This window comes from Cryptomeria japonica, chromosome 9 (genome assembly GCF_030272615.1).
Source record: "Cryptomeria japonica chromosome 9, Sugi_1.0, whole genome shotgun sequence".
NCBI lineage: Eukaryota > Viridiplantae > Streptophyta > Pinopsida > Cupressales > Cupressaceae > Cryptomeria > Cryptomeria japonica.
Window position 1 is genome coordinate 83,608,819 of NC_081413.1, and position 144,179 is coordinate 83,752,997.

Sequence of the window (144,179 nt, forward strand, 5' to 3'; positions counted from 1 at the left end):
CACTTTTGACCCAGAGCTATGAATCGGTGAGGCCACAAACGAGGGACCTCATCCCCACACTTCACTTGTTCAGACTTGTGAGTACAACGACCCAGCAAAGACACAACGCACGCGAGCACAATGGCCCAACAGGCATTTGAACCTTGGTGGCCGCTTCACCAACGAAGTGTTTTAATCGCGACACTACACATCCAAAGATAAGTACTTCTAAATTTAGATTTATTTTTTTTCAATTAAATTTTTATATATTTTTAATAGCAATATGTAATTTTTCGTTAATTTTCTTGCTTCTATCAAGTAATTTATTTATTGGATTATTGTATATCTTAATTTGTTTCTTTTGTCTATTATGATTATATTATTCTTTTATATTGTTTTATTTTAACCCTTGGCTGTCTTTTCTTTTTTAAATGTTATTTATGTATTGTAACTTTTTTAATTGTTCATGTGATTTTAATATAATGGATGGTTTTTTCTTTTGGTTCATTCTTTATTTTTGGTATTTTGAACCAAACTATTTATGTAATTTTTATGTCTTTTCTTTTTCCTTTGTCCCATTGTGTTTTTATTCTCTTTTAACAAACATTTCTTTTTTCCCTATTCTTGTTCTTGAACATCCTCTCTTCTTTTTATCTTCTTTTCAACCATTTTTTGATTTTTCTCATTGTTATTGTATTTTATATTCTTGTTCCTTTCTCACACTTTTTATTTTTATTTTTAATTCTTTTTATTCTTCTTTCTCATAAATCATTTTCTTTACAAGGCTCTATCTACACTCAAAATATTTGAAACTCCTTTTTTGACGATGTATCACTGGATGCAATCTCAAACATCGAATTAAAAAAATATACATAATTTTATTCAAAAAATTGTTCTATAATTCATGGGTTGTGGAAAATTAATACCACCTAGAGTGAGAATTATTTTTCACACCCATTATTTTTTTGTTTTACTAAAGCTTGCAAGTTACCAATCTATCACTTTGTTTTATATACAATTTTGATTGAGCCTATCAATTCTTATTCCATGCTTTACCACTAACTTTTGATATTGATAACCTCATGAAATAAGTGTATCAAATTAATTCTTGATTAATAAAGTCAATAATAAAAAAGGAAATATGATGACGTTCCCAACGTTTTTTGGGGGGTATTCATGTTATCAAAACATTCTAAGGGTGGGGAAGCACTTAGGGGACGTCCCCAAACCATCCCCAACTTTTGAAAAAACATAAGGGATGTCCCAAAAACTTAGGGACATCCCAAAAAACAAAAGGGGAGGACAAGCCATCCCCAGGACAAGTGTGACTGTCTATGATGTCCTCCAACCGTCTCGAGGATGTGTGGGCATCCCCATAAAAAAATAACATTTATAAAACTCACTTCACATGCCAACAACCCCCACACCCCAACTTGCTCTATATGAGGCGGAATTAAAATGAAACTTTGTCTGTTTTTGTATTTTCATATTGTAGTTGAAAGTGTAACTTGCAACCTTAGAGCAATTTGCTGTAATTTGCATACTATTTTTTTTAAATCACATGCTTATTGACAATGAATTATGAAAGCAATAAGTTTCTACATTTTCTATTTTGTTGGACTCTCATGCAAACTCTCAATTCAAAACAAATGTTGTATTAAGGAGCTATAAAACTCTCAATTCAAAACAAATGTTGTATTAAGGAGCTATAAATTATATGATGAATGCTATATCAATATTATCATATGAATATTTGAAATTTTTCATATATATTAAACTTTTCCTTTTTATATAGCCATCCCCTTTGCTGTCGTCTGCCATTCACCAAAAATGTCCCCAAAACTTGTCCCCTTGTCCCCTACCATCTCCTTCCCAAAAACTCAAGTGCAAGTACAAGCTCTTACAAAGGGAGACATTATTTTTTAATTTTTGCATCTATACCCCCACGTATTCTAAATTTCCATATTCATAAAAATCTATGTTAAAAATCAATGTTTTCATGTTGTACTCCAAAGAAGATTAGTTTCCTTTGCTTGATTAGAAGGCATCTTAGTACGATGCCATCTAATTGGTGTCTTTGTAATATGATAGACTATATTTACCAGCTCCTACATGCTCAAAGCAATTAATTACTTGCAAGCAATTTTTCCCGGTTTACATACGGCCAGTTTTACAATATATTCTTAAAATCATTTGCCTTATATAAGCCTTGTCTGACCTACTTTGTAAATGGCTCGATAAGTTAACTGGGCAAGAAAATTGCTGAAAAAAGCTAACCATTTGGATTTGTCTTCTTGTAGGTTTTCACATTCAATAATATCAGCATTTCACGTTATCCAGGTTCTTTCTTGCAATAATTATAACCAAAAATATGGGGTTACAAGTGATATTGGAAAAAAGAGTAGTTTTTTTTAAAATAAAAATCTAATGGTTGGGATTGTGCTCTTGTAGATGCCATCCACGAACGTTGTAGAATCAGTTTACAAAGTACCTTTTATCCTACTGCTTTATAAGAGCTACAGCTTGAGATGCTTAGATGTAATGTAATCCATGGATTTAGTTACTGATAGAAGAAATGCGATTAGATCATTGACGGACTCGTATGTTAATGTGGAAATCAAACACACGATGTTCTCTCTTGCCAACTTGTAGTCGCAAGGAGACAGTAAAAACAAATTGCATGATACATTTTGTTTTCCAGACTTTTGGTCTAATTGCAGTCACACAGTCCATTGCTCTAAATGCTCAGTGATGTCGTAAGTTGCATCAAGCGAATAAAGAACTTGCTACTACAAATGAGCAATCAGCAACACGATAGAAAGTTCTCTCAGAAACAACGAGTATTACAATCCTCACATACAAGTGCTCAAATGAATTACGAATAAACAATCAGCTTGTGTTATAATAAACGTGGTGGTAATCTGGACAAAACTTTACATACTTATCATATACTCTTAGTTTCTTAATCCAGCTCATGCTAATAAAACAAGATAATCTTGCTAAATACAGCAGTCTCATACTTCAGTGTCATATTCCAACTTTACAGATTAAGGATTCAGCTAGAAGGATGGATGAATCTGAATAAATACACTACATCTTGTCATCCAAACTAAAATAACATTTAGCAAATTTGCTCAAACTACCGATAATGATCAAATCAACTAACAAAGAATGGCATAAACTAAGCAACTTGTGGCAAATAAAACCTGGTCAAGAAGAAAATTTGGCCAGCAATTTGTCTACATGAATAATAATATCACCAATACAGGGGCGGATGGCAGCTTGAGGTTGAAGCATCCATGTTACAAATTGATGCAGCGATTCTGGGTAGGGAGGGCTAGGCCCAGAAGGCCATTTTATTTGACCACTCATGACTGCTAATTGTAGGCTTCCTCCAGCTTCCCCTAGAGAGTGTTCAAATGGTGACATACCATACCTGTTAAAAGAGTCCAAAACACTAGGTTATAATTTGATCATCCGTTATACTTCTACTAGATGCAAAAGTAATCATACTCTCTTTAACTTTATATATCCACTAAAAACTTATTTTTCACCAAAGGCCCTAACAGAATAAACTTTAAAGATTAAAAAGGGTACATGGCCCTAACATGTGAATGGTTATGATTAGGAAAAAGAAAAAATCATCAAAAAACTAATTACACTTGTAGAATCAATTCAGCTTAGTCCATCATTTATTAAACCCACCAAAACCTGTGGTAGACTTATCATTCACATACACAGGCATCCAAAAAAGGTCCCCACTTGCTTTCTCCATTTGATCAGTGTTTATGGCTATAGCAATTTCTTTTGGATAGCCAATTATAATATATGAATTTATTTGTCACATTTCCAATATTTCTGCTCATGAACTTTCCATGGACCAGGTAGGACTCAAACCTGGGACCTCTCATTTGCATGCCGGTGTGCTCTTTCACTGAGCTACAGACCCACTCTGTTAGCCCTTTTACAGGTTGGGTGTGGCTCATTTCTCCAACAATTTCTATACCTGTAATCCACATGGTTGTGACTCCTAGCATGCGTAGGAAAGCAATCAAAGGTTCATCACTAGAAGGAGACTTTTTTTAATCTAGTTAGTTCTCAGTGATCTGATATAGAATTTGTTTTATTGGGCTTCCCAGTTATATTACGACTGGATGTCTCATTGATCTACTTGAGTCACTAGTTGACATCAATATAAAATCTTCTTTCTGATGTTGGCTGCTCAAGCTCACCCAAACATGGGGAGTCTCCCAAGATTTGACAACCTTTATAAATCTTCTCAATATTCACTAGGATTCACCACAGATCATTGGTTAAATTTATGACCTCTAAATCCTACAGTTTAGAGTTTAACCACTTTATGTTTACAGCATACACCTCTGCTTATATTTTCTTCAGTTATCCAAAAACTCATACTCTGGCAGATAGTGTTCATCTTTCTCCTTGGAGACTCTTGAAATCCCCCTAGCATATTCATTTGTCTCCCCTCTTGTTCAGAGTTATCTAAAAACACATACCTAGAATCATCTCTCATCTCAGAAATAATTGGCATCTCCTGCCAACACCATATGTCTCCTAGGAATGTTCTTCAAACTAAGAAACTTCTATAAAAATTTCTTATATGAATTACATGGATATTTTTTCCAAGTGTGAATAACTAGTTGATAAGAATTGAAAGAACTAAAGGAAAATACTAAGAAATTTTAATGATCTTTGCATGAAAATTTAAAAGTGTTTTGTAACAGGTAATTTATTAGCGAAGCCCAGAATTGTTTTAATATGTCTGTATACGCAAACTTTATCAATTAATTGAAATGGGAAAAGAGTGCTCCATTTCATATCTTCTGATAATATACTTAAGCATTCCTCGATTCAATTTGCAATTCATTAGCTTCTGCAAAAAACCCTCCCAGAATAGTCAACCTTAATGCCAAAATAGGTAAAGTGGGACTAATTGTGACGTTTTCACACACTGCCCCATTACAAATGGAGACCCCCACTTTTCGCTTTTTAGGGTAGTTGTTTGGCTTAGTTTGTTTAGCTTGGCAATAATTTTGTAATCTTTAGACTTTGCTTGTGAGAGGGTTTGGTTTTGTCAATCCGAGATGGAGTGAATCTTAGGAGTGCAAAGTCCATCCTTAGGGTACAATTGAGTCAAATACTGTTGTTTGATGAAGAAGTTGCCAAAATCTTGTTAATATTGCAAAATTGTCAAATTTTGTAAAACAGTAAAACTTGTCAGTATCGTCAAAGTTGCAAAAATGCTGTCGAGACAAATTTGGAGTGGAAAATTTACTTGCGATTCCAAAGTATTGCAAGTATTTCATACAAGTCTTGCTTTACAATGTTGAAAAATGAACACAAAGTTTGTCAAAATGCAAAAAATGTTGTCAATTCTATCAGATTGCAAGATGTTGTAAAGAATGAAAAAATTGGGGTACTTTGATTATTTTCGGATGGAATTTGCAATTTCACCCAATATTTCAACACTCTCAGGGTTCCGACTTAGTGGTCTATACATGAGTATGCTCACAATCCAACCTTGTATCGTGAATCTATACATGAACACCCTAAATCTCTGCCTATGATGTTTAAAGGTAAGTTTTGCACTAAATCAATAAAATGCTGGATATCCTTGAGAGTCCGCCATTCAATGTAGAAGGTGAATTTAAAGTTGCAGGTGTTATGAAATGTTGAATACCCCCCTAGATTCGCCAAGGTTCTGCCTGGAAAATGTTAGTAAAATTGCAAATCGCACTAAGTTAAGGCAATGCCAGACTTGCTCTTAACTCCGCCAGTCAAGCAATAAAGTGTTAAACTTCTTGTAACTTCTTGTAAGTTGTTCATCACGCATAGTGCCAGCCATAGTTTGAGGACTCTGTGGACTCGACGCGAACTCTCCAAGACTCTCGAGTCCGTTGGCGGGCCGAGTCGACTCGCCACGAACTCATGAGTTGAGTCTGGGAGAGTCTGGGACAAAGACTCTCGAGTCTGTGCTAAAGACTCTAGTGAGTCTAGTGTCAAGATTCCCGAGTCCTGATGAAGGACTCTTGCCGCTTGCTGAGAACACCCAGTTGAGGTTAAAACATTTTTTTTTCACTTTTCCTCACTTTTGAAATTTGTTATTGCAAAAAACAAGAAGATATGCTGCTGATATACATTTTAAAGTTTGAAACTATAAGTATGAATGATGAAATTTCAAACATTGAGTGTTTGGAGATCATATGACATATAATGTTTCAATTATGGCTCTTATGTTCTCTAAATGCATTAACTTCTTTTTGCTTTTTTGTAAAACTACGATTTTTTTTTTTGCCGAGTCCTTTCTCGAGTTTTTGCCGAGTCCGAGTCCAATTTTTGGGCCATGACGAATCCGAGTGTTCCAACTATGGTGCCAGCAATAGTGTACTCTCATAGTATGGTGCTCACATAGAGTTTCCTATCACATTGCACATTAATATTTCCATAGTGTATGACCAATGTTTCTTCTCACCATACAGTGGCATCATTCCTTCACCATACAGCCTAATTACATTGTCAAGAACATACAATCCATCGCACAACAAGCAACCATCATACAACAAATTCCTTCCCGGGTCAACATCTTGCGTTGTCTAAACACTCCAAAATCTCTATTTTCTAGCTTCGTTAGCATTTATTTTTGCTTCTTAAAAGATCATGAAAAATGATGTGTGCCATGAGGTTTCGGGTTGTTTTGAAGGTCTTAATTTGGGCTTCATGGCAAGGGCTTTACCCCTCTACCTTGCTCTATATTGCAACATGAAGTGTGCCCAGGGCATTGCCCAAGGACCCCATGAGGGGTGCTGCCCCTTGACCCAGCTAAGGGTGTTGCCCCCATACCCCCACTGCACTCATTTGATTTGCCAAGTACACTGCAAGTCGGAGTTTGCAATGTACACTTCCAAGTTCATATACAAGTCTATTGGTTATCCAACTATGTATTAATTGTTTGTATTAAGTGTTTGTCAGCTTTAAGTAGTCATAAGTGTCAATTGGTTAACAATTGTGTTCCTCTTGGCAACCATTGCATTCTTTAAATAGACCATGTATCATCAAGGAAAGTAGTGTGATCTCGCCAAATTGATGTTGATCCTTGGTTGAGCATCTCTAGTCTTCTTTTGTACTAATTTCATGTGCAATAAAAATATCTTTTACTCTTGTACATGTATGCATTGTCATCTCTATTATTAATTCATGTACTTATTTTATCAACAAAAATCGAAGGTATTTGAGAATTTTTTTATCTCATTTTCCATGTCTTTGGATAGCAGGAGGGTGTCACTATTGTGGTAAACTCAGTCATATGAAGAAGTTTTGTAGAAAGCGATTGGCTGATCAAAAATCTAAACAAGGAGGGTCTCAACAGAAGACTCATGTCACAGAGCATTTAGGGGAGTCAGCCTTCTATGAATTCATGGCCAAAAGACCAGCAGATCATGACAAGTCTATTGCATGGTAGTTAATAAAATGACCATTAAGGGAGGGTAATTGTAATATTTAGCTTATAATAGTCATTTAAGACATTTAGTAAGTTTTTGGTAACTTTCTATTCTATAAGTTAGTTAGTTAGCATTTAGAATCTTTCTATTATGTCTTTAGTTCTCAATTGTTTCCATCATGGAAAGATCTATAATTGCTTATGTAAGGAGTGTTCCTCTCGTTTGTTAATAGAACAATCAATTATTATTTCGATTGGAAATTGTTACTAGATCCTGATTTCATGATTTTGTTCAAAACAAACAGCAAATATAAGTTGTCTAATTTAATATCCATTACCATATAATTTGATTTGATAGAGAACCATACAGAAAATGCATTAAAATTAGACATAATGTTATATGCTCCTCAGCATTAACCCTGCAATATTCTCCAAGCAGAATCACCTTAGGTATAAATATTTTCACATGTAACCAACATCAACAAAATTATAATATTTTTTAATAAAAAGAAAATAAATCAACATCTATGGAGAGAAACATACATGATTGCATAGAGAGTGCATCCAAGTGACCAGATATCTGTCCTCTCATCTATGTCTGAATAACTTGGACAGTCCCATAATTCCGGAGCTCGATAAGGTGCTGAACAATGCTCAGCTGCCCATTCCTGCAAAACGTCCATTTAAAAACAATAACAAGCAAATGATGATAAAAAACACTAAGCAAAAGGACTGCATTTGTTCCTCTACTACATAACAAGCTTCACTCATGAAAATCCATAAAGCATGGAAAATTATGAATTATGTCCATAATAGCCTAATCCAATAATAAGTTTGCATACAGGCATTCTAATTTAAGGAAGATGGAAAAAGGTGGCCTAATTGGTTGAATCTCTCAAGCTATTTCTTTGTTTGATTGATTAACCCACCCATCCCAAATAAAAGAAAATGATAAATTTGATACGGATACTAATAGTTTTTTTGGTTACAATACATACCTTTTTAAGACACGATACATTATGGAGATCATAAATCTCCATTGTCCCCATACATTAATCATCTTAAGAACAAGATGAGTCTTAGTAGAAGTAGCCCATTTTAGTTCATTTTTCGCTCTAGTCTATTTGTAGATCTCATTTGCAACCAACTCAAAGCAATCTGTTTAGGGATGCACGAGCATCCTAGGCTTGGTGCAGTCTTGGATCACTCAAAAACATTTATTCCTTAGTTAGCCTCTTATGTGTAAGATTAATCTGCACACAGTTGTATATTTTGTTTTGTTTGGGTGGTGGGTAGTGTTGATGTGTGTTTTATGCACATATGAACACAGAATAAAATACCAAAGTATTTTACCCTCAAACAAAATCACCTCAGATGCTAAATATCTGATCAACTACGATAATTCCAAGGTTTCTATGGTCAGTTCTTGACATGTGGGCAACTCGATGGCTTGATGTGATAGTTCTATTTTCACTTTGGGACTTACGTAATTGTTCAATTTGGGAATCTTTCATGGATCTGGAATTGGAATAGGTTATGCCAATGACTTAAGATTTTGCACTTTGAGCTCTTGATCTAATCTAACAAGGATTTCTAAAAAAAGGCAAAAGGAATTGGATTTAGGAATTTCTATTCTAAAACCCAGAATGAAAAAAATAGTGAATGATTCAATGGAATCCTACTAGGCAAGGTCTCACCATCAAAATGAACAATTTGACACAAGCTTAGTGCAATCATCTAAGGTAAATTTCATAGATGTTCAAATCATTACCATCAAACATTGATACCATCAAAGCAATGCATAACGATGGAAGTATAACACTTGAAGTTAAGTTCATAAAATTTCAGTTGACTACACAAGGTACACTTACAATCAGCAAGAGGCTAGTGGTATGGATTAAATGGATTCCACACAAATGCATTCAAGAACTCTTTCATTCAATCTAAAATACCTGAAAGCAAATTTTAATCTAAAATTCTAATCTAACTAGGAGGCAAAGAGAACCACAAATGCATACACCACTCAAACAAAAATCACCAAACTTCAATGATTTATATTCAAATCTGCAACATGTAGACGACAATTCTCAAAAATCTCTCCCTTACAAATGAGAGGCAATGTGGTTTATATAGAGCCTCAAAAGAAATGAATGGTCAAGATTCATTCAAAATCAAGGGCCAATATCATGCCATCACAACTCTAAAGTTGCCCTAATTAGGGTTTACATCAAAAAGAAAGCCACCAACATGTGACCCAATGGAATGACGCCTAGTCATCAAGTAGGGAATCTTTTAGAAGATTTCGGCTAGCATTCCTCTCTCTCAGCATATTCCAAGAATCTAGCCAATACTGAATCTCACTCCTCCATGGTAATGCTAGAGAAAGCCTCTTGTTGTGCATCAATCACATCCAACGCATCGAAACAAGCATCCAAAGTATTCTCCCAATCTAGCATAAGCTTCTGCGAATTATGGACATGGATGAGCAAGGAAACCAAATCATCAATTTGATTCTTCTTCAAAATATCCAACTGGCTGAAGTACATGAACTCCATCTTATCTCTCAATTCTTCTAAGTGTAGACCGATGGAAGCACTGACATCTACCCCTAACAACTCTTCAATGGATGCAAGGATTTTGGATTGAATCTCCTGGATTGATCCTTCCATTTCTACACAATCTTTTCATGCATGCTAAGAAGTATATTTCTGCATGGCCAATGAACAATGCCAACCGTAGAAATCATATCTATCTCGCTCATGCACAACTCTCTTCTGGACCAACGTGGACATCGGAATTTTCTTCAACACTCTGAGGCGGGGAATGGTCTTCTCCTAAATAGGTTGGAAATCATCCCAAACTTCCTCCAAGTGTTGCATTCTATATGTAAGCATCATCGTCTCGTCAAATTCCTGGACAAACTGAGTAAGGAAATCATTTGCCTGTTTAGCCACTTCTTCAATCCATTTACCAAACTCTGCATGTGTAATCCTCACTGCCTCATGATCAAAATGAAGTCCACGGTCAACTGCAATAGGCAAGACAAAGGTGGGATCTTCACGTCTCATTCCTGCAATATACTCCTTAACCTTGATATTCTCTTCCTTATACATATTTTTCTTCTCAATCTCCCTATCCAACCTTGCATTGATCACCCGAATTGTATCACCAAGTTCTTGGAATTCTTGCTCTTTTGTAGTTCGTCCAAGGGCAACTGAAATGATCTGGAAATCCATAGGAATAGCAGCATCTCTAGTCACATCACCAATTGGGATAGCGACCTGTGCAATCCGCATTCTTGTTTCATCTCTAGCTATATTGGAAAGTATCTTAGCCTTCTTAGGTTCCTTTTCCTTATTACTCCTGGCTAAGTAGTCATCAATGTCATCAATAGGTTGTGTTTCTACCATCTTACTTTTCTCCATGCTCTGCAATAACCAATCAAGAATGGTGGACATTTCCATACCATCATCAAGACACATCTCTCAATCAAGTTACCTCAATGCTGAGATAACATCATCATCATCCTCATTGTCCTTGGTCAAATTATAAACATTTTTGCCCAAACTTACCTCCAACTGGACAGTGGGAGATTTCGACTGTTCATCATCTTCATGCTGCAAAGCTGATGTCGCCGTAGCATGTAGCTCCTGAATATTCTCTGGCAAAATTACTGTGTTGGAGCATTGTTCAAATTCCTTGCTCTTTTCTGGCACATCTACCTCCTTCACTGATGGGGAACTAAGGGGGGACAAAGGAGTGCTAGGCTTATGCTTCTTCTTCTTTGACTACTGACCAACTATCTCCTTCCCCTTCGCCTTGGATTCTCTAGGCACACTCTTCCTTCGTTTAGGAGCATGACTCTCCTCATCTGCATGAATCCTTACATCATTGATTGTTCTTTGATCATCTTCAAGAGAGGACTCCTCTTGTTTCATTTTCTCATAAGTGAAGACAATGCCCATATCTATCAACCTGTTCATTTGTTTGTCGACCCACTCTCTGGAGAAATCCATAACATCTCTAATAAGCACATTCAAATCCGTTACTTCTGGTTGTGACCAATTAGGCAAAAGGATAGATTTCTTCATTCCATTCTCATACTACGGGTGAATATGATCACTATTATCCACAATTTGATCTGGAATGAGAAAGAGTTCACATTTCCTTATGAAATCCACTGACATCCTGGACCACATCCCATTCTTCACTACTTGTTCATCCATTAGATTCACCCAGTAATCCTCAATGTCAACCTTGTGTATGAATCTTTCTCCTCTGAATCTTTCAACATTTTTATGCAAATCAAATCTATCTCTGCTCTTGTAGGTTCCAAGGCGATAGAATGCAATCTCATCAATCACTGTACTAGCTGCAATAGGAAAAGTCATCCCTATTCTATGCTTCTTCTAGATGAAATCGAATTCTAGAAGTTGTCTCACCACCTTCACCACCTCAAGAAGGATCATTCTATCTGTAGGATACCTAGGAAGCTTGTATGGTTCGAATCTGAATCCCTGAATCCTTAGGTATGTGAAGGTGGGATCTGTACGTACCACGATCCATATTGTTCACCTAAATCTGTTGCTACTTTGGACAACCTCTTGTGGATTCCGCCTTGCAACATCTTTGTAATATAGTTGGTGAAAGCATCATTCACCCTCCTATAATCTTCAATTCTATGCATATCAAGCTATGGATAACATTCATAACTTTTGTATCGTCCTAGTCCATTCCCAACTTCGCCTTTGCATATCAATCCCTTGTATGTGACAAATCTTGCAAGTATACACACAAGGTAAGAAGTCATGTTGAATGACTTAGTCTTCTCCACATTTCTCAATTGAAAATCTAGATTATCACTGATAATCTTCACCCAATTGATCATTGTTCCTCTTATACAATCTTGGATAAAGTAGAACATCCATCCTTCGAACAAGGCACCCTGCAGCATCCCCATCACTCGATTGAGTAGGAATACCAAATCGCTATATTCCTCTTTGAAATCTGTACACGTGAGTGTCTTTGGCACCTTGGAATGATGAGGCCTTCGCTCAATCATCCACTCCTTATTCACAACAGTCTCGCATGCATCCGCCTTCAATTTGTATTTTGCTTCATATTCATCCTTCGTTCTTTCCTTCATATCTACATTGCGAGGAATTCCAAACACTTAAGTAATTGCATCCTCAGCAAGGTAGGCAATGGTTATCCCTTTGGGAGTCTGGATCATCTTGGAGACAGGATCATAATGTCTTGCGCATTCCAAAATAATCTCACTACATTGTATGGATTGAGGAAACCCAGAGGCTTGGTAAATGCTACTCTTCATGATATTGGCGAATGTAGGAGAAGCAAGCTGGTTCTTCGCTCCGAACATCCTTTGCCGCATCCGCTCCATATTCAGGTACTCCATGTTCATGTCTATGATTCCTTTCCATCAGAAGGACAATTTGGAATCTGAATAGAATTCCTCCTGAACTATTTTCAACTGCTCCTTCCGAATTCCAAACCCAGATTTAGACAAGGCACTTGTATGAAACTAGAAGTCAATAACTTGAAAAATTATCCAGACAACCTATTTTCAGAATTGAATAAGTTCTGATTTTTTGTAATCTAGACAAATTTAGGAATGAAAATAAAAAATTCTATCTATATTCTTCACAAATTCCGAAAATAGAATGGAATTGACATGAATAGGGTCTAAAAACCCTCATAAAACCCTTAGGAAACCCTCATTTTCAGACTTAAATGAGGTCTGATATAAGAAATTGTCTGAAGGCACCTGGTATACTCAGGAAATTATCAAAAGTGAAGTCAAAAGAGTATACCAAAATCTGGAAATACTTTGGAAAGGTGTAAAAAGTCTGATTTTTCACTCTTTGATGTCTGAAGACACCCTTCCAAACTCAGTAATGACTGCCCAATGTCTGAAGACAATCTCCCCAATGCGAAAATGGTCAATCTGGGCACAAACAAAGGGCTGGTAATGAATGTCTAGGTCTAAAGATAGGTCTCAAAATGGAATTTCAAACTTTACCAGCAATGGCACACTCAAAGAAATGACCACAAATCATTCTGGAAATGATCCCTTAATACAATCGCTCAAGTGTAGAAGTGGAAACTGTAAAAGATGTTCAATTTACATTCAATATGCAAGTTATATTCTATTTTATATTATCTTGTTCTATTTATTACTGATTAAAATATAATTCTGACTATCTTCTTTTGTATGGCAGGTGAGAGGAGCATTTTTATTATTTTCTATGTCCTATCTCACGAATGCCACTCAATATAAGTATATAACAAATGGGGTACGATCAAGCAATGCCTTGATCGGTCATGACCGATCAAGACATTACTTGATCGTGCCTCTTTGTTAATACAAACAAATGCATGTTCATTGTTAATACCAATCGGTGTGTAAATATTTTAACGACCGATGATTATCGGTGTTTGCACAATACTTAACAGCCGATGATTATCGGTGTTTGCACAATACTAACAGCCGATAGTTATCAGCATGTTAGCCTTAGCAACCGATAACTATTGGTGTAGGCTTAACAACCGATAACTATCGGTTATCATGCCACCCGATATATTGAAGCATATACAACTCGATATTTAATCGGTGTTTTGATTAATCATAATATTTATTATCAATTATGTTAGTCGATATAAATCGGAATGCAAGATTTAGCAATCGATGAACATAAACAAAAGATATAGTATGATTATCAATGTTAAGTGTTTGATTGAACTAAATGGGTTATTTATATGCAAATGTAGAATGGCTATCAAAGAGGAATTAATTGCTTGAAGGTTTTATCATAGTTATCGATATGATAAATGATTGAATGAGAGACTTCATTTATCTCTCATTCAATCATTTATCTTACCGAAGCTATCATGCATTAACACTCCCTCTTAGCTAGGTAAGATGAATGTAAACAAAATATTCAAGCATCACAATTCAAATGACAGTTAGCATTCTTTACTCAATCTGACATTCTAGAAGATCATACCACCTAATCACATGATATGAAGTATCACCTAAACACATGATACAGATGTCCATCACATCAATCTTGTGATGACAGGATATCACCTAAGCATGTGATATCAGTATTGCCTAAACACGCAATACTTAAGGATAATCATATGAGAAAGATTTAAATTCTCATCTTAGAAAATCATATCACCTAATCACATGATGTGAAGTATCACCTAAACATGTGATACAAATGTCCATCACGTCAATCTTGTGATGACAGGATATCACCTAAGCATGTGATATTAGTATTGCCTAAACACGCAATACTTAAGGATAATCATATGAGAAAGATTTAAATTCTCATCTTATCCAAGTTGTGGTATGTGCACAAAACATCTTATACAAATGTTTTACCACAACACAATCATGGTACATCCATGACACACTAGAGATCCAACATTATAACTGGTTTGGACATTATAAGATCGTCACCTTATAATGTCTACATACAAGTGTTCATTATCTTGAGAGATCGTCACCTCTTAGATATGAACCCAGGGGATAAAATCCAAAATGTCCTTTCATGACAAAGAAGTTTACACATTAAATATCTTATTGATATGCAAATACAGATTACAAAGCAAATTACCTTTCTATCATACCTAAACCTTTTCTGAAGTGATCAACCTTTACTCTGAAAGAGCTGAAAAAGGTTTGGTCAGAATATCTGCAGTTTGATCTCCAAGGAAAAAAAACCTTCCTACTTGAGGGAGAAAAACCCAGCATAAAGTGTCTTCTTTATATATCAAATATGTCTAGCAATAATGCAAGATACAGGCCCAATATATGTTGCTTCACTCCTTGAAGCAAATTTCACAAGAACAAATCTAATTGGCCTTCTTCACAGGATCGATCTACTCTAACTAATATATAAACTGCTTTTCACATAAATTGAATGGATTAGAGAATGAGTTTGCATCTTCTATATATATGAGGGAGGCACCCTTTCACAAGGGGACAGTCCTCAATGACACCATATGTCTCTTCACAAGGGTAGCCACTACAACATCAACACTCCCTCTTAGCTAAGGGGGAATCCTTGTTAATAATATAGTCATGAAATGACATCCACCATGGCTACTCCTAGAGGGTGGAACACGATTCATCACGGTACTCAACATGATGGCATCCATCATGGCTACTCCCATGTATGAGAATGCATATGAACACAAGTGCCCATCACGGAGTTGCTAAACGTGATGTTTTCATCTCATCATGGCGTTCACCATGACTACTCCCAGAGGGTGGAACAAGAACCTTCACCTCAAACTTCTCCCTCAGAGAAGAGTGTATTAACAAGGGCTTACTCCTCAAACTTCTCTCTCACAGAGAAGAATGCATTAAGCATATCTTCATGATGGTGTGGCTCCCTCTAAACCTAATATCAACCTTCTGACCTCCTTGTCTAAGGTTGCTTCTGATGAAATGTTAGACTCCCTCTGAATCTGATATCAACCATCTGACCTCCTCTTCGAAGAACCAAATCGCAAGGACAGCCTGTATGGGTTCTTCTTCAATAAATACTTACCGCCATCAACTCAGTCCTATGACTGCAAGCATCGAGTTCTTTCTCCCTTGAATGAAATCTCTTATGCTTCTTGGTCTGTCCTTTCTTTATCTCGAAAGATCACCTGCAAATCGTGACTTATAGAACTCTGGCATGTACTTAGCAAGTTCACCACTAGTAGCATAAACAAGAGCCCCTATGGTCAACATTGCTTCCTCATGGACTGTTGCACTTCTGCAAGCAAATACTTGTTTATAGATGGAAATGCGAAATCTCTGAATTTCCACTAAAGTCCCCTCCATATTCTTCCTGAATTTTTCATCACAAATAGTACTTCGAAACTTTGTAGCCTAAAGAGCAACAAGATCTTCATCACTTTTAACTGCTTTTGTTGTGATTCTAAAGATGTCCTGCATGCAAGGGGCAAGTTTCTCATAGTACATTGAATAAATTGAAAAAAGATATTCAAATGCTGCTTGTCGTGTGCGGACACCTACTGACAATGTTGATTCACAAATAACAAGCATAATGTAATTGCATGAATTAATAACTACATATGAAATTCATGACCATTAATCAAACATGGATTACTTATCTCTTTGTTTATTAGTCTTCCTCGCAATCCAACAATTGTTCATTCCTGATTCTTTGCACTTGAAGATTTAGATCTCATTTGATGGTTGCTCTTTGATACACATACTTTTAGTTGTTGTGTTCATCTGACATAACCAGGATCTGTAAGATGTTGAGCCCATATGCCACGCATAGGACACTCAGTAGTATCAATGTGGCGTCGATCTTCCTCAATAATCTTCCCAGCCATGCATTCAAATGAAGACCCTTCTCTGCAAATCTGTACATGCTATGAAGTAGAGCATCGAATTGGTTTTGTCTACAGTAAGACCATCGCTTCTCATGCCGCTCTCTGACTGGCAAATATATGAGTATTGTTTCCAATGTTGTGGCGCTAGCGCCAAACAACATTAAAGATAAACCTTAATGCCCAATTCAATAGATGGAACTACTAATCACAAAAACTTGCTAAGTGATTCGATACACAGACAATCCATCAGATTTATGTCAGATCGAGATCTTGCATAAAGACATTTGTGACTGTATCTTGTCTACATGTAATTGCATCGTCCAGAGGTGTCTGTTTTCGAACATCTTGAACGTCTACTTCAGCTCCCTTCTCAAAAACAAATGAAACGTATTTGCATGACCCTGCCAAGAAAACAAGATGAAGAGAAGTCTCTCCATCTTCATATTTGTTTGGAGTATTTATCAACTATTTTCCTCCATCGCATTCTTCCAGCAAAAAATCTTGCAATTTTATAATAGCATCATCTTCAATACACCTTACAACATCTAGGGCTGTCAATGCATTATCTATAAAATAGACTGATCCAACCCGAGCTCCGCAATCTAATAAACTCATTACTGCCAATATAACATGTCCTGCCTTCTTTTCCAACCGTCTAGGAGCATGGCCACTGGCTACAAAGATTAGAAGCTTGTTTAGAAGATCATAATTTCCGATCTGGTTGTTGCTCTTCCACATTGCATTGCTTTGCAGTGTCTGCTTGGAACATGGAAGATCATCTCTCCCACATTTTGACGCTACATACTCTATCATCTTTGTAGCACAACTGTATCCGTAACTATGTTCACGGGGTGTGTGTACTATGTCATCGCCTTTGCAAAAGCAGCCTACGATAATATCCATCAACTTATGTTTCATTACTCTATAAAAGTGATAGACCTCTTCATGCGGCATGTTCGAACCCATCCTCGTACAGAAAGACACTTGACAAGATAATCTTGTCTCATAGTAGGAATGCCCGACAATTGATCATACAGTCGTTGTTGTCTGATGATAACAAGGCATTGCGAACAAGTGTTCATCCAGAGTGCACTGGTTACTCCTGTGATCTTATGGACAGTTAGAGACACATATCCGCCATCAAACTTTGACTTGCAACCTTCCTTATTGCCTTGTTCGATTCACATAGAATCGCTCCCTAGTGATTCCACAAAGAACTTGGCTCTTAATGTGCAAACTGCAGTTGATTCCCTGAGAGTAGAGTAGATCTCCTTTAATATCCAGATTGCATTAGAATAGGCAATCGGGATATCCAAATCACCACGCTCAAAGAGGTTCTGACCTAGACGAGGAGTTGTCTGATTACTTCAACAAATCTGATAGGATCTTCAAATCTGATGGTGCTACCCATTAGAAGAATTTTGATGTTGAACATAAGCTTGTTTGAATTTTCCACAAAATTGAACAGCCTCAGGTTCGATTTAACCTGGCTTTGATACCATGTAAAAGATGTTCAATTTACATTCAATATGCAAGTTATATTCTATTTTATATTATCTTGTTTTATTTATTACTGATTAAAATATAATTCTGACTATCTTCTTTTGTATGGCAGGTGAGAGGAGCATTTTATTATTTTCTATGTCCTATCTCACGAATGCCACTCAATATAAGTATATAACAAATGGGGTACGATCAAGCGACATTACTTGATTGTGCCTCTTTGTTAATACAAACAAATGCATGTTCATTGTTAATACCAATCGGTGTGTAAATATTTTAACAATCGATGATTATCGGTGTTTGCACAATACTTAACAGCCAATGATTATCGATGTTTGCACAATACTAACAGCCGATAGTTATCAGCATGTTAGCCTTAGCAAGCGATAACTATCGATGTAGGCTTTACAACCGATAACTATCGGTTATCATGCCACCCGATATATTGAAGCATATACAACCCAATATTTAATCGGTGTTTTGATTAATCATAATATTTATTATCAATTATGTTAGTCGATATAAATTGGAATGTAAGATTTAGTAATCGATGAACATAAACAAAAGATATAGTATGATTATCAATGTTAAGTGTTTGATTGAACTGCATGGGTTAATTATATGCAAATGTAGAATGGCTATCAAAGAGGAATTAATTGCTTGAAGGTTTTATCATAGTTATCGATATGATAAATGATTGAATGAGAGACTTCATTTATCTCTCATTCAATCATTTATCTTACCGAAGCTATCATGCATTAACAGAAATGAAGTTGCAGACCTTACACCAAGAATGGTGTGCTCAGAAAATGCCTCCAAACCAAAGAAACGAAAATCGCCATGAATCGCCTAAACTCGGTGAACCCGAGTTCGAGTCATGCTCGTAGAGTCTCTGGGACTCGGACTCGAACTCATCCGAGTCTGGCGAGCAAAATCGCCAAACTCGGCTACTGGCTGGGTTAGTAAAATGACAAAAAAAAAAAAATTTAAAGTTTTTTAACATGAATGGTATCGTCTTTGTTCACTACAACCGAGAATGAGAAAAAATAGGGTTACAACATGTCAGCCAATAGAAAAATAACCCTCGACCTTGGGGTGCTGCCCCCAAACCCCCGTCGAAAAATATGGGGGGAAACTGCGTCGATAGAAGTAGGGAAAATTTAACCTCTGAGTCTACCATTGATTGGATCGACCAGGTAGATATACAGGCTGAGACTGTAGCCATGGCAGAGGAGGAGCGGAGAGCACAAGCCCAGACAGGAGATTCAGAGGTAGATAGTGACACGGATGTTCTTGATGTTGGTGAGCATGGCATGGTGTCACGGGGAGCGGCTATGGTTGTTGAATCATCTAGGACCTACCTGTTGTGACGTATTCACACATCGCCCCATTGCAAATGGGGACCCCTACTTTTTTTGCTTTCTGGGGTTTGCTTTCTAGGTGTTTAGGGTTTGTCTGTTAGCCTTTGCATTTTGAGTGTCGCCAGGGGATCAATAGGATGGTAGGCTTTGCTTGAGCGAAAATCCTTATAACCCTCATTTTCCTTCCTTGTTTTGGATGGGCGTTGGTTTATTAGGCATTGTGTGTGAGTCTTGATGTGTTCTTGCCTTGAGAAGTGTTTTGAAAAGTGAGGATCTTGTCCAAAAATAGGAATTTCGCTCCTAACCCTTCCAAAGGGTCCAGAGCGAAATTCTTCATAAGCCTCATTTGCTCCCTTGTTTTGGATACCAACCTTGGTCCATGGGCGAATTTGGGAAGGAAATAACATGTCTCTGCCTTTTGAGGTGATGGAACGTAGAAATGTGAAGGATTTTGGCCAAGAATAGGAATTTCGCTCCTGACCCTTCTAAAGGGTCCAGAGCGAAATTCACTATAATCCTCATTTGCTACCTTGAATGGGCTTAAAACCTTGTTCCTCAAGTGGAAAACAATCTATATTTGCCTCCAGGAGAAGATTGAACTTTGAAAAATGAGCAATTAAAGCCTAAATCAAGATTTTTGCTCCTGACCCTTTCAAAGGGTCCAGAGAGAAAATCAACCTAAGACTCATTTCTTGCCTTATTTGACCAAATTTTGATTTGCAAGGCATTTTGAAGGGAAGAGTAGACATGTTTGGACGTTGGAAATGTTTGAAAGCTTTGAAAAAATGAAGGATTCTAGCCAAGAAGGTGAATTTCACTCCTGACCCTTCCAAAGGGCCCAGAGCGAAATTCCTTGCAAGCCTATTCTTTTGACCTTGTTTTGGCTTAAGACCTTATCCCTTGGGTGAAGGATGATGTTTAGTTACCTCTTGAGGTGATTTTGAGTTGGAAAGAGGAAGAATCAAGCCCAAATCATGATTTTCGCTCCTAACCCTTCCAAAGGGTCCAGAGCAAAAATCCTCCTAGACCTCATTTCCTTCCCTATTTGACCAAATTGTGATGTCCAAAGCATGTTGAAAGGGGCAATGGACATGATCTTGCCTTTGAGAGTGTTTGGAAGTTGTGAAAATGAAGGATTCTAGCCAGGAAAGGAAATTTCGCTCTTGACCCTTCCAAAGGGTCCAGAGCGAAATTCCTTATAAACCTACTTTTTGACCTTTCTTGGACATGAAACCTTGTTCCTACGACAACGAAGGATGAGATTCTACCTTGCAAAGAAGTTTCAAGTTGAAAAAAATAATGATTTTTGGTCAAGAATGAAAATTTCACTCCTGACCCTTCCAAAGGGTCCAGAGCGAATTTTCTCAAAACCTCTTTTTGCTATCAAGTTTTGCTAGATCAAGTGTGGGATAAGGTAAAATCAAGAGGAAGTTGCCCCTAAGAGTGACTTTAAGTTGCTAGAAACCATGAAAGATGAAGGAATTGAGCCTAAAAATGATTTTCGCTCCTGACCCTTCCAAAGGGTCCAGAGAGAAAATCCTAAAATCTACCTATTCCTTTCAAATTTAAGCTAAGCTATGTCTAGACCAACGTGAAAGATGCCCTTAAGATTGCCCTTGAGTTGATTGTTGTCTCTAGAAATGATGATTTTAAGCCAGAGGAGGAAATTCGCTCCTACCCCTTCCGAAGGGTCCAAGGCGAAAATCCTAAAAACTCCTATTTTGCTTTACAAAATCAAATCAAACTTGGATTGGGTGAAAGAAGAGAACTATTTCCTAGCCATGTGAGGTGGATTGAAGTTGGAATGATGAAAAATGAGCTACAAACAAAGAAATTCGCTCTTGACCCTTCCAAAGGGTCCAGAGCGAAAAACACTAAAACCATCCTTTTCTCCAAATTTTGTGCTAAGTCAGGCCTGGACTAGGGTGAGAAAAGCTATTTGGAATGCCTTGGAAAGATGTTTGACCTTCAAAAATGTGAATTTTGAGCTAAAGTTGGAATTTCGCACCTGACCCTTCCAAAGGATCCAGGGCGAAATTCTTATAGGGTCTGTTCCTGGAGAAAATCTTGGGCAAGTTTCATATTAATATCTTTTTGTTGATGATTTAAGTTGAAAATGCTATGTTGAAATGAATTTATCATGTGTCCTTAATCATCTTTTGGTTTGTTTTGGCACATGAAAGAAGACCGGGCCAGGACAAGGACGACCTTCTCCAACCCAGCCTCATCAAGGACGACCTCTTCCAGTCCAACATTTGAAGGAAAGACAAGGTGGCATCCCAATCATCACTCCTCCAGTCGGGTTGGTCCACTTCAGCATGTCCAGATTCAATGTACCTGACTCATCAAAGATGGCACAAACTTCGATGTACCTACCCTGGTTATCCATTGGTCGATTATTCCAGAGAAGACATGTGTCCAAATAATGCAATTATTTCATTGGCCAAAATTGAGTTTGTTGTAACAAACCCTAATTAGGGTTTTCATTGTAAAATCTCGGCCATTGATCTCAAATTGATCTAAGCCATTGAATTGTATTGTGGGCACTATATAAGCCCTGGCTCTTCATTTGTAAAGGCTAATAGTTAGTCAATGGTTAGCTAATAGTTAATAGTTAGTCGGTAGTTAGAAGGTGAATAGTTAGAAATAGTGAATAGTCAGTTGATAGAATAGCAATTGAAGTAGAATAGAAAGAGAAGGCAAAGATTGTTGCCAAGATGTTGTTGTAAAAGACTTGTAAACTTCATTGAAGAAATGGTGAAATCTATGGGTCGATTCAACAATTTGCATGGTCTCTATACTTCTCAAATTTGATTTCATGTTATTAGATGAGTGGAAGAAATGTGTTTGATTGATGGTGAAATTTGTATATCCATACTACTAGCAGTTTGTTGATTACAGACTTGCCTTGTGTAGTCAACTGGAATCATTTAGGTTAAGCTTAACTTCAATTGTCGCTTCTTCATTGATATGCATCAGCCTGATGGTGTCTATGCCTGTAGCGATGATCTGAACATCATAAAAGTTTTCCTCCGAAGATCGCACTAACCTTGTGGAGATGGTCCTGGGATGTCAAAACAAGACATAGTTAGAATTTCATCAAAGATCATTCATTGCTCCTACATTCTTAGTGTCAGAATTAGATCCTTTCCTCGCCCTCATCCTTTTTCTTTTTTTTCAAAATCTAGACTAGTGAAATCCTGTGATTCCAGCAAATCAGACGTTTAGGTCGTCAAGTGTAAGTCCCCTTGTGATTCCAGCAAAATCACATCATACCACAGAGAGCTTATCCACATGTAGAGATCCTACATAACAGAACCTTGGGTTACTCCGACTGATCCTTCAGCGAGATCTTCAGCAGTCGGGAACTTTGTTCAAGAGAGGATAAAATACTTCAGTATTTTATTCTGTGTTTGGTCGTGTACAAAATACACATCAACACTACCTTAGACGCCTTCGCAGGGGGCCGGGGCCAGAGGGTGCAAGCTCCTCTGAGCCATAGGCTTGTAGTTGTATTTACCTTTGGTATTTGTATGAAACATTTGATGATGATCATATGATGACATGGATATTTTTTATTCCATGAGTTTTGTAATATCGTATACATTTGACAATATTTATATATCTACGTTTGTTATTTCCTTTAGCTACAATTTGTGTTTATGCTTATGCGATTGATGTATACTTGTGTATGTAATCAAATGAGCCGAGTTTGATGATGGTATTGTGTCTTTAAGGTGTATTCAATAAAGGGTGCCTGAAACAAGTTTTTAATCTTTAAAAATCTCTAAATTTCTTGAGTTTTTCACTTTCCCGAGTCTAGCTGAGTCTGACTCCGAGTCCCGAGTCCCGAGTCCGAGTCCGATTCGACCTTGCCGAGTCCAAGCCGAGTTTGAGTCCCATTTCTTTGCTCCAAACCACTCTAAAATCACCACAAAATTATCTTCAATCAAAATCGCCTTAGTATGTGCTGGATGTGAATGAAGAAATGAGTCTGAAAACGAAGTTTCCAGCCAACCATGAAATAAAAATCACTTCCAGCAATGGCGCCCAGAAAGGTCCGATATCAATGGCAGCCAACTAGTAGCAATGGCATTCAACAATATGATAAAAAATTCGCCCAAATTCTGAAGCAAACAGCCTCTAAGCAAAATCACCCTTCCTTCAAGATGGCGCCACTTCACAAAAAATCGCTCAATGTGGTCAAAATAACCACCAAACTTGCTGCAACCTGCTTTTCAATGGCAGCGCCTGGGTATAGCTAGGCAAAAAATCGCCTTCAAACATGCAACTCCAGCTCCAATGGTGTCCAATGGACACTTCGTCACATCAGCAAATATAATAGTATTATATTGCTGGGCAGGTATACTTCTTTTTGTTTTCACTCAACACTTCACCACACAAGCAATGTGGGATAAAACTTTGCTTTTATAGCTTGCCTGGGAAAATCGATTTGCATTTGAAAAATATTTAATCATTGACGATTGTTGCAAATCATTAAATTCCTGAACAAACTTGTCAAAAAAAGCCATTGGGGGAAAATCGATTCCCATCTGGACTCCAAAAATCACTTCATTTTTCACCTCAAGTCCAAAATCCCACTTTGGGGGAAAATCATTCCCTATCTAGATGATTATCCAAATAAAAAATGTGTCAAAAATCACACTTGGGGAGATTCGCTATTCATCAAGATAGTCATTTGCATTAAAAACCATCAAATTTGTTCACAAACTGTCCTAGGGAAAATCGATCTTCATCAGGATAGGAAATTCCATCCGGCTCAAATTCATCTGCATTCCAGGGCAAAACGTGGGTCATCGGGATAATTTCCAACACTTAGTCAAATTTTAGCCTCCTAGTGGAAAATCGCCCTCCATCAAGAACTTGAATGAGGGAAAACAGAGTCCATCGAAAAATTCGGGGGAAATTCATCTCCTATCAGGCTATCAGGATTTTTGACCTGTAGACCCACTAAAACATAGATTTTCATTGGGAATTCAATAATTTCTCCACTCAAAAACATCTTGACACTTCAAATTTCATTAAAACGCATCAAGACTTAGCTAAATTTATCAAAATTTGAGCGAGGAAATAGGGATTCCCTCGGGATAAAGTGCAATTTGACTTGAATTATCTCCTAGGAGCAAGAAAATAACCCCTAAAGGTCCTCTTGACGCTTAGGCATGAAAATATCACCGACTCGGACACTTTAAAACTCATCCACGCTCAAAAGTCTACACTTAGACAAAATTACGATCACCTAGACATTTAACATTCTACATGCACTTGATCCCATTCAAAACTCAAAAACCATAATAGCACTTAGGCATGATCACACTTCAAAATTCGAGACTCAAGCACTGACAAACTCAAAATTGCCACCTACTACCAAATGTTGAAATGTAGCTAGGTCGTATCTGTTGACATGTCTAAAGTCGCTGAACTACGGCTCCATCCGGCCAACGCAGAATAGAATGTACTCGCTGAGTATCCTATCCTCTCTTGAGATAAGGAAATCCCTAATGCTATTTTAGTTGATCAATGGGGACGACTTGTTGATGTGTTTTTTATGCACATGCGAACACAGAATAAAATACCGAGGTATCTTATCCTCTCTTCAACAAAGTTATTCGAATGCTGAATATTTGCCTAAGGATCAATCGAAATAACTCCAAGGTTCATATATGTAGGATCTCTACGTGTGGATAAGTTCAATTTGGTCTAATGTGATTATGCTGGATTCACAAGTCCAACTGACGACCCAACGATCACCTCCTTTCTTTGTACTACGTCTACTGAGCGTTGAGAAAAGGCTCTCTACTGATATTCCTTGGATTCAAGAATTCGCAATGGCTTTGACGCCTCTCTTTTACCTCAATTCTGTTGAGAGTGAAGAGAAGGATGTGAATCCTTAAGATTGCTCCTTGTAAATATGAATTGAAGTTCAACTGCTCAAAGAATCATTGGGATCATGCCCTCCTTCTAGTGCCAATTCTATTGATGTGTTTTTTATGCACATGCGAACACAGAATAAAATACCAAGGTATCTTATCCTCTATTGAACAAAGTTATCTGAATCTTGAAGATTTGCCTAAGGATCAATCGAAATAACTCCAAGGTTTATATATGTAGGGTCTCTACGTGTGGATAAGCTTTGTTGGTGTGATGTGATTTTGCTGGATTCACAAGGGAACTTACATTCGATTGCCTGAATGCTTGATTTGCTGGAACTCGAGTCCTATCACTCACCAGGGAGAATGAAGAAATCACAAAAGGTGTAGTGTTTAGAGAATCTAATCTAAGACCTAGAATGTAAGAAGATAGATGAATGACTAGGTGGAGTCCTATTGGGTTGGGTCTCACCATCAGGTTGAACAATCCGACACCAACTCAGTGCAATCTTCTAAGGAACGCTTTGAATATGTTTAAATCGTTACACCATTAGACACAAATCACCATTCAAGTTAATGCATAAACAATGTAAGTATAACAATTCAAGATTAAGCTCATTCAATACCAGTTGACCACGCAAGGCACACTTACAATCAGTAAGAGGCTAGTGGTATGGACTAGGCGGATTCCACACGAGTGCATTCAACAATTTCCTTCATTCAATCTAATCGTTTACCATCTAACATGAAAATCCAACAAGAGACCATGCATATTGCAAAGAAACGACACATTTCACCATAACTTCAATGAAAAGGGAGTTCATTTACAATTTAGGCAACAATTTCTTGCCTTCTCCTCCTACTCTACTCTAACTTCTACTCTATTGACTATCAACTTATTGACTATTGTTTACCCCGTATGGTGTCAGGTTAAGACATTGCAAAAATGACAGAAGTACACAGAATCTATGGAACTCACAAGTGTTCTATTGATTCATAATAAGCCAATACATACAATGATAGCAATATGTTCGACTACAATGACATTCCAAAGGCTGGAAACAGATACAATATAAAGGAGTCTGGTCAGTTACCCGGTGCCAACTGTCGTCAACTGACGAGTTAACTACCAACACTAACACAATTTACCTTAATAATTAATTATCCGACAACATCATCCCCCCCAAAAAGAAATGTCGTCTCCGAACGACATACAACCAAAATGGGAATGATGTACAAGCAAAACTGAAACCCAAAACAACAAATCACTGGGGAGGGCAAGAGGGCGTCCCTAAAGAAGAAGGGGGTGTTGATGTCGAAGCCAACTGCGCCCGCAACCGCATCACTTGATCAGTGCGATAAGCAAGGTCCCGCTCGGCCACCAACTGGTGCTCCTGTGATCGCTTCACCCTGAATACAACCTCCATGAGCTCCTTTTGCTTTGCCTCCAACTCTACTGCAAGGCTAGTAACGCAGTTCTCTGTTGTGGTCCTCATCTCTGACTCAGCCGCTAGGGCTACTCTCACAGAGCTCAATTCTCTCTGCACCGTGTCCAGAACCTCCTCCGCACGGAGGAGGTTCTGGACTCTGCTCTCATCTCAAGTAGGTCTATGGTCGGCCATCCCCGTGCCTCAAAGCACCTCTAGAATGCCTCTCCTACCCCCGTAGTAGCAAACTTACGTAGGCTCTCCAAGGTTGGTTGAACAATGGATTCCTCAACTGTGGAGGCTACCAACCGTTGAACTGTCCCCTCCATCTCAGCAAAAAATTGTGCTACGGCAGTAGACTGGGTCCTCCCTACACCTTCGTCCTGAAGGCCCATCCGTGAAGGTATCTCCTCCTTGCCACTAGTGGGCAAAACCAGCTCTGCAGGATGCTCCACCAACTCGACTACCTCTACCTGCGTAGGATGCTCCCCCAAATCAACTACCTCAGGCTGTGTAGGATGGCGAGGTGTAGCAGGTGGTGGTCCTACCGGAACTATGGGTGTGGCGGCATACCGGTCCAACCATTTGTCTGTGTCCTCCACTACTTCCCCACTGTCCTTTGCTTGCCCCATGCCTTTCGTCCCTATTTCCTGGTTTGTGACAGGTGAGCGCACTGGAATGCAAGGAGTGGTGGTCACTGCAGGTGTCTACATTATAGGACAAGGATGCCTCTGCCCGAATGCTGGAATGGCCACCCAAGGGAGGACTCTTGTTGTCACCCCAGACGAGGAAAGTGGTGTCAATTCCCCATCCACGTGTAGGAATGTTGGTGTGAATAGCAACTGCCCTGCCCGAACCCCCTCTCCTGGAGGTCGTGCAAGGAGTGGTGGTCACTGCAGGTGTCTGCATTATAGGACAAGGATGCCTCTGCCCGAATGCTAGAATGGCCACCCCAGGGAGGACTCTTGTCGTCACCCCAGACGAGGAAAGTGGTGTCAATTCCCCATCCACATGTAGGAATGTTGGTGTGAATAGCAACTGCCCTGCCCGAACCCCCTCTCCTGGAGGTCGTGCCACACCCCCTACTGGCAGCCCACAGGTTCCACGTGGTACCTAGCCAAAAGACACTGCGCAGCCGCCCTCTTCCGCACCAGGGGTCCTGTTGCCACCTCTACTTCGGTCAGCTCCGAGAGTAGGAAAGTAGTGTCCCCTCCAGAACACCTCGATGTCTCCTCGGACTCCGCACTCTTGTCTGCACTATTCTCTGCCTGTCCTGAGTCGGTGTCACTGGCCGACACCACCACCGGGACCCGCCTTCTTCTCTTCCTGCCGGTCTGACCCTCTCCACTAGCCGTGAGTGTGTCCAACTCCGTCCAATAGAAAATAGCTAGCTGCAAGGAATCAATGCAGTCTCGTGGTCGCCACCCTCTCAAAGTGGCTAGTACTTGTACTCGTACGGAGTCCAAAAACAACCCGATGGCATGGTACAGCATGTAAAAAACTTTGTGCTTCAGCATCAGGAAATCGTGGGCTCTATCCGACAACAAACTTGCCCAATCATATACCGTTTCTTCAAGCCCTGCATCAGTGCAATCATAGGTACCACTGCATCTGACGCCCTACTTGCGCCAGTTAATCGACTCTGCATCAAATCGAGCAAGCACTACCAAATGCCAGGTTTCAGCAATGTTTTCTTTAACCCTCTGCCCTGCGGTGCGAGAATCCTTGCCCAGTCGGCTGTCGTCAAGTCATCCTGGCACATTTCTTTTAACAGTTGTGTTTTCCGTTCTTGGGACATCTTTGTTGTATTTTTGTCAATCTTTCTCCCTTTATCCGGAATGCCAAAAACCCTCTCGAAATCATCCGAATTGAAAGAAACTATGATATCTGTATGCTGAAACTTAAATGACGATGTACGCAACTCTGGATCATAGGTTTTGATCATAGTGCGCAAGCATGGTTCAAATTCCTTAATAGAAAAGATGGGCATTTGTACTGCGTCATGGATGCGTGCTTTGGCAAGGGCTACTTTGACCTCAATGTCGGCTAGGGTTAGGGCCGTTTCCCACCATTGTCTGCACGTACTGCCAGCTAGTCCCTCAAACGTCACAGTGTCCGGCATGACTTTGTGCATGCCTGCAACTTGCACCACGGCCTTCCCACAACGCCAAATGTTTTCCCCATAGGGTGTCAAGTTAAGACATTGCATAAATGATAGAAGTACACAGAATATATGGAACTCACAAGTGTTCTATTGATTCATAATAAGCCAGTACATACAACGATAGCAATATGTTCGACTACAATGGCATCCCAAAGACTAGAAACAGATACAATATAAAGGAGTCTAGTCAGTTACCTGGTGCCAACTGCCGACAACCAACGGGTTAACTGTCGACGCTAACACAATTTACCTTAATGCTTAATTACCCGACAACAACTATTGGCTGTTCTAACCACTATTAACTAACTATTAATTTTTACAAATGAAGAGCCAGAGCTTTATATAGAGATCTCTTTACATTTCGATGGCTCAGATTGATTTACAATCAATGGCTAGGATTTTAAGATGAAAACCCTAATTAGGGTTTGTTACAACAAACTCCTCTAGCCAATGAGAAAATTGCATTCAATGCATGAGAACCAATAGGAAACAAGGGTAGGTACATCGAAGTTTGTGCCTTCATGCATAAGCGTGATTCATCGAATCTGGACATGCTGATGTGGACCTTTCTGACTGGAGGAATAGTGACTGGGATGCCACCTTGTCTGGTACTTGCTCTGTGATGACCTTGGTCGATCCTCCTTCCTCGATGTACCCGATGAATGATGTACCCTTTCCTTGGCTCTCCTGTGTTTGATGAGACTTCTTCTTGATTTTGCATAATGGTGATCGGAAGTCATGGTCAAGTCACTCCTCTGGTAGCTCATATCGCCTTGAAATGTTTGTATGATCCCCACTCTGGCATTTTGTGATCTCTTAATGCGGTCGAATGAGGACTCTAAGGATAGCTTGCTCTATTGCTTGCCATTCCTTGAACACTTGAATTCCTTCAACTTGGAAGCATTTTGAGTCCTCTCTCACCCATTTGAAGTGTCCTTGATGATGATGAAACTCGAAGAGGTCGCCCGTGTCCTGGCCTGATCTTCCTCCAACTTGATTTTGTAGATCTGCAAAATAAACAAAAGATGGTGTTAAGTACACATGATATATCCATCCTAACATGGTATTTCTCACTTCAGAAAAATCAACAAGAAAGCACTAGGATCAATTTCGCTATGGACCCTTTGGAAGGTACATGAGCGAATTTGAGCAATTTCACTTAATTCCCTTATCATAACTCATTCTTCAAGGCATTAGACTTCATAATTGTGTTCCCTCTAAGCATAGACAAGTCATTTGCTCCCAAAAATTGCTTAGGAATGGGGTCGTTCAAGGGCTAAGGCAAGGTTCAAGGTCCATTGAAGAAGTTCGCTCTGGACCCTTTGGAAGGGTCAGGAGCGAATTTCTTGCTTTAGGCTCAATTCACACTCCTTACTTCAATTTGCATTGATCTTCACCTTTCAATCCCTCTCTCCTAAAGACATCATTTATTCGACCCCCAAAAAGGCCTAAAAAAAGGATTTCGCTCTGGACCTTGGGCAAGGTACAGGCTTAGGTGAAATTCGCCCTTGACCCTTTGGAAGGGTCGAGAGCGAATTTGGCAATCTTGGTTAAATTCCTAACTCTTTCAAGGTCCAAGGGCATTCATCTAGGTCTCAAATCACTTTAAGTCATTAATCTTCCCTCAATCACACCATAGGAACAAAGAGTTCGACCCAAACAAGGAGCAAATAGGTGTTTTAAGAAAATTCGCTCCTGTCCCTTAGAAGGGTCAGGAGCGAATTTGGTGTTTTTGCCCAAATTCTCCATTTCTTCATGTTCCAAGTGCATTTAACTTCTTCAAAGACGCCATGGGAGCAAGGTTTGTGGTCCAGACTAGGTGCAAGAAGGGAGATCTAAGGAAATTCGCTCATGTCCCTTTGGAAGGGTCAAGAGCGAAATTGAGGCATAAAGCTTAGACATTGATCAAAACACTCACCTTTCTCCTTAAACCATGTTTAGAAGGCGTCCTAAGGGTTTCCTTGCTCAAATTTGGAGTCAAAGAGCAACTATTGACAAGTTCGCTTGTGTATCCTTGGAAGGTACATGACCCCTAGGAAAATTCGCTCTGGACCCTTTGGAAGGGTCAGGAGCGAATTTTGCATTTTTGCACAAATTCTTCACACTTTGTGACCACAACTCACTCAAATGCATGTCTAAGGATGCCTCTAAGTTCAATTAACCTCAAACAACGATAGGCTTGATGTAAATTGGGAGCAAAAGGAGATTTCAAGAGAATTCGCTCTAGACCCTTTGGAAGGGTCAGGAGCGAAATGGCTATTTGCACTCAAATTTCTCATCCAATATTGTTGCAACTCAATCCAAGGGCATGGATCAATCAATCTTCATTCAATCAAGGCGTAGGAGTAAGCTTTATGGTCCAAAGTTAGGACCGAGGGAGGGTATTAGGAGAATTTGCTATGTCCCTTTGGAAGGGTCAGGAGCAAATTCACCATCTAGCTCAAATTTCTCTCATTTTGATCTTCAAGCTTGCTTCAATTCATTTGATAGATCATTCTTCCTTTAATTGAGTTCTGGAAGCAAGGGTTATAGTCCAAGTTAGGACCAAGAGAGGTTCTTAGGAGAATTTGCTCTGGACCCTTTGGAAGGGTCAGGAGCGAAATTCTTCTTTAAGCTCAAATTCCAAATTTTCCCATGATCCAAGTGCATTCAGCTAGGTTTCAATTCATTCTCAAGGCCTAGATAGATCATCGTCTCCTCAATCATGACTAGAAAGAAAGGTTTGTGGTCTAAACTTAAGCATAAAAGAGGGTTTTAAGGAATTCGCTCATGTACCTCTAGAAGGGTCAAGAGCAAGTTTGGCTTTAGGGCTCAAATTCCTCTCATTTTCCTCATCTCACTTGGTTGCAACTTACTTCAAAGGCATGCACACATCGTTTCTTTTTCACTCATACCATGGGAACAAGATTTTGTCCAAAATATGAGGGCAAAGAGAGCTAAGGAAGAATTCGCTCCTGACCCTGCCATAGGATACCATGCAATCCAATCCTCAAAGAAACTAAATAGAGTCAAAACTTTACATAGAAAAACCCAATCCAACCTATCATAGGCTTTGGACAAATTCAACCGAATAAACATAAAAGGAAGAGTTTTGGGCAAGGATAAAAAATGCCATTTATTATTTGTATAGATTTTAATAATCTTAAAGAGAGAAATAAATGGTGAAATAAAATTAAACATGTTTTTTTCACCTGGTCATAAGGTGTCTCTCCTACGTTTGCAATCAGGTGAAGAAAACAATGGCCCTATGGCCTTCTTATAGCTCTGCAACTCATCAAGCATCAAGTCTCGAAGGTTCTCATCATCAACTAATCTTTGTATGCATGTGTCAAGGCCAACTCTAACCTCTACATCTACTCTGAAACTCGGGGAGTTAAAAAAACTTGGAATTCAAGAAGTAGGCAGCAGCATGAATACGTTGGTGGAGTTGATGGTTCCACCCATCAATTATGCGCCATATGGGTTCATACTTGGTCTTCTTTGACGCATATAAGTGTTGAATCGCCTCTTTGGCCTTATCCATGGCCTCATATAGATACCCCATGGAGTTAGGATCCCCATCCACCATTCGTAGCACCCTCACCAACGGTTCCGACACCTAGATATAAAAAAGTTAACAAAATCAGCAGATTGTAATATTAGAAAATTAAATGTACAACTTGAGTTGGCCTAGTGGTGGAGAATTTATGCTCTTGAAATAGAGGTCACAAGTTCAAATCCCACAAAGGCGGTAGAGTATGTACACCTTATCGGCTTCGGCCCATTACCTATCAAAAAAAAAAATATTAGAAAATTAAATAATAAATCATCAATTAAAGGTTCAAAACTTACATTGATTATCTCCTCCACCATCTTGGCAAAATTAGAATAAAAAATGGAAACCACAACCTTCTCTGCTTCAAGCTTTGTAGCATAAGGACTCCCCAACCATCTTTCACTTACGAACATCCGCTTAAGGTTGGGCAATGTAGCAAGTATGCTCTGCAAGGTGAGGAAATTGGTAGCAAAGCGTGTGACCCCCTATCGCACAAGATCCTTACCATCAATGTGCTCTCTCATAAGATTAAGGACCCATGTGTGATTGTAGATGTATTTGGTGATATTCCTTCCATCTTCAACCACTTTCTTTACCCAACTTAGTTTCCCTATGTCCTCAAGGAGCAAGTCAAGACAATGGGCAGCACAAGGGCTCCAAAATAATGTTGGATGTCTAGCCATTAGAAATTTGCCGACTGCCACATATGCAGCTGCATTATCAGTCACAACTTGCATGACATTTTGCACTCTGTTGGTGTTTGTTTTATCATCTACCAAACATTAGGATAGGATACCCAAAGGTATTCTATCCTCTCCTGAAAAATCACTATTGATTCCAAGGTCTATATGTGCGAACAAGCGACTTTAGTGGAATAGCTTCTTTGGTAGTGTATGCTGAAATTTCAAGGGGGACTTATGTTTGACAAGTATCTTGAACTGCTGGACTTAGATGGATTTAGCAATTTTAGGCTCTTCTTTTTTTGGGGAATTTTCCGGGATTTAGACTTTCAAAGAAAGGGAAAAGGGATAGGGTTTGAGAAGGCTAATATAAACCTATGAACTCTGGAGACGGTATCAACTGGGTGCTCTCGAGAAACCAAACCTTGCTTCGCCACACTAGGGACAACTACACAAGGCCGGTGCAATCTTCAATGGGTTGTGCTTATGATCGAGATGTTGGGATGCACAGGGGATGGACTCAGACTAACTTTGCACGGTGAGATGGAAATCATCCATACACCAAAAGTATGAGCGGAGATACACCATCAATTGACACTTATCAAATCCTTCATTCAAATTAACAACAATGAAAGCAAACCTAAGTTAATTTTAACTAAGCGTTGAGGCAATTGAAACCATGGAAATCATTCAAATAATAGAGATTACAAAGCAACGCACATGCAATATATTATCTGGAAATGACCTTAAGCAACAATACATCAAAAACCTCACACCCTCCAAATGAGAGGAGGTAGTCTTATATAGTTTTCAAAAATAAACGAATGGCCGAGATCAAACAATGATCAAGGGCCCAGATTGAAGGCTATAAACCCTAATTAGGGTTTCCCAAAACTAACTACCCTCGACCAATTACATTTGGGACACTTGTCCTTCTTGCTAAATATGAACCATCAATGAAAATAGAAGGTTGTTGCATTGTGAAGTGTGCCCTTCTAGAAGCTTCTGGATAAGTCAGGTTCATCAAACCTGGACATGCTGACTTGGAGCGATCTGATTGGTTGGAAAATGACGAGGCGCCACCTCAACGTGTTGGATGTCTTTCTTGAATTCTCCAATCTGTGTCAAGAAATTGTCTAAGTATGGAAATTTGATTCCTTCTTGTCGCCATTTGATTCTGCTTGGGAGCTTGTCTTTTTTTTTAATTCCTTCAAGAGATGAAATTCTTCAAGAAGTTGGAAGTTTATCTAACTTTTCCATATTTTCACCAAGTCTGAGAACTTTTCTTTCTTGATGCCTTGAGATTCTTTCAAGTGCCTCGAATTTGGAGAACAAATCCCCTCGTGAAGTTTTTCTCATACTTAGCCAAATTTTGGCCCTCTCTATACTTGGACGAACCTTGCTCGTGGTTCTATCTTCAATTCTGAATTTGGCTCGAAACTCCATTTGTGTTTTCTGTGATGATCCTACCTTCAGTTGCCAATTTTTGTTGCGTGGGAGGAGGGTTAAAAAGCTCTGGGTAACCCCTTGCAAATATGAAATGATGGGATCAAGTTGTTCAGGCATTCGCTGTGATCATGTCCTTCTTCTCGATACCCTGACATGCCTTCACATTTCCCATACTTAGCCAAATTTTGGCTATCTTCACGCCCGGATGAACCTTGCCTGTGAACTCCAACTGCGATCTCTATGATGATCCCGCTTCTATTTCCTCTTGCGACCTGTAAAACCAAAGGAAAATAAGTTAGAAATCTATCTTGGATTAAAGAAAATCGAGGCTGCGAACGGCTAAGTGTTTGGAAAATTTCACTTCATTTTCATACTTAGCCATAAAAACTGAAATTTCATCCTCAAAACCCTTCAGTCTTCAAGGGTGATTGTGATCGTAAATCAACACCAAGTGTTATAACTCAGAAAATTTCTTATACTTAGCCAAAAAAAAAATGATTTTCATTCTCTAGAAATTCGAATAAGTTTACTAAAAATCATTTCTTAAACTCTAAAAAATACTTAGAAAATTCATAAATCTGCGTCATGAATTCCATTTCACCTTCGAATGGATGGAAGTAAGGCTGGATTTTCTCAAGAACACTCAGGAAATTCAAGAACGATTCAATAACTCTTCCTTATGCTGGTTGTCTTTCTCAAAAAAATCTATGAAACTTTTGTCAAAAAAGTTTATCCAACCTCCAACACTGTTCAAAACTTTCTCTAGATGATCTTCAAACCGAAAATACTTTACTAAGCTCTCGTTAGTAGCTAGAACTTCTTGGTGTAGAAATGAAGTTTACAACTAAGTATTTGTAAATAAAGTTAAATCCTCAATCAGAAACCCTTAAAATCTTCCAACTCATGTTTCCAATTTTAACTTCATTCTTTAGGAAAGTGTTGTCATGTTTCCAAATTCGAAGAAAATATATTCCAAAAGTTTCCAATTTGGCTATAAGTTCAAAATATTTATTAATCTTCCAATATTCTCCTTTTGAAAACTTTCTATTTTGGATTTAAATTCGAAATCTTGAAGGATTTTCATGACATCATTTTGTATTTTCGTTGATTCTATTTGACTTTTATGTGTAGGTGGACTTTTTGGAAGTTTATCTTCATCTTCTTCAAGTTTTGGCGGACTTTGCTTACCTCTCCAAGGTATGGCAAAGTTTAGAGGGCCTTCCCCTATCATACTTAGCATCTACTTCCTTGGGCGGAGTTTTGAAGGGTCCCTTCAACATGGAGGGCGGACTTTGAGCAAAGCTCAATCAAGGCGAATTTTTAGCTAAGGCATAGAGCGGACTTTGGAACACACCCCCTAGGCGGACTTCTAAGACATCTCCAACATGGGCGGACTTCTAGACCTTTGCATCATTTTGCTAGGGTAGGGCGGAGTTTTGATAGGTCTCCAACATAGGGCGGACTTTGGACTTCACCCCTTGGGCAGCCCACACACATGGCAGACTTTAGAGTGTTGGCCACCAACATGGTAGGATAGGGCGGAGTTTCAAGGCCATTCACTCAGCAGCACCTTGGGCGGAGTTTTGGATGACCAACACCATGGGCGGAGTTTTGGTGAGTCCCCTTAGGCATAGCAAACTTTGGTGGCACCTCCTACATGCCTCTCTAACCTTTGGCGGACTTTAGACTTGGCTCCATCAAGGCGAAATTTTGGCTAAGGCATGGGGCGGACTTTAGACATTGCTCCTTCATGGCCTCCCAAGGCATGGCGGACTTTGGACAAGGCTCCTTCATGGTCTCCCAAGGCATGGCGGACTTTGGACAAGGCTCCTTCATGGCGAATTTTTTTGGCTAAGGCATGGGGCGGACTTTGAAGGCCTCTCCTCATGGCTCTCTTTACCCTTGGCGGACTTTGGAGGTCTCTCCTACATGGCCTTGAAGACCTTGGGCGGACTTTAGCCTTTGCTCCTTCATGGCCTCCATCAAGGTGTAAATTTGACTAAGGCATGGGGCGGACTTTGAAGTTAGCTCCCACATGACCTCTCTTCTTGGGCGGACTTTGGTGAGTGTTCCTTCATGGCCTCCATCAAGGTGTAAAATTAACTAAGGCATGGGGCAGACTTTGAAGGTCCCTCCTCATGACTCTCCTAAGGCATGGCGGACTTTGAAGTTAGCTCCCACATGACCTTTCTTCTTGGGCGGACTTTGGACAAGGCTTCTCCATCACTTGGAGTGCTTGGGCGGACTTTAAAGAGTGCTCCCACCTTGGGCGGACTTTGAGGCGCTCTCCACATGCTTGGGCGGACTTTGAGGCGCTCTCCACATGCTTGGGCGGACTTTGAAGAGTGCTCCCACATGACCTCCCAACCCATGGCGGACTTTGAAGGTCCCTCATGAGGGCGGACCTTATACTTTAAGTTATATTTCATATATATTGTCAGGATGTTTGAGAGTGGTTTCGGGCCTCTAGGACTAATAATGCAAAATCTAGTTTTTGGAGGATTCTCCAATTTTCCAGACTTAGTCAAATTTCAGGATCAGGATGACATTCCAGACTTAGCCAAATTTCAGGACATTTGAGGATCAGGATGATTTTTCGAGCTGATTATCCTTTGAAGGTGCCATGACCCCCTAAAATATAGGAACTTAACTTTTTGGGTCAAAACTTGAAAATTTTGGATCGCGGTCGAAGCAGGTCAGTGGTACAGGTGTAAACCCTAGGTTTGCATCCCGAAAAAGCAAAAAGCCTAAAATCTAGGGATTTAGCTTTTTTAGGTCAAAACTTGGAATTTTCGAGTTCCAGTCGAAGCTGGTCAGTAGTGCAAGTGTAAACCCTAGGTTTGCATCCCGAAAAAGAAAAAAGCAGACATCCCTAAAAAATAGGGAAAACTTTCTAAAAATAGCCATACCGGGGATTGGGCTAAAAATGCCAAAAACAAAACTTCCTAAAAAATAGGAAAAAAAGCAAAAAAAGCAAACTTTCTAAAAATAGAAAGTTGTCCAAATTCGTCCAAATCAATTGCGATCTTTGTCCTTTGGCCTCTCTAAGCTCTCTGGTGGTGTTCACATTTCGGAATCACATAACTTGCAAAAACTAACTTTCAATCGTCAGGGCCTGAAATGCTCTGAACTGGACAAGGCTTGGTGAAACTGCAGCAAAAGGTCATAGGACACTAACAAAACCCTAGAAAGCAGGAAAAGAGAGGGTCCCCATTTGCAATGGGGCGATGTGTGAAAAAGGTCACAACACACTCCCGCGTTGATCACCACCTCATCCAACATGTTGCACAAGGTCTCTGCATTCTTCACTTCATTGGAGGCATCAATTGATTTTTAAAATACTAATTGTCCCCCTGAAGAAACTAGAAAGTTGATGAGTGTCCTATTCCTACCATCCGTCCACCCATCTGAAAGAATGGTGCAGCCATTCTTTTCCCAAATACTCCTTTGCTCTTCCACTAATGCGTGAGTGTTTTGGACCTCATCTTACAATAACGGTCCACTAATCTCATAACGACTTGGGGACTTGAACCCCTTACTTGCCACAGTCAATGCGGTGACCAATTGGTCCCAAGATGGACTAGAAACAACATTGAACGGAATATTGATGTGGATCCAAAATCTAGCACACACCACCTTTGCTTGTTGGTGAGCCTCTTTATTCCATGCAGTGCCTAGCAATCCAGGTTGTGCACCAAGAGTGTTATGTGGAACAAAGTAGTTTTCCATATGGCTGCCCACACTTCCCATTCCTCGTATCCGTGGCCCAAGGGAAGAACTAGATACCCCCACATCTGTATGTGACCCTATAGAACTCAAATCTGCCACTGGGGCTGCCATTGCCTCTGTTGTTCTCTTTTTTGTTGCCTTCCTTTGATCATATGCTTCAAGCGTTGCTATTGCATCCCTCATAGCCTCTTCAAGACATTTCTTACATCCTCTGGTATCTCGGCATTCAATCTATACAAGGTGATATTTGAACCTATTAATGCCACCTTTTATAATCTTGGTGCAATGGTTACAAATGACGTCTACTCGTTTTGGACCTGGTGTCCCATGTTTCCAACAAAGGTCTCGCTTTCTGCCACTAGAAGCCATTTTCTTTCAAAAAAATTGGAAGAGAACCTAGCAAAAGAGAGAGACGACATTTAGAAAACAATAACACTGTTATTAACTTATTACATTCCTAATTCTATCTATATCACAATAACACTATACAATTTACAGTGAAATTGTGAATAACAGTGTTATTGTTAATAAGTAATAAAATGCAAAATATTCTTCAAAATATTAATACAATCATAATACATTCACAACCTGGATGACATATTTCAGCTTGGAAGTAATTTTTAATGTATATGACTGTAACAAATTAAAAAATCAGACTGTAATACTAAATTGCTAATAATTATTGTATAATATGACAGTAATTTACAGTCATATTATACAATAATTATTAGATATTACAGTCTGTAATAATTAAAAGAATCGGACTATAATAATTAATAGTCTAATATGACTGTAATTATATAAAAAATCAGACTGTGTAACTGTATAACTATATACTATATAATATATATATCGGACTGTAATACACTAATACTAATAGTAATAATTAAAACAAATCGATTTTAAACAACTTATATAACTGTATAACAAATATTTAAAAATCAGACTATTATATATAGTTATACAGTTAACAAATACAGTCTGAATTAAAAGTCATATTATATATACAGTTACACGGTATATATATATTTGTTAACAATAATTAAAACAAATTACAGTCATATTTGTTAACTGTATATATATCGGACTGTAATCAGTAATACTATTAATTAAAACAAAACGAGATATACATAGTTTGATTTTAAACAAGAAGAAATTTAAAAAGAACCTGAACAATGAAGTTCGTCGTTTTTCCTTGGCTGCAAATCAATTTGGATGAAAGTTTGAAACCCTAGTCGCGACAAACTGCCCGTGGAAAAATCGCGGCCTTTTTCCGCTCTTGTCATCACGTGAAGGAAATGAAATGCGTAATATTTTCGCCTTTTCGGACTTGAGGGTCGAGATTTCGTGTTTTGCGCCGCGTTTAGCATCGGTTTTCTGCGATTTTTGACGATTTTTGGCCGTTAAAATCGCAGCGAGTATTATTTAAACTCGCTGCCGAGTATTGCCGCGAGTGACTCGTGCGCCATTAGGGCTCTCAATTTCTCGCGAGTTTTCCTAAGACGGGCAGGGTTTTACAACCTTGTTCACGATGACTTCACCAATTAGTCTTCAACTCTATTCATGCAATGGCAAGCAAGAATGAAAGTTAAGCAAGGATGAATGATAATTTTGCTTTTCATACACAATAAGAAAAATTTGTTTGTCTTCAAAAAGTCTTGGACTCCATGTTTGAGGGTTTGGGGGGGCATTTTCGGGTTTTGGGTCGAATTCAAAAGTCTAATTAGAAAAGAAAACTAAGGGTCAAATTTGCCTCTTGGGCAAGAAAGACAATGGAATTTGTTGTGGATTCGCTCAGGTTCACCCCGGATGGACCTATAGATCTGGAACAAGACCCTAGACAACCCCTAGTTCAAACCATATTCAGTCGCGTATCTAGGTCGAACTTACCCGAACCGGCAAGCCCCAAGGCTTGAACAGGTAATATAGTTTTGCTATGTAAGTACTTGCAAGATTTACTTGTCGATCTCTTTTGACGATTTTCTTGCGATACTTGGCAAGCCTAATGACTTGACTTATAGCATCAACATGTAAAAATTGTGGGAAAAAACGTAGCTTCAACACTCCAAAAACTCTTTTTTGGCTTTATAAGCATTATTTTTTGCCTTCTAAAGATTATGAAAATGGTGTGTGCCATGAAGGTTTGTGTGGTCATTTGGGCTTGGTGGCAGGGGCTTTCTCCTCAACCCTACCTAGTATCACAATAGGAAACACACCATGTTTTTTTTTTAAGTTTAGTGTCAATGTTATTTAAGTTGCTTAGTACTCTCTGAGTTGGAAATTTTTGGCTTGCCGAGTACTCTCCAAGTCCAACTCCGCAAACCATGGTTTTCACTACTATTTAGAATATTTTTGTAATAACAACGCACTAGGATACCCTATAATCCCCATCTTCCTCTATTTTGCATGTAGGAATTTAAGATAATATTGTCAAAGCCATTTTTCTGCATAAGCAAAGCTTGAAGACTGCAGATGTTTTCTCCCTTTTAATTTTGTTTTGCTCAAACATTTGGCTAGAACTGCCATTATAATTTTGATATCCATTGAAGGTTTTGTTTGTATTGGAACATAAATTAAAGTCTATTTTGTCTCGATATTTACCAAGGTTTGTCTCAAGACTCTCAACCTATCTATGATTCATGCTGTAGAATCTTATTGCATGAATCCATTTCATGATATTCATGCAATGTCCAAGTTAGAATACTCTATTGAATTAATGCTTACGCTCTCTGTAGTTATATTAATATTTATACTTAAAGTTTTCATTTTTATTAAAAATCTTTTCCTACTAATTTATTTAAGGCAGTTTAAAAGTTGAAAAATAAATCAAACTTCACAAAGTAATTCATAGATAAGAAGGATTATTCTTCAGGTGAGTAGAAATCATCTAAAATGGAAAATAAATTATATCTCCATGGATGCACTTAGGTATAACTTTCAAAAGGTACTTAAGAAACAACAAGCTCCATTCAGATTTGAGACAGAGATGAATAAAAGAAAGTATTTACTCTTATGTTTGAGGATGACCAATTCTATCTCCAAGCTAACACCATCATCAATTGAAACATTTTAGGATTGTAGATTATAAGATCATGCCAAACAATGTTTAAGCACTCGTTTTGAATTTTAAGAGAGAATCATTTAATATTTCAATTCACCATCTTGATCATCACATATAGCCATACTTTAGTGGATAAGAACACCCTAACCTTGTGAACAGAAGGCAATACTAAGCAAAATTATTAAATGTTTAGTCGTACAGAAGATGAAGACAACCTAACCTTATGAACAAAAGTCAGTGCTAACCAAAATAACTGAAAGGAGAAATCACAAGCTATCTGCAGTTACAAAGGAAAAACTGCAAATATGGTTGCTTCTTTCCTGTCAAACCACTAGAACAAAATTGATAGAAAAAAGAAAACTCACATGTTTCTTCAATAATGCCCATTACAATTGAAACCACAATCAATCAAGTGGTATGGTTAAGCACCGAACTCCCCAGCCTAAACACTGACATTTAAATGTTATTACCTGTACTTTCAGTGCATCAGATCGAGATCGTACTTCTCTTTTGGCAGGAGCAGCACTGCCAAAGTCCATCAAAATAGCAAGTGGTGGTTGACCCTTTCTCCATTTTATAAGCACATTCCCTGGCTTGACATCATTGTGCGCATATGGAGGATTAAGGCTATGCATATGCTTTAATCCTGCACAAAGCTGTTTTAATGCAGGAAAAATTAGTAACAAAAACCTGGAGATGTTGCTAGGTGGACATCCAACTCCAAATATATAATTCTATTGGTATTAAGCCAAATTTCAAATATATAGGTCTATTAGTATTGAGCCAATTTTAACCAGGCAAGAAAACAAAGATCAATTTTCGGAATTAATTTGTCAATCTGCCAAAAAAATCAATTATACAAGCAACAACATATACCCATATGTAATCTTAATGTTAGATACGAATATAATTCATTACACAGACATTGACTTGGATTTAAAAAAAGCAAACACATAAAAGTAAAGACAACAATTTTGGTCAACAAAAAAGATGATGCAATCCAGGAAGCAAGCAATGAAGCACACTATATGACTGTTACATCCCTCTTGTGCCCCTAATATTTTTATAATGTTCAAATGGACTGATACATGTTCCATATTGTTGAATAGTGATTCGCAATGCACATGCAAATGATTTTGTTTTAAATCATTATGTTTATACGAGCTATTTTTATCATGTTTGAATATGTTAAAGTTAAGATGAGATTCCGGACTAACTACATGGTTTTGACTTAGTGGATACAAGGAATTCATCATCCTCCGAGAAGGGAGGGAAAGTATCATCAGGAACGGGAGGTAATAGATGAAGAACCTAATGCTATCTAGAACCCTAAGCTTGTAAGTTTTAGACTTGTTATGTTGAGTTAGGGTTTAGGGTGTGGTGCCGCAACTCAGTGCCTATTCTGGTTAACCCTAGACGGTCAGTCTAGTAGTTAGGGGTTGTTGCATCCTTGTCACGAACTATGGCATTCTTTTAAAGCAACATTTTAAAATTGAATTACTCGAATAAGTAATCATGAATCCTTTTTAACTCTTTATAATTGATAAGATAAAAGAATAAATACATATATGATTATGTATAATTAGAGTGGGAAACTCTGTGTGTGTGTGTGTGTGTGTGTGTTATGCTACATGATAGTCAGCACACATACACATACATATATATATATATATATATAGGAGTCCAACTCTATATATATATAGTCATATATATATGAGGATGAACACTTTCCATGTCTTGAGTGGGGACTTGCTTTATGCATATGAGATTTGAATTGTATTAAGTTTGGAGCAAACATAATAATGAACTATCGGCTGATAGTCAATGTGCTTGGAATAAAAGAGAGAACGTGTCCTACAAGGTTAGATGTCTAGCTAGCAGACAGTACCACATACAAGGGCAAGTAAACACCATAAATGTATGAATAGATTTCTACTGTTCGTGAAATTGTTGTCTTCTGGACAGATATCATACAGTTCCAAGAAAGCACAAGATGACCTCAATAAATGACTCTGAAAATCAGATTACAATGCCAACAAGGAAAATGATCCATTTGTGTCTGTGTTATAGCATTCAACACAATATATTTGACCTATCAAAAAAACATATTAACAAGGAAAAATGAGTTCATTTACATCTACATTATAAAATTTAGCAAAAATTGTTTAACTATCAACAATGCATATTAAATTATTAATAAATATTCATCTGTATGGACTTAAAAAAACACAAGAAATTTCTCCTTCTATAATAGCATGAATATGTGTAATGCAGGCATGAGAACAGGAACCTGTCTAAATATGTGAAGAACTGTGTCAGAGGGAAAGTATTCCCTCCTTGCCTTCATTTTCTGGGTGTTGTCCAGCAAGGTCCCATCCAAAAACACAGGAAACAATAAATATGCTTCTTGGTTCCAAGATCCTTCCTGTGTTCCCTGCATTGTAGCAAACTTTAATTGTTGCTAATGGGCACGGTCAAAACAACTAAAAACTTCTCAAAATTGTTCAAAGGAATCTAAATTTACATTCAATAATTTAGTGCTAGGAAAACTACCAATTTGTCCAAAAAACAAGATTATCCAATAAGTTCATGCACGTATGTTATATTTCTTAATTTAAACAAGGTGCCTTGATCGAAGATGTAACCCACCCAATACTCCATATTATTGGCATTGCCATCAATAACATATTTTCTTTCCATAATATTACAATCCCCTATATCTAAACAACATTAAATATAACTTGTATTGCTGTCGACTTCCTTATTAACAGGCAAAATGATGTCTACCCATTTCAAATAGATAAAACTATATTGTCAGAAAAAACCTCTGAAGTTCAAACAATATTTGTTTTAATTACTTGCTACAGATCAACATGGCATGTCTGGGAGACCCAGCAAGTTGCGACATAGTTGAATCTTTCAAATGTATGAGCTAAGGTCAAAGAGAGCTCCAGAAATTTACAATATTAGAGTTAATAAACCATTAACAGCAAGGAAATATAGTTTATAAAAAATAGTAACTTTCTTAGAAATGCTAAAATTAAATAGGACGGTAAAAAGGTAAGGAGACCTTGCCATGGAAAAATCAATGACAACCTAAATTTAATTATAAAATAGATTAGATTTTGAACATTGATTTGACTATCGTGACTATTTCTATTGTGGTAAAGACAGTATATAGTATCTCTTCGAAATTATGGTAAAGTTATACATTCTGCAACAACTGCATAACCCAAAATGTTTGTTTGATGATTTACATCTTCAAAAGGTAGTTGCTTGACTCTAGTTTGTACAGATAATCATTCAAATGATTAAGGCCATTCTTATTGACACATATATTACACTGAAATTGACCACTATATTGTTGCTAAAAGTGCTTAAACTTTGTCACCATGCATTGTAGTGTTGCTCATGCTAGAAGAAATCAATGGATGTCTGTGCCATCTGGTAAACTTATTTCTTGAATTCAGGTTCTAAGATAACATAAGTACATAAAGAAATGGAAGAAATAAGTTGGTCGATTTAGTTTGCACCAAAAAAGACTCTGAAAATAGCTGTTGAGTGTTGAAGATAAGAGGATTTAGTTTGGGGCAAAAAAGAAGCAAAACTTAAGAAAATGGTAAATAATAAAGGGAAGAGATAAGTTTAACTCGGAAACCAAACCATTGATGATGAAAATAAAACCTTCACAGCAAGACTAACGAAAAAAAAGGAAATAAAAATAAATCCCACAAGGTGGCATTAACTACAACTCATGGAGATTGAGCATATTGATTCTGAGGCTCATGCAAAATCAATAGCACCAGTATCAAATCCAGCTTCAACAAACATGCCAACAGGAATCCAAACTTCCAAAGCTCCCGTTGACATCATTAACAAAAGATGATACTCAAGCAAGATGCTCAAGTCTAATTTCTAGAAAAGATGTTTCCCAAAAAATGAGTCTCATTATAAAAGATGTACATTAAAAAACTTGGTCTCATTGACAAAAGAGGTAAGAGAACGATTTTGTAGGGTGAATGTGCAGGAATTTGCTACCTTGCATTCTCAAGGATCCAACTTCAAGTGTTAATAGAAGGTTCCCCAAAGCATTAACCCTATGTTCCACAAAGGGCTCATCAGAAGTTGCCCAAAGATTCACCAGTCATGCAGTCATGCAATTGCATAAGATTAATTTAAATGTCACATTAATTAGTGATACAAAGAGCTCAAATTAGAAATGATTAGGACTTTGATTATGAAGGCTCCTATACAAATCCCTAAGAGATGTGTTGCATTTTTTAAACTGTACAAATGTTGAATGTTGAATCTGGTAAGCTACCACATCCAATTCTAGGTGTGTCATACCTCAACAAACAAGGCTAGGGTTCCAAGATAGAGAGAGGAAAGGGGCTAAAGAGATAAGGGGAACTTCGGAACCTCGGGGTTCCGGAGTTCCGGGCAAGGATAGAAGAAAGGCTAGGAACTTCAGGGTTCCGAAGTTCCAAAGAGGGAACTTGAAAAGGGGCAAGGAACTTCGGAACCCCGGGGTTTCAGGGGAAAAGAGAGAAAGGCTAAGGAGAGGAGGGGCTAAGCTAGGGAAAGAACTTCGGAACCTCGGGGTTCCGGAGTTCCGGAGAAACTGGAGAAAAGCTAAAGGAAGGAAGGGAACTTCGGAACCTCGAGGTTCCGGAGTTCCGGAGAAGGAAGAAAAGCGGTCAAGGCAAAGAACTTTGGAACCTCGGGGTTCCGGAGTTTCGGGCAAGAAGAAAAGGCCAAGGCAAAGAACTTCGGAACCTCTGGGTTCCGGAGTTTCAGGGAAGAAGAAAAGGCCAAGGGAGGAACTTCCTCCGGACAAGGCAACACTTCACACTTCATGATTCTTCTCTCCTTGATTAACTGGAGCCGCGCCGGTCCATGGAACATATCTCTGATCAGTCTGATGGACCAAGGGTGTCATAAAATGACAACAATTACAACTATTCATTTCATTTAAAGGGCCAAAATTCCTACATAGAATGCCTTGATATGGTTGTGGTAGAGCATTATGTGGAAATGGCCTTTCATAAAGGTTGCATCTCTTACAACCTTTTGGAAAAGAGGATCTGCTAAACTTTGGATCAATGGTCAAATCGAATCTTTCTTGATCTCTTTAGTAGTAATCATGTCATCTTCCAACTTGATTGCTTGTGCCTAGCTTCTTCCAACTCATCAGCTTGACTAGTTTTGAACATAAATACAAAGCTTTGAAAAAAGTGAATTAATAAAATTCAAGAGAATCTCTAAGAAGGCTTTAGATTTGCATTCATTCTTCCAACAAAGTTGTTGAATTACATGATGAATTCTCTTATGGACTCATTATGTTCCTATGTTGAGTTTTATAGTGGCATGAACAAAATGTGTCCAACCAACAACAACTTGAAATGAATAAGGACCTTTTCATTCATGAGAGACCGACTTGTGATGGGACTCGGAACAAGATGACCATACCACTCTACTACTACTCTAACCAAAGTGTCGACAAAAAGTTGAACTACTGCATCTTCATGGTATACCCCTAGAATACTACAAGGTGTTTATCTAGGTGTTGAGTACCATCACCATGAAACTGGGGGAATCCATTTCGAGAGCCATGAGAGAAATAGCAGTGAACTTTAAATGCTAATGGATCAATATTATTTCCCCATAGTAAAGGAAGAGGTGGAAGCCCATTATGGCTGTTGTTACAATCACAAATGGTTGAGTAGTTTCTTCTCCAGCATACCAAAAAATTCCATAAGCTTAGGAGCAAACAAAAAAGAAACCTCAGTTGTCGATAGCTAATTGAATGATTGAAGGACAGAATCAAAAATAATTGTTTTCCTCCATGATTTAGGGTAGACTTCATCCACCAAAGATATTTCAATGGGAGGTGGCAAGATCCAACTCTTCAATGATACATGCTCCATGGTGGGTGCAATAAATTGTTAGCGATTTGATTTGTCTCTTTCAAGACAACACAAAATGGAACAGCACATGAGGATAAACCTCTCTTCAAATTAGCAGGAGAAGCTCCCTGAAAAGTAAACATCACTCCTAAACCTTCTGCCATCATAACTCCTGTGATTTTAGTTATGTACAGCATGAACGCTCTGTTGCTGATATCAAACGTCTATCCAACCCCACCATCGTACAGTCCTCTAAGGCAGGTTTGGAGGTGTGTGATTCAGTCATACAGATAATAGTTCGCTCACTGGCAAATTCATCCATGCACCTACCTGCTGAGTATGCATTGGACTGCCCTCTTTTTACTTTTGATTATTTCTTTGTGATTGCTAAAGTTTTATTAAGTGTCTTATACTGGTTCACCTCTCCTCTCAATATAAGTATGTGTTTCTTCATAATGGAGGTGTGAGAAGTTGTAGTACTCATTGGCAGAAGTTCTTTCACTTGACATGTACAGGATCTAGATACTATGAACATTACAAGATGATTCATAATTTTGGCACAATGATACTTGAGCATCTGAGTTTGCATAGGTCTTCATCTCATAGTACTTGTTGGCAAGTGTTGTTTCACTTGAAAAGGGTAGGATCCAAACTCAATGAACATTACAACATGATTCATAGTGTTGGCAAGGTAATTCTTGAGCATCTAAACTTGCAATCGCTTGAGGGCAAGCAATTCTAGGAAAAGCATACTATCATGTCCCATATTTGGGATTAGATCAATAGAAAAGACCTCTAGCCTATCCCCATTTCTTGTACGCTAAAATAATAATATTTAGGTGGGCCCAATCACTTTAGTTTCAAATGGACAATTTAAATATTATTATAAATATAAGGCTATGTTATATTTAAATGTGCATTTTTAACACTTTATTCAGTACATATTTTGAAAGATGCTACCAAAGATAATTTAAAATATTTTTAAATACTTGGAGAGAATAAATTAAAATAAAATAATATATGGCTTGAAGTAGATGCCTATAATAGAGAAGTCAATGCTCAAAGAAAATCACCTGATTTTTTAATCATTATTCCTTCCATTTTAAAGATTCAAGCATTCAACAATGAAAACCCTTGGTATTGGAGATTCGGAAGATGAAAACCCTCTTGGCTTTCCATAGTTGGGTTTCGAGATGAAAAACCTCATCACCATTTGAGGGGATTATATTCAAGAATCGCATTTGGCTTTCAGATTAAATTTATTTTGAGCGTGCTACAATGTTGCTGAGTGATTTATTGAAGATTTCAACATGTAAAGATTTGGATTGATTAATATTTGCAAGCAAATCAGATATATATTTTATTGGTTGATTACATTGGTTATCATAAATAGAAATGAGATCTGGCGTATCCATATTGGTGATTCCATGTTTATTGTTGTTATCATAATTTAAATTTATCTAGCAACTCATTCCACTTTCATATTTGATCAATTTTAGTGTATAATGGTTCATATAAACATTGGTGAACTTTCATATTTGGTTAGTTTCAATGTGTAAGGGTTTCATATAAACATGGGTGAATGACAGTATCACTGCCCATAAGAAATCAGTGATAAATCAGCAGTCATATTTGATATCTTTGACACAAAACAATTCATATTTATTGTTTATGTTGCATTTGAGGAAGAATATCAGCATTAATTAGGGTTTGAATTTGTTGTTTGGAAATGTAAGTTTGATTTACAAGGGTTTCCAGCATTGCATTATTGCTAATCATCCAAGGTTTGGCATCTACAATGGGCATTTGATTATTGTTTTAGCTTGCACATGTTTGATAAATCATTTATTTCCTAGAGTTGTCCAATTAGGGACATTACATACTAACAAGCATTATTAGTAGCCCAAATCTCCTAACAACGAGAACTAAGAAATCACACAAAAGGTGATTCCTATAATCAAATTGGCAGGCAAACACCTGACAATTGGAATTACCTTCACTGGATCATGCTATTTGATCACAATATTTTCTCACTGGCCTTTCCTGATGCATCATTATTCCTAAAATTCTCTAGGCAAGCATTTAATGCCATCATCCATAATGTTTTTGTATGCATGCCATAATGAAAGAGAAAACTCTCTACCTACATTTTGTTTTTAGGAAAGAATTGCGAGCAAGATTAAACACATCGAAGATAAAACTAATTTGTACCTTGATATGACAATAATTTTATTTTTCATTCAAGGCTTGATGTTTTCCATATTATTAACAAATTTAATAGCAACTTGAATGTTTTTGGTTTTAACTGTGTAAACCTTTTTCTATCAGAAAACTTGATTAAATGCTAATGAAGGTCATGCATGCAATAAAGGATTTCAATAGAAGCAATTAAAACAAGAAACATCTCTGTGACTTAATTCCCCAAACAAAGGTAATAAATACAAGTGTTGAAGACGCAACCTTCACTGCAATGATGGAGTGATCAAGAAGAGGAAGCAGATTAGAATGGTTTAGAAGAGATGACACTTGTATCTCTTGTTTCACCAACTGTAGTTGCTCATCAGTTTGGATCAACACCTTCTTCAGTGCATACATTCCATCCTCTGCAATCATGAGAAACTGCTATCAAAAATATTCATGACAAGCACCAACTAACCGATTAAGCAAAAATATTTTAACTTCTTATTACAACTAAATGTTATCATACCATGTGTCATATCTCAACTTTTTTTTCTGAAAATGCATTGAGGTATTATAAATTGCAGTGCAGAATATGAAGTGACTCTAAATTCAAAACTTCTTGTAAGATAAAAGATTCCGTCAGTCCTGCAAATGAGCCCTGAGTTTTATCTGAAGACAGCATCATAGCCTATATAAATGTGCTGCACCTAAATTTTAGATTGGGATTATAAAATCACATACAGAAAATCTCTGACTGTGTTATTTCTTCTCACAGAACAAAAGTCGAACACAAATTGAAAGCTAAATTTTCACTGCTCATCAAAATTTTAAAAGATTATTAGAATAAATGTATCAGATGTAAAGTGTCACGTCTTAGCTCCTTGTTTGATAATAATAAACTTCAATTATAACAAACTCCAGTAGAGTGTCAAACAGCTCTAGAGTCAACTAAGATTTATAGCCTTGTAAGTAGAAGTGAATCCTGAATTTTAACTACTAATACCATTATGCCACTAAATTTATCGCATTATTCTTAAGATTTAGTGCTACATAAATGTTTACAATTCTCTTCCAAGTCAAGTACAAATTCTAACCAAATGATAAAGCCGGAGAGGAATAACCTCAGATTCAAAAGCACTTCATGAATAGAAATTTTGAAAATGGACCAAACATAAGATCCAAAATGCGCAAGTGTAAATGCCTTTCTCACAAATGAAGGCTCCCACTTAGGACACCTAGACTAAGCAAAACAATTGACTCAAAAGCAAACTAAACTTAAAGCAAACCAACAACTAAACTAAAAAAATAAACGGCTAAACTATCTAAGCCATTGAAGAGTCATGAGTCAAATGAATCAAGGCAAACTAAGACCTTGGCTCAACAAAACCTCTAAACTAAAGCATGTAGAAAGAAAACCTACTCTAAGCTATATACAAGACTCTTAAAATGGACACGACTCAAAGAAGCGACATGACTTTGCAAAATTTCTCAAGTAATGCAACAGGAGCATGGCAACAGTAACGATTCGAAGATGGGCAAACTCGTCCTTAAACTCGGAAAGGTATGCTCTCACAAGGCAACTCTCATACTCAAGCAAAACTTCACTCAAAATGATCAATTGAGGCAACTCATTAGGTCCATGATCCATCCAAATGCAAGTTGTTTTCCCAAAACCACCATAGTCAAAATCATAATAACTTTCAAAGTTAGGATTAAGGAAAGAGACAACCTAGCGTTGTTTGTGCTTGAATGGAAGTGCTTGCTCGCTATCCAACAGTGCATCATCGGAAGAGAGACTGTCAGCTGCTTCAGGAGGCCACCATTGGTGAATGTATCATTCCACTTGCATCTTTGATATGCAAATTTTCATTAACTGATTCTTCTAGAATCCTGAGGACTGGAGCTAGCGTAACCTCGAATTGCTCTTCATTCTTTGCTTTTGCGATGACAACAGGTCCAATATCTTGCATAAACCATGCATCCTTGTGACACTTCATAAGCATGTCTTTAAAAATGAGAGTCTCCCTGATAAGCTAGTCTTCGAAAATTTCTTCAATTTGCTTTTGGTATATGATCTCAAGTGATAGCGGCCCTTCGAACTGTTCATCATTTTATGGCTCTATTACTTCAATAATGCTTGAAATGTCTTCCTTTGGGACGGCTTGAAGCTTTTTATCTAATTCTTCTTCTTGTAGTAGTGATGAATACTCACCAAGGACGATTTCCTCTTGAGTAGGTGGTAAATGCTTATTTCCTTGTTCTTTGAATGGTGAAGCATCTAGTGATAGTAGACCATGATGATCCTCCAAGTCATTCATGCCTTCTATTTTGTCTTCTTTCTCAATTGCTTGATAATCTTCATAGGTATCCATGTTTTGTGTAACTTCATATCTTGATGTTTCTGTGTATTGATCTCTGCTTGCTAGCATCTTGGTGACCTGAATGTCTTTCATTGCTTCTTCAACTCCCTTGGATATAAGCTACACAAAACTATCGCTCACTGTAACATATTGATCATCAAATTGAACCGTGTTATCAGCTAGCCGCTCTTCTTGTAGTGTTCAAGGGGTTGAAGTGTTAATTTATATCAGATTTGAATGCAATGCTTTAATTTTAATAATCACTGTTAATTCTGCACTATGTTTGATTCTTACTGATTATGATCTCTGATGTGAACAGGTATGAATCTGAAAACAGCACTGTGTATTGATATACGCAAAGTTCTGAAGCAAAACACAAGTTATAATTTCCAATTTGGTTGTATGATATTTTTCAATTTCTATATTATTGTTCCCAGCAGCCTCCCTCCATATATAGGAAAGGAAAGAGGCATGCGCCTTCGTCGAAGGCATGCCTCTACGTGGAAACATGTTTCTACGGAGACATTTCTCCACCGATCCGTGGAGGCTAATACAATTTGACTTTGATGCTTGCATTATGTAACAAGTCGATTAATATATCAACTAATGGGTATAATATATATGTTTAATAATCAACTTTTATATATATATATTAAATCCAATCAACAATTACATTTAATTTGAAGGCAAAACACATAAGTCAATTTATGATAATTTGTAAGGATAGAGCAAACATCAAATGCTTAAGGCCAATAGGCCAATTAAGCATTTGATTTCGACGACCAAAATTATCTGACCGAAGCTACACATCATTAACACAAAGTTGATGATGAATCAAGCCATTGGCAATAACTTGCTTAGCTTGGAACAACATTGGCAATGACTCCTTTTGTGTTTCTTCTATAAGATCCTTTAGCGTTCCTTCGAATAGCATGATGGTGATGGTATCTTTGAGCGCCCTCTTAATTGTTCTTTGTACTTGGGTACACTTGTGATAACTTGCAATTCTTCATTCAACTATTCTATTTGATTATATTACTCTCCAAGATCGCCTGAAATCTCTTGCACTTCATTCTCAAAGATCTCCTTTTGTAGTAGGAATGAAATCTTTTCAAGGAACTCCTCTTCCTCTTGCAATGGATGTGAATCATTATCCTCCTTGACTATCGAACTTAAACCTTGATCATCGCCTATCACTACTCTTGTTTCAACTGCCTCACTCACATTATCTTCTTGTGATTCCTCCTCTTGGGGGCAAATTTGTTGTGTATCCTTCCTTAGGTGTAAGGCATGGAAAGCTATCTATTGTGATCAGAGAAACGAATATCGCCTGGACTTGCCTGGACTCAGCGAGTCCGAGTGCGAGTCACCCTCGCCGAGTCCTGGGGACTCGGACTCGGACTTTGCCGAGTCCAGGAGCCAGACTTGCCAGACTCGCCGAGTTTGGCGAGTTTGGCCCAAACTCGCCAAACTCGGCGAGTCCCGTGCCTGGGACTCGGCCGGCGGCAAAGTCAATGAAAAGTTAAAAAAAAAACAATTTTAAATGGTTTTTTTGACTTTTTTTTTTTGTGTTATTTTTGTTTTATACCTAAAAGTGACTTTCATTTCATTCATTTGCAAAAATAGGAGGAGTAAAGTGAGATAAAAAGAATAACAAGGGTGCATTGAAGAAAAACCAGCAAGGAAGATTTCTTCAATTTCTTCAATTTTCTTCAAGAGTTCTAAGAGGTAACATTGTTTTTTTGAGATTTTTTTGTTTCTTATATGCAAAAATTCATTTTTCTATTCTTTTTTTTTTGAAAATTTTACATTTTATTCCAAAATCTTTTCTATGTTACTATGTAGGCCCAGGGTTTGTAATTTTATTTTTTTTAAAGTAGGGTTTGACAAACCCTACAATTTTAAAAAAAAAAAATTGCAAACCCTACTTTAGCTTTTTTGAAAAAAATGTTCAATGAGAATGAAATTATGAATGCACAACACAGAATGAATGTCTTAATTTATTTTTGCATTTGTAATGTTTTATTGCAGCAACCTTCACATTCTTATTTGCCTCAAGTTTCACAAAACAATCATACAATGTCCTCTTCTAGACCTCCCATTAGAAAGGACCCTGCTTGGAAATATCATGAGGATTTTCCAGGGCTAAGAAAAGGGCAAACAAAGTGTATATTTTGCAAAACAATATTCCATGGAGGCATATATAGATTGAAATACCATATTGCTGGTGTGCGTGGGCATGATGCCAACCCATGCACAAAAGCAGTCACTGAGGCCGTACGTGATTGCTATGTAATGGTTGAAGAAATTGAAAGGAAAAGGAAAGAAAAAGAGGATCTCACAGTCATTGGGAGACATGCACCTTTAGGAACAGGGACACAATTAGGTTGTGTTGGAGGGCCTTCTTCCTTACCTTCATATCGTCCCACTCATTTTGCTACTACTCATGCTTCCGGTTCTGCTTCTATAAGTGCCAATGCCAGTGCCTCTGCCCCTTCTCATGTTCCTAGCACTGGCAGTGGTAGTGGGAGTGTTAGCATTGGACCTAGGATTCGTAAATCTAGGTTGGATACCTTTTTTGCACCTCGCACTACTCCTGGGTCCCAACAGTCACTTGAGAGCATGGGTTGGAACAAGGAGGTCCATGATGCTGCTAAAATGGCAGTTGGCAGATTTTGGATCTATGGCAGTATTCCATTCTTCACAGCCAGGTAAATGTTTTATGTTTGATTGTTTTAATTTTTATAATTTGATTGTTCGTATTAATTTTTGTTGTATATAGTTCATTATACATAGTACATACTTATCTCATTAAAATTATTTGTGACAGGTCACCTTATTGGCAAGAAATGGTTGATGCCCTTACCATTTGTGGGGCGGGGTTCAAAGCCCCTTCTGAGTTTGATTTGAGGGGACCCATTTTGACTGAATTGGTGAATGATGTGAAGAAAGAATTGGGTGATCAACGCCAAATATGGAGCACTAAAGGTTGCACCATCATGACTGATGGTTGGACAGACAGGAGAAATAGAACTCTCCTTAATTTTCTTGTTTCTTCCGCAGGTGATTGATTAATTTTAGTTTCATTTAGGCATTAATTTTTTATTTTTCATTTAATGATTTATTGAATGATCATTGATCTTGCTTTATTTTTTTATTTCAGGGGGCACCGTTTTCATCAAGTCTATTGATGCCTCCGCCCATTGCAAGAATGCCACCTACCTATGTGAGCAGATAGAGGAGGTGATTAATGAGGTGGGTGAAGAGAACGTGGTACAGGTGGTGACTGACAATGCACCAAATTATGTTGCTGCAGGTAAACTTTTGATTACAAACTAATTTTGTTTGCAAATTAATTTCTATTTTGTAACCTCATTAATTACAATGCAACAAATTATGTTGTTGCAGGCAGACTATTGATGGAGAGGCGCCCATCTATAGTTTGGACTCCATGTGCCGCCCATTGCATTGACCTCATGTTAGAGGATATTGGAAAACTTCCATGGGTCAAGACATGTGTAGAAAAGGCAAGAAATGTGTGCAAATTTGTATATAATCATTCGTGGGTGTTGGCTCTTATGAGACAATACACAGAGCATAAGGAGTTAGCTCGTCCAGGAATCACAAGATTTGCCACAAACTTCATCACATTGCAGTCCATGCTTCGTTGTAAGATGGCCTTGAGACGTATGATTGTTGGTGAGGAGTGGTCTTCCTCATCCTATGCTGCCACCCCAGCAGGGAAAGATATGGCTGACTGCATTTTTGATGAGCGAGGCTTTTGGAGCCCTTGTGATGAGATAGTGAAGGTAATTTTTTTATAAATTCTACAATTTTTATTTAACTTTTTGTTTTATAACTTATTCATCATATTCTCTTATTTGCTCATGTTTTAAATTACACAATATTTTCAATTTTACAGTTTGTTAAGCCCTTGGTGGTTTTGTTGCGAGTTGCGGATGGAGAAAAGCCCGCAATGGGCTACATATATGAGGGCATGGATAGGGCGAAAGAGGGCATCAAATCTATCTATGCAGGAGATGAGAGCAAGTATGGTCCCATTTGGCAGATCATTGATAAGAGATGGCATCATCAGCTTCATAGGCCCATCCATGCAGCAGCCTATTATTTGAATCCGGCATTCCATTTTAGCCCTACTTTCAGGGCTGATGCGGAGGTCCTTGATGGGCTATATTCAGTCATGGAGAAGATGGCACCTGTTGGTTGTACTCAGACAGATCTTATGCGAGAGCTATAGTTGTTCTCAAATGCACAAGGGGAGACCTTTTCTCGTCCTATCGCCAAAGAAAGTAGGACAACTATGATGCCAGGTAAAAATAAATTGTAAGGCTTAATTTTAGTTTTATTGTATATTGTTAAATGAGTTTATGAGAGACTGATTTTATTTATTTTTCTCATTTCAAACTCAGATAATTGGTGGAGCTTTTTTGGCCCAACGACACCAAATCTTCAAAAGTTGGCCATTCGCATCTTGAGCCAACCATGCAGTGCATCTGGTTGTGAGCGCAATTGGAGTATGTTTGAGCACATACACTCCAAGAGGCGCAATAGATTATCCGTGGAGAAGATGAATGATCTTATCTTTGTTCACTACAACCTCCGCCTGAGAATGAGAAAGAATGCATTAGCTGACATCTCTCCTATCATTCTAGATGAGGTTGATCCTGAGGCAAAGTGGGCCATTGAGACAGATCCTGTGGCTGTCTTTAGTGATGATGACATTGATTGGATCGACCAGGTAGATATAGAGGCTAAGGCTGTAGCCATGGCAAAGGAGGAGCAGAGAGCACGAGCAGAGAGAGGAGATTCAGAGGCAGATGGTGATAGTGACACAGATGGTGACAGTGACATAGATGTTCCTGATGTTGGTGAGCATGGCGTGGTGTCACGAGGAGCGGCTATGGCTGCCCAATCATCTATGACCTACCTTAGACGCCTTCGTAGGGGGCCGGGGCCTTCATCGGAGCCGACGTCGGGGCCGGAGGGTGCAGACTCCTCTGCGCCATAGGCTTGTAGATGTATTTACCTTTGTTATTTGTATGGAACATTTGATGATGATCATATGATGACATGGATTTTTTATTCCATGAGTTTTGTAATATTGTATACATTTGACAATATTTATATATCTATGTTTGTTATTTCCTTCAGCTACAATTTGCGTTTATGCTTATGTGATAGATCATAGATGTATACTTGTGTATGTATTATGTAATGAAATGAGCCAAGTTTGATGATGTTATTGTGTCTTATTCAATAAAGGGTGCATGAAACAAGTTTTAAATCTTAAAAAATCTCTAAATTTTTTGAGTTTTTCACTTTCCCGAGTCCAGCCGAGTCTGGAGCCGAGTCTGACGCCGAGTCCCGAGTCCGAGTCCGATTTGGCCTTGCCGAGTCCGAGTCCCGTTTCTTTGATTGTGATACATTGATCATCATGTGGACTTGTGTCATCGACTTGCAATTGGCTTCCTTTACTATTGGATGATGTAGCAATGTCTTGTTCATGTGTTCTTCTAAATTCAGCTGCAAGGTATTCACTCCAATATCTGTTCATGATACACTCTTCCTTGGATAAGACTGGCCATCCAAACTGAAATCTGACTTGATTGATAGCCATTTCGCATAATGAGCAAGTAAACTCAGAGTGGGGTGCATTGTGAATCCTACACCATGTTGGCAGCAATATTTTTTCTAAGCCTCCAATCTACCTTTGATAGCAAGCCGACTTTTGATCATCCCTAAGAATCTTGAAAGAGGATCATTACTCATTGGGACACTGAAATTGCCTTCTTCTACTTCTAGCCTAGGGATATCCCAAAAGAAGATCTTTCCTCGTGCTGCTGATTCCATCCTTGACAAGAATGTCAAGCAATGCATTTCATCATGTTCATTTGTTTCATGGATTCTACACTATTCTGACGATCCAAATTTTGACAAACGGTGTGGATGGAGTTGCGCATTCAATCTCCACCAAATTTGAAGGATGTCAACTTCCTACTCATCGTGGTGATGCCGCCGCTCTTCCATTGAGAAACCTTTCCTTTTTGAATTTCTGATTTTTAATTTTTTTGGATTTTTTCTAGTTTTTTCGCTTTTTCTGGATTTTTGAAATAAGAGAGATCTTGCAAATCTCGAATTCAGCTTTAAAGGCTCAACTGGTTCCAGCGACGTGAAGTGCTTCATTTGATTTGCAAGCCCAACTGACGATCCAATGTTATTTCTTTCCACCGAATTCACCAATTCAAGAGTTCGCTTTCAAATATTCACTTATCAGGCCCTCCTTCTAGCGCCAATTTTGTTGATGGTGTTTTTACGCACTATGCAACATAGAATAAAATACCAAGTATTTTATCCTCTCTTGAACAAAGACTCCCAAATGCTAAGTTGCATGATCAAGTGGGACGACTCCAAGGTTCTCAAATGTCAGGTCTTGACATGCTCTTGGATAGACTCAGTTGTATATCATGTGATATTGTTGGGATCACAAGGTGGCCTTACGTTGAATGCTTGAATGCTCGAATGATGTTGGAACGTGGGATTTCACTTGATTTTGAAAAAAAAAAGGAAAAAAGGATAAGGGTTTGAGGAAGTTATTTTAACACTAAGAATGTAAGAGCAATAGACAATCTTTGGTAAAATTCAACTAAGTCTTGCTTTGACATACTATGAACATCTCCACAAGGCTAGTGCAATCTCCTAAGGATAGCTTTTTGATTTTCAAATCACCACTACAAGCATAGACACCATCAGTAATTGAAGTTAAGCTTAACCTGAATGATTCCAACTGACTACGCAGGGCACTTTACCATCGGCAAGGTGTTACTAATATGGACATACGAATTTCACCATTGATCATACACAAAGTCTTCCATTCATCTAAATAAATCAAATTGAGAAGTAGAGACCATGCAAATTGTTGAATCAACACATAGAATTCACCATATCTTCAATGAAGTTTGCATGCCTTTTGCAACAATATCTTGGCAACAATCTTTGCCTTCTCTTCCTACTCTACTCTAATTATTTTCTGCTCATACTTTCTGTTGTGACGTATTCACACATCGCCCCATTGTAAATGGGGACCCCTACTTTTTGCTTTCTGGGGTTTGTTTCTAGGTCTTTTAGGGTTTTGTCTATTAGCCTTTGCATGTTGAGTGCTGCCAGAGGGATCACTAAGAGAGCGGTCTCTGTTTTAGCTAAAGGTGAGTCAGTAGATGCTCCAGGTTAGGGTCATCTTTGAAAGTCTTCCTTAGGACAAAGTTTTGCTCTTGTTGCTAATTGTGTCTTGTTTGAGTTTCAGGAGGTCAATGAAGCTTGGTGAGTGAATATCATCTTTGAAGGTCAGAGTTAGGTCAAATTGGTGAGTGATGAAATCTGGAATGTCATCTTGATCTTCAAATGTCCAAGGTTTGTGTTGGCTTTATCACTCGTCACATCCTCGAAATTTGTCTCTAATGGAGACTACACTAACTTTATAATTTTGTTTTGCCTTTTTTTTACTTGTTGGGCAACAGAGTTTGGGGCTCAGACTCGACGAGTCTACCAAGTCTGATAGACTCACGAATCTGCGCAGACCCGGCCAGACCCGGCCGAGTCAGAGTCCAAGGTCCTTTGGCCTCGGCAAAGGTGACCCGCCTCAAGACTCGCCAAGTCTAGGCCAGACTCTGTGAGTCCTATAACTCTGATACAAACAAACCATTTAATGCTCCATGGGCATCGTGGAGAATTAATAAGGACAGCATAAATGATCTTTAACATTGTCTAAGTTCAGATTAAGGAGTACCATATTCCTTGAAGAGTTGATCCTTCTCTAAGGAAAGTCACGAGGAAAGTTTCTTCTAAGACGTTGCTATGGTATAGTCTCAAAAGAATAATAACAAGACAAAGATTTAAGCATCTAACAATCGATTAGTTATGTTCACCGATGTTAACAGCATACCCTCCATAAACAATCAATTCATCATCTCAGATCGATAAGTAAAGAATGTTAATTAAGTGGCAGATATCGATGATACATATTAATCATCAAGCATCGATGGGGGAAGTTATCGTAAGATTAAGTAATGTCCAAGAAGATGAAAGAAAGAAAGAAATTTATTTTAATGTCCACGAGACTTAACAAAGTCTATGGGACAGCACATTAGATCTAACCGTTTTCTGCAAATCTGCCCGCTTTCTGTGTAAAATGCTGACAAGTTGCCCCAACCTCTCGACAAAAACCTCACTGAAAAAATCATACCAAGATCCTGTTGTGACGTTTTCACACATCGCCCCATTGCAAATGGGGACCCTTGCTTTTTTTTTTTTGCTTTTTAGGGTTTGTTTTTGGTCTTTTAGGGTTTTGTTAGTTAGCCTTTGCATTTTGAGTGCTGTCGGGGAGATCAATGGGATAGCAAGTCCGGCTTGAGTGATGTCCTGATCCTGAAATTTGGCTAAGTCTGGAATGTCCTGATCCTGAATTTGGCTAAGTCTGGAAACTGAAAAACCTCCAAAAACTAGATTTTGCAATATAACTCCTGGAGGCCTGAAACCACTCTCAAACATCCTGAAAGTATATATGGAATATAACTTAAAGTATTCTTATACTTAAATGTTATATTCCATTAAAATTGTCCTGATAGAGAGTTCGAAAAGTCAAATTTCGCTCTTGTCCTTCACTGAGGATCCAGAGCGAAAAGCGCTCCTGTCCCTCTCCAAGGGTCCAAGGCGAATCGCTCATGTCCCTCACCAAGGGTCCAGAGCGAAAAAGCTTAGTGGAGTCATTCCTGACCTTGTTTGGTTAAATTGAGACATCAAAAGCATGGTGAAGGACGAAATGAGCATGATAGAGCATCCAGACTTGATCAAAAACAATGAAATGATGAAGTTTTTGCCTAGAAGGTCAAATTCGCTCCTATCCCTCACTGAAGGACCAGAGCGATTTTATTCATATACACATTTTTAGACCTTGTTTGGACTCGAACTTTTATTCATGGCGTGTAAAGAGATGATATTTTCCTCAGCGAAGGAAATTTGAAGTGAAAAGTAAAAAGATTTGGCCCTGAGAGCAAAAATCGCTCCTGTCCCTCACTGAAGGACCGGAGCTTGAATTCCAATTTCGCATTATCCTTGCAAGATTTAAGTGGTTTCCCGATTTGAGGATGTCAAGGGAAGTACGTTTTGCCCGTTGAATATAACTTAAGTACGCCACAATGAAGAAAATCGGCCTAAGTAACAAATTCGCCCCTGTCCCTCTCCAAGGGACCAAGGTGATTGGCTAGGGCGCTCCTGTTCCTCTCCAAGGGACCAGAGCGATTTTCCCTCAAGGCAAGTTTTTGGCAAAAGGAAAGCAAGTTTCGCGTTTGAGGTGGGTGGAGGAAGACACAATCGATCCGTTGAAGATAATTTTCGAAGCTAGCAAAGGACGAATTGGCTTGTAATTGCAAAAGTGCTCCCATCCCTCACTGAAGGACCGGAGCTTGAATTTCAAATTTGCACTATTCTTGCGGGATCAAGACAATTTTATGATTTGAAGAGACCAAGGAAAACATGATTTATCCATTGAATATAATTTGGAAGGCTAACAAAGGACGGATAAGCTTGGATTTGCAAAATAGCTCCTGTCCCTCACCAAGGGACCAGAGCGATCTTGTTAATGGCCATTATTTTTCATGCTTGGGCGCCAAATATCCTTCAAATTACACTAAATGCCAATTTCGCTAGAACTCCAGGATATTTTAAAAATTAAATTGACATTTAATAAGTGCGCATGGTATTTAATAATTAATTTTGAGCCTAAAAATCGAATTTTTTTAATTATGAAGGCATTTAAAATTAATTATTATTAAATTAAAAAATAAAATGGGAGCGCTTGGGGTATTATGTAATGTTTTTTATCAAGTCGGCCTCTCCTTTTATTTAATTCTTATTTATCTTTTGGCCTATTTTTCAAGTCGGCCCATGGAAATAAAATGGTGAGCGCTCTATATATTTGAGGCATGTTTTTCATTATCCAAATCATTCACTCATCATTTCAAGTGCGATTTGGAAGAGCAATTTGAGGAGCGAATTTCTACCAGGAGTGGAGACTAAGAAGGGCGAAATTCATATTGAAGGCTATGGGAGAGGCGAATTTCTTGCTACATTTGAAGGCGAATTTCCAGATCTTGAAGAAGCTAGCTAATGGAGGCGCAATTTTATCCAAGGGAGAGCTTTGATCTACATTTTGCCTAGCAAAATTCATCTATTTTTACATCATTTCTTAGAGTTAATTCTCAAGAGGAGGTATGGCAAAATCATCTTGACACCCTTATTCAAGGTTTGATTTTTTAGACATTTTTTTGGAAAAATCTAAGTATTGCGTAGTTAATTAGGAAATGATAATTCAAAGATTTATCATAAAGTTTCCTAATTAAAATCTTGAATCTTCCTTTTAAAGTTTAATTTTTAGATTTCAAGATATATTACTAATTTTGAAATGTTGTGTAGGTATCAAGATGGCGACTCCAAGCTCGAAAGATCTACAAGTCGGAAGACTCTCCTTAAGGAAAACCAAGCCAGATCAAGGACGATCAAGCAAGGACAAGGACGACCTTCTTCAATCCAGCCTAGCATGGACAAGGACGACCTTCTTCGATCCAGCCTAGCATCGACAAGGACGGCATTCTTTGGACTAACGTCATCAAGATAAGGGCGACCTCTTCCAATCCAGCATTCCAAGGCGAGGTACATCAATCATCCTGCACATCAAGGACACAAGAAGTCAGAACAAGGGTTCATTGAAGAAGCAAATAATTTCAGAAGAGTTAATTAAAGATAGCTTCTCAACAACATCAAGTTGAATATCTATCAAGTTACAAGTGTCAGACGAGGTGGCATCCTAGTCATCACTTCTCCAATCAGTGGTCCACCTCAGCATGTCCAGATTCAATGTACCTAACTCATGGAAGGTGGCTCGAACTCTGATGTACCTACCCCGACTATTCATTGGTCGATTTTTTCCAGAGAGGACATGTGTCCAAGCAATACAATTTTATCATTGGTCAAGCATTAAATGTTATGTAATGGTTGTAACAAACCCTAATTAGGGTTTTCATTGTAAAATCTTGGCCATTGATCTCGAATTGATCTTAGCCATCGAATTGTATTGAGGGCACTATATAAGCCCTGACATTTCATTTGTAAAGGCATTAGGCATAGATAGTTAGAATATAGTTGGAAGCAGTTAGAAGATAGATAGAGAGTAGTTAGAAGGTGATTAGCTAGTTGATAGAATAGCAATTAAAGTAGAGTAGAGAGAGAAGGCAAAGATTGTTGCCAAGATGTTGTTGTAAAAGACTTGTAACTTCATTGAAGAAATGGTGAAATTTATGGGTCGATTCGACAATTTGCATGGTCTTTATACTTCTCATATTTGATTTCATGTTATTAGATGAGTGGAAGAAATATGCTTGATTGATGGTGAAATTCGCATATCCATACTACTAGCAGTTTGTTGATTGCAGACTTGCCTTGTGTAGTCAACTGGAATCATTCAGCTTAAGCTTAACTTCAATTGTCGCTTCTTCATTGATATGCATCAACCTGATGGTGTCTATGCTTGCAGTGATGATTTGAACATCATAAAGCTTCCCTTCGAAGATCGCACTAGCCTTGTGGAGATGGTCCTGCGATGTCAAAACAAGACCTAGTTAGAGTTTCATCAAAGATCAATCATTGCTCCTACATTCTTAGTATTAGGATTAGATCCTCTCTTCGCCCTCATCCTTTTTCCATTTTTTTCAAATCTAAGCTAGTAAGAGCCTGTGTTCCAGCAATATTCAAAGCAAATCAGAAGTTCAGGCATCAAATGTAAGTCCCCTTGTGATTCCAGCAAATCACATCGTACCACAGAGAGCTTATCCACACGTAGAGACCCTACATACAAGAACCTTGGAGTCATCCTGATTGATCCTTTTTCGCGATATCTTCAGCAATCAGAGGCTTTATTCAAGAGAGGATAAGGTACCCTTGGGTATTTTATTCTGTGTTAGGCAGTGTACAAAATACACGTCAACAGATCCCTCAATCAATAATTTATTATACTTGTCCCTAACATCTTTGAAGTCGTCGCACTCTAAAATGAAGTGTTTTTCGGTTTCAACTTTCCCAGATGTGCAAAAAATACACACTCTTTCCTCCCAAGTTTCTTTTGTCTTTTCCAACGACCAGTTTCACTACAGCACTGATGAGAGTTAGTTCTTAATTGAGCAATATTACACTTAGCTTTCCACGAAATATTAGCCTTTATATAAGCTTTTTGATGATGATCAAAAGTAGGATTGAACTCTGTGATATAATATTTTTTCTTTCTCGCTAACTCATTACCCCAAGCCCACTTGTGAAACTTATCCATAACAAAAGCCTTTATCTGTTTACTATTTGTGGGGCACGAATTTAGATAGATATTCCATTTACTCAACCATTTGATGTTTTGTTGCATCCAAGTCTTCTTTCTTTTGCACAAGGTGTCATTGAAAACCGCTTTAGGCCATTTGCCTTCCTCCATTTTCCCAATTCTTTTGAGATACCTAATGAGACAAACCATAGCAATAGCTTCAATAAGAGCAACCCCAGTCTCGCTCAACATGATATCATAGGGAACTGTACTTTTAATCTTGAACTTGCTTGTTATCAAACGCTTTTGGATTTGCTCGATCTGCTTCCACTGTGAACCTTAAGTGTTGTTGGCCCATAATTCACAACCATAGAGAATAACAAGAAGAACTAAAAGCCCAAAAAGAGTTTGGGAGGCCTTTCAATCCCAAAGCTCCGCTTCTCTACTTCTGTTCTGAAGAGCATACAAGGCTTTCCAACCACCTAGGATTCTCTTCTTCCTGCAACCATCCCAATTTAGATTTTTGTTGAAGTCAATCCCAAGATATTTATAGTCTGAAACTTCTTCAAGAATACTGTCTTCAAAGTAAAACTTATGCTCGTTCCGTTTCCGCTTATTAGAAAAAACCATGATTTTTGTCTTGCTGATATTGACTTGCATCCCGACCGTTCTGCAAAAGTGCTCCAAAGCATACAAATGCTCTTGCAAACCAAGAGCTACTTTAGCAATAAGAATGAGATCATCCGCATAAAGCAAAAATTTTATCACAAATTTACCCAGACGAACACCATCACCATCCTGAGAGTTTAACCACTCTCCCAACTTGTCAATGTATAAACAAACAGCGTAGGAGATAACGGACACCCTTGCTTGACCCCGATATCGCTTCTAAAGCTTTCGGAGAGACCATCAAAGGTTCTGATTTTGACTTTAACCTCCTCATAAAGCCTATGGACGGCAGCTCTAAGATGAATGGGAATCCCAAGATCTTCCATTCTTTTCCAAAGTTTAATCCTAGGAACCGTGTCAAAAGCCTTTTTGACTTTAATCTCCATAATATGAGCGATCAAAGTCATTAAGATAAGAATGATCAGTATTGAAAGCGAATGATATTAGATGCCAAATATATTATGGAGATCGAACTATGCTCATAAACATATCGGCTAAGGTGTTAGTTTTATGTTAATCTTAGCAATCGGATTGAAAGTAAAGAAAAAAAAATCAACTATAGCAAAACATATCTTAATCTGGAAGTCAGGGTGATGTGCAGATCGCTGTCAAACTTAGACAGCCTTTTGGCTGTTAGGTCCCAGAGACAACTGAGAGGGGGGGTCAATCAGTTGTCAAATAAATTCAAACCAAAAACAACTTAACCAACTTAATGCTTAATACCGGTAAACCAGTTAAATATGCCGGTAGACAGTTTTAACAGTTAATTGCTATACCGGTAAAGATTCATGCATGAAACATAAACACAAAGTCATCCACAACACATAACACCAATATTTGTACATGGAAACCCTGTAAGGGGAAAAACCACGGTGGGAAACCTTACCCACAATCAGATGATACGACTGCAAATAGTAAGTGTACATAAATGGGGTCTGCACATGCAGAAAGGCCAACAGCCTAGAGCTCATTGCTCAATCACAAGATGGGAGTCACACTGACTACAATTGGATGGTTAAATCCAATAAGAATGTACTGCACAAAATAGCATCTTCATATGCTGGATTCAGTACCGGTGTAATGCTGATATGCTTTCACAAAAACCTAGCTTCACTTTCAAATGATGTCTGCGTGTATTGCACTGCTTAATCTCGCATATACCTTCACACAATTCTTTTTCGCATTTCACACTTGATCTTACAAATAAGATCTTACATTTATACCATAACCTAAGACTAATTTTAGTAGGTCGGCTCTACAAGATATTACAATAAAAAACATTTTACAAACAATATAATATCCGATGCAATAACCGATTGAACATGTCGGCTTAATGCATTTACAACAATAATTAATCATCTCCATAGCGTGCCATGCTGATCTAGAAAAGATAAACCTGCCGGTGTAACCCTAGATAACCCTAGACCTATTTGCCGGTAAAAGCAAATATGCAACTGTGAATGTACCAATGAACAAAACTCCAGGACAAGATGTCCAAACGATGTCTTCGACATAACCATGTGTCTTCCATGCCATTCCAAGTGTCGGTGATCATTATATCCTGCCGGTGAACCATATACCAGTAACTGTGCAATAGTTACTTGCTTGCCGATGAATGTTGCTGGATCTCCAAAGTGCTAGTGTTTTAGTAGGTGTTGACATCAATGACAAAAACATACCAAAATACCAACAATCTCCCCCTTTGGCATTGATGGCAACACAAGATGGAAAAACCATCAAAGTGCCAAAACAGAAATGCCAAATACCAAAAACCAACAATCTCCAAAAAGATCATAACCAGAAATCAAAATACATACAGAGAGTAATAGTCTCTCCCAAACAACAATCTCTCCCCCAAAGTTTTTCAATACCAATCTCTCCTCAAAAGATAATGTGTTTTTCCATAGATATCTCTCCCCCTTTGACATCAAATGCCAAAGTTACAACAAAACTAAGTTCATATACAAAATACCAATCAATTCAATATACCAACTACTCCCCCTGAGAAGCAGCTTCCTCATCAAAGACCGGAGTAAAAGATTTGTCTGTTAATTTTGTCGGTTGATGACAATCATCAACTGTCTAAGTCTCTACCGGTGGTGGTATGACTCCAAGTTGATCTCTGAGATATTCAAAAGTCTCCTTGGGCAAAGGTTTTGTAAAGATATCTGCAAGTTGTTCTTTAGTATTCACATAAACCAGTTTTATCTCCTTTTCTTCAACTTTTTCCCTTAGAAAATTTAGTTTGATAGAAACATGTTTTGTTTTAGAATGTAGTACTAGATTCTTAGATATATCAATTGCTACAGTGTTATCACAATATATAGTAATAGGTTCCTTGCATTTTACCTTTATGTCTTTCAACATTTGCTTAAGCCATAGTACCTGTGTACAGTTAGTTGCTGCTGCAACATATTCTGATTCTGCTGTTTATAAAGATGTACAACTTTGTTTCTTATTCAACCAAGAAACTAGTCTGTTTCCAAGAAAGAATGTTTCGCCGGTGGTGTTTTTCCTATCATCCACATCTCCTGCCCAATTTGCATCAGTGTATGCACATAATTCAAAGTTTTCATCTCTAGGATACCATAATCCAAGATTTATAGTGCCTTTTAAGTACCAGAAAATCCTTTTTACTACTGATTCATGATTTTCTCTAGGATTACTTTGAAATCTTGAAACAATACATACTGCATTCATAATATCAGGTCTGGTTTGTGTCAAGTACAGTAAACCTCCTATCATAGATTTGTATCTAGTTGGATTAACAGGTGTAGATTCATCCCTTTGAAATAATTTGTCATTTGTAGTCATAGGTGTGTTTACCGGTTTAGAGTTCTCCATCCCAAATTTCTTTAGTAACTCTTTCAAGTATTTGGATTGACTCAAGAATATACCTTTGTCAGTCTGTGAAATCTGCAATCCTAAAAAGAATTTTATTTCTCCAATCATAGACATTTCAAATTCTTGCTGCATTTTAATAGAAAATTCTTTACATAAACCATCTTCTCCTCCAAAGATTATATCATCAACAAATACTTCTATAATTAAGATGTCATCATTAGTTATTTTGTAATATAAATTGATGTTTGCATTTCCTTTAGTAAAACCAATCTTTAAAAGATACTTATCCAATCTTGCATACCAAGCTCTTGGAGCTTGTTTTAATCCATACAAAGCTTTTCTTAACCTGCAAACCATATCATTGTCATCTGTCAAAGAAAATCCATCAGGTTGTTCAATATAGACGTCCTCTTCAAGATCTCCATTCAAAAATGCACATTTAATATCCATTTGATAAACTTTGTAGTTCTTGTGTGCTACAAAAGCCAAGAATAATCTGACTGCCTCAATTCTAGCTACCGGTGCAAAGGTTTCATTGTAATCAACTCCTTCCTTCTGAGAATATCCCTTACACACTAGTCTTGCTTTATTTCTGACAACCTTACCATCTTCATTAAGTTTGTTTCTAAATACCCATTTGGTTCCAATTATATTTTTATCTTTAGGCCGGGGAACTAATGTCCAAGTGTTATTTTTCTCAATTTGTTCTAATTCTTCTTCCATAGCTTTAATCCAAAATTTATCTTCACATGCCTCATTAATAGATGATGGTTCAATTTGAGAAATAAGATATGTCTCTTCATTTGCCAATATTCCTCTTGTCATAACTCCTTTAAATTTGTTTCCAATTATCTGATCTTCAGAATGATTCAATCTTACATACCAGGGTGTCTTTGTTTGTTGTTGTTCTTCAATTATTGTGGAATCCTCAGATGGTACCGAGATAACTGGATATTCATTCTGTACCAGTGGATTTAGTGTAGGTTCATTTGTCACAATTTTTGTTGCCGATTCAGAGTCTATATACCTTGTAGTTCCTTTGAATTGTTCATCAATCTTTACATTTGTACTCTCAACAATTTTCTACAATCTCTTGTTAAAACATCTATATGCCTTGCTCTTAGATGAATAACCAAGAAATATTCCTTCGTCACTTCTAAGATCAAATTTGCCAATATACTCATCTCTTCTGATATAACATTTACTTCCAAAAATCCTGAAATACTTAAGAGTAGGAGTATTACCAACCATAGTTCATGAGGGGTCTTATCGGTTTTACATTTGATGTGAACTTTGTTGAATGTATAGACCGATGTACTGACTGCTTCTCTCCAATACACGTGGTAAATTTGCTTCTGATAACATACTTCTTGCTGCATCCAAAATAGTTCTATTTTTCCTTTGAACAACTCTATTCTGTTGTGGTGTCCGAGGTGCTGATAGTTGTCTTCTGATTCCATTCACTTCACAGAATGTATTAAATTCCTTAGATGTAAATTCTCCTCCTTGATCTGATCTTAAGCATTTGATTTTCTTACCGGTTTTATTTTCAACCATTGCTTTGAACAGTTTGAACTTTCCAAGTGCTTCTGATTTTTCTCTAAGAAAAGTAACCCAACACATTCTAGAATAGTCATCAATGATTAGCATGAAATATCTATCACCTTGTAAGCTTTTAGTTCTAGCTGGACCACATAAATCAGTGTGAATCAAATCAAGAGCATTATTGGATTTTTCTGGAATACTTTTGAAACTAGCTCTAACTTGTTTTCCAAATTGGCATTCCTTACACATTGTATTCTGAGGTTTGACAATTTTAGGTAAGTCTCTAACTGCCTTAGTAGTACTGATCTTTACGATGCAATCAAAGTTTACATGACAGAGTCTCTTATGCCATAACCAACTTTCATCTATATGTGCAATCAAGCATGTCTTTTCACTGTTATTCAAATGAAAGATATTACCTCTAGTCTAATTACCGGTTGCAATTTCCAAACCAGTTCTATTCATGATTTTGCATTTTCCATTTTTAAATTGTAACTGAAATCCTTTCTCAACTAATTGACCAACACTTAAAAGATTATGCTTTAATCCTTCAACATAGTAAACATTGTCAGTGTTATGCTTACCATCAAGAGATATTGTACCCTTACCTTTGATTGAACAAGCTTTGTCATCTCCAAATCTTACTAAACCTCCATTGTATTCTTGAAAGTTCAAGAATTTACCTTTGTCTCCTGTCATATGATGTGAGCATCCTGAGTCAATGATCCATTCATCCTTTACTTCAACTTTAGCTGCTAGGGCTTGTTCTACCGGTTGAGCAGTAGGTGTCGGTTGATCTTCTGTTATAGCAACAAAAACCCATCCATTATCTGCTGGATCCTCATCAGAATCATCAGTCACACCTTCATCAGCAATGTAACAAGATTTGTCTTTATTCTTCTTAAATCTGTATCTCTGATATTCAAGATTAGGCTTGTATGTTCTTCTAGCTTCTTCTCTTAGTCTAGCATGTCTATCAGGGCATCTCGAAGCCATATGACCAATCTTATTGCAGTTAAAACATTTAAAGGGTGCTTTACCTTCATACTTACTTCCAACTGGACCTTTAGGCATTTTCCTTGCAAACAGTGCTTCAAGTTCTTCAAGTTCTTCATTTTCTTTCCTGCTTTCTTCAAGTTCTCTTGCATAAAAGGCTTTTCAATCAGATTTGTCAAATGATGGAGCAGATGATGTTGATGCTTTAAAGGCTAAATCTATCTTTATAGTAGCAACAAGACCAAATTCTTCAATTTCAAAAGCTGAAAGTTTCCCAATCAATGTATCCCTAGTAACTGATGTGTTAGGCATTGTTCTCAACTCATTTATAGCAGTAACCTTCATTTTATATGCCGGTGGCAATCCTCTTAAAACTTTTGAAACAATTTCATCCTCACTTAAGGTTCCTCCACAACATTTAATACCCAAAACAATTTCATTTACTCTTTCCATAAAAGCAGAAATCCTTTCATCTTCTTCCATTTTCAGATGTTCACACCTGACCTGGAAGCTTTCAAGTTATGCAATTTTGATTGTGGAATCTCCTTCATTCAGTGTTTCCAAATGATCCCAGATAGCTTTAGCAGTAGACCTATCTGATAGTCCCATGATTTGTTGATCTGATAATACGCTCAAAAGTGCTTCTCTTGCTTTGCAATCATTTTCTTCATCTTTTGTCAAGTTAGCTGGACTGGGTTGACCTGGTATAGCAGCAATATAACCATTCTTTGTAACTTCCCAGATGTCTTTTCCAATACAATTTAGATGTGTCTCCATTCTGATCTTCCATATGCCATAGTTGGTTCCATCAAGTTTAGGACTGTCCTTCCTGAAATAGTTAGTAAACATTGGATCTCCTCAAGCTGTTAAACTTCTGCAAAAGAGGACTAAGCTCTGATACCAATTGTTAGGTCCCGGAGACAACTGAGAGGGGGGGGGTGAATCAGTTGTCAAATAAATTCAAACCAAAAACAACTTAACCAACTTAATGCTTAATATCGGTAAAGATTAATGCATGAAACATAAACACAAAGTCATCCACAACACATAACGCCAATAATTGTACGTGGAAACCCTATAAGGGGAAAAACCACGATGGGAAACCTTACCCACAATCAGATGATACTACTGCAAATAGTAAATGTACATAAATGGAGTCTACACATGCAGAAAGGCCAACAGCCTAGAGCTCATTGCTCAAGCACAAGATGGGAGTCACACTGACTACAGTTGGATGGTTAAATCCAATAAGAATGTACTGCACAAAATAGCATCTTCATATGCTGGATTCAATACGGGTGTAATGCTGATATGCTTTCACAAAAACCTAGCTTCACCTTCAAATGATGTCTGCGTGTATTGCACTGTTTAATCTCACATATACCTTCACACAATTCTTTTTCGCATTCCACACTTGATCTTACAAATAAGATCTTACATTTATACCATAACCTAAGACTAATTTTAGTAGGTCGGCTCTACAAGATATTACAATAAAAAACATTTTACAAATAATATAATATCCGATGCAATGACCAATTGAACATGTCGGCTTAATGCATTTACAACAATAATTAATCATCTCCATAGCGTGCCATGTTGATCTGGAAAAGATAAACCTGTCGGTGTAACCCTAGATAACCCTGGACCTATTTGCCGGTAAAAGCAAATATGCAACTGTGAATGTACCAATGAACAAAACTCCAGGACAAGATGTCCAAACGATGTCTTCGACATAACCATGTGTCTTCCATGCCATTCCAAGTGTCGGTGATCATTATATCCTGCCGGTGAACCATATACCAGTAACTATGCAACAGTTACTTGCTTGTCAATGAATGTTGTTGGATCTCCAAAGTGCTAGTGTTTTAGTAGGTGTTGACATCAATGACAAAACCATACCAAAATACCAACATTGGCAGCCTTGACACGCTCCAGCAGACCTAAGGCAAATCGGCAGCCCTCGCCCAACCTAGTAGACAAATCGTTGACTGATAAGCACAATTTGCTGAAGTTCGCTGTTGTAGATAATTCACATAAGGCAGAGGGATGAAAGTGGTATTATGATTTTTCACATTGTATGTTGGAAGGGAGGTTGAGCCTTGTATAACCCTTCAACTTGACCCAGCCGACTTGATCCTTGGCGCCAAAATAAAACATAATTTGTTTTTATATTTTATCGCCCAGCTTTGGGGTCTACATGTTACAATACATGTTTTGGTCCCAGCCAAATATAATTTAAGTTTGCACAAGTTACATTATGCGTTTGGGCCCAGCCGAATACAAATAATACAAGTTACATATTTGATTTGCAAGGTAATCCGAACTAGCTATTATTTCAACACTCCCTCTTAGCTAGAGAGGATTCAGTTAGCTATGATGTAATCATGCATCATGGACTTCTTTATGAGAATCATCTTACATTGCCCGCAGAGGATGAATGTAACCTGCAAGAAAACAACAAAACTTTTCATCTTGCATTGCCCGCAGAGGATGGATCCACCTTGCATTGCCCGCAGAGGGTGGAAGAGGTCTTTCACCTCAACCTTCTCTCAGAGAAGGATATACTGTCACCGTGCATTGCCCGCAGAGGGTGACTCCACCATGCATTGCCCACAGAGGGTGGAAGATGACTTAATGCATCACTGAGACTAAGACTCCCTCTCAGTCATAGCTAGATTCTCCACAATCCCAAGCCTATCTCTGAAGTATTCAAACTTCACACGAGCAAGGGGCTTGGTGAGAATGTTTGCAACCTGCTCATCAATGCTGACATATTTCAGTTGTAAGGCACCTCTTTGTACCATATCACGAACAAAGTGATAGTGATTTTCCACATGTTTTGATCTGTCATGAAACACAAGATTAGCAAACATTTTAATACAACTTTGATTATCACAATGAATAATTGTGGGTTCCCAAGGTTGTCCAAACAACCCAGCAAGAAGCTTCTAAAGCCACACTGCTTCTCTTGATGCAACACTCGATGCAATATACTCAGCTTCTGCAGTACTCAAGGCTACTGAGGATTGTTTCCTGCTAGCCCAGGAAATCACAGTAGAACCCAAACTGAAACAGGTACCTGAAGTGCTCTTCCTATCTGTAACACTTCCTGCCCAATCAAAATCTAAGTAACCTTCCAAGGTAATGATAGTGTTGATTGGATACTTCAACCCATAGCCAACAGTTTCACGCAAGTATCTCAGAATATGTTTGGCTGCAACAAGGTGAATGTGCTTTGGCTTGTTCATAAACTGGCTGAGTGCACTCACTGCATAACAAATGTCTGGTCTAGTGTTCACCAGATACATCAATGATCCAATCAATTGTCTGTACTCAGAAGGATCTGCAAAATCAGAGTTAGTTGCAGATAAACTCAATTTCTTCAAGTTCGTTTCCATAAGAGTAGAAATGGGTTTGCAATCGAACATTCCAAATCTATTTAGAAGATCAACAGTATAATTTCCTTGATTGGAATGATTTCATTAGGTCTTTGTCACACTTCTAACCCTAGAAAGTAATGCAATAGACCTAGATCCTTCATTTCAAATTCAGTAGCTAATTCTTTCTTACATCTAATAATGAGACTATCTTCACCAGTTAGAAATAAATCATCCACATATAAAACCAGAATTAGCATTTCATTACCAAATACTTTAAAGTAAAGGTTACGATCAACATCATTCTTACAAAATCCTAGACTTACTAAATACTTATCAATTCTTTCATGTCGAGCTCGAGAGGCTTGCTTGAGGCCATAAAGAGCTTTCTTTAATCTGCACACATGAGATTCTTTGCTATGAATCTCATAACCTTCTGGTTGCTCAACATAAACTTCTTCCTCAATGACACCATTAAGGAAGGTTGTCTTTACATCCATCTGATGTAACTTCCAACCTTTAGCTGCAGCAATAGCTATAATAGTTCTAATAGAAATATATCTAGCAATAGGAGCAAATGTTTCCTTATAATCTATACCTTCCTTTTGAGAAAAACCATGAGCTACAAATCTAGCTTTATATTTCTCAATACTAACATCAACAACATGTTTAATTTTAAACAACCATTTAGAAGAAACAACAAACTTACTTTTAGGACTAGGCACAATATCTCAGACATCATTCTTGATGATGGATTGATACTCTTCGTCCATAGCTAGTTTCTATGCTTGCTGGTTCATAGCTTCTTCTATGCTTGATGGCTCAGTCTCAATTATATTGCACATCATTGCAACATACTTTGAGAATTTCTGAGGTCTTCGGCTTTCTCTAAATGTTCCTTGGAGAGCTGCAAACTTTTATGCTTCTTGAATTGTGATCCTAACCCAAAGTGGTCTTTTCTTGCTAACTGCAATATCTCTAGGTCCATCAGTTGGATCCAAGGGCTCGGAAGGATCACTACAATCAATGTGTTGAGGATGCTCAAAAGGCTCCCTCTGAATTTCAGGGTTAGTATCAATATCCATATTTTGATTATCAACAATTTCCTTATCATTGTTAGCAAGATAACCTTTAGATTTCTTAAAAGCAATATTCTCTTCAAAATTAACATCTCTACTTACCTCAATATACCTTTGTCCTGGAATGTAGATGCAGAAAGCTTTGGAGGTCTCACTGTATCCAACAAGTATGTCTTTCTTCCCGGATTGTTCTAGCTTAGCTCTCTTTTCCTTTGGAACAAGAACATAGACAGAACTTCCAAAAATCCTTAGGTGACGATGTTTGGTTTGACTCCAGTGAAGGCTTCTTCAGGAGTCATGTTCTTCAATACTCGATGAGGACATCTATTCTGAATATATACTACAGTTTTGGAAGCCTCGACCCATAAGAAGGTTTGAAGATCCTGATCATGAATCATGGTTTTAGCAGCTTCAACAATGGATCTATTCTTCCTTTCAACTACTCCATCTTGCTGAGGATTGTAGGGAACGTAGAACTCCCTCTTAATTCATGTCTCTACACAAAAATTATGAAAGCTACCTGAGGTGTATTCACCTCCATTATCAAATCTTAACACTTCAATTCTTTTACCAGACATATTCTCAGCTAAGGCTTTAAATTCTTTGAACCTACTTAGTACTTCATCAAATTCTTTTGTTTTCAGAAAATAAATCCAAGTCTTTCTAGAAAAATCATCTATGAATGTAACATAATATAGAAATCCACGGGAGAAGGAACTAACATAGGTCCACATAAGTCAGAATGAACAAGTGCCAATTTTTCCTTGGCTCTATTTTCACTTTTATAAAATGGACTTTTAGTGTTCTTACCTAATGCACAACCTTTGCAAGTATCATCATGAAAATGACTAAGTTTAGGCATACCTTTAACTATCTTTTCAAGTGAAGAAAGTGCCTGGAAGTGAAGGTGACCAAGCCTATTGTGCCATAGCTCGCTAGATTTGGGAGCCTCATGAATGAGTGCTTGAACAGGGTGAGTTGAAAGCTTATACAAACTATCATATCTATTTCCAATAACACGAGCAGATTTAAAACTAGATTTCTTAGGCCATGCAAGTACTCTACCCTCAGAAAATGCTACTTGATAACCTTTACTTCTAAGATAGAAATGGGGATTTAATTTCTTTTAATTCCAGGAACAAATAAAATATCACTAAGATGCAAGGAGATGTATTACCAAAACCCGAATACCGAGCATCATCACCAATTACCACATGAAGGTTGGACTCTTTCTCCATTAAGTCTGAGAGGTGCTCCCAGTACCCCGTGATATGCTTGGATGCACCACTGTCTATCAACCATGTGTTTCTGTTAGTTGGCACATTGCTGGATAAGGCAGAAACGAAGAGGTAGTCTTCATTATCCTTTGAATCTGAAACTTCATTCAGGTTTGCTTCTCCTTGCTGGGGCAGATTATGACATTCTTTAGCATAGTGTCCAAACTTATCACATCTGAAGCAACGGATACGTGAAAGATTCCTTGGCTTCTTCCTTGAATCATGAGCAGCGCGAGGTTTGAAATCTCTATTTCTTTTGAAGTTGTTCTTCTTCCAATGATTACCCTTCCTTTTGACACATTGAGATGCAAGCATGTGATGGTCACCTCCATGAGTGCCCTTGAGCATTCCTCTTGCAACTAAGCGAGATTCTTCTTGAATGCAATCAGACCAGAGGCGATCAAATGTGGGAAATTCAGATCTTCCGCTTATGCTTTGAATGAATGGATCCCAAGAATCAGAGAGTCCATTTAGTACAATCATGACAATGACCTTGTCCACAACTTCATTTCCAATGGAGCTGAGTTGATCCTTCAATTCTGAAATTTTCATGAAGAAAGACATTACTGAATCTCCCTTACCCATCTTGACTTGAAGTAGTTGCTGCCTTAGAGTAAGTGCCCAGCTGATGTAGTTGATCTCATACATTCCTTCTAAGTGTTGAACATCTCCCTGGCTGAAGGCAACTTGGAGATGATTGGGACAAGATGATCCTTTACAGAATCAATTAGGAACTTCTTGGCCTTAAGAGCATTCTTCTTAAATTGCTTTAACTCTTCTGGATCTGAGGGCTCAGGCAGATCCTTATCTTCTACAAACTGCAGCAGATCAATCTCCTCAAGGGCAAGGAGAACACAAACCTTCCAAGAGGTAAAAGTAAGAGCCCCATCAAGTTTGTCCTCTACTTTCAGACCTGTCACCATCTTGAAAAATAAAACAGCAACCTGAAGGTGAAAGCTTACTATTAATCTGATTACTTAGAATGAATTTGGCTCTGATACCATGTTAGTTTTATGTTAATCTTAGCAATCGGATTGACAATAAAGAACAAAAAAAATACAAATGCACACATAACACAGTGATACCCTGGGAAAAACTCCCCCTTGGAGGAAAACCCAGCAACAATAATCTCAGATCTGATTTGATTAATCACAATAGCAGACTACAAGTTTACCCTTCTAGGGCATAAATCAACTATAGCAAAACTTATCTTAATCTGGAAGTCAGGGTGATGTGCAGATCGCTGTCAAACTTAGACAGCCTTTGGGCAGCCTTGACACGCTCCAGCAGACCTAAGGCAAATTCAGCAGCCCAGAAGATCTTCGCCCAGCCTAGTAGACAAATCGCTGACTGATAAGCACAATTCACTGAAGTTCGCTGCTGTAGATAATTTGCATAAGGCAGAGGGATGAAAGTGGTATTATGATTTTTCACATTGTATGTTGGAAGGGAGGTTCTTCAACTTGACCCAGCCAACTTGATCCTTGGCGCCAAAATAAAACATAATTTGTTTTTATATTTTACCACACAGCTTTGGGGCCTACACGTTACAATACACGTTTTGGTCCCAGCCAAATATAATTTTAGTTTGCACAAGTTACATTATGCATTTGGGCCCAGTCCAATACAAATAATACAAGTTACATATATTTTATTTGCAAGGTAATCCAAACTAGCTATTATTTCAACATAGGGCATAAATCGATTACATATTAATGGATGACAGTGACTAATATAAACACTGAATAATATCAACGATAGGTTAGATCAACATGCAAACCCGGTTAATTAAGAGTATTGACTATCAACATCAATTAAGGGAAGGACTTATCAAACAACCAATCGGAATCTGAAGAAGCACAATATTAAGACAGCAATTCATTTTGTTAATGACAGTGATCAATTATCAGGAGGACATCGATTAGTAAGGAGACTAATCGGTGGTTATGAGATAACTAATCACGTATGGAATGGTGCGATTAGTATAAGGAAGGAAAGTGATTATGAGCAGACATGAGTCATGTCCTTTACAACATAACTTATCATTTCGATTGGAAGATATATGAAGGCATTCATATCCACTTCAGCAATCATGGATGGTGTTTTAATAATATATGCAGAACTGAATATTATATAAGAAGGGAATTATATGAAGACAGTTCAATAAATCAGATAATATATATAAAATCTATACACCAGACCGAAGGCTAATCCATAAGAAGATCGTATGTAGCAATAATTTATAACATTGAGGCATATATGTAAGTATACAGATCAGAGGAATACCATTTGATCTGACATAGATATCAGAGTTAAAGGGGACTTCAATAGAAATTCAGATTTATTAGTATCAGAATAAGCTTGTCAAAGTGCTTTGTGGGCCCCACACAATAATTATTCAGATTCCTATGATAAAAGAATCCTAAAACAGAGTTTGGAGCAATTAGAAAAGGTTTTGGAGATTTCACCATTATTGTTGTGTCTTTAGCAGCATCTCCATTAAAGGGAATGGGACCCACTTGAAAGACTTTGGAATATTGGTTGTGGTTATTATTTTAGCCCCACTTAAAGCCTTGCAGATTATTACCAAAAGTTCAACAATGGTCTAAGAGGAGTCAACAACATGTTGAAGGTTGAAGATTTTTGTTTGGGAAAATTATTTGTGTTTTTTACCCATTCTCCACTAATTGTGAGATATCAATCAAATGATTTTAAGAGGATGTCTACAATATAGAAACATATATCTCAAATCAGAGAATCTATCAAGATAAGTAGCCTTAAAACTTTAAGTCGAATATTATAATGAAATATATTCAATTTTGATAAAATTATATTTATTAATATATTACAACTCTCACTTTAAGTTAGAATTGTTGTTTCAGAACTAAATCAAGGAAAATTCTGAATGGAGACATTACAGACACTCAGGCAGCTCAACCAAGTAAGCAAGCAGCTCAACCTAGCAACCAAGAAGCTCAAGCACACTGCAAGGTAGCTCAAGCAAGTTACCAGGCAGATCAATTCAATTTTCCATATGCTTTGAGTAATCGTCGAGAAAAAGTACAACCTTAACTGTCATCCTTCGACATCAATGACAAATTATGCAACAGTATGATGAGGGGGGACTGCTGTAGGACGCCTAACTAGATACAGCACCTCATATGAGATGGCGGAAGGCCACATGAGGCCAAGAGGGATGGTATATCTCTTGGGCCTAAAGTAGAGGATGGCTTTGGGCACCTATCATAGCTCCTTATCCTGACCCTTTATGGTTGAACTCCATTAATTAGATAAATAATATGATTAGGATAATGTTCCTAACCCTAGTAGAAAAGATCTATTTTATGGATTATACTTTCAATGATTATCTAACATGATTGCGGGGTCCCAACCAGGATCTATCTTGTTCAACAATTTAAATTGGAAAATGATTTCTCTAACTCTATTTCATTTCTTGCTTTACTTGGAATTGTGATTTCAGGGCAAAAACTAGGGCATGTACAAAAGGGCACATTACACATACCAGTACAGTCCTGGTACTAGTAGGTTTGGGTTCATCCCTAGGTACACCCAGGGTACTGCCCGGGCAATACCCTAGGCTTACCCAACAAGACCTTGGGCAAATATTTGTGAAAATTGTAGATGTTTATCTTACCTCAGTCAAATTATCTCTCCTTTCCCTTTTCCTTTCTGGTTTTGCTAGACATGTGTGCTAATAGCATCACTTTTGTTACTGACGTGTGCTAATAATTTACTTCTATGGAAAAATCAAAAAAATTTCACTTGTTTTTCCTAGAAGCTTGCAAATGTAAAAATCAATAGAGAATGGCAGCTGTAATTTATGTAATCAGCAATAACTTTGCTTGCAGCATCAAAGGTCCAGCAAATCAAAATGGGATCGATTGTCTGAAGGACTCATAGGACCCATAAAGTCAGATTCCTGCAGATAATGGATTTTTTGAAGCTTCCTTAGTTTGAAGGATGGAATTTCCTCTCATCTGTATGTAACTATTGCAGGAAAATTGTCTGGTTGAAAGTTCATTTTGAGCTTTGATTGGAACTGTTGAACAAATTATATTTCCTAACATAAATCCTCAAAGTGAACATTTATCACGTTTTTCCTACATTGATTATTGCTCCTTACAAGTAGCTGGGTTCCCATCTCGACAATCCATACAATGCTAATAATTTTTTGAAGAGACAATTATCTCACTGGCTAAAAGTGTATTTTGAGGCACGCTCAATGTAAATCTCTTGATTTCAGTTCAAGGAAACAATAGAACAGTTAGACCATTCCCTTTGACCCTCTAGTTGACAAAATGTAGATCTCTGGATTCTAGTTACATTATTTTTAGTTTACGTTTGAAATGATTCACACTAATGTCCTGGGGAGGATTGAGGGGCATCATTTGATTATCCCACAAACATCAGTGTCCATAGACGTCAAGGTATCCCAGGTTGTTAGGGACAAAACATAATTTGAAGAAAAAAAGGATGAAGATTTGTGGGTCTCATCTTACCCTTATCCCCTAGTCCCATGGACATCCAAAATGTCACCTGGGGACCCCTAGGGACAGATCCCCATGGAACACTGATTAAAACTGTAACATGTCGTAGAATTAAATGTCGTCAAATGTCACTTTGCATGGACCACATAAGGCTTGAACCAAGGACTTCCAATGTGCATGTCAGGTGGTCTACCACTCAGCTACCAACCCTTTTGTAACTCAGACTCGGTAAAAACTTAGCAGGACAAGATTTGACTAGGGCTAGGAACTCCACAGAAAACCTACAAATTATATATACATAAACAGCAACCAAAACATTGTTCCCTCCATCAATGGGGTAATCAGAAAAAAGCTTCATTGCAAGTATATTCGCTGGATTTCTCCTGATTCATGAAACATTGAAATCCAAGCTCAATTTCAATAGTGCAGCCAAAGGTACTCCTGGCCTGATGGGTGCATGAATAATCTTTCGCATGCTGGATGGCTGTTTTCTTAAGGCCCTTTCTTTCTCAAAAGCAAAACTAACAATAAAGCATAAGCATTAGCAGTTTTGTATGGACTGCAGTTGATTTCTGCTTCCGGGTTCAAGCATTTTGAAGTGGAAGGGGAATCCCTTCTCATTATCAATGGCCTAGAACATGATCCATTGCAAGATTGGAAATTAAAAAGCATTATTGAAGAAATCTGGATTCTTCAAGCTAGGTTTGAGCTAATAGAATTAAAGGCATTGCTTTAGAAAAGGCAATATGGTGGTGGGCACAATGGCAAATGATGGCACAGAATAGCTACCTTTCTCATCTAAGGTTACTAAATGCCCAATAGATTGGAACTTGCATGTGCTACTAGAGATAAAGAGAACCCAGCTTTCACACTCCTAATGATTATTTTTAATCATTCTTTTGAAAGAATGGATTATGATGTTTTGATGCTGGTATTTTTCACACACAGGGATGTGTGTGGATCAGCATGTAACTACCTTAGCACATGAGCCAAGTTTATCTCTTCTCCTCCGCATTGTTATTCTCACACTGCATTTTCAATTCCATTTGTTTCTTTGTAGCAAGTGTTTGGGAGAGTTTCCATGGCACCAAAGTGCTCCATGCTCTATGCTCCCTGGGTTGGGGCCATTTCTAACAGGCAATAAGGGAATAATTTCAATATTCCCAACTTTTCTACTTTTCACCTCGTTAAGTTGGTTCTTGGACCCAATGTTCGGAGAACTCGGGGATTCTGCAAACCCTTGCATCTGATTCAGATGATTGTGTGCTTAAGTTAACATCTAGGGATCCTGATTTAGCCATCAGGAAATGGATTTAGGGAGAAACATCCCCTCCAATGATTTGTTTATCGTGGAGGATGTTCAGGTGTTGCCTTCACATGCTTCTATATTGTCCTCTGAGAGAGTGTATGTGAAGATTTGTATGAGTCCCTTGCTCTGTGGCAAAATGACTCGCTCTGATTTAACTTTTACCTAATGTCACATCATGTCTTGAAAACATGAAAGCTATCATTCAAGAAGGGAACCTGGAAACATGCAGGACTTACCACTTGCCATTTTTGGCAAAAAGTTATCCAGCTCATTCGGAAGGATACTTTAGAGCCAGATGTCTTTGTTTCCTCTAAGAAAGAAAATCCTATGGTAGATGAAGAAAAATCGTATGGCCTCTTGGTATGCTTATGTTGGTTTTAACTTCATGGCTTTTTATACTCTGTTTGGGAATATAATAATATATGCATGCATCTTTGGTAGCTTTTTTGGATGTGTATGGATTTAGTAAGCCTTATGTATATCGTTTTATCATTTTGGGGGGGCTCCAATTGAACCCTCACTTAATCTGTCAAAAGAACACGCAAAATACTGTTAAAAAGCATAATAAATAAATTTAGAGAATGCGCAGCTAGGAAAATTGTTCAAACATCATTCAAATCAACAACATGGAAGGAAAAAACTTTCTATTAGCTTGCTAGTTTCTGATGAGCGCTTGCCTGCCAAGATTCTGCAGAGTAACCCACCGAGCAGATCTAGCTTGTGACTATTTGCCAAATTCGAACATTATCTCCTTATCAATTTCCGATGTGGCTCATTCTCTTCTAACATAAGACTGGATCTTTTATTTTGGCTTAAACAAGAATTCTACCCTAAATTTATTGCTCTGTACCTAAATATACACAATCATTTGCAGTAAATTGAACATAATCCTTCAATGTTTCACAGATCCAGCATAATTCAAACGAAAATTAAACTTTAAAACTAGTTGATTGAAGAGACGAGATAGACCAACGTGATATGTTGTCTGTTATTCTAAATTGCAGAGTGTGATATATATTAACTAAAATTTACAACAATATTTAACATTAGGTACACGAGATTAAATCTGAAACCAAATAGCATTGTGCATGGACTAGATAGGACTCAAGCTAGGAAATCATGTGCATGCCCGAGGTGCTCTACCACTCAGACGTCGACCCTTTGGTGGTCATCGGCTCCTTTCAGTTGGGTGTGTAGCTTATTCTGTTCTAAAATCAAATTGAGACCTGTAATTTAGTTTTATATGGCATTCTACATTAAATTCAAAACATATGCCTTAATTTCAGAGTTGCATAATCGTTAATGGTGCAGAATTTTTCGATTTTACAACAGATCCAGCATAATTCAAATACAAATCGAAGCTAATAATGATTGAACACAGACAGAACGATTTGCGTCAACTCTCTAATTATAAATTACAGCTCAGGCAAACTTGAAAACTTGAATAGAGATTTTAATTGCTTAAAGACTTCCGGTGCAGGTAAATTGAAGCGACAGATAACACGATATTAAAATTTATCATTCTGTATTCGATTTAAGCTCAATAGCATTGTGCCCTAAATTCATTGCCCGGAACCTTAAGTTTTAGGATTGAAGAAAATTAGGCTGAATCCTTTGAAATTTTCACAGATCCAACATAATTTAAATGCAAATAAAAGGAAAGAGAAATCAAAAAACGCAACCTGAGACGTGTGAGTGATCCTTGGGCTCCTTGGCAGGGGCTAGAGATGTCTGCTCTTTAACCAAATAAACGAAAGCAAACCCTCCTTCACCAATTTGCCTCAAAATTTTGAAGCGCCTTTCGTTAATCCAGACATCGCCTCCGCCATTGACGACGTCGTAGAGAGCATTCAAACCTGAAAATGTGCATCCCATGACTCTCTTCAATTCAATTCAAAATTCAAGCACTGCAGCAGATCCAATTATGATTATCATGTCTTCCTGCAGCTGCTCAGTCAATCGTCTTATAAAATAAATGAATTTTCTCCCTGCGTAAATGCTAGTGCCAATTTATTCAGCGCTAATTTTTTATTTTATTAACGTGTACCTAAATTTTAACCATGACAAAAAATGCTACCCGTCCGGCATGATTAGTGCAATCTCCACGATTGTTTTTAACGATATGGAATTCTCTTGGACTTTGCTGACCTGGCGAGAGGACAAGGGTTTTTAGTCCCTCGTGGAATGCCTAGTCATCCCCAAAACAAAAATAAAATAAAATAAAATAGTTTTGGTAGTGCATTTTTATATAACAAAAATTGTGTACTCGTTGGGATTGCGCTTTTATACGTTATACTATGCAGCTTTGATCTACGTTTCCGTTCTCTTTATAAATTTTGTAAAGGTTCTTTTTGCACAAAGGTTTAAGTATTTTTTTTCAAATTTCGAAGGAACAAAAAGGGTCTATATTTTAATATTTCTTGTTTTTGTTTTGGGAACATGATGTATAAATTTTAGTATGTAATCTCATTGTTTTGTTATATTTATAGATTCAAGATTTAGTTTATTATTTCCCGGTGTTAAGTTGTATTATTTAATTTAATTATTTTGATATATTTTTATTTAAATTTTTGTATTCAAATGTTAATTTTTTTAGATTTAATTGTTTCATATTTATGTGAATGTTAACAATTTAAAAGTTCGTATATTTATAATATATTATTTTAAAGCATTTATATATCATCATATTATTGAATAATCATGTGTAAAAGCATGTAATCGCTTCTTTTATAAGCAAATCAATTATTAGTGATACTTAATATATCTTTATAAGAAATCAAGTGACATCTATTGTCAAGGTACATTCAGATATACTCTATAGTACAATCACTCTTCATCTTGTATTTTAATAAGACATCATCTTGGGACGTCTACACATTATCATATCATTGAATAATCTTTTGTAAGAACATTCAATCTCTTCTTCTTCTATAAGCATGTCAATCATTAGTGATATTCAATATCTCTTTATAAGGAATCAAGTAACATTCATAGTCAAGGTACATTCAAATGCTCTCTATAGCACAATCACTCTTCATCTTTAATTTTTATAAGACATCATCTTAGAATATTTACACATTATCGTATCACTAAATAATCATTTTTAAGAACATTCAATCACTTCTTCTTCTCTAAGTATATCAATCATTACTAATACTCAATATATTTTCATAAGGAATCAAGTGGCATCCATTGTCAAGGCACATTCAAAGTACACTCTAGTCCAATCACTCATCACCTTGCATTCACATATTCAACTTTCAACTTAGCGGCATCTCCTACTATAATACATCAACATTCATGGCCATTCACTTATCTCTCTTTTACTTTTGTGTTCAGCTCAATTTTGGGGCTTAACTAATGCACAAGTCTTAAACTTCAACCCTTACATGACAAGCTTCTCAATATTAGTCAGCATCACCACACTTTTTTACTTTATGAAGAACAAATATTTCAAGAACTAAGATAGGTTGTTATTGTGATTCTCTCAAATTTTCAACTTCTCATATATTCATCATCAATGCTTTCTCATCCAATTTTAATCTCAAAATTCAATTTGGTGTCTTTTGTTATTATATAATGTCATTCATTTGCAATGTATATATGCAACTGTGATCCCTCTCATTTTAATTTCAATCTTTATTTGTTACTATCAATCAATTTTTATACTTAATCCTTTATCTAAAATATAATTCATTTAGGATTTAGTCTATTCATTTGAGGTTTGGTGGGCTATGAATATTAAAAAAGAGAATACAAGTGTCTCCAACTCAAGGTAAAGTGTACACTTAGGATTGTATTAGCCCCAAGTTGTTGACTAATTTATTTGTTGTGTATGTTGAAAGTTCACTCTATTACATGTATTGTGCATGTTGATCAATTTATTGGCTACATGTTGTGTTGTGCAAATTCAGTGATTGCTTTATTACATGTGTTCTAAATAAGAATTGTTGCCTCCAAGACTACAACATAGCTATGAGGACCAAAACCACCGAAATCTTCCTAGGGTGAGAGTGCCCATTCCAAGTTATCAAATTCATATAATTATAAACTTACTATCATTCAAAAATATTTATAATTGAATTAAACAAGTTAGATTTATTCTAATGAAAAATTCCTAAAGATGTTATTTGTTCTTTTTTTATAATATTAATATTATTGGATGTTGATTTATATATTAATGGTGGTGATCTTCATGTGCTTTGGTATTAAGGGTCAATATTGACCAATACATATTTTATATGCATTAGTATTTAAATTATAGATACATTGAATAATATTTAAACTTAGATAATAACCCTAATAAATATGTTGTCATGCAAAATTAACTTTGATATCTTATATTATTGAATTTTATAGTCTAGAGAAAAGTAGCTCATTACATATAACAAATTTCCTCATGCTTTAGGTGCTCAATCTAGGTGGAAAAGCCACTAAATTTCACCTAATTGATATAAATTTATCTTTCATATGTTGTCATGTTTGACTACCTCTTTGTCATCTTTTGAGCACGGATTTTGCTAGGCATGACCATCAAAGAAGTAGGCCTTTGGAATTTTGGTAAAAATTCTCCTTAAACCTTCTTTCATTGTTTTGATAAAGATTTGAGATGGCATTACAATTCAAAAATGGTGTTTCTACTTACTTGAAAATCCCTTGTGGCTCATATCACTAAGGCTTAGTCAATTGAAATGTGCAATATGACTATTCTTAGACATTTTCTTATTCCATCAATAATCACCACATGCCTTAACCATTTTAGCCTAATCATTCAAGAACCTCATTAATCTTCACTTAAAAATAATGCAACCCTAAGCATCCTATAAGAGTCATTAGTTAAAAAATAAGACCATGGTAGAATGATTGTACAACCTAACTAATGAACATTATCATTAACCTATCTAACTCGGCACACAAATGATGATAAATTTATGATAAAAATAATATGAACATCCAATTTCATAAGGGTACCAACACATTGAAAAGTTGAGAAGGATTAGAATTTATTTTGGATAATTAATCATCGCTTCTACTTAAAGTTATAATTGTATTACATCATTGTGAGTTATTGTTATTTGAAAGTGAATTTCCTTTCTAGCATGTGGCTCAAGCTATGAGACCTATGGATATTTATTACTAATTATGGATCAAGAAAGGAATTGAGAGTAGAGATTAGCAATTAGAGAAAGTTTTTCAATAAAGAAATCATATAACCAATATGGAATCTAAATTCTACATGTTTAGACAAAACTAACGTGTTTTTTTCTATGAGGATATCAATGAAATTAGATTAAGAAAATATTAATAATAGAAAGCAGTGGCATTTAGACAACAATAAGGGAGGTTTTAGGGGAAAACTTCCATAAATCAATAGAAAGAAATAAGGTAAACTTTAACATTTTCTTAATGTTTACATCTAATTGACTTGATCTTATAAAAAAAAAGTGGTCAAGATGTTGGTCTACCACTATACTAGAAAAGTCACAAAGGAGGTTTAGATTAAATGCCCTTGAATTTATTTTATTTTTCTCGTATAGCCAATCTTCTTATGGTAGGCAAATAATTTTGTGGGTTGGTCTCCATAGAATCCTTCGGATAATTGGAGGCTTAATCACAAGCCATGATTAATGAAGTTGGGAAAATGTGGAGCTTTACAGTGACAAATGAAATGGAAAGCTCCCTTAACTTAAATACGGAAAAGCTAGTGGGTACATTCAAGTGACTTGGGTCAAAAAAAGCCACAAATCTAAGAGAGCCAAAAATTCTATCTAGTTCCTCATTAGAATGGTTGGTTTGCACTGTCAATGTTGTTATAATATATCTTAAATTATAGTTAATCTTTATTTTTATGTGTTTTTTCAGTTTATATAGGATTGTATATTAATCCTATATTCACACTATAGGTATTTAAGATTTTTCATTAATTTTCAAGTTAAAAACCTAGAGCATAGTTTTTGTTATCTTTTTCTTTTTTTCTTTTTTTGTGTGTGGGGCAATGTGTCCATTAATTCATGAATAAAAAAATGTGTCAAGTTATTTGTGTCTTGTTTAAATTGTATTTGACTAATGTGGCATTCCTTTAAAACATCATCTAATGTGATATTCCTTTAAAACATCATTATGTCAAATTGTTTTAGATCGATAAAAAATTTAGTTTGGTATCTTATTTAATTAATAAGATATAAATCATCTCTGTGTAATTAAATATACGTGATGTTATTAAGAAATATTTTGAAAATGTGAATAATTAAATAAATATAAAAAATATTAAAGATGGTAACCTTACTAGATGTTTCTAAATATTTAATACAACTTTGAATTTGCTTTTTAATACTTTTGAGGATGGGGAAAATTCAACCTCCTCAAAAAGAAGACAACTAAAATTGTGAATCTAAGCATGTAAAAGAATGAATGAAAATTTCATTCACTTTGCAATGTAATGCAAGAAGATTATAAAAGAGATTAAGAATTTCTCAATAGACATGATGTGACCTATATAATCTAGTATTGTAAGCTTTATAAACAAATGAATAATAAAATAACAATACAAATGTCTTGCATTATATTAAATTGTTTATGCACAAATAATTATTGAGATAGTGAAGAAGCAAATTATGTTATGAATATTAGATTGATCATATTTTAGGTTTTTTATTAACATTATTATTTATCTATCTAAATAATTTTCTCTTTTACATGCCAAAACTATAAAAAAAATATCAAAGAACAAAGTTTGAGAAATAAAATTTATATTAAAATAAAGCATAACAAAATTTTAAAAACAAATATATCATGTTGTATTTATCATATGCTCTATCATAATCATAGATATATGGTATAGTTGATAAATTATTATTCATGCCAACAATTGCGAGTAAGCACATGGTATAATATATACAAAAAATTCTTAGAATTTATGATTGTCTAAAGGGTATGATATATCATCTTTATGCATTATTTATGCACTACAATCAATAGTGTGGATGAGGTGATATAAAAACCATAACATAGTGTAGTGCATGTATGGTAGAAAGGATGAAGGATAATTATTAGTAGGTTATTCAATCATAAAGGTCATGTGGGAGTTGTTGGCCCTAATCACCTAGGTCATAGCCCTTAGTTGGGCCAACTATACCTTATGCCCCATAGGGTTTTAAGATATCGAGGGTTTCTCCTTCACCACCTATATGTGTCACTTCGCTCGCCCTAATAACCTGTGCACCATTGATAGGCCACCAATACTCTGTTATGCCACCACCTTGGTAGCACCACTAACCATCACCATAAATGTACAACAACCTCATCGCCATCACTATCATTCAGCCAATGCCACCACCAACCTCCAAGGAACTATCAAAATAGTAACAAGTTTGATTTCTATAGAATAAAGGAGGAATTTTTTTAAAGAATCATAACTTTTTTCATAGTATCAAATTTTTGAGTGGTATAGTTGACAAAAAAAAATCATTTCAAGAACTAAATAGAGATATTTATTGGTTTTTCTAGATTTTATTTTTTATGATAGAAATTAATAGTTAAAAGCTAGTTTTACTTTCATTTATTTAACAAGTGATAACTCATATGGGCAACATCTATTTTTGGATTTCTCATAGGAGATTGGGGGGGAATTTTCTAAGTACTTCATAATGGATCAAGAATGGAATTAATAATATTTATTTTATTTACTTACATTTTGTAGTGCTACTTATTAGGTTTGTAAACAATGGTCATTTTGTGAATTTTTAGCAAATTAGATCTAGAGTTGATATGGTGTTTGAGTCATGGAATATTTACATGTTAATATTTGGTATATTATATTTTAAATGATTAATCATTTATTGTTGAACTTATATATTTTTTGAGATATATAACTTATGTAATTTTATGGAGTGTCTATATAAATAATTATTTAAGTGTTGATTCAAATTGTTTTGGTTGGTTTTTATATGTTTATTTTGTATATTAGTATTGTAGACACCTATTTTTGTCCATTTAATTAAATGAATATTCAGTATTTATTTGATTATTTAACCATCATTCAACTATTAATTAAATTAGTATTTAATTAATTCATCCTAATTATGTTCTTCTATTAATTAAATAAATTGTTCAAATTATTTGATTTAATTTACTTAACCATATTCTGACAATTAAATAAATAAATAAAGCATATTTGTTTAATTAACCCCCCTCTCACATTTAAATAAATTAACATTTATTTAAATCTCATCCCTCACATTTAAATAAATAAATATTTATTTAAATTCCTAAAATCCCTCACCCACTTGCACTTTCTAGAAAATGCAAGTTGCAAGTTAACCATCTTCCTAATCATTTCTAAAAACCCCTATCATTAGCCTAATCACCTTTTAATGGTTTGCGCATTCTAAAACAAAGGTTAACCCAAAACCCATCAACTCAAACCTTTAATGGCTTCCTTCGAAGTCTTCAAGCCTTTAATGGTTTTTTTTCTAGATTCTTCTTAAGCCTTTAATGGCTTCCTTTAAAGTCTTTAAGCCTTTAATGGTTTCCTTCTAAAGTCTTCTTAAGCCTTTAATGGCTTCCTTTAAAGTCTCGAAGCCTTTAATGGTTTCCTTCTAGAGTCTTCTTAAGCCTCTCATGGCTTCCTTTAAAGTCTTTAAGCCTTTAATGGTTTCCTTGTAGAGTCTTCTTAAGCCTTTAATGGCTTCCTTTAAAGGTTTCCTTCTAGAGTCTTCAAGCCTTTATTGACTTCCTTTAAAGTCTTTAAGCCTTTAATGGTTTCCTTATAGAGTCCTCTTAAGCCTTTAATGGATTCCTTCAAGTCTTCAAGCATTTAATGCTTTGTCCCCCTCTCCTCTCAAGCCTTCCCTTATTGACACTTGTCAACATGTGATTGGCTTGAAGGAGAGCACATGGATTTAGGATCAACACTTCCTCAAGCAATCCTAACCCTTCCTCAATCAATTCAATCTCAACCCTTCATTTTCCCATTTTTCCCTATAAATAGAGCTCATTCCTTCATTGTTGAGACACACACACAAGAGTTATCCTTGCATTGTTCCTTTGCTTAGAATTTGAGTGTTTTGTAGAAATGATTTGTATTATGTTTTAGCTCTTCCACTAGATAGAATTGCTATTTGACATTAATACTTCATTTGCATCCTCATTCAACATTTCACACAATCAATTATCTCCCATCCTCCATTTGACATCCTTGTGTGCTACTACTCAAGTTGAGGGCAAACTTCACATAGCAGTAGGATCTTGGAGAGGAGGAGGACAAGGAAGAGCCAAAGCAAAGGGAGCATCATGGGGAAGTAATTTCATTTTATTTATTTCCTAACTAGCTTCTTGTCTTAATCTTCTTTGATAATGCTTTGTGTTGGTTGAAAATTTTGTACACCCGTGAGGATGTGCAAAATTGTGGTTTCAACCATAGCATGTGAGTACAAACTCTCTTAATTTAAGGGAAGACTCACCCTTTTTTCACTTTTACTAACTAAACAATAATCTAATTTGGGTGGGACGACATCCTTTTGTCTTTTTTCAGAAAAGACAATATTATTTTCTCTCTTTTATTTTTCAAAAAAGAAGTTACAACAAAAACAATAAATACAGAAAGGAAACTTTTTGTAGGATTTTTAGAACATAAAGGGAAGAAAAGTTTTGCATGAAAGCACAAAGACTTTCATCACTTCCCCATGACAAGAAAATAGAAATGAAAGCACAAAATATTCAACACTTCTACTGTCCTATCAACCCTCTCAAAATGATAACATTGTACAACACACAACAACTCAAAGTCTGTCTATATTATGCACTTCACCTTACATGCACAAGTATTAAAAATAAAAGCAGGACAAAGTCTACAAGTTATCTCCTTACTTGAGCTTTCAACACTAGCTCCAAATGTGATAAACAACTCAAAGTCTACAAGACCAAACCTGAAAACCAAACCTATGACTCTAAATACATTTAGCAGCTCAAAGTTTGTAAGATTGAATTTAAATCCCTTTTGAACATTAGAAAAAAAATCACAATCAATTCGAGAAAATGTCATCACATAACAACTTGAATTGGCACAAACTCTCAACACAACTTGCCTCCTTTCTTGAAAGCAATTTGATTTACATCTAAGCTCAAAGTCTTAGAGTTCACATACAAACTGGCAGAATTTTGTTGCATTGCCAAAAGATCCTCATTACAAAGAGCACCCTCATCTATATATAGGAGAGGGGCTGAGAGAAAAAAATGGGAGAAATCTAACTAACTGAGACTTACTCCACAACTAACTAACTAAGACTTATTCAACATTGCAAGTCCTATTGCATTTCGACTTGCAATGTGATTACATTTAATTACAAGTTACAACTTTGCAAGTGATATGATCTCCTGCAATTACAATTTATGTCATTACATGTAATTTGTCAAAATGAAATTACAAATGCATAATTAAAAATAAGTGTCCAAACACACGACTCTATTTACATCATCCTCTATTTGATCTTTGTGATATTATAAGACACTCTATGATTGAAGTACTCGGATTTGGGAATGGCATCTTGAACCAGAACAAGAACCTGCACCCTTGATAGTCTTTGTGTCCTTGGCCAACGAACTCCAACCTTATCACATGTTTGGGGTAGTACCATTTCTTTAGGAGGAAAATTTTTCTCTTCATTGCGTTCTTTCTCCATGCTTGATTCACTTTGTCATTGGATGACTTCTTGAGGATTATTGACCCTTGGGTTGCCCCATGAATTATTGTTGTATCTCTTCTTCTTTTGTTCATTGATGAAGAACCCATAACACCTTATTCAAGATGAAATTGTTATTAAACAATGCCCATGCCCTGATTTGTTGCTTTGATAGACCGTGTGTGCAAACAAAATTGACAAGGGAAGGGATAAATTAATGCAAAAATGGGCTCACAAGTGAATTTTGGGTTTTGAGGACTACATTACATGTGTTGAAAAACAAGAGCATTGACTTGCAATTATGGAGAATGAACATGCAACTTCGTATGTGTAATGGGAAAATACAAGTTTGCACTTGTAATTGGATCCTAGAGGTTCATTTTCAAGTGTTTTTGAGTGCATTTTGGACCAATTTTGGGCTTTGGAGGACTGATTGCAAGAAACTAATATGCAATATAACTTCTTGGAAAACACTCGAGTATGGAGAGATATGACTGCAAATGGAATGAACTTGAGAAGCACGAATAGGATAGGTAACAACTTGTGAAGAGGAATCAAAAACCTTACTTGTAGTCAGGTCTTCAAGACCTGATTGCAAGTGTGTATTGCTTGCAAGCTTGAAATGCAATGATAAACCTCTACTTGCAAATAAGCTAAGTAGAGATACAACAAAGTCTTATAATCAGATCACGAGGATTCGATTCCAAGTTGTATTTGGAACTTCAAAGGGGAAAATATGCAACCATTCTTGAGGAATCTGAAAGGTCTCTTATGATGCTTAATATGAGACACATTCTACTTGCAATTGGGTCCTTATGACCCGATTGTCAGCATATTCACAATAGACTTGCTTTCCTACTCTTGAAACCCGACAAGTAATATGGAGGAACGATAAGAAGAAAATATAGCAATAAGTACTTATAATCGAGTTCTACAAGCCCGAGTGCAATTATTATGGGAAAAAATTGAAATCTCTTACTTGGAATCAAGTCCCAATGACCTGATTGCAAGTGTTTTTAACCACGTGCTTATAAATGACTTGTAATCATACTTCACAAACCCAATCAGAGCTCGAAGGCAAATTGGGGGGGAAAGATAACCATAAGCACTTGTAATCAAGTCTCTAGAACCTGATTGCAAGTGTTGAATAAGATTGCTAAGGGAAGAACAAGATTGCAATTGGGCCTTAGAGACCCGATTACAAGTAAAGATAACCTGCATGAAAATGTATACCCTCACACTTGCAATGTTGGACATAAAACCCGACTTGACTTTGACAAAACTGCACAACTAAAAAGAACTTCAGTTGTAGTCAGGTCTTAAAGACCCAATTACAAGTGTTATAATACAACTTGTAATGATGCTCTAGAGACCCGACTTTGCAAATAACTTGACAATTAAAACAATGAACTAACTTGTAATCTCAAAGGCCCAATTACAAGTAAGCATTTACTTTTAAAGTCACCTAAAAGTTCCTACCATTTGCAACGAGGTCAAAACGTTCCTACTTGCAGTGACTTAACTTGCAATGACAACAAAAAGTTCCTACTTGCAGTGACTGATATGAAACCTAAAATTGCACAAAAAACTAGGAAAATGAAGGTCAAAACTAACCAAAACTTGGACAACAATGGCAAACACAACCCTTGACGATTGGACATTATAAAATATGAGTTTTTCACCTTGTAAAATGTGTCTTGGAGACAAAAATGACACATTTAAACCAGGATTTGGTAAGGATTGTCAAATTTTTGAAAATTCAAACATTACATAAACATGACTTGTATTGAATTGTATAAATAAATCAATTCAACTAAAGGATCTAAAATATAAGATAATGAGGTAAAATATTAATTTTAAATAATTAATAAATATACAATACCTAATTGTGCTAGGTTATCTATGCATGGTCAAAAACAATATATAATTCTATTTTGTTCAATTGTAGTGTTTTTGGAACTTGATAAGTGCCAATCAAAACCAATTTTTTATAAAAACATTCACCAGCCCACTCTTTTGACTCACACTCTTCCCAAACAAAATCCATAAATGAAGAATAAAAGCATGTCATCTCTCTCATACAAATAATCAACAAACTTGCATTTTAACTTCTAAAACATTGCAACTCATTCAACCCTACAATTGGTACAATATTATTGATACTTTACAATATTACATTCATTTACCAACTAAAAATATCTACAAACTATAGAATTATCTTCACTACCTAGTCCCATTATGGAGTCACACCATTTCATGATTATTGTTGCATTCATTAACTTAGCAACACCTAAGTACTTCAACTCTTCTCTTTCTAGGTCTCTTCTTACACATTGTCTTGTACCATCATGCTCCCCACTTCCTTGTGTAACCTTAGTGAAATTCTAAAATATTGAACACCACTCATCACATGCATCCTACTCAACCAATATAACATCCTTAAATTCTTAAATTGTGATGTGTAGTTATTTGACCATATATTTTGTTGACTTTATGTGATATATATGGAACTTAAATTATCAAAGAAAATATGAAAGCAATTTTGCATAAACTCTATGGAATGAGTACGATCATCACTAATGTAGAAGTGATACTCTCTTAATATCTTTTTATCTTCCTCTATGCTGTTAGGTGCACGCATGATTGATATATGTATAAAAATAGTAACCTTAATAGAGTTCTATATTGATATTGCACTTTGTTTAAAAGTTGTAATGTATAATTATCAACAGAATTTGCAATAGAAATAATGGTACCAAAATGAAATATATCCTTTCATAAATTGCATTGCTCATTTAACCACTAAGCTCTATGTGTATGCATTGCATACTTATACACTATTTTATCTTTAAACACTCTCATAAATTGAACTATAGATATATTTATACTCATTAACTCACATCTCTTTTAACTCTTTACCATCTTTTACGCCATATGTTATTTACTTATATATTTTCCAAAAGCAACTATTTTTTTTTTTCCAATTTCACATTACTCTCTATATGTACACGTTTTTACAAATATTACGACCCACCACGAGTAACACATGATCCTTTCAACACATGGATTCTTATTAAACATTTGGCAAACTGGTCTTCCACATAAGACACTTGAAATAAAATTTCTTGATGATTCAGGCGTGTCCTACATTTTTGTAAAACATCATTAGTTTGCAATGTAATATATGATGAAAAAACTCGACCTTTTGTATTCGATTAAAAGCAAACAAAAGGAGAATGGCATTGCGGGGAGTCGGGGACCTTCCTATACTAGGGTTTGCAGGACTGCAATAGGTTTTCATGCAAATGGCAACACCTGCTACCATGACGACGTCCAAGGATACGGGCATCCACCATGGCTTAGACCTACCAAGAGAGTGGTATGCGTTGAAAGTCGGGTTGGGAGAGATGCGATGGGTTTTAATAGTACAACCAGAAAATGCCCCAATTGAGTGGTCGGTCTGGGCGCAGGGGTAAGGGAAAAGGCATTTCCATCTGGCGAAAATTCTAGAGGAGGGGGTGTGAAGGATGGCAGGAATTACGGAAAGCCTAGGGCTTATTTTCAGAGTTTTCCGGCGGCAGAAAGACCAATAGTTCATTTTGGGGTGGAGATTGCTTATGAGGTTAAGGATAATGAGAAATGTTTCTCTAAAATGGGTCTCATCGGGAGATTTAAGGGCTTTGGCCAAGTTTGTCCGACCTTCATAAATGGATCATTACGTTCTGGAAACCCATTCTTGAAGGGGATATTCAGATTTTTCTAGGGCTTGAGGTTATTTCGTGGTAGTTTTTGACAATGAAGCGGATTGGAAGAAAGTCCTCTGTGACTACCAATGGAGTTGGGAGATAAATACTTGCTGCTTCTGAAACCATGGCACCCATCTTTCAACCCTACAACAAAATCCTTCAACAGTCTTCCAATGTGGATAAGACTTCCATATTTGGAAGTGGATGTGGACTCCCTAGGGATTCAACACACAACTTTTTCTCGTATCCTGTTTGAGATGGATCTAAACAAGGGATTCCTGCAGACTTAAATTTGAAGTTTGGTGATGGAAACTGGATGCAAGTAGTCGATTATGAGAGTATTCCTTTTAGATGTCGGCGCTACTTCCAGATGGGTCATGTTGTAGTAATCTGTGATCAGAAAAAATCAAACAAGTAGGGCATGTGGTAGAAAGATGTCTCCGATACCCATTATGTCGTGGAAAGTGATAATCAAAATGTCTCTCCTCAAGCCCATAAGGAGCTAGATGATGAGCGTGCCACATCTCTGAGTGCTGACACCACATCTCTTGTGCCTAAATCTAATTCAAGGGCATTGGCGAACTCTAGTGTTGATACTGGATCTAGGAGTGTTGTAGCAGAAAAGGGTAGTACTCATAGAGTAAGGACATAATCTTGTCCAAATACAGATTGCGATGATGGGAAGGAGAATGAAAGCCAAGACTCTGCGATATGTCAGGAGGTTAGTTCAGCCCCTATTGATGGACCCAAGAATGCGACACAAGGTGATAGGGGATAGGAGATAGGTGAAGAGAAAAATAGATAAAAGGCGTAAGGAGGACACTCCGATCTCATGATAAGGGTGGAGAATTTTTTTTATGTAATGATAGACCTGTTAAAGGGTCTTGCATTGTGGTGCTTTAATGATCCGGGGAGGAGGTTCTTTTGATGTAACCCCAGCTAGTTCGGGTCAAGCAAAAATCTGATTTTGAATAAAAAAGCAACAATTATTGATCAAAAAATATATATGATGAGAAGTATCATAATGCATAGAAAATTCAATATGCATCATACAACAACATCTAGTGTGTGCATGAGTTATCTTAAGATAAATATATTTGGTCATTTCAAAATACTTTTGACTAATTCTAATTTGAGGATAACTTTGAAAAAACTTTTGATAATTTTTTTTTGAGTCATATCCAAGAAAGTGTTTAAGATGTGGCTCACAATTTTGAGATCCAATTCCCATTTTTAAAGACATTTGTTTGATTGGGTGAAACTCTTATGTTATCTTTCTAACATTGTTTAACTAATGCTCTCTAGGCACTAATGACAACCTCATCTTTGCATGGGAATCTACTTGAATATGCTCATAGTATATTAAATTATTGAGATTATCAATCATTTCATGTCCCCCAATGCATTTCAATAGTGTTGTTTTACTTGTCTTTAGTGATCTACTTGTTTTGCTAGTCAAAAATATTTTTTTCATTTCATTGCTTACTTTAGTTAATGTAAGAACATGTTGAGTAACATTCCTATCTTTAGTACACAAGGATGGACCTATTGATTGGTATGCACTAGTTAGATTTCCTAAAATAGTTCTTTTATCATCGTGTATTGGATGATCTTAAACTAAGAATCTTCATAGTGTTTCAAAAATTAAGATTATTTTTTTCTTCATTTCAACAAATGATTAGCACCTTCCATTTACTTAAGATTTCAAAAAACTTATCCCATACTTTATTAGCCATTCTTCTACATGCGCGACCCCTTAGGACCACATATGACCCCTTTATAACATCCTAGTGTACATACGTGTAGCATCCTAAAATTGCGACACTTGCAATTTCGACTGCATTTCGGTCTTCACGATGGCGACGCAACACGCAACCTGAATGGAGACCCCGAAACCTGATTATGACGTTGAAAACTGCATTTTCTTGCACCCTGGCCTGAACCTCCTTTGCACCTTGCTGTCCCGGGAGGTGGGACCAGAGCGCCCAGCGCCCTGGTCCCCCAGGACCATGGCGCCCAGCGCCCTGGTCCCTGGGTCCTATTTTGGGCCCGGTCTCTTTTGGACTTCGGGTCTTTATGTTTGCAAATTGGAAAATTATCTTTCCTGGTCGGCCTAAGGTCGGGAAAATCAGTCTATCAGCCCTAAATGACAAGTATATAAACTACATTTTCCTCTCTCATTTGGAGAGATACATACATGACGGAAAAAGCGTGGAAACTATACTCAAGCATTCAAGCATTCAAGCATTCCTTCAAGCAATTGATCATTTCAAGTCTCCATTCAAGGCTAAGTGTTGCATTCAAGACAAGGATTCAACCATTGAAGAGGAGATCACTTACAACATACTACTACAACATACAACATCTATACCTTTGCACATAAGGATACAAACATCCTTACAACAAAGTATTAGTACTTGTTTTTCATTACAGACATTTACATTTACAGCATTGCTCATTTCTTGGTTAATTCCAAAACCGGGGTTTGACCTAAAGGCAAACCCCTAATCCCTAACCCCCCAATCGTCTTCGCTTTTCTGTGTGTAGGTTGCAGGTACGTGGCTGAAATTGAAAATCTGGAATCCTTGTGCAGAGACGAACAGATCCCCCTTCGTTTCGCGGATTTTTCGGAGGACCGTGGCGCTCGGGCGCCATCGTCCCGGCAACTTTCGCTCAAATTTACAGGACACCGCCGTATCGACATTTTACTGCTAATTCCAAGTCCGCAGCTTCATACTGTATTCCTATCTCAGTTTATAAGCAAATCTTTCTCACTTTCTATGCATTCCTAGCTTAATTCTTCTATGCACATTCTTTACAAAAGAGGGTAGCCTTGCTGTCGTAACCCTTGAAACTCATTTAGCATCCAATCTTGCATTGCGTGGGATTGGATCTTGTGGGTTTTCAACCCCTCTTTTGAATGTAAAGTCTCTCCCCTAAGTGAAAACCATCAACCCTAGTGAATCTCCCTTCTCTCTCCTTGGAGTTGGAAGAGGGGAGAGCAACTAGGGTTCGATTGCGATTTTCCGCTTTACAATACGATATCCCCCTTAGGATCACATAGTGTCCTAAGGGGTCATATGTGGTCCTAAGAGGTCACGCGTGCGTTCTAACACATGCGTGACCCCTTAGCACCGCATGTGACCACTTATAACATCCCAGTGTACATACGACATTCCCCTTAGGATCCCATAGTGTCCTAAGGGGTCATATGTGGTTCTAATGGGTCACACGTGTGTTAGAACCACATATGACCCACATATGTATTAGAATCACATATGACCCCTTATTAAATCCTAGTGTGTACGACATATCGGTCCCTTAAGATCACATACATTAGTGTCCTAACGGGTCAAGAATATGTGCTCCTAAGGGGTCATGCATGTGTTCTAACACATGCATGACCCCTTAGAATCGCATATGACCCCTTAGAATCGCATATGACCCCTTAGAACCGCATATGACTGACATACCCCTTAGTCCATCACATAGTGTCCTAGAAGGGGTCATATATGGTCATAAGGGGTCATGCATGTATCTATCTTATTAAAACTACTAAGATGTGTCTATGCAAGTTGAGTGATAATTATGATTAATGCTATATATGATATCTATCTATATTATACAAGGAGTTAGTCATAATTACCAAATAAAAACCTTGATTGTGATGATTGATGTTTTGTGGGGATTGGTAGGTGCAAGCTTGAGTCATGATAATTGATATATAGTTTAAAGTGCACAATAGTTTGTCTCAGTAGGGAACCATCCCTATTTTTTTATGATTGGAAAAAATAGGGGAGGTTCAGTCTAAGTTGGAGGGCTTTAATATATGCCTAAAATCCCCAGAGCTTGAACCACCCTCTATGGAGCCTCTTACATAATCTTATTTTCTCATCTCTAGATATTGACAAGAAATGTTAGTTTGCTTCATGTGTTCAAGGGTCAAATCAATCGCCTAATTTTACAAGAATGTAGCATTCGATGTTATCTTTTTCAAAGGTGTCCACGATGATCAATGTTATATTAATAATCTAATATGCAAGAAGTTATACTCAAATACCAAATGTAAACTTTAATTATGATGGTTAATGTCATGTTGGGAAGTTTACAATATTAATGTGTGCAAGCTTGAGTCATGACATATGATATTATATTTGAATTGAAGCATAATAGTGTGTCCTACTAGTGGTCCAACATTTATTTTATTTTATTTTTAAATCTTCACATGATTAAAAAGTGTATGATGTTGTATCAAAGAAGGAGAAGTTTGATCTAAGCCCGGGGGGTTATATATAAACACCCTTTGTGGAGCCCTCAACATAGTCATCTATGCTTCCATCCACATACTAATAAAATATGTTAGTTTGCTTCATATTTTTAAGGGCCAAACAAAATCATCTAATCTTACAAGTATGCAACCAGGTTAGTGCTAGCTTTCTAAAAAGTATAATTTACATCTAGTATGTTTTTTAATATATTATAGATTTAATAATTTTATAATCATATGCCCATTACAAAAATACAATGACCTCTATTTTTTTGAGATATGGAGTTCAATAACAAACAATGTCAAAAAATTTAGAGAAGTTACATTCCATTTTGTATCAATGCCCATGTTTTAGTGAACAAAAAAATTAATTTTGATATACACAAAAAATATTTATATGTTACAATAAAATATATGTCTAATTTTTTTGGTTATTGACTTATAAAAATTATATATCATGTTCTTGAATTTTTTATGTATTTGATTTAGATGAAAAATTTATATATGTTTTAATTTAGCAAAGTTGTATGTATATATCTTTAATGATCTCTCTCTCTCTCTCTAAAATTAATGTTAGATCTCTCTCTAGATGTCATGATTTAAATGATCTCCCTCTCTCTCTCAAATTAACGTTTTAATTTAATTTAAAATGTATGTATGCGATCTATATAGATAAATTTATATCTATTTTAATTTAGTACACGATGTATATATATCTTTAATGATCTCTCTCTCTAATTAATGTTATCTCTCTCTCTCTCTCTGAAATTAATGTTATCTCTCTCTCTCTCTCATGAAAATGTTCTCCCTCTCTCTCATTAATGTTTTAATAATTTAAAATATATATATATATATATATATATATATATATATATATGCGAGAAATTCACATGTGTACATTTTAATTTTTAATGAGCTCAAGATTAACGATCTCTCTCTCTCTCTCTCTCTCTAGAATTTAACTGATTTTGATTTTTAATATTTTAAATTGAATGCACTTCATGTGGGTGTGCTTACGTATTTATTTTAACTTTATGACCTACCTAGATAGATGGCGTCCCAAGATCCACTTGCACAGGCTCCTGATCAGGAGCCACACATTGATGATATAGATCCTCCACACTGGGATCCCCCATTACCCGATACTAATACTGTGAGATTTTGCCAAGATCAAGAGCTCAATGAAATGTACAAAATAGAGACACAATATAGGACAAGAATAAACTGTATTCTCATCAATAGAAAATGATCAATAATATCGATTACATACAATGTAGATGAGCTTGCTTATATAGGCAAGGCTAGGGATATGTGAGCACACAAACATGACATGTGGCTCAATAAGAAACAAGGGTAGGTAGGAAATAGGTGTGGGTAGGTAGGAGAAATAATATAATAGTCCACATGAGGTGGATCACCCACTGAATGTGGAGTGTAACAACAAGATCAACACCATAAAAGGTGGAATTTCTCCTACACACACTATCCCAATGTGGCACAAACACCCAAGTGTCTCATACCCAAACTACTATGAAATGCATTTCCTAAGTAAACTTAAGTAAGTGTAATAATATCCAAGATAAATAATTATTTACACCAACAACTACAATTTTCTAGTACAGTGATCGTGAGCTACATAGGTTGAGGGTCATATTAGATGACCCCCGTATTGATGGTGTGTACAAGAGTACATGCAAATCCATTTTTGATAGTTTGTAGACATTGAGGGACCACTTAGTTTCTCACACCTCATTCTCACCTGAGGTTATAGATGATATTTATAGATAGTTGAGGAGTGAGGTGAGGGGTCCTGATTCTTTTGCTGATGTGGTGAGGGTAGTCTCGAAGGAGACCATCAAGGAGAGATATTTTTCATAGTATTAGGAGAAGAGTAAGGTGAGAGGATATCAAGTCACGAGATGTATCGATCCACAAGTTGCATCGTTGATTTACCCACGCTTCTTAGTTGCCCATGATCGTTATCCTAATAACGACCAGATACCGTTATACTTTGCACAACAAGTATTTGTTGAGGTTCATTGTCAGATGAAACCAAACTACCTTGATATTCCAACATATTATGGACAGGGGAGGGGCAAGATTGCTGATAGAGATGCATATTGTAGGCGTGATAAAGCTCCGCCTGGACACAGGGACCTTGTTGGTGAGAGATTTCTGACAGTAGTCCCAACCCTCGCCCCATAGTGGATCACGTTGTGATTTCTTCTTAGAGAGAAGCAATGGATTGGATAGATTGCATCAACAACAACCACCATATCATCTGACAGGTTGGGCAGATATATGATGAGCCGACCACGTTCAAGATCATCCACAGATCATGCATCTTCTAGTCACGAGGTGGCCTCAGATTCAGATGAAGTGTATTACTACTGGCATCCCCTCCCCAGATGAGGCAATGACTATAGTAGGAGGTGGTAGACATGTACAGATGTCACAGTATTTAGCCGAGGACGTGCTACATTCTTACTGTTTTATTTCATCTCGACTTGGGATACCATTGGCTGCTGTTAGAGAGGAGATTCTCAAAGACGGGCAGGCTACTGCTACATCGACGCATACCCCGAGGAAGTCACAACATTCTCATCACTCTATGCATACTCCGGGCACTGACCCACCTACAGATCACTCTATTGCTGCAGAGGAGGAGATACGAGCTGATCAGGTCCATATCACAGACGAGGGCTTGGATATATTTGAGGAGCAACTGCGAGGTTTGAGCCATACTGGATTTATGGATATGCTACTACAGTTAAACACTTCATCCATGATGCCTAGTCATCTAGTTAGCCCCTTACACTCCTCAGTCATACGTATAGCCAGAGAGAGATATGTAGGCACGAGTGATGTGGTTGATATGATCACAGGACATGATTAGACTATATAGCCTACTCCTGATACATAGGTATGTACATGTGTGTTTAAATTTTTACAAGATGTATATGTTGTAATGTACGATAAATCTATATATAGATCATTTAATAAATAATAGAAGTTAATTTGTATCATTTAAATTGATCCTGGACTAATCCTTAAATACATACATACATATGTATATGTATAACAGTTAGCTCATGTCACTCCTAGCTTGAGCTTTGAGTGTGTGCGTAGGAGAGATTCTTTCGATGCTACACAGGTTGTTAGTGGACAAGTTAGTTATGGTTTTTTGTATATATGTGCATGTATGTATGTGCATTACAATTTATATTTTAATTTAAATTTAACTAGTCGGATTTGATTATTTTTAAAAATATGCACATATGTGTCTAGAGATCTATATTTAATATTTAAATAAATTCTACTTTTACAGGGGTCTATTGGACATCTAGACTCTCACCAGGACTCTCCCTCAGATGGTCGCTCTGCTTGTGGCCGACATGATGCATGTTGATTTGATGAAATTTATAGCTCATTTGTTTATCTTTTTATATACATGTACATTTTACACTTTCATATTATATATTCATGCATGTATGAAGTTTAGACTAGATTATACTTTATACAATTTGTGTTTGATTAGATTATATATTTCATGCATGCATGTTAGATTATGTACTTTATACAGTTTGTGTTTGATCTTGGATTATATATATCATGTGCATGTATGGTTAGATTATACTTTATATATGTATAATTTGTACATTTGATCCTGGATTATATATCACATCATTTGTATTTAGATTATATATGATCATGCACATGTTCTCTAAAACTTTCAAATTTATATATATCTGTGATTGAATTTGTGTACATGTAGATAGATTAAAAAAAGATTGATATGTTTATAATTTAAATTTTAAATTTTAAATTATACTACATGTAACATGTATATGTAAATATGCATTAATTTAAAAGAATTTGTGAACAATATATATCCACTCCACTATGCAAGCCATGAATAATATAAAAATCACACTTGTTCATATCAAATGAACAAACTCAAGTTAATGAACATATTCAATAATTTAAATTCTAGGTGTACTTCTAGGTGTACTAAATAGTTCACACGATGTACTTCTAGGTACATACTAAATAGTTCACAACACATCACTTAGTGGTTCAGGCCGCTCTTCAATTATTACACATATGTCCTAATTTAATATCAAATTTACACATACATTCTAATTTAATATGTATTTTTAATTAAATTTACACATGTGCATTTTTAATTAAATAAATACATGTCCTAATTTACTTTACATACATGCTAAATTAATTTAACAACTTACAAATTACATATGCATACATGCATTTAGAATTAGATAGACTATACATCCTAATCAAGTGCATACATCGGGCCTTAACACATTTTCAACTCATCCACATGTCTCAATTTACTTTACATACGTGCACGTAAGTATTATTTAACATACATACATTAACTTCATACATCTTAATTTAATATAATTGAAAAGTTCATATTCAACTAAACAATATATGGTCCACACAAGCCATATATATATATATATCATATATTAAATTCAAACACTTTAATGTACATAAATAATAATTTATCCAAGTTTCAAAACAAGTGAAGTTCTAATTTATCAAGTATTAATTCAATTCATGGGTTGAACCACATGTACTTTGGTTTACTAAATAGTTCGTACTACATCAAGTGGTTTAGACCACTCTTCAATAACACTTAATATTTCTCATGATCTTCACTATCTAGTCTCCACTTTTGAGACCGCCCGCAACGTGGAACTGTATGAAGAATTAGGCCAACAACAATGACCAAGTGGCTATACTGATATACCTTGTTGTCAATTTGGTATTCAATGAAATGAATCTCATGTTGAACAATTTTAACTTGTTTGAAATATGTCCCTTGCACTACAAATGAGCCTGCATGTACATGTATATGAGAAACAAGAAATTAAAAATTTGCACGTAAGCGAGCTGTGTACATATAAAAATGAAAACATGTGCAGATGTGTGCATGTTTAAAATAAATTTATTTAAAATAATTTAAACGTAGATTGAACAAGTTCAAACATGTGGGAAAGGACATTCCATCATTCATTTCAGATTTTGTTAACTTCTTTCTCTCTTCTGTGTAACGCAATAAATAACAACTAACACCTTCTATATTTCCATCTTCTGCTATGACTGCAAAAATATCTCCTGCAATTTGAAACAAGTTAAATAAATTTAAAACATGATGTACTCGATTTAAAAATTATATATAATTTATTTACATGTATGCAACATTTTTTAAGGAAATAAATATATATATAATTTAAATATATGTGTACGCCATATACCTTTTTTAATCAATCCTGAAATATGATCATATTCACCAGAAATCAAAGGAATGTCTTCAAAGATTTCGTCCTCATTTGAATCCTCGTATGTGTCAGAAACATCTAGTGGCACCAATTTCCATTCACTAATATATCCAAGCTCTTGGTTCTTGCAATCAACATAGTTTTCCAAAATGCAATTAGAACAAAAACATGAATAATCCCTAGTGTACAATGTACATGGGTGATCATATGTACTCATATGACACAATGCAAAGATCTTGTCCTCTCCACGCTCTTGCATTCATGCATTGATCTTCTATCCACATTTGCAAAATGTACATGTGTACACGAACATACATGTAGATCAAGTTGTTAAATTAAAACATTTGAACTAGGAACATTTTTAAAAAAATTAAATTTTTTTAAATAAAACACTAAAAGAGAACATATACCGATTATCTCCCCAAACACTCTATATGGAATGGGTCTGTATGTTCTCGATGATGATTCACCATGATAATTAGGTTGCTCAAAGTGTTTCTTACGCCATTCAACAACATCATGTGCATCGTCTATACGATCTCTAGTATAATTTATTTGATGCTTTCTTAGAGCACGTTTGATACAAGCTCCTGCACCATCATGTTCACCCTTTCCATGACCACTCTAAAAAAACTCCAAACATGTGGTATTTTGTCATTTCGATGATATCTACATAGTGCATAAACTAGCCTTGAAGATTTGAATTGTGTCACACATCCATCAAACCAAACAAAATGTTTAACTATTGTTATGCCTCTCTCTTTCGAATATTCAAAAAATTTCTTAAAGCAATGTTGTACAAAAAGTGTGTCATGCTCCTTATCATCACTGATATAGAAGTGGTACTTTTTCTTAATGACACGATTTTAAAATGTACTATCAACACCATCCAAATCCATCTGTTCATGTCGATAAAACACATGCACCATAATAGTGATTTTCTTCGAAAAGTATTACTCTGATTGAATCTCTTTTTGATGTCCAAAAGAGTAATTTTCTGCGAAATCCACTACAGATAGAATAGTTCCAAGTGGGAAAGTGTCTCTTAATCTTTTAAATTGTTCTGCTTGCCACTTGGCAAAAAAACCATGGCATATGTATGGTTTTATCAACTTACGAAAATTTTCCATAAATGTTCCAATAGGTATCTCCTCTTCTACATAATCTAACCTTGTAGATTCCTTTCCAAATTTTGTTTCAAATTTTTTGTACTTGTAACTCTTGCAATTTACCATCTTCCTCATGTCAATATCTTCATCTCTCAAAAGCAATTTAGCCAACTCCTCGCATGTTCCACAAATTCCTTTTATGCAATTTATTTGACCGGTTGCATTATCATCTAATTTATCACATAAGATGGATGCTATGAATTGACTTGTTCATTTAGGAGGAGCCTTTTCATAACCATCACCATCTTCTCCAATCTTTCGAAACACGTGATAGTACAAATCAAATTCGATGTGATAATGACAACAACAAGTTTCGAAGACTTTGTTTACCTTCACATAATATGGCCTTAACAGTTCAAACATGGTTTGTCCAATCTTTATATGAGGGTTTGTTTTAGTAAACAACACATACAATTCATGTTTTGTTGTGTCTAACCAATATTTTACATGGAGATCATAACAATTAGGGACAATCCTTTGCTTGATAACATCTCTACTATTTGATGAAGGACGAGTATTATCATTCCAAAAACTTGTCACAAAGTTCCTAATGACATCTTCAATTTTATCAGAACGAGGAGCTCTACACATAATTGTCCAATTCCCTTCTGAGGTAGTATCATCCAAACTCTTTCTCCTTTTAACATATTTTAATATTGTCCTTCTACTAAAACCAAACTCAGATGGCAGTGAAGAGATTTATCTTTTTTGAGGCAATCTTTCATTTACTAAAGATGTCAACATCACTCTCCTTGAAAAGGTCTTATCTACTATTTGAGATTTTTTACCAATGTTCACCAAACCTTTCTTAACATTATCAACAATAGATTTTTGTAGCTGAGAAGTTTTCCTCTTTTGACTTGTTATATCTATACCCAACAATTTTAGTGGATCTATTAAGTCTTTACGAGTAAGTACAATTGATAACAATTGAGCTTTCTCTAGTGTAGTATCAAGATTGTAGAAATGAGACATTATTTCTTTTGCACTTTTATGCATTGACCTCCTTTTAGTATGTCTAGGTTCTTCACTGAGACGTTTCAACTCATCCACATCTATTTCAAGTAAATGATCTAAATTTTTATAAGAAATATTTCTCTTCACCTGTTTAGCTAGATCCACAATATGCTCATCCATACCGGTGGTAGGAGGTAAGGAGCCTGACCCCTCTCCTTCAATCTCCATTGGGTCAGCTTGGAAAAGCTCCCCCCTATGTTCATCAACTATATTGTGTTCTTCAGTAGGTTCGTTTGCCTTGACTCCCACTTCATAACTCCCTTCTTCTCGAGCCCGTTCTACACATAATTTAAGATGACAGAATATTTTTAATGCAATGAAATTCCAAGTTTAAATTGAAACTAAATTTTCAAGACATTTAGTAAGACCTAAAAATTATGTCATAATAGGTGGACTATTATGTCATATTTAAGACCTATTATTTCATAATAGACCTCCTAATATCACATGTAATATGTCCTAATATGATCTGCATAATATAGGCCTGAAGGGGACTCTTGAGTATAATGTGAAATGTTTTTGCATACGTCAAGTCATATAAATAGAACCTATTATGACATAATAGGTTCTAAATTTATGTCACATTTAAGACCTATAATCACATAATAAGTCCTAATATCACATAATAGGCCTTATTATTACTTAATATGACCACGTATGCAAAAACATTTCACATTAATATACTTGACTCCCCTTAAGACATATATATTATGTGATATTAAAGGACCTATCACATGAAATTAAGTAGGTCTTAAATATGATATAAGTTAGAACCTAAATTATGACATAATAGGTTTTATTAATTTTATGACTTAATACATGACCACATATGCAAAAACATTTCACATTATACTTGACTCCCCTTAAGACCTATATTACGCAAATATTAGGACCTATTATGTATGTGATATTAGGACCTAAATTATGCGATAATAGGTCATTAATTTATCACATGTACATAATAGGCCCTAATATATTATAAATATAGGTCTTAAGGCCCAGACTCAAGTATATAATGTGAAATGTTTTTGCATACGTGATCATGTTATTAAGTCACAATAAGACCTATTATGTCATAATAGGTTCTATTATGTTATATTTAAGATAGGTATTATCACAGATAATAGGTCTTAATATCACATAATAGGTCCTAGTATCACATAATATAGGTTTTAAGGGGACTCAAGTATAATGTGAAATATTTTTGCATGCACTTGAAAACAAAGAAGACACAATGTTTGTTTGTTTGAAAGTGTTTGATTGTTTTGATCATGCAAGCACAAATCCTAGGGCTAGACGAGACAGTAGTTGTTGAATCTCACTTGGGGGGTTACCCCGAGCTATGTAATTCAGAGCAAATACTTAGGTGCTTGATCCCACTGGCTCTCCTCCACGACACTCACTTCTCTGGGGCAGCCAAGCACCAGTCCCCACGAAAACTCCCCGTGGTGAACTTTGTATCTCTACTAAGAACTATAAGAATGTGAGCCGCTTCAAAGGTCCAACCTCCTACGCCAACAACTAGAAGGTTTTTGGATTCTAACACAAAAGGTGTCTAGTAAGGGCATCTGTTTGGGTGGCTATAATCAGCAGCGTGTTACGCTCCATTAAATGGAAGGCCTCCTAGCCTATAGAGGTTGTGCTCTATAGGGTTTATGGGGAGTCATAATACCGTTATAGCAACATGTAACACCCGTTGCTTGCAAATTTTATCACAAACACATTTTTTTATAGTGGCTTGGAAGAGCTTGGCTTTAGCTTGTTACCACTTTGGGTCGTTCCCTCTCACCAAGCCTTAAGGGCTACTCGGGAGGTAGGCCCCTTTCTAAGGATAAAACAAAAAGAGCCTATTGTTGAAGACACAAAAGACAAGTTTGTTAATTTTAGAGCACCAATTGAAGTGTTTGCTAAACTATAAAGACACATGGTTTCAAAATATAAATTAAATTATATATTTATGGACTATCTAAATTAAATTATAAATTATAAATTATAAATGGGAAAGAGAGGGGTCCTAAAGATCTAAATTTTAAATTAAAACCATGATCTATTATAAATGGACTTAAGGGGGTGAGGGGGGGGAGGAAAATGTCAATTACACAACAAGCAAGTTAATGGAATTTGAAATTTGCAAATACACATATTATTTCAAATTAAAGCATAATTAATTTAATTAAAATGAGATTATTTTTAATCCTACTATTTCCAATTAATTTAATAAAAATAACATTATTTAGAATTAATTAAGATATAATTATTATATAAATTAAATTAATTAAATTAATATTATTTAAAATAATTTTCCATAAAAATATTAGATAAAAAATATTTAACTAATACTAACAAATAAACACAATTTTTGGTACGTAATACATATAAAATTAAATAGAAATAAAAATAAAAATACATACTTGCATCATGATATCTTTGCCTTCTTTGTTCTCGATATCTTTGTTCCGTTTCGAGAGAATAATTCCTTGAAGCCTTATTTTGCCTTCTCTTTCTATTCCCCATGCTTTTAAAATAACCTTCAAATATCTTCAAATTATTGCCCTCAAAATAATTTTCAAATGTCTTCTTTCATCAAAAAATGCGAATTGTTTTAATCATTTGTGTGTTAAAAAATGAAAAAAATTATGTATATTTATATGACTCTACTAAAATGTAAAAAAAAAAAAAAATTGGGTCGGCCAGGGTTCAAACAAACGCCGACAGTTACGAAAGGTCAGGTTCGTTCGAACTCGGTCGTTACATGAAGGTACGCGTCATAATTTTGCCTAGGGGGTTCGAGCGAAGGGGGGTCCAGTGTTCGTTCGAACCCACTTGTTAGAGGTCTCTCCCCAAATTTTTCAAAGTCTAGAGAAATTTTTGCCTTCGGACCTCTGGTTCAAGGCACAAATGAAAAACTCTTGATAACGCAAAAATATAAGATGGTAGTGCTCGGAGCAAGCTTTCCAACGAGTATAATTTTATTACATTGTGAATTTATTATGTTCTTGTTTTTTAATTTTATGGAATGTTGGTTTTTCACCGAACATGAACTTCTCTGTTCAACGCATTGGGAAAAATAGGAAACTAATTCAAAAAAATTCTGAAAAATATCCATGCCCTAGGTATTGATGTCTTCTTTCTAACAAAAACAATAAAATTGAATTTCGATATATATAGAACAAGCTATGTATTCAAACTTAAACCTATGTCTGAATTATGACTAGTCGGACTTCAAAAATTAATAAAATGAAAAATATTCAACATATCACTATCAAACCAATTGCAAGCCCTGGATATTGATGTTACAAACCAAAATTCGAAAGAATTGAGCTTTTATCATTTATAGAAAAAAAGTTATGCATTTCGGGAGGCACATCACTCTTAAAAAATGTAGTTTGCTGTAAAAAACTACTTTTTCGAGGGAGATGGAAAAATTAAAAAAACATCCTTCAATTTTTATTTATTTTTAAATATATAGAATCTACAGACAAAATGCTACAAATCACTAAGTTACATCATCTTCAAATTCTTAATAGTTTAAAAGTTATAGTTCTCGGAAGTTGAAGATTATTTTAAAAATGTTCATCTTAGTGTCAAAAGTGGCAAAAAAGTAGGAATCGTTATTGTGAGTTCACCTAGAGGTGATCATAGGTGAATTGTTGATGCCAAACATGCTCATGGTTGGAGCTTGGCTCATAATCTTAAAATTTTGGTGATAGAAAAGGGAAACCTCTCTTTTGCATTATGAGAATGTCAACACTCTTTTCCTTCTAATTTGTACCTTTTCACATGTTTCCATTTCCAAATTTCAATGCCATGCAATTCAAATTGTTAAAAGTTGGGTTTTAAGGTGAAACATTTAATTACAACAAAATCTATATTAAAAGTTATTTTCTAAAGAAAAACACTTAATTACCACAAAATCTTATCCTTGATGTTTTCTTTTGTATTTGTATTACTTGGTTGGAGATTGACATAATCGATTTGTTTATAATCATTTCATTTTTATATAATTAAGGAGATATTGTTATGACAACCTTTGTAAGTTGGTAATAACATGAAATTATTAAAGAGAATTTGATATTCTTATGTGCTCCATTTTGTATAAAGTACCACTTTCTTAGCATTCTATGTTACAAAGTGGTTATATATGAATATATTATATTGAATTTAGAATGAAATAACTCATGAAATTACAAAAATAAAATTCAATTTTCCATGATAATACATCTAGCCTATAGAACAATATAATATATATCATAATTCAAAACGATAATCCCTATCAACATTCAAAAAAATCATATCAATAATTTTTTTTTATGTGACACATAAGTTAGAAGAAGATTACCCTTGTGATCTCATCCCTACCAGAAAAAAATTCTTACCCCGTAAACCAACCCCAACCCATTCCATGCCAACACTTAATCAAATCCAATTTAGTGAAACGGTCTATTTAAAAAGCATCATTTGTTTCAAAAGATGTGAAATTCATTTGTTAAAAATTTCTGCAGCGAGCACGATAATGCCTACCATACATTGGGGACAAAAACGACATGGAAATTGTTATGAATGTGCAAAATTCACCATTTTACACCAAGACTGTTTAGCTCTTTTGAACTTGTAAAATGCTAAATCATAAGAAACTGTACACCCAACTGCCAACAAACAAAAAATCCAACTATGCCATCCGCAGTCTCTTCAAATTTGTAATAAATTAATGGCAGCTGGCTGCATCTCGCCCAATTCATGGAATGAAATACGGAGTTCGCCTTTTACTGTTTTTGAGCAAAATAAAAAATGGCTGGCTGTGGTGGGAGGAAAAACTCTAATTTTATGAAAGAGCTCAAACTTGTGGCATAGCTGGGGATGGAGATGGGCAGAAGGTCCTATTAGCAAGATTCTGCAAAGTAGAGAATATATCTCATAGAGAACAAAGGGAAGAAAATCCAATCACGAACAAAACGAGTGAATCTTGAGGATCCTTCCTGCACAAATCCTATCACAAATGCAGCACTTGTAATACTAGATACTCGCCACCTTCTCTCCTGCAGGTATTTGTTGAAACAGGACTCTATCTTTTCCACCTGGACTTCTCCCCACTCTGCTATGTTTATAGATTTGATGGCTTGCTCTAAGCATCTGCTCAGATGGACAGCGTCCTCTAGAGCCATACAGGCGCCCTGACCAAGATCAGGCGTCATTGGGTGCAATGCATCTCCAACAATGGTTACGCTTCCCTTTCCCTTTTCCATCCCTCTTCCCCACTCCCATGGCCACACCCACCTCACCTTCAGATCTGCCATATTAATGGTCTCTGCTGGACTAGACTTTATTATCTCTGCAATGGGGTCAGGAAAATCCTTAACCATCTCCAGAGCTGCGTTTCGAACAATCTCAGCATTCCCACAGATCTCTGCATCTAGAACAACCGATTGAAAGTCAGACTGCAAGTTAGTTATGACAAATAGAAACAGAGCATGGAAAAAATTTGTGATTGAAGATTTTTATCTTGTCATTGCTATTTGATAGATGGAGATTGATTTCTTCAGTTTAGTGTAGCGTTCATTTGGATTTAAGGTCCCAGTTAATTATGATAAAATAGAAATAGGTGATGAAATCATTGTGTGAGTGAAGATTTTGTGCTGAATTGGAGGGCAGATTCAAGCTAATTAGGTAACATTAGAAATAGGGTATAGAATGTTTTTAAAGTAAAGATCTGTACCATCTCATTGTAATTGGATACATCATTAATTCAGTAACTCTTATTGGCGAAGTTTTTTGGTTAATACTCAAGAAATTCAAACAACAAAAAAAAAAAATAGTAGTACCTTGTGGCTGTGATCTCCTGGTTAGAAACCAGTAGACTTTTTTGTCTGTGCAAGTGACAAACCCTGTCCTCAATCCTTTGCCCCAGACCTGTACGTTCAGCTTTTCGAAATTATGGCCTTCTGTATATGTGACCATGCCCCTAATGGAAGTGCGTCCCACAGATTTGGCTGGTGGGAGGCCCATCCATCTTGCAACCACTGAGTACACTCCATCACATCCTATCACGATCTGCAATGCGTACTTAAGAATAAGGAAGCTATTTTTAAAGAAAATGAGCTTCTGAAAAAATGCTGTGTTCCAAAAGCTTAACATTTTTTGTCATGGAGTAAATGTTCAAAATTACCAGAAAGCTCTACCTTCGCTTTGAGGGATGTTCCGTCTGCAAGCTCTAGCATGGTGAATGGAGAGAGGCTCTCTCTGTGCAACGACACGATTTTGGAGTTGAATCTGACGCTCCCTTCAGGCAATTCCCTGGCCAGTGCTTCCAAAAGTGCCATTCTTTCTATGCACCGAGATTCCAGTTTCACATTTGAGTCCCTGAACACAGAAAATTTGTATTTTTGACAAGAATCCCCAATTCGGAAATCGATGACTGGTTCTCTATTAGAGAGCTAATTTTTAATCTTCACAGGCTATAATCTTATACAGGGGAACCAACCCAGATTGTTTTAGCCTGTGCTGTTCGAAAAAATAAAGAACATTTTCCAAGTGATCATCCTTTTCCTTACCCTTTCCCTCCTCTTTTCAGACTGACATTCTTGCAAACTCCACTGCAAATTGAAAAGCCCCGAATCCTGCATACCCAAATCTTGGAAGTTTAAATCTCATAACTCCTCCCCTGAAAGAGATAATATATGATCAACATAAGATTTTTAATGTAAATTACCCGTCAATTTGAGAGTAAAATGGGCGAAGGGCATCTGCTACGCCCAAAGCATCAAGTGCTTTCCAGGCATTAGGCCACATATTGAAGGCAGCGCCTGCAGTTCGAAGGCAATCGGCGCGCTCAAGTACCAGGCTCTTCAATCCCACCCTACAATGGCGCCCATGCTGTGAGAATACAGATACATAATCGTTTAATTCAATGGAGAATATGAAAAATTATAGCAGTACTTACTTATGGAGGGCAAGTGCAATGGCTAACCCTGCAACTCCCCCTCCTACAATCACAATATCATGGTCTTCGCCCATCGTGGGTATGGATGGATGAATTTGTGAAATTGGCAGTGGCAGAGAAACAAAAAAAAATATGCACCGCAAAACAACAATCCACTCTGCGCACGCCTTCACGAAAGTCTTTGAGGAGAGTGGTGGAATGAAGAAAATTTGTTTGTAGTTGTTAACAAATTCATATGCATTCGCATCTTTAGTTTTTGCTGACACGACAATTGAGAGTCGACAGACTATTTTGGATACCATTTGATTATTTAAATCACAATTTTTAATATAGTTCCAAGATAGGAAGTAAATTACTAATGTATATTTAGTCTTCCTTATCACGAGATGACTTTTAACAAATTTTTAAGACCAAATTTGTCTTGTTCAATATATCCAAGTTTATGTTGTTCAATACACACTTGTTTTTATAAAGATTCTTATAGAAGAAGGTTTGGATAGCTTTCGAAAACCTTAACAATAGTTATATTTATCTTTAATTCCAATTTGTTTATATCTATCTCTAATTATAATCTTCTTTTATTTTCCTTTATGGAGGCCATTGTTGAATGGATAAATGTCATTTAACAGTTAAATGTCATGAACATTTTGTTTTTCTTTAAATATTAGTAAAATATCATATATTCATTAAAAAATAAGTTAAAAATTTGAGCATAAATTATATTTTGTCAGTTAATTTCTCATCAAGGTGATTTTTGAAATGCTAAAAAATAGTTGACAATTTAGGGGGTCCACTTTAGATATTCTTCTTCTCTTTTTTTTTAAATTTTTTTTAGAAAGTAGATTCAAAGCACTACAACTTTTGTTTTTGTCGCACTTTCAAAATTTGAGTGTAATTATCTTCAATTTCTCATCCAAGAGATCAACCTTTCTCGATTTTAGAAAAAAAAAGATCACTTAAGACTACCTTTTGATCCTCCATTCCCGTGTACATACCCTATTTTACAACATCAATCAATATTCATACACAAGTGTACATGTGATCTATATGGTATAAAGACCTCCATAATATTAAAAAATTAAAATTAAAGGCATAATCAACTTTACTTTAAGAATCTTCTTAAAGTATTGAACCTTGGACTTTGACAAGAATGTATGATTTTGGAATTATAGTATATGTCCATTATATATGAGAACTTATCTTACTCAATAATGAAAACATGTTTAGTTTCATTTTATGATGAAAATTTAAAGAGTTAGTTGATAATGTTATGTTGGCTTGTATAAAAATTGTATGGACTATAACCTATGATAGCTTTTGATGGCCTTTAATAGATAAGTTTTTGGATATATTCAAATTATGAAGTTGTTTATCATATAGGTGATTCCTGTTCAATCATGCTAAGAATGCCAAGAAATAAATTTGTGATGAGTACATCTCTTCGTACTAAGTCTAGTGAGTCAACTTTGGATAATAAAACATATAAAGTCACATGAGATTAGGAAGAAGCTAGACTTATAATCATGCCACTTTATTGTAATATCTTAAGGTACCATACAGTCTTTGTGTTCTTATTGGAATTGAGGCACATTTATTTTGTCTTAATTATAGCTGACTAGTGAAATTTCCATAATGATCAACTTAGGGTGTACTCTGAGCTATCTAGGCTAAGGTGTAGAATCATTAGACAATGAACCATGGCTCGTATAGAAGAGTAGAGATATCATTGTCCTACGCAATATTGATCTCTATGAAACTATGTTTGCACCTTAATGTTAATGAATTTCTTGTCACTAATGAAAATATGATAATGTGCAATGTTCATTTGAGAATCAAGATGAAGTTATCTCCATGTTTATGATTAGAATAATTGCAAAGGAATTAGTATCTTGAATTCTAAAGATTCTTTGTATGATATGTGAAGTTTGTTACCTTTGTTTGCTTATCCAAGCATTATCCATGATGTGTAAATAATCAATTATGTATATGCAATATATATGCATATGTGGGTGCTCATTTGCGAGCGTTAGTTTCATGTTTGCATATGATAGCCAAGTAGTTTTAGCTTCTACATGACCCTAAAGTCTAGGGATGTAAGGTACAAGTTCACTAAGGGAAATGAAGCACACACTTCAAAATATATAAAGTATATATATAAATAAAATTAATTAAAAGAAAGAAACCCTCCAAATATATGAATTGGGTATGTAAATTAACTTTAAAGTGAGTTAATAGTTATTGAAGTTCTACACGTTTTAATTCAAAATAAGAGGATTAGGGTTTGGAAAGCTCATGATGTGAATTATACGTGAAGATACACTATGGTAGGATAAGTGGATAGCAATGGGGGATCAAAATGGGGTTTTAAGTGGTCATTTTTGCTTTTTGTAATTAGGAAAGACTGATCTTGGATGAAAAATTGAAGATAGTTATGCTATTTTTTTTTAAAATGCAACAAAAACAAGAGCCTTAGTGCTTTGAGTTTACTTTCTAAACTACTTTTTTTTTTAAATGGTGAAGATTAAAGGGTTCAAAAATGGGGACCACACAAAGTGGTTCTATTTTAAAAAAAAACATAACATTTGGTGTGACCCCCCTAAAATGTCATTTTTTTTAGTACTTCAAAAATCACTTCGGTGAGAAATTATCTAACACCATGTAGTTTATGCCTGATTTTTTAGATAATTTTTTAATGAATATATGATTTGTTATTAATTTTAAAAATGTACAAATCTAATTCTCAAATGCAGTGGTCATTAACTCCTTTGAGAAGATTTGTTTTTTGAAAATAAATGGTCTTCTTTGCATGCAGGTTTGCTTCATTACTAGTTTGGCTTAATCTGGTTGAGCTTCCACTACCATGGAGACTCCAAACCTGAGTCTCTACCCATAATTCCGTCAACCTCACCTTCTTCATTTGTTGCACTATTTTTTAAGTCCTCTCTTGTTGTTGCTAGGATTCTTGACTTTTCAACAACCTACCCTCTATCTTCTAATGTCATCCCTCCTATTTTGGTGAACAAAGTCAATGGTTGCATTCCTTAGGAAGGGGCAAAACTAAAAATTCTGATTGAATAGAGTCTGATTGAAGATTGCATTGCCTATAAAGTGAGTTGATGAGCTCATTACATGTTTTTAGGCATTCATATGTATCCCCTTTCTTCACTCATGGATTTGAAATAACTAGGAACCCTTTGGTGAGTACTCTTTATGGTTTATTGGAAATTGCTATTTTAGAATGATTTTCTCCTCTCTAGTAGATCGTGTTAAGGCCTTTAAGTCTAAAAAAGGCATTACAACCATGCTAGCCTTTTCATTTGACCTTGGAAAGTTAGTTTTGAACCACATATTGAGCCAATTGCAATGCTAGTTTGGTTCTAGATGTATGCCCTCGTGAAGTTTTGATCTGAGAAAATATTCACTTATTGGTAAATCCATTGGCAAATATATAGGGGTTTCATGAGATACTTTAGAAGGTAACTCAATTATTTATGCTAGAATTTGTGTGGAAGTGAATCTAAGCCAACCTCTCTTAATTGAGTTAGAACTTCTAGTGAATGACTCTTTGTGAATCCTATAATTAGAATATGAGGCCCTTCCTTTTAGATGTAGATTTTGTCATAAATAAGGTCACCTTGCTAGGTTTTGCCTATCTTTACATAATACTAAACAAGAAAACCTAGATATGAATACACATTATTTGCACAAGATAAAAAACATCTACAAATCATGCCCTAGACAAGCCATCTAATTTTATTTGTAGCAAGAAATGTTATCAAGCTAGTGAGCCTAAACTATAATGAATATTGACATTGTTAGGAATTGCAGCAAGACTGCAAGCAGCAACACTAAATTCATTTCCATGATGACCAAATTGGGTTAGTATTACATAACATATGGTAAATAATGTTTCAAACCATAATTATTAATCTAATTTTAAACACCCATCCTTTCTTATTCACCTATGTAAAGGAAGATGATGATCAATAGATTGTGATTCTTAACTAGATTATGAGTGTTCTACCTATTCAGTTCATTGTGTGAATTTATACCAACTGTCAAGGACGGTTATACCTCTTGTTAACTTTGAACAAATGGGTCATTTAAGAGCAATAAGTGTTTGTGAGTCTCAAGTTGATTAGGGGTGGCTAGATAGATAATTGCATGTATGATGTGCTTAGCATACAAGAGGGTGCAAAGTGGTGAAAATTTCTACTTGCGCTAGCTAGTTCACCAAGATCAAATAAATAACCTAGTTAGTGGGTCATACAAGTTAGGATGTGTGTATAGTTTGTGGTTGACTAGAGTTGTCCAGGTATCTAAACACCAAGCTCAGATGACAACTAGACCTAATCTCGTGTTTGCAACCTCATAAGGGGTAGGGCCACTTATGAAAAATGAGGCATTTGAGGGGCTGTCAGGTTTGTGATTAGAGGAAAAGCACCCTAATGATGCTCTCCCTCATGCAAAATATGCCAAAACTTGTTTGGAATTCAGTAACACCAAGCAAAAATATGTAGATTCTAAACCCTTCTTTGTCTTTCTTAATTGTGGTTAGCATGTTTGATTATGCTAGAAATAGAGATCAAGATATATTCTTTTACATTCATGTTTACTTCTAGATATTTAATAATGTTAAAATATAAAATCATGTTAGTTGTTATATCTATGTCATAAAAAAATATTATGCAAGTTTAGTTATCTTGTCTTATTTGTTTAATATAAGAAAGTCATTTATTTTTCTTGTTAGAAGAAAGTTATTGTTACAATGTATGTCCTCCCAATGGAATTTTAGTGCAAGAAAATCTTTGCTCTTATTGGTAAGTCCATTGGAAAATATTTAGGGGTTTCAAAGATACTTTAGAGGGTAACTCAGTTGTTAATGCTAGAATTTGTGTGAAAATGAATCTAAGTTAGCCTCTCCCAGCTGAGTTTGAACTGTTAGTGAATGAATCTTTGTGGATCCAATAATTCGACTATGAGGCCCTTTATTTTTGATGTAGAGTTTGTCATAAACATGGTCACCTTGTGAGGTTTTACTCATCTTTACATAATACTAAATAAGAGAACCCATATATGTATACACATTCTTTGCACAAGATGAAAACATCTATGAATCATGCTTTAGGCAAGCCATCAACTCTTGGAGATGCCTAGCAAGATGGTTTTTTAAAATAGAAGAAAAAAATAACCCCCCCCCACCAAAAAAAAAAGAAAAAAAGAAAAAAAAAGAAGGTACCGAACTTCCTACCATCAAGTCTTTAAACGGATATATTTTTTTTAATTCTTTGGCTAACCTTGAGGAGGAGTAGAATATGGACATTGTGGATGCCAGTATGCCTGATTCACCATTTAAGGATATCCTTCCTACATCAACTTTAATCTCCCTTGAGAGAACTTCTAGTACCCTGCCACAATTCCTCTTGAATTGTCAAAGACCAATGAAGTGCAAAATCTTGTTGAATTTGGTTTAAGAGATGTTAGCTTGAGCATTCTTGAAAAGACCAAATAAAAGCCTTGACTTGAAATTAAATAAATAAAAAATGCCCTTAAAATAATTGCTCCCCAGGGGTGGGTAGAAAAACTAACAAGGACTTGTTGGCTTCTTAGAGAGAAAAAATGATTAATTAAGGAATAGTGAAGACTCTTGATTCTTACCTATCTCAAGGCAATTGATGATTATTAAAACTTTCAACATAAGGAACTTAGCAAAAGATCCCATCAAAATGTTGTTTGATGAGTTTTGGTAAAAAACAAAATGATTTTTTTCTTCTCTAAGAGACAAAGATGACTCTAGATACCATGACACAAACTGTCAATAAAATATGGAAGGGTTCTCACCATATGGCAATGGCCTCTCATGGTGCTTCTAGGGTTATTTTCACAATAAGGTCCACTCTTTTGAGTGGACAATAGTGGATCATATTGTAGGAAAAGTTGTTTTGACCTCACTATTTAAGAATAATGAAACTACTAAGTAAATTCTAATCACCAACCTTTATGTGCTTTGTCCTTGGAAGGCTTGAAGCACCAATGGTCTGGTGTTTAATGCATGATACTTTCTTGGGTTGATCGAGACTAGGTGGTTGTAGGAGATTTCAATGCTAACTTATCAATTAGTAATCAAGGAGGAGGTCTCTCTTCTTTTGATCTAGGGGACATGTTTATGATAACCCAACTTTAGGACTTAAGCCTTGTTGATATTAAATATTTGGTATTTAAATTTACTTGGACCAACAAGAGGATCAAGCCTCATACCTGAAAATTCAAATAGGATAGATTTGTAGTTACAAAAGAGGCTTTCATTAAATGGCATCTAGCTCAGATTCTTGATGGTCCAAATTCTGATCATTCCCCTTTTCTCTTCGAAGGTGGTATTATTTTTGGTTCTCTTCATAGACCTTTTAAATTTGAGAACTTATAGTTTCAAAAGAGGATCTTAGACATCTAATTTTGTTATGGTGGATTGAGGGGTAAAAGTAAAAACATGCGTCACACTTTTATAAAGGAAATGACCAACATAACAAAAAGTGTTCAACTTTGATCACATAAAAGTAGCATTTATATTTTGAATTTCAAAATATTGTAAACTAATGAAATGTAGAAATATTAATGAAGTTTACATCAGTTATTTAAAAATAAAAATAAAAATAAATTGATATACAATTTTTTTTATATTTAAAGGTTGATTTTTTTTAGCTGAAAATTTGAAAAAATGAAAGGTCGAGTTAGCACCACCAAAAAAATGAAAACATAATTTCTTAATATCCTAATATCCTTTACCTTGTCATGAAATCCATTACTTCAAAAATAGTCCAATTCATAAAATAGGAAACATTTACTCTTGCTTCGCATAGCTAAATATGACCTTATTTGGTCACAACAAGATATCAAGAGATGTTATATAGTGTAAATATAGATAATTTATCTCTGAACTCAATCTCAATGACCCCATGATGTTAAACAACAATTATCTTCAATTTGGTATGCAATTATATTATGGACTACTATAGCTATAATATCCTTCCTTCATTCACATAATTCTAATATTAATGTTCTCATATTTAAGAGGTTGACCAACATCATAAGTCATAAAAGCCTTTACCACAATATTCATGGATTATCAAAAGTATTGTGTTGCAACATTAAAGATACCTTTTAGTAAAGTCCAGTTGTTATGCCACTAAATGAAGTAACCCTTACAATAGTATGCAACCAACATCCAAGACTCCTATTAATTATATTTTATTCCTAGTTCATATTGTAAGACTATCTTGAAGCTAAAGATATTTTCTAGAGCTCTTTGCCATATTATTTCTCTTAAATTTCAAACATAAAATTCTTCAAATAATTAACCCTTGATTATAGTAAGTTCTTATTTGATGATTTTTTCCCCAAAATATCCTATAGATTCATCTCCACATAACATGGAGGTTAGGTTGATTACTTAACATGAAACTCTCTTTGTTTACACAAATCATACAAGAATGAAAAAATCCCCTTAGGCACACCATATATGATAGGGGTCACTTTGTATTATAATTAAGGGGGAGAGGGGAGATAAAGAGGAGACATGGTGAGTGAGGGAAGTGTTATGCCTTGCACACTTCCCCCTTCCATTCCTTCCTGAAAAATGTTGGGTCCCCATTTGTTTCCTTCCTGTTTCCTATTGCTTTCTTGTCCTTTTCCTCTTTTGGTTCTGCCTCTCCTAATTTTCGTGTTCCTGAAACCTCAGAGTCCTTTTCTCTTTGTGCACACTCTGAAACCTCGGGTTCTTGGGATTCCAAAGTGTGTCCTTGTCTTTGGTTTCTTTTCTCTTGCTTCGAGATTTCAGGTTTCTGAAACTCCAAAGTCTGCCCTGTTGTTTTGGGGGACTCTGGATCTTTGGAATCCTGAAGTCTCCTCTTTGCCTATTTTGTTTTGATTTCGCAACTCTGGAGCCTCAGGGTCCCGAAATCCTTTTTGGGTTTGGTTTGTTTTTGCCCCAGGATTCTAGCTCTCTGGAATCCTTGTTCGTTTGTTCGACTTTTCTTCTAAACTCCAAAACCCTAGAATTCCGAAGTCACTTAACTAGTGACCTCAAGATTCTGGGATCCTGGAACCTCAGAGCCTATTTCAGTTTTTGTGCCCAGGGAAGACTATAAATTGTCTTTCAAAGGGGAGTTTGGCTCATTTGCACCCTACATCATTTCAAGTTCTCCTTGAACCTTGGTGATTCAGTCTCTTGCCAACACATAGTGCCTCCTTTCTACCCCTTGTATAGGTTGGTTTTCCTCCTAGCCCTGTTTGTTTTCTTGTTCTTTCCCATTTTTGTGTGTTTGTTTGTGTGGGTTTTTCGTTGTTTAGGTTTTTGGTTTTTTGCAATAAGTCGATTTCTAAATCAGCAATTAGGGTTTTCTTTTTTTCTTCGTTTTGCAAACTTCAAGTTCCTAAAGTCCCAAGACGTCCCTTTTGGCCTTCTTCGAAGTACAGAACCTTGGAACCCTGGGATCTTGAAGTTCGCTTTTCTTCTTGCCCCTTGACTCTGGAACTCTGGGTTCTTAGAATTTTGAAATCCCTTGCCGTGTTGTGCAAATTTCAGAACTCAGGTTTCCTAGATTCCAAGAGTTTATCTCTGTTGTTCCTTAATACTTCAGAATTTCGGAACCCCAGAATCTCGAAGCCGGCCTCCAGATAGTCTCTTTTGATCGTGGAACTCCAGAACCCCAGAATTTTGGAGTCTTCCTTATCTGTTGCCTTGTCTATTATTGATTTCGGAACCTCGGTATCCCGAAGTCATGGTCTTTTCTTGCTAAATCCATTTTGGAGTTTTAGAATTTTGGAACCCCAAAATAGGTCTCTTTTGTTGAGCTTCAATCTCTAGGACCTCGGAACCCCGAGGTCCCAAAATCATGTATAATAGGCTTCTTTCGACCCCGAAACCTCGGGATCTCGGAATCATGTATAATGGGCTTCTTTCGACACCAAAACCCCATGATTTCATATTCCCTTTCTTTTAGTCAATCTCTTAAAGTGTTAATCACACGTATTATCTTTTGCAGATTAGGCTAATCTTATGGAAACATAAATTGCCCCTCAAAAGAAGACCAAAAGTAAAATTAAGCTAAGAAAGAATCCCCCTACGATGAAGTACCAACATTAGGGTTAGACCTTGGTCTCAAAGTTCGAGAATGAAGCACAGTGGGTCACTGATATATAAATTGGTCATATTGAGATAGATGATATCAAGTAAGAGGTCACTCAGTTACACATCAATGCACTGTATAGAAGATTCAAAAGGTTTGGGCTTGTGGAAGCCACCATCTTCCCTCAAGCAATGCAATCTCCATAATTTATTCTTTCTACAACTCAACACTATGATAAAGATACTCAAAAGTGCAGGGACACTAATGGAAATGTGGTAATTGACCTCTTGCCATAAATGCTCGCCATGAACTTTGGAACCCCTCAATACGATAAGGTCCTCCAAACACTAAAGAGGAGGCAATCTGAATATTCAATCAAAAGGTCGTAGATAATATACACCACATAAATGAAGCATGGTTGGACGAGCCAAGGATATTAGGGTTGAAGGCTTCTGATAATATTTGGAGGGAGAATTTTAAGGATGCACCAATTAATTTGATCATCATGCTCAGTCGTGCCTTTGGGAAGCCGGATTACAGACACTACCATCTATGAATGTTCCATTACATCCATACTATCTTAATAGGCAAGGAGTATTTTGATTGGGATTTCAGATAATATACATAAGAAAATGTGTACAATATTAGAAACAAAGAAGTTCGTCATGACTTCCTATGTGATCTGGATGGTGGCAAGCAGTAGCAGGTACCCAGGATTATATACAAGTGGCAAGCTAGGAGAGGAACCTGGACAGAAGAGAGTGTGGGAGCATTATCCTCCTAGTCATTCTTCTAGAACCCATCTAATCTTAATCAATTATCGTTAATCCCTCTAATCATATCATTTCCCTAAGTTTGAGGAGGTCACTTCTCAAATTTGGAAGAAAGTCTTCTAAATGCATTAAAGGATTTATTTCTTCAACAAGCTAACTTGTTGAGTTCCCCCAAATTTGGAAGAACTCTTAAAAATTTGTCCCTAAAGTCTTCCAAATCATTAATGGTTAATTCAACCTCCCTTCATGGTTAGAGACTTTCTCTCTAACTTAACCCTTATCTAACTCAAGGGTCTCATCAAGCACTCATGGCCTTGATCCTAGTTGTCATATCTAACCCTTGCACAAGAGTTTACGCCTTGGGTAAAATCTTTATCCAATGGATGACCTTAACCCAACCATAACCTTACCTCCTAAGGTAACCTTCATGTCTCCTCACACATTTAATACCTCTTACATCTCCTCTCAAGCCACCTCTTGTTGACAATTGTCACCATTTCATTGGTGAAAATTGTAAACATGGATTGAGTAACTTTCAATCCTAGCCCTTGTTAAGATTATTCAATCTCAACCATCCATTTCCATAGTTTCCCTATAAATAGAGATCACATTCCTCATTCTCCAATCCAAGTTTCATGCATCTACATTATAGTCTAATTTTATCAAGCATTTTAGCCTCTCTTTGTTAAAATATCATCTAAGCATTTAGAAGCATTTCATATCATAGTATATCCATGCTAGCATATCATGTTAGGATAATTTAGCAATATCTTCATCATATCACTATCTTCATCTTAGCTTAAATATCATAGTTTAAACATATCATATAGATCTTAGAATGCATTCATGCATATAGTTCTCAATATCACTCGTTCTTGGAGTTTTCATTCCTAAGTCATTTTGCTCAATGATCTGAGAGCAAAACATTGACTTTATGGATCATATGAGATAGAGAACAATGGGACATACCTTGGGAAGTTAGACTAGTTTAAACTAGTTCATATTTGCACTCAAGAGTCTCATTGGTATGTTGGTCTTTTTATCTCAAATTTGATGTTTTGATCACCACATTTCCTGCATACTTTTTTGGGCACATCCCCTAAAAAAAACATCATTTTTTGTGTAGGTTGAAGATAGCAATCATGTTAGAACACTTTCATAGAACATCTGAGACCTTCTGTAGTGCTTCTGCGGTAAACTTTAGCACATCCATCTTACCTTTTAGCGCATAGGAACCATCTCTCAGTACGTTTAATCTTCTTTTTAGCCCATAACCTTTTTTGATATCTCAACGCGTAAGAGTATAAGATTAGCACTTCCAGTCATCAGAGTAGTGCATAGGGTTCATCTTTTAGCACATAGGCACCATTGTATAGTGCATCAGTCCCATCTTTTAGCGCATAAACCAAATAGAGAGCAAAAGCTTTGTAACAAAAACAAAATTTAGGCTTGTGAAGCCCACCATCAGAATTGGAGTTTTGCTAATTGACTGTGTGCAGGTTCTAACAAGTTTTGTGCAGGAACATAAGGAATTAGTTTAGTTTTCTTTTCTTTCTTTCAAGGTTAGTAAAAAGAACTCATCTTTCCTTTTCTTATAAAAAACTTAAAATGAACCTCATGACTTCTTTTGGATGCATAAAATGAACTTCATGCTTTCCTTTTGGTGCTTAAAACAAGACTCAATCTTTTCTTTCTTGCATGGATAAAAAGAACAACAAACTCAAATCTTTCTTTTATGCAAGTTAGGAATCACATTCCTTGCGGCTCTAAAAAGAACAAAACAAACTTTCCAATTTAAAAAAAAAATTAAAATTGAACATCACTTTCCTTTGGTGCTCATTAAAATGAACCTCACCTTTGTTTTGGAAGCTTAAAAAGAACCTTCACTTTACCATTTCAAAAGCTTTCAAAATTGAGATCATTGTTGTTTAAATTGGCAATTCATTTTGTTGACAAGGTTTAACTTTCAAAAGTTCAAAGTTTTACCATCTTCACACATTGCTATCTTGGGTTAAAAAGAACGACATGTATTTTTGGAGCAACATCTCCAAGATAGTTTTTTAGAAAACAACTGCGATATTGGATAAAAAGAAAGTATGTATTCTGCATTTTGAAGGTGTTAGGTATATGCTCTCCCCTCAATTGGGTGATAAAAAAGCCAAATACACCATTTTTGAAATCCTTCTTTCAATTTAGCAAATGCAACCTTTAGAGGGCCTACCTTCTTGAAGCCTTGAGGGGGTTAGTGAGAAGGGTATGACCCAAGTGGGAAATGACTTTATTGCCAAGTATTCCAACCCACTATAATCAAATGTGAAGGATTTTGAAAATCCCCTCCAACGGTTTTGCTTAGTGATTAGCCTTCCCCCAATATCTTTAAGATACGTAAAACCTTTGTTCTAAAGGTTGGGAAGCCTCTCGAGGGAGTTTATCACTGAAGACCGAATGGAAGCCTGATTAAAAACCATAGAAGTAGAAGCTTTGAGCTGATTCAGTTGCCATACATTGGCAATATCATAGTGCAAGGGTGGGGAAGAACCTGCCCCCAAGATTACTCACCATATATCTCCCAAGATAATTACCTAATTGTGAAGCAATTCACTTTGGGTTAATTTCTGGAAAAAGACAAAAAAATGGGCACCCTCTAGGGGTTGACAATGTTGTTTGAGCTGACGGAGTATCGAGCCTAGTGAGATATGATATTGTAAATGACCCTTGAATAAAGAGTCCGCTTGATATGTCTTCTTTGTATCAAAACCAATGAAAACATTGGAGATTTGAACACATCCTTAAAAGAACATACACTATTTGTTAGAAGAGGCAAACTATTATTATTTCTGTCTACTATGTTTTCAAATCATTTATCAAAAAATAATCCATCAAGCACAAAGATCATTTCTCAAACTTTCAAATAAATCATCAGAACAGAGAAATTAGGACAGTTAGCGCATGAGAGCATCAGTATAGCGCATTTCAACCAAAAGATAGCGCATTAAAACCAAAACTTAGCACCTCTACATTTCAAATTAGCACATGAGCAACATAACATTGGTAAAAATCAGATAGCGCTTGCAAACACCCTTGTAGTGCATAAGAGCATCAGTGTAGCGCTTAAATCCCATAAAATAGCACATACAAATCAAATATTAGCGCTTATGCAGAACATATTAGCGCATAATATAATCAATATTTATGCTATCTGACTATGATAAATAGTGCCTTTGAGGGACAACATAGTGCATCTGGAAAACTTTGTAGCGCTTTGGGGTCATCTTTTAGCGCTTCAGGGTTTTGTCTTAGCGCATGACCAAAATTGGCAAAAACCAGAGAGCAATCCATCAACCTTTTGAAAATTCTATAACCAGTTTTGGATACCCTTTTAAGTCTTCTGACAAATCCAACACTCATAGGAGAAAATTATAACAAGTGAGGAGGGATCATAACTAAGGAAATTTTCAAATCCAAATACTACCCTTGGAAGGGGTATCAAATCTTCAACTATCTTAAAAAGATAAGATTTCATCCAACAAAATTAAGGACTATCAAATCGAGTGATCAAGGGTTCTATCATCCAACAAATCTTATCAAAACAATACCTAGTTAGGTTCTCAAGTTGCCAAATTAAGTTTCTAGATCGTGAAACTTGATTCATATCATTTGTAATGTCCCTACTAGTTAGAGATCACTGTCCTACAAAAACAGATTGTTAGAATACAACAAATATATATATATATATAAAACTTGCAATTTAACTTTAAAAGGCTTAATTAAGACTAATCATAATTCTTATCTAATAAAAAGGATACAAATGCCATACAGAGATATGTCCTTAGGCGGATGTGAAGCTCGCCTTCTTGGAACCCATCTCGGTTTCAAGCCATCTTGGAAATCGAAGGTGAATTCGATTCCTGTCTTAGATGTAATTTCTTACACCCAAGCCATCCAGGAAATCAAAGCTTAATTCGATTCCTGTCTTGGATGTAACTTCTTACACCCAAGCCATCCAAGAAATCAAAGGTTAATTCGATTCCTGTCTTAGATATAACTTCTTACACCCAAGCCATCCAAGAAATCGAAGGTTAATTTGATTCCTGTCTTGGGTGTAATTTCTTACACCCAAGCCATCCAAGGAAGACCATATGTCAATTCCTTGCCTTGGATGATGCATCTCATCATCCAAGTCCATCAAAGGGGACTGGCTAGATCCATCTCTTCCTGGATGAACTTAGTCAACCAAACCATATATATGCATATAGATATTCAGTATATACTGCCTACCAGGGATTATCATAATCCCTCCATTAGGCTAAGGGAATTTCTTCCCTATAGCCTCCATCATATAATCACATTAATATTACATTTTATAATTCATTATTGTTTTCCATTCCATAATTTACATCTTCATTTACATATTCTTTAATCTTTCTAATGATCCTAAATATACACACATATTCTACATAGATACCTATCTTTATTGCTACATTCAAATAAGTAATCATTAGAGATATATGTATTCATAAAAATGCATTAATATATATGTGTGTGTGTGGCACACACGTCCACACACATATATGCCTTAAGACTTCTTAACCCCTCTTACCTGTATGCAGATTCTAGCCTGCGGTTGGAGTTCACACTGTAGATGTCGCCTGAAGATTGGGAGGCATACCACAAAGAACACAAATGTTACTTCCTGTAACTTGATAACAATTCTGATATGATCTTATCAATGGTGATGTCACTAGATGCTTTTGATTCCTTCCCTTTATATCTATCAATTTGAGGGAGAGGTCACACCTCTTCATCATGTATGCCCTTTGGCAAGAGACATACCCTTTCACCATTAGCACCCTTTGAAAGAGTGCAACTCTTCATTATTTCTACCATTTTAAAGGGACCCAACCTTTCATAATCAAATTTGCACTTATTATTTAATTAGATCTACACTTCTCATTTCCAAATTATCCCCCCCTCTCAAATGAGGTTTTCTTCTCCCTTTTATATATCATTGTTGAGGGAGTCACAACTTTTCCTTTCATGTCTTTTGACTTTTCATTAACTTTATTAATTTTTAATTAATCATATTTAATTATATCATTTTATATTTTAATTTTATTATTATCATTTATTATTAAATTCTATTTCAAGTGGGGATATTATTATCATTTATTATTAAATTATATTTCAAAGTGAGAATATTATTATCATTTATTATTAAATTATATTTCAAAATGGGGATATTATTATCATTTATTTTTAAATTCTATTTCAAATATTCATTCGTTGGTAATTATTATATAAATTAATAATCATTGGCTTATTTAGGATATATATATATAACGATCATGGAGGGGACATGACATCATTTGACACACTTTGTCGTGGGGGCGAATCAAACTAAACCTCTACTTAACAAGTAAACTTGAGTATCCAAAATAAAGTATCCATATCAACCATCAACATCAACATTGATCATTTTGTATTACCACTCCTCGTATTTTGAGAAGAAGAAGTCTTCATCAAAAGACTAAGTTGAAGAAGAGACAACCTAGCCCTAGGGACCTTACTAAAAGGAATAAATTTCTCTATATAAACCATCAACTCTTTAAATCACATCGTGTTTTCTTGCGGCATATGTAATTGTATCCCCAAGGCAAAACCAATGAATTTGACAAAGAACCTTTGAGAAGCAGGGCATACATTAAAAAAACAGCTTTCAATCAATGCCTTAATAGTGGAGGAAGGATCAATCTCACCTTATTTCTAAATTTTTGCATCACCTACAACGAAGCTCGACCCGAGCCACCAAATCCACTAAGAACCCCAATAGAAGAAGAGGAATTCACAACTATAGAGATATATTGATGCCCACTATAACTCGATCTTAGAAAAACAAAGGAAAGGATCCACCACCAGAATCAAGTACATGACAAATGGAGTCCAATCCTTTTGATGAATATACAAATATAGGGGAAACAAAGATGACTGAAGAGCTTCTCCAAAAATGTCAAGAGAGTTCCTCTTTCCAAAAACTCATGGAAAGGCTTATAGAATCAGATAAGAAAAAGTATTTCCTCATGCTAACTAGTAAAGGAGTCAGGATTCCTGCAGATTTTGACATAGAAAATTTAAAGAATACTGATGAGAGAATCTCATGAACAAGGGCAAGGACCTATACTTACAATACCCAAAATCAAGAGCATTTGAGAGAGGAAGACACACATGATCAAGACAACACACGCAAACAAGAGGATACCCGTAATCATGATGACAATATTAGTGAATAGGGGGATGCCCATCATAGAAGATCCAATGAAGGAAATGTGGCCCTAGCTCTTATTACACAGCACCCCCAAGCAATCCAACGACAAATGCAAGATATGCAACAAGGTTATACAATGAGATATTCTTTGGAGGATATTTGTCCTTACCCTTTTGATAGGAGGCTAAACATGATACCTTTCTCGCAAAATTCAAATATACCAAAGTATGATAAATAGAATGGTAAAAGTGATCCCCATGATCACGTCAGGGAATTTTGTACTATGAGTCTAGAGTTTGCTCATAATGATACATACATGATGCATTTATTCCCAAGAAGTTTGGGAGGGAAAACAATTGAGTGGTTATCAAAACTCACACCTCCCATTAGATCATTTGATGAGTTTGTGAATAAATTCATTACACAATACTCCTACAATATCCAACATGAAATCACCATGATTGACATATACAACACGAAGTAAAAGGACAATGAAACAATCATGGTCTTCTTACAATGATGGAGGTGTATGGTCTCAAGGTACCCATGTGACGTACTTGAAAAGGAAAAGATGGAGATCTTCATAGACAATTTGAATAGTGAAATGAGTTATCAACTCAAACTACAATGTCTACCTACTTTTACAAAACTGATCAAAAATGGCATCCAAGTAGAGGAAGCCTCCATCAAGAAAGGGACCTTGAAGTTCTTCAAGGAAGGTGTTAGTTCGTCAAATAATAACGCCGACAACAACTCTGACAAGTCCAAGTTTTGGACAAGGAATAAAAACATTGTTAATGATGGTGTAGTGGACAATGTTAAAACAAAACAACCCATGTTAAACTTATCTGGCATTACTCCACCATCCAATCCTCAAAACAAAAATAATCAAAGAACCAACAATCCAGGAACAAACAATCAAGGTAATAACAATAACACTAATCCGAAACCAACACCATATCGTCGAAAGTTTGCACCGTTAGGATAGACCCTTGAATCCACGTTTTGAGAACTATTGGCAAATACGGTCATTACATTACCAAATGAAAGAGATTTTGACCCCCAAATCAAACCGCCATGGTGGAACAATACACAATATTGTGAATATCATAGAAATAAAGGGCATCACACAAATGATTGCCTAAGGTTGAATAACTTGGTTCAAGATCTAATCGATAATGGTAACATAATGATAGATGGTCATAAAACCAATGATGACCATGAAGCCTTAAAAAATCCTCTTCCTAATTATGACAAGGGAGGAGCATCAACGTAAAACAACAACAAAGGATCTTGCATCAATCACATATACAAAAACACCAGAAATCACATATCGACATATAAAAATCAAATAAATATCATAAAGATCAAAGATAAACAAGAACATGTGTCGATAAATGTGACAATGAGGGCTCAAAAATATGTCTTGAAGGGGAACACATCAACATCAACAACTATCCCCAAGACTCAATATAAATTGGTCGACCAACTACGGAGAACAACCACTCAAATATCAATACTTGATTAGCTCAAACTCTCACCAAAACATAAAGATATCTTGGAGCAAGCTCTTGTCGAAACAAGAGTTTCAAACGATTTGGATGTAAATTTGTTCCAATCCATGGTGGCCCATATGACGATGCCACATAACATATCTTTTTTTGAACATGAAGACGTCTCTTTGAGTCATCCACATAACACCCCACTCCATATCGAAGTCCTAGTCTACAAACATCGGGTGAAAAGAGTACTCATAGATGGAGGAGTTGGTCTCAATATATGTACCCTAAAGCTTATCTGTGCATTGGGCTTCTTCGAGCAAGCTATTGACCCCAAAAAGAAGATCACCATCAAAGCCTATGATGATGAAGAAAGGTCATCCAAAGGAACAGTGGCACTACCCATTCAGGTAGGGCTTATGCAAAGAGACACATTATGCCAAGTCTTGGACATAGACTTGACATACAACATACTATTGGGTCATCCTTGGATCTATGAAATGCAAGCGGTACCTTCCACGTACCATCAATGTCTCAAGTTCCCCTACAATGGACAAGAAATTTCAATATCTACAGATACTAACCCTTTTTTCAGTACTGCAATGTTATGGGGGCAACTCAAAATGTCCTGGTTCCACACAACAGAGAGGCCCAAGCTTCCTCATCATCCAACAATCAAGAAAAACTCAAGTCATTATCCATAGACTTTGAGCAAAAGATGAAGATAAAAGACCAAGGTATGGGGGAATACTCTTTTGAACCCTATGTTCCAAGTTGCCAACATCACCAAGGTCTCATGGAGAACCTTCCACATCAAGCCATTAGGAAACACAACCCATCAAGAATTTTGATGGTAAATTTATCCAAATAGGCACACTAGTAGAAGAGTCAGACGATAAAGACATCCTCAGTTGTCTATACAAAGACAAGGAAGAGGTCAGAGTTGCTGCCCTAGAAGTGGTCATTCCAACATAACAGTATGGCAATGGGTTCATAATCATGCAACACGTGGGGTACAAAGGAAAAGGTCCTATTGGCAAGCGTCAAGAAGGCATCATAGAACCCATACAACCCCATTCACAATTTGTAAAAGACAAAACAGGACTTGGGTATGGCTAGCATGTTCCACCTATGCAAAAGAGAGATCACCATCAAAAACCTCAATGGAAAGAAAAGATAAAACATAATGAAGACTCATGGCAAGAAGCACTACATCAAGCAGCTACAAAGACAAGAAAAGACCAAGAGTATGAAGAAAATGAGAAGCGACAAGAAGAAATCGCTATCCAAAGGGAGGGAGCTTCTTATAGAAAAATACATCATGTACAAGAACCTGATCAAACCGAGTCTGAGCCTCGACCGGAGAATATTACTACTCAAAGAAAGGAAACAATGTATGAACAAATCCAAAAAATCAAAACAAGCATAGATCCTGAATTAGAACAAGCTACCCAGTTGGTATCAATTATCAGTAATCTTTTCTCACCATATGGCATCCCTGTCAGATTTAGTGAGGTAACCTAAGATAATGATTCTAAAACAGATTCCATTGAGTATGAGTGGGACACCTGTTCAGATATTACTAAGGATATTGAGGTAGATACAATCCACACATACACACTCATTCCTTATGAGGAACAAGGCTCGAGCTCTAGATCGTTTGAATTCAGACCACATCATATCTATAAGGCTAGTGAGAATGAACAACTTCAATACGAAAGAGTCAATGTCGATGAGAGTACCATTGAAAAGCTTGAGACTGTTATAGACCTTACCTATGCTACAAATGACTATGAAAATATCTCTATCATGACCCGCCAGATGACTCCCTACCTCTCATATATCCTAACCTCATAGATTGGGAAGAACCCGAACATGATATACTCATATTCGAAAATGATGAGGCCATTGTTCAATACCTCTGCTCTGTTAACTCGAAAAATTGCTCCATCAGCAAACCACATAGCGATATCTGCTCCTTGCCCTCACCCATCTCCCTCCCTTCAGGGGAGTGCCAAGTCTCGCAGTCGCAAAAATAAAAAAAATTGAAAATCGATCTAATGGTGAAAACCATCTAATGGCAGTATTAGATCACAAAAAATGTAAAAACAAAAAACATATCTAATGGTGAAAACCTCTTTGAGGCACCTGAGGATGGGATACTTGACACTCTTCCTGAACATTACCAGGAGAGGTCACCAATCTTGATTGAACCAATTGAATCAATAAACATTGGTATTGAAGCAACAACAAGAATCATACATCTAGCAGCATCCTTGACAAATCGAGAAAGACTGAACTACATCCAATTCTTCAAGGAGAAGAAAATCAAATTTGCTTTGTCTTATGAAGATATGCCATGAGTAAATCCAAATCTCATTATGCATCACTTGTCCATCGCTCCTGGAGGTAAACCTGTCAAACATAAATTAAGGAAGATGAATCCACATGTGGCATTATTGGTCAAAGTAGAGCTAAAGAAGTTATTAGAGGTCAGATTCATCCAACCTATAGACTATGTCGAATGGATCTCCAACATTGTACCAGTGTCTAAACCTGACAAAAGCATCAGAATATGTACAGACTTCAAAGATCTCAACAAACCTTGTCCAAAGGATGGCTTTCCTTTGCCAAGCATCGACACCATTGTTGATCTAACTGTAGGGCATGCTATGTTATCCCTCATAGATGGATTTTATGGCTACAACCAAATCAAGATAGCTCCTGAAGATCAAGATAAAAATGCATTCACATGCCCATGTTGCTGGAATGCCATGCCTTTTGGCTTGAAAAATGCCATTGCAACTTATCAAAGGGCCATGACAAAAATCTTCCACAAAAGCAGAAGATTATGTGGATGATCTTCTCATTAAATCATTCACAAGAGTGGAACACCTGGACATCCTAGATAAAATCTTTCAAAGACTAGAATAATTTAATGTTAGATTGAATCCTAAAACATGTGTTTTCAGGGTAACATCCAAAATTGTTTAGGGATACATTGTATCAGAAAAATGAATCGAGGTGGATCCTGCAAAGGTTCAGGCTATCATGGACATGCCACCTCCTAAAAACATCAGCCAATTGAGATCTCTACAAGGAAGGCTACAATATATCAGAAGATTCATTGCTCAATTAGCAAACAAATGTCTCCTATTCAACCATTTACTTCATAAAAATATACCTTTCATATGGGAAGACAAATGTGCAAAATCATTCCACCAGCTCAAACAATATCTGATGAATCCATCAGTTTTGGTACCACCAATAGCAGGAAGGCCACTCATCCTCTATATATCAGCAACCAAAGTGTCACTAGGGGCACTACTAGCACAAGGAGATCCAACGGGAAAAGAAAGGGCTATCTACTACATCGACAAGACTTTGAATGGATATGAACTCAACTAAACATTCATTGAAAAGTCTTGTTTAGCAGTAGTGTTCACCTCTCAAAAGTTTCGCCACTATATGCTAGCCCACACAATCAAATTGGTAGCAAAGATCGACCCTCTAAAGTATCTACTCAACAAGACCACTCTCACAGGGAGGCTGGCTAAATGGGTTATGACCCTTAGTGAGTTTGACATTCAATACATAGAAAAACGGTCCATCAAAGGACAAGTAATTGTAGATCAACTGGAAGAAGTACCTTTAACAGACAACAACCCACTACAGGTAGAATTTCCAGATATGGATGTACTCACTATCACACCCAAGAAATGGACCCTATACACCACATGGATTAGGTGCCGACATTTTATTTGTCACTCCAGAAGGACATACAATTCCAAGATCATACAGATTGATGTTCCCATGCACCAATAACATTGCTGAATATGAAGCCTTGTTGACTGGTATCAAAATAGTTGTGGAATGGAGAATCACAAAATTGGAAGTCTATGGAGACTCTCAATTAGTCATTAATCAGATCAATGATGACTATCAAACAAAGAATGACAAGTTAATGCCCTACAAGAAAATGATGGATGATTTCAAGAAATATTTTGTGGACATCACCTTCAAGCAGATTCGAAGGTTGGATAACAGAGCTACTGATGCAATGGCCACTATCACCTCGCTCCTACAACTTCTAGATAAATAGAACCATTTTGAATTTATGGTGGAGCAATTGTTTTCCCTGACCTATGATAATCCAAAATCCCAAGTCATTTGTGCCCTAGACGGTTCCTATTCCTCTCTATATGAGAAAATCTATGCCTATCTCAAAGACAATACCGTCCCACCCGACCTATCTCATAATAAAAAATGAAGCTTTATTTGAAAAGTAGCCTGCTATACCTTAACTGCTGACACACTTTATCATTGAGGTCTTGATGGTACTCTTCTTCGATGCCTTGATCATAACAAATCTGACTCTGCCTTACATGAGCTTCACGAAGGTATTTATGGTACGCATTCAAGTGGTCCTACTCCTACTAAAAAACTCCTAAGGACGGGATATTATTGATCAACAATGGAGAGAGAATCCTATCAATTTGCTAGGAAATGTCCTAAGTGTCAAATTCATGGCAACCTCATGCATGCACCAATGCAGGAGCTGCAATCATTCACCACATCATGGCGTTTTTGTCAATGGGGACTTGACCTAGTGGGAAAAATCCATCTTTCCTCGTCAAATGGGCACAAGTTCATCATCATAGACACCAAGTACTTAACCAAATGGATTGAAGTAGTTCCATTCACTACCGTGACTAGCAAGCAGATTGCTTCCTTCATCTTGAATTATCTCATTTGTTGGTACGACATCCCTAGCTCCATTATCACAATTAATGGAAGACCTTTTAAAAATAAAGATGTCCAAGAGCTTTGTGAGCAATTCCATATCCAACATCACTTTTTGACACCTTATTATCCACAAGGGAATGGTTAAGCAAAAGCCTAAAAAAAACAATCCTGAAGATCCTTAGGAAAACAATGAATGATGCTGACAAAGATTGACATGTGCAAACCAATCCTGCACTTTGGGCCTATAGAACAAGTATCCGCACACCTATAGGGGCTACACCATACTCATTGGTTTATGGTTCAGAAGCCATTTTACCTATTGAGGTAGAAATCCCATCTCTCAGAGTATCTTTGAAGGGCCTCATACCATATGAGGAATATCGAGTGAACAAGATACAATAACTAGAGCTTCTTGATGAGAGATGATAACGTGCTTTTGATCATCTCAAAGCATATCAACAACGCATGTGCATAAGTTATAATCATAAGGCTATCCCAAGGGCATTCAAAATTAGTGATCTAGTCCTACAGGAAAATCCTAGAAATTAGCAAGACCGAGAGAAGAAGGGGAAATTTGAACCTAACTAGTTGGGACCCTTTGTCATCATATCGGCTTATGGATTAGGAGCATATCAGTTGTCAACTTCAGAGGGGGATGTGCTTGACGAACCAACCAACAACATCCATCTGAAGAAGTCCTACACTTGAGTAGTCCAATGCATGAATGAAGAAAAAAAGAAAAAAAAAGGTATAAAAAATCGTCACTCGGGTGAAAACCTGGCAAACAGGCACCTTGTGACACAAAAAAAATCAAGAAAATCAAGAAAAATACACAAAAATAAAAAGCAACTCCGAAAGTGCAATAAAAAAAAATGGTGAAAACCTGGCAACAGGGGCTATTTGTAAGAGATTGGCTCTTCCATCTGTATGTACTTATTTCCTATCCTTTTTGAACTAAGCCTATGACCATCACAATTTTTCTAACAAATACCTATCAACATTTGGGACACACGTAGTGTAGTCATTGTCCCCGATTCTTTGGATCAGTTATCTCAATCATATCCCACCATGGATTGGTGATTAATGTATATATCCATATCAGAAAGTGTCCATAGCTAGGGGCATAATTCATCTTGCTTTAGCATTCATAATACATGTATCAAACAAGGATCACAACATACTAAGGAAACCAATGCCAAAACTACCCATAAAACTAGAAAACGGGATCACTATCCAACTACACCTGCAACACACACATGATGGATGATCTATTTGTTGGCATTTTTGATGATTATGTTGTGATTGTCATTGATGGACACACACTTGCATTGACATCACTTTTATATGTATGAGTTATGCTCAACTGACAATTGTTCCCAACCGGTATGATGCATTATATTCCTTAGACTATTGGTGTTTTGCAGAAAGTGTTTACCGATCTGAAGCGGTATGCTGACCCCAAGCGGTTCGAGGATCTCAAGCGGTACGAATGATCAAGCGGCATAACATATTTCCCAGTCTTCATTTTGTCAAACTGGCAACCGGTATTTTGCTTAAACCGGTATTTTGTATGAACTGGTAAAACTCTGTGATTAGTTACCATCCACCGATTGTTTGACGGTGCCGACACTTCAACGGTGCTTTTTGTGCCGTGCTACAGAATATGTCTAGATGCATTGAACCTAGGAAATTGTATTGTAATCCTATTGGACTGACATGAAATCAGATTCCTTTAAAAGGACATCATATCTAGGGTTTTATGTTGTTGCTAGGGTTTAAGGTGGTTGATGAGTTAGAGAAAGTGTGAATGTGTTGAAGACTGAAATAATGCTGGAATGCATTAGGAATGTGCTATCAAGGATCTAACCAAGCAGTCTGTGCTATTAGCTAGATCACTCACTTGTTGATTACTCACATCTTCGACAAGTTTGAAGCCCTTAACCGGGTAGGCCCAAAAGCCTTTTGTAAATCCTCTAACAAGGTGGTTCACATCTGTGGATCTAAAATCATCTAGCAAGGTAGTCTTTAATCAGACTTATCTCCTAACAGAGATTGAGATTCCTAACAGGATCTATTCTGGTAAAGAACATTGTATGACCTTAACCGGTCTGGTTCCTATTCTTCAGATAGTTACTTGTGAGTTCCATCTCACCGTGGTTTTTCCCATTTGGGTTTCCACGTCAAAATTTCTTGTGTTATGGTGTTTGTGCTTCTGTGGGTGAATGCATTATTTTCTATTTGGTTTGCATGTGTGCTAACCGGTCTGTCTGCTAAACTGTTTTACCGGTTTACTGTTAGTCTAGCAAAGTGTTTAAGTACATTGATTTTTGGCATACTAATTCACCCCCCCTCTTAGTATTCATCAATTGGTATCAGAGCCTACCTTTCTATAAGTTTAACCACTTGGAAAGAGATGTGGGGGAATACACATTGAGGGAACTTACTCATCGGCTCACTCAGTCTGAGCAAGCCTATGATGATCTTATGGTCAAATACAAGGCCTCTCAAGAAAAAAGGAGAGAACATGCTGAAAAGATGATGGAGCTATCTGAAAATAGTTCTTCTGATGAAGCGGACATGCAAGCCCTAATCCAAGAAGTAGAAAAGCTAAATGAATCCAATTCCAATCTGAGAAAGGAGTTGGAAGGACTAAATATCCGAATGTGCCAAGAGCTTGAGAACCAGAGGAAAGCCGAAGATCTGACAAAAGACAAAGATCATGAAATCTCCAAGCTGAAGCAAGAGATCAGTACCCTAACTGCTCAACTCCATGCAAGCAAAGTGGAAAAGGAAGACATGCAAGGAGAACTGAACATTGCCATCTCTGAGAATGCAAATCTGATGGAACTAAATGCTACTATTTCAAAAGAACTCTCTGAGTCAAAGGAAATACTTGCTAAGTTCAACAAGAGTTTTGTTAAGCTAGAGCAAAAGCTTGAATCTGCCAAACTTGTTAAGAATACTGATGGACTTGGTTATTTCGGTCATGAGGAGGGTGAGACCTCTGGTACAAATGTTGGAGCATCAAAGAAACAACTGACATCAAAGGATAAAGGTAAGCAAAAGTTTAAACCTGTTTGCTTTAACTGTCTTAAAGAAGGACATACTACCAATGTGTGTAGGAGTAAGGCTTATAATAATCTTCCTTATTTTCTAAATGATAAGCCTCGATCCTATAGATTCAATGGTAACTGTCATGCATGCAACAAGTTTGCGCATAGAGCATCTAAATGCAGGTCTGTTATGAACAACACTGGAAGATATCCTCAGAGAACTCAAGGAGTTGGTCCTAAACCTTTTGTGAACCGGAATCACAACTAGTTTAATGTCTTCAATCATCAGTCAAGAAGCGGTGGCTATCAAGCGGCAACCGGATGGAGAGAAAACTATATGGTCTGTCATGGTCATGGTCACACTACTGCAACATGCAGGAGGAAGAACGGTAACATGAATAATGGACCTTGGAGAGCACCTGGAATGGTCTGCTATCATTGCAACAAACCGGGTCACATTGCCAGATTCTGCAAAACAAGAAAGAACATATTGGATGACATACCGATCACTCCGAAAGGAAAGATTGATATTGACACTGTTCAAGCGGACATGAAAAAAACCTTGAAGAAGAAACCAACGGTATTCCAAGAAGAACCGGTTTCTGCACCTAGTGTGGAAATAACGGAACCAACAAACTAAGCATCAGAAAAGCTTAGGGGGAGAAAACGGTGAAACACTACGAACCCCAGGTTTACACCGGTAAAAGACCTTAACCGGTATGAGATACTTGTCATTTGGCAGAAGACTGGAAACAGTAAAAGGCAAATTAGGGTTTACGCCCTAATGGTGGAGCATTAATTACAGTTGGTGAGGAATATGCTTAAAAGGAATTTTCAAATCATTTCTCATTATCATTTTTCGAGTGAAGAAGGTTTTCAAGTGCAGAACGATGAAAAAGTGATTTGTGCTGCGATTCGGAGAAATTTAGAAACCTTGAAGGAGATTCAGAAGCAAATTACAATCGATCAAGAGAAGAACGCAAAGCTGTGATTCTGCAACCGACAAAGTGTGAGGTGAAGTAGAATCTGAAAGCCCTGAATTCTCGATTTTCGAAAGGTATTTCTTGAGTTTTCTATTTTTGTCATGGCTTCCGCTTCTCATACTAGCACTAGTGCATCTGTCGATTTAGTAAGCTTCATTCAACGCAAGTCCAAATACAATGCCTTGTCACAAGTTCCTGCTGGAGTAATAGTGGAAGAAGGAATATCTAATTATATAGACTATAAAATTGAAGAGCTAGGGTCTCTAGCAATCCACTCGCAGCTAGGTCTATTCTATGGGAAAGATAAAAAGATCAAACCAGAGTATAGCATTTTGGAGAAGAAGAAACTTCACAATGCGGTTTACTTCCTAGAGGACTTCACAGATGATCACATTAGAATCATTCTGAGCAGGGTTCATGGTGACAAGATGTACCTAGAGAGAACTCATGATATCACACCACAAGCTATTCATGCCGTCACCAGTTTCTGCAACGTCGGTGAAGTGCCAGCCCTGAGGAAGATCATCAAGACTGAAATGACCAAACTCACCGGTTCAGTGTGCGACTCATGAGGAATGACTGTTAATTCCATCAAGGATGATCTCGTGAAATATGCGTGCATGGTGATTGGATACCGAAAGTTCCATGCCAGCAGAATTAACTCTGTATCTGTTGTAGCGGTAAATGCCACTTACTGGATGATCAAGGAAGATGCATCATTTGACCTCTGTACCAGTATGCAAAGGCAACTCCTATTGAATCTTAAATCAATCAAACAGGATAATGCATTAAAATTCAAGTTTGGACAACTACTAGTAGGACTATTTTTCTACTTCCAAGGTTACTTCCCTGGAGTGGGAGATATTCAGTGGTCTACAAACCAACTGGTTACCAAGCAGATCAAAGAAAGCCTGCAAGCAGTTGGAACCGGCTACCCTGAAGTTCTGAACAAGTACTTTGATGAGTTCAGAAGCAAGATGAGTCTAAGGATGAGGATATCTGGTGACATTGTCAAGAAATATGAAGATGATATCTACTTTATCATCAATGTGGATGAATGCATAATGGAGGCCGTTGAGCCCAGACGGGAAGAAGTAGAGCCTATGGGCTATGAGGTGATGTATGATATGCTGGACGGGTATGCTTCTACCCTAATCGCCTCACCTCTTGATTCTAAGGTAAAGAGAACCGACACCTATCTGGAAAGGGTTGCATCGGTTGTAGAACCTCATGAAAACAAAGGAAAGGCAATGCCTTCGGCATCGACACCGGTTATTGCAGCCAGTCCGAAAGTGACCAAGTGGTCACCTGCAAAAAAGAAATCGGAAGCGACACCTACCAAAGTCTTCGAGAGAAAGAGGAAGACAAGGAATAATTCACCGGACTCAGAAGAAACTGTGTCTGAAGAAAAACCCAAGAAGACAAGACAAGCAAGGAAAAAGACAAAGAATGAACCGGCATCATCGGCATCGGTAAATATTGACATTTCTTCCTACAAACCTTTGACACATTGTCAAAGAACCATCAAAAAAATTAGGAGAAAAGTGCTAAATGATTTGATTGATTGTTTTGATGATTTCAATGATGATGAAAAGGAAGCAGTTGAACAAGAAATCATTAAGTATTTATGTGTTAATGACCGGTCGCCTTCAGAAATTAGATCTGAGACACTGAATTCTTTGTATAACTCCTTAGACAATAAATGGTGCATTGCCATAGAAAAGGAACAGGAAATGAGAGAGAAATTTTTTGCTCAGATGTATCAAATTTAGAACTTTTTGAAGTTATGAATAAATACAAAGGCCTCTTCTTCATGAGAAGAAGAAGACTCTAGCAAAGAGTCAAGAAGTGATTAAGAATACACACACTCTTGCTCTAGAAGCTCTTAAGATGCATCAAGTGGCTGAAGCCAACAGGAAGGCTGAGAAAGAACCGACAATAAAAAAACCGGATGAAGTGTTTGATACTGAAGGAAACCTGGTTGTTGAACCTACATACACTATTGATGTTGATGCTCTGGATGTAGAAGATGTCGTGCAAGACACACCATCTGAAGCAACAGGACAAGAGAAGCAGGTTGAATAGGTTGAAAAGAAAGCAGAGGACAAACAGGAAGAGGTAGCAGAGAAGAAGAAGGCAGAGGAAGAGAAGGAAGAGGAGAAGAGGAAGGAAGCATAGAAGAAGAAGGTAGACGAAGAAAAGGAAGAGGAAAAGACAAAAGAAGTAGAGAAGAAGAAGGCAGAGGAGGACAAGGAAGTAGAAGCGGAAAAGAGCACGCAGATGGAGACTCCAAAGGCAACTGGTAGTCAAGCCAAACCGGCTGACCTCACCAGTCCTATTGACCTCCAGTTTGCAAATGCAATGGAGCTGCTACAGAGCATTAAGGTTGCTCAAGAACGCCTTGAAGTGTTAAGGAGGAAGAAGGAGGAAGATGTGATCCAAGCTGCAGTGGACACTCTTACCGGTTTGTTACCCGACACAAACCTTCCCAGTACTGACTCATCATTGGGACAATTGAAGCTCATATGCACAGTAGTGGATGATCAGGTGCAGAGCCTAGAA

General features: G+C 36.6%; 3 protein-coding genes across 6 annotated transcripts; 1 reads left to right on the top strand and 2 right to left on the bottom strand.

The window, feature by feature from the left end:
• Positions 1 to 2,854: 2,854 nt before the first annotated feature.
• On the bottom strand, positions 2,855 to 84,135 carry LOC131030218 (uncharacterized). 2 transcript variants are annotated; one of them, XM_057960943.2, is made up of 6 exons: positions 83,735 to 84,135; positions 49,989 to 50,131; positions 43,913 to 44,056; positions 42,093 to 42,278; positions 7,982 to 8,106; positions 2,855 to 3,415 (listed from the first exon to the last, which is right to left on the bottom strand). In XM_057960943.2, exons 1-6 carry the CDS (start codon positions 83,925 to 83,927, stop codon positions 3,190 to 3,192), a joined length of 1,017 nt encoding a protein of 338 aa, XP_057816926.2. In that variant the 5' UTR covers positions 83,928 to 84,135; the 3' UTR covers positions 2,855 to 3,189. The 2 variants fall into 2 exon arrangements, with proteins under 2 accessions (XP_057816926.2, XP_057816927.2); XM_057960944.2 differs by having other exon boundaries at positions 43,913 to 44,047; positions 83,735 to 84,128.
• Positions 54,554 to 56,755, top strand: LOC131858026 (uncharacterized). Its single transcript, XM_059210871.1, has 5 exons — positions 54,554 to 55,132; positions 55,233 to 55,385; positions 55,478 to 55,878; positions 55,992 to 56,400; positions 56,500 to 56,755. Exons 1-4 carry the CDS (start codon positions 54,919 to 54,921, stop codon positions 56,325 to 56,327), a joined length of 1,104 nt encoding a protein of 367 aa, XP_059066854.1. The 5' UTR covers positions 54,554 to 54,918; the 3' UTR covers positions 56,328 to 56,400; positions 56,500 to 56,755.
• Positions 84,136 to 112,696: 28,561 nt separating the features above from the next.
• On the bottom strand, positions 112,697 to 115,391 carry LOC131030217 (monooxygenase 2). 3 transcript variants are annotated; one of them, XM_059211416.1, is made up of 6 exons: positions 115,177 to 115,391; positions 114,946 to 115,092; positions 114,788 to 114,853; positions 114,416 to 114,596; positions 114,059 to 114,287; positions 112,697 to 113,643 (listed from the first exon to the last, which is right to left on the bottom strand). In XM_059211416.1, the coding sequence occupies exons 1-6, from the start codon at positions 115,248 to 115,250 to the stop codon at positions 113,120 to 113,122; spliced, it is 1,221 nt and encodes a 406-aa protein (XP_059067399.1). In that variant the 5' UTR covers positions 115,251 to 115,391; the 3' UTR covers positions 112,697 to 113,119. The 3 variants fall into 3 exon arrangements, with proteins under 3 accessions (XP_059067399.1, XP_057816925.2, XP_059067400.1); XM_057960942.2 differs by having other exon boundaries at positions 112,697 to 113,649; positions 115,177 to 115,389; XM_059211417.1 differs by having other exon boundaries at positions 112,697 to 113,649; positions 114,946 to 115,109; positions 115,204 to 115,387.
• Between the last annotated feature and the right edge of the window lie 28,788 nt (positions 115,392 to 144,179).

Bases quoted from the DNA above. Each gene is read 5' to 3' on its own strand.
- LOC131858026 (XM_059210871.1), top strand. From the start codon at position 54,919: ATGGTTGATGCCCTTACCATTTGTGGGGCGGGGTTCAAAGCCCCTTCT. The intron at 55,133-55,232 runs GTGATTGATTAA...TTTTTATTTCAG, and splicing joins TTTTCTTGTTTCTTCCGCAG to GGGGCACCGTTTTCATCAAG. The intron at 55,879-55,991 runs GTAATTTTTTTA...TCAATTTTACAG, and splicing joins CTTGTGATGAGATAGTGAAG to TTTGTTAAGCCCTTGGTGGT.
- LOC131030218 (XM_057960943.2), bottom strand. From the start codon at position 83,927: ATGGGATGCACATTTTCAGGTTTGAATGCTCTCTACGACGTCGTCAAT. The intron at 42,279-43,912 runs GTTCCTGTTCTC...GCATTAAAACAG, and splicing joins TTCTTCACATATTTAGACAG to CTTTGTGCAGGATTAAAGCA. The intron at 3,416-7,981 runs GTATGTTTCTCT...CTCTTTTAACAG, and splicing joins TGCACTCTCTATGCAATCAT to GTATGGTATGTCACCATTTG.
- LOC131030217 (XM_057960942.2), bottom strand. From the start codon at position 115,250: ATGGGCGAAGACCATGATATTGTGATTGTAGGAGGGGGAGTTGCAGGG. The intron at 114,854-114,945 runs GTAATTTACATT...TTGGGTATGCAG, and splicing joins TTTTACTCTCAAATTGACGG to GATTCGGGGCTTTTCAATTT. The intron at 114,597-114,787 runs GTAAGGAAAAGG...TTCTGTGTTCAG, and splicing joins CTGAAAAGAGGAGGGAAAGG to GGACTCAAATGTGAAACTGG.